This window comes from Rana temporaria, chromosome 9 (genome assembly GCF_905171775.1).
Source record: "Rana temporaria chromosome 9, aRanTem1.1, whole genome shotgun sequence".
NCBI classification, from domain to species: Eukaryota; Metazoa; Chordata; class Amphibia; order Anura; family Ranidae; genus Rana; species Rana temporaria.
This window is the reverse complement of record NC_053497.1, coordinates 105,925,247-106,041,559: the sequence shown is the minus strand read 5'-3', so window position 1 is coordinate 106,041,559 and position 116,313 is coordinate 105,925,247. Positions and strand designations below refer to the sequence as shown.

General features: G+C 44.3%; 1 protein-coding gene and 1 non-coding gene across 3 annotated transcripts; one reads left to right on the top strand and one right to left on the bottom strand.

Moving 5' to 3' along the window:
- The first annotated feature begins 47,355 nt into the window (after positions 1 to 47,355).
- Positions 47,356 to 47,485, top strand: LOC120914831. Its single transcript, XR_005743836.1, has one exon. It is a non-coding gene; the product is annotated as a U6atac minor spliceosomal RNA (small nuclear RNA).
- An 18,025-nt stretch (positions 47,486 to 65,510) lies between these two features.
- WDR5 (WD repeat domain 5) lies at positions 65,511 to 109,238 on the bottom strand. Of its 2 annotated transcripts, none has more exons than XM_040324085.1 (14): positions 109,073 to 109,238; positions 96,134 to 96,265; positions 95,072 to 95,180; positions 90,629 to 90,702; positions 90,095 to 90,184; positions 84,519 to 84,608; positions 81,098 to 81,181; positions 79,476 to 79,531; positions 78,580 to 78,626; positions 78,394 to 78,469; positions 73,545 to 73,578; positions 69,957 to 70,031; positions 68,003 to 68,090; positions 65,511 to 66,696 (listed from the first exon to the last, which is right to left on the bottom strand). In XM_040324085.1, the coding sequence occupies exons 2-14, from the start codon at positions 96,212 to 96,214 to the stop codon at positions 66,596 to 66,598; spliced, it is 1,005 nt and encodes a 334-aa protein (XP_040180019.1). In that variant the 5' UTR covers positions 96,215 to 96,265; positions 109,073 to 109,238; the 3' UTR covers positions 65,511 to 66,595. The 2 variants fall into 2 exon arrangements, with proteins under 2 accessions (XP_040180019.1, XP_040180018.1); XM_040324084.1 differs by having other exon boundaries at positions 96,134 to 96,268; positions 109,073 to 109,237.
- Positions 109,239 to 116,313: the final 7,075 nt, after the last annotated feature.

The window sequence follows — 116,313 nt, the reverse complement described above, 5'->3', positions numbered from 1 at the left end:
CGACTACTTAGCCCCCCTAAAGAGAAATCATTGCATTAGGCAAGCAAATAATAATCCCCTCTGGTTTACCCAGGTGACCAGAAGTTTAAAATGGAAGTGCAGAGCAGCGGAGAAAGCGTGGAGAAAAAATCCGGTGCCCGCCTCCAAGGAGGTATATACCGCAGCCCTGAGGAACTATAAACTAGGGATACAAACTGCCAAAAAGCAGTTTTTCTCTGAAAAAATTGCTAATGCTAAAAATGCAGCAGCTGAACTCTTTAGAGTTGCGAAAAATCTAGCTAATCCAGCATGTAGACAGCCGGAAGAAGAAGCTTCACCAGAGTTTTGTAATATTTTATCAAATTATTTTAATGAAAAGATAGAAATTATTAGGAACAATATCAAAGTAGTAGATATTGAGGAATATTGTCCCATCTATGAAGGTACAAGATTCTCTAGTTTTGTGGACGTCTCTACTTTAGATATTCTGAATATCCTCAAGTCTCTTAGAGCCTCGTCCTCATCATTTGATCCTTGCATTGCGCAACTAGTGAAGGACGCCGCAGAGACATTGGCCCCCTTTATTGCCGACATTGTAAATACTTCCTTCTCCACTGGAACAGTGCCGGGTATTCTGAAGCGGGCGGTGATTATTCCCCTGCTGAAGAAAGCTAACCTGGCACGCTCCGTGTTGAGCAATAATCGTCCCATTTCAACTCTACCATTTCTGGCAAAAATCATGGAACGAGCCGCAGTGTGGCAAATTCAGCCCCATCTCGAGTCCAATTCCATTCTCGATGATTTTCAATCTGGATTCCGACCAGGAAGAGGTCCTGAAACCGCCTTGACCAAAGTCCAGGATGATCTACTCTGGGCCCTGGACAGAAATGAGGCTTCGGCCTTGGTATTGCTGGATCTGTCGGCAGCATTCGATACCATCGATCATTCTAGACTGCTTGATCGATTAGGGACTGTGGCAGGCATTGATGGTATAGCATTGGCATGGATGACCTCATTTCTGCTGGACAGGGTTCAGAGAGTAAGGCTGGGACTGCACTGCTCTTCTGATAGTCCCCTGTTCTGTGGAGTCCCTCAAGGGTCGGCGTTATCGCCGCTCCTGTTCAACATCTATCTGAGGCCTCTGCTATATATCATCCGCCGCCACAACCTATCTTTTCATGTCTACGCTGACGACACCCAGTTCTACATTCCTCTGCCCAGGGATGGGGGGGCACAGATAACTCTGGCCACCTGCCTGGAGGAAATTCAAGCCTGGATGGGGGCCAATTATCTTATGCTCAATGGCTCCAAGACTGAGTGCATGGTTTTATGCAATCAGCCATGGTCGGGCGGTTTCCCTACCTGGCCGGACTCGTTTTCATCGGTCCCAGTGCCAGTCACCCAGGTCAGGGATTTGGGAATCATCTTGGACGAGAGATTGACGCTACGACCACAGGTAAACCAGGTGGTGAGTTCTTGTCACTTCCACTTGAAACTCCTGAGGTCGACTTTTCGCTTCATTGAAGAATCGCATAAGATCTCCATGGTCAATGCCATTATTGGAAGTCGATTAGATTATTGTAATGCTTTGTACCTGGGTTTACCTAATAACATCATGCACAAATTACAGCTTATTCAGAATGCCGCTGCGAGGCTACTCACGGGTGTTGGTCGTCGTGACCACATCACGCCATCGCTGAGAGCCCTGCATTGGCTACCCGTGAAGGAACGGGTTCTGTTTAAGACTGGATGCATGGTGCATAGGGCTACCCATGGCAAGGGGCCAGTGTACCTGCAGGAAAAATTCACCAAGTATGTGCCCAACCGTACCTTAAGGTCGGCTAATTTGGAAACTTTGGTGATTCCTAAATTTCGTAAGAAAAAATGCGGAGGGAGGACGAGTGCGGTCCAGGGAGCACAGTTTTGGAACTCCCTGCCTCTAAAATTAAGGCTTGAGAATGATCTTTTTAAGTTCAGGAAACTTTTAAAAACTGAGCTTTTCAGTCTAGCCTATGGAATTACATAGGTTTTTATAGTTCTTTGATCTGCTACTATTTTAAATTTGATCTGTTCCGCTGCCTGTGTGTGTTTTTTTGGTTGTTGCTGTATTGTTGTTCTCGGCGCATCGAGGCCTACGGGTAACTGACTGCGTTTTGTACTTTTTGTACTTTTAAGAATTTTAATAAATAAATAAATAAATAAATAAAAGTGACTGACGCTGACGAGCGTTCAGTTCACCAACATCTACTGTTCCAGATACTTTGTTGGGTAATTTCTCTCATTGTTTGCCACTGTGGATTACAAATTTAACGTGCACCTACCGGCCGCAACGTGGACATTAACTGTTCTGCAGAACTGCTCGCTGGAGGGAGCTCGCGAGCATAGACTTCCTACCTTAGTTTAAGTGAATAGTACTATTCTTTATCTGAGCTTTTGTATAATGATATTAATTGCTGATTCCTGCAAGGGCACTTGCGGAATCATAGTGAGATATTATTTAACAGTTATTTGTTTGTGATCTAAACCTATGCTTGTTTCTTCAAGTTCACATGAAGTAAACTTGTCTTTCTGGTTTAACTATATCCACTGTGTGAGGTGTGTTTTCTTGTCTGGAGGGACCTTCCATGAAAGCAGGTAATACTGTTGCTATATCACTGTATATTGGTGCCTGCTATTGTGACCCCAGCCCAGCAGAGGTCACAATATCGTAACCACCAGACTTCTGATGTGTCCAGAGAGGGTTCAAGCTTGTTAAATAGGGGTGAGTCAAACTAAGGAGAGTAGATCCCAAAACAAACCAGCGGCTCCTGAGGGGGTAGCGCTACATTTACTAGAGTAGAGTTAGAAAATCTATCAGGTTGTTCTTGCCCTGTTTTTCTTTCCCAGTGACGTCCGTTTTCCCTATTTCTTGTGCTGGTGTCCTGCGGAAACAAAGGGAGAGTAAGGCCTCATTCACATGGGCATACCTATCCGTTCAGCTGTGCAAAGGGTCATCTTTGTCCGTACAGGATACACGTTTTTTTATGCATCTGCGTGCAGGCAGTCCTATTCATGTCTATTGGGACGCAGCAGTTGCATGGACACAACTACTGATCCCAATTTGACATCCGTGTGGGTGCGTGTGCCTGAACCCTGTCAAATATGGACCTGCATTTGTGTATGTGCAACTACTGTGTCCCAGTAGACATTAGGGGACAACCTGCACATGGATGCACAGAACTCGTGTGTATCCGATGCAGGAAAAGGCCTCCCTTCACACAGGTGTACGGATAGGTACAGCTGCTGGCTTTTAATAAACATAAACTTACCTAATCCACGGTCCAGCGAGGCACCGCCCGGAGCTTCGCTCCCCCCCCCCTTTCTCCTCCGGCGCCTCCATTGTAACTGTGGGCACCCGGCCGTGACAGCTTTCGGCTTCATGGCCGGGCACTCACTGCGCATGCGCGAACGGCGCATCGCTCCTTGAGTGGACAGGCGATCGCCTGGGACCTGTCATGTGTCCCAGGTGATCGCCTACAGGGAGGGGCCGTCGTAGGCGATATGATGTATCGCCTAAGCGGTCCCTGGGCGGAAGGAGGAAGTGGGACAGGAAGTCCCACTCCTACTGAAGCCCCCATTCCCCCCCAAAAAAAATTACATGCCAAATGTAGCATGTAAGGGGGTGAGGGGTTGATTAAGCGGAAGTTCCACTTTTGGGTGAAACTCCGCTTTAATTACATTTGCCTTTCTACTACTTGTGGGCTTGGTTTGCAATAAGCACTGTTTGTGTTGTCCCAGTTTTAACTCTTTGAAGTCGTGCGATATCCTGATATGATCAGAGAAATGTATTGGATGGTTGCCTTTAATATCTTCTTGATTATCTGATTGTTTGTCTATTTTATTTGCCAATATTTATAAAGATGAAACAAACTCTGAAAAGTTTGACTGAAGTCCCACTTTAGGTTTATTGGCTTCCAGATTGTGCGAGAGAATAAACCAGGAAGGAGGGAAAGGACTCAAGAAACTTTTGCGCAGGAATTCCCCAGTGCATTCCAGCATAGATGACATTCTTAGCCTCAGTCCACAGCAGAATGTTCCTCCACAGGGTGATAATAGGATCCAGAGGGGAAGTATGGAAGGCAGAGCTGCAGACTGTTTGGAAGTTGAGCCCAGTCATAAGCCCCCCCACCCCCTCCTTCTTTTCCAGCTAAAGGAGCAGCTACAGGGCAGAGGTGACAAAGTTCAGGGAGCTCTTGGCTCTGCTGTCAGCCATTGGCCTCATCCTCACTAACTTACTCTGTAGGCTTAAATGTGTGAAAGACAACACTGCCATCTCGTGGACATTTACTGGTAAGACATCAGGCATTTCCAAAACCCCCAAAAAATCGCAAACATGCATTAGGCTCAATTCACAAAGCTAACACGCTTTATTATTATTCTCAACACATCTTATTTTAGTGTTATTTTAGTGTTATTTTTGGTTTAGTCCAGTGAAATTTAAAAATACAGTCACAGAGAACCAATGGTTGGTGTAAATTTACCCTAATGTATGTAACCCACCTGGTGGAAAATGCTCCAAAACTGGAGTCTCACTTTAAAGTCGCATTCACACCTTTTGAAGCTTCAACATAAGTGCTTCGAAACTTGACAATAGGATTTCCATTAAATTCATTGGAGCCCATTCACACATGAGTGTAGTGTCACATGAAACCTTGGAAAAAAACACAAGCTTCGTTTGGGGCAAAGTCAAGCATTTTGTCAGCAATCAACTTCAATGGCATTACATGAAAACTACATGTAGTATGTGTTTTCTTGTCTAGTTATTAGCTGAAAAAAAAACGTTGAGCCTGAAATGCAAGCCAAAACACATATAAACACCAGTACAAACGCTCAAAAAACACCCAAAATGACCAAAGATGCTCAAGTGTAAATGTGATTTAGGATGTGGTGGTCCATGGCAGTCTGAGAAGTTTGGCACAACAGGCTGGCTCACAGCCCCAAAAACGACATTGGGGTTGCCCTCTGGAAAATTCAGTCACAGACAGGGATGGATGGTGAGATCACTCACCCCTTGGCAGTCAGCAAAATTCAGCAGGAGCTACACAGTATTAAATAGAAGAGAGGCACCTCTAAGTGTAGCTAAATGTTGTACCTTCATTAAATGTAACCATATTGCTACACTTAGAGGTGCCTCTCTTCTCTTTTATACTCAGTTGTGACATGACGCTACTTGTATATCAAGACATCGCTTGTATATCAAGTCAAGGTTTATTAAAAAATGTTGCTTGTCTTGCAAAACGCTCTCAAACCAAATTACTCTCAAACCAAGGTTTTACTGTATATATAGATATCTTTATTTTTTGAATGTCTTTTATAAAATCAGTTTATTCTCCTTCAGTACAACTCCAGACAATTTTTTTATAGAGTGTGTAGAGCAGGCGTCTCCAAACTTTTCAAGCAAAGGGCCAGTTTTCTGTCCTTCAGACTTCAGGGGGGCCGGATTCCGACCAGTGGGGGCAGAAAATGCCTCGGGCCAAGCAACAGTGAGAATAAACACGGCCTCAGTGTTGGTGGTCACTAGGAGCAGGAATAGTGCTCCATCATTGGTGTTAGTGGAAGAAATAGTTCCCCATTGTTTGTGTCATTGGGAGGAATAGTGCCTCATATCATTGGGAGCAATAGTGCCCCAAGGGCCGGATGAAGGCCAGCAAAGGGCCACATTCAGCCCTCGGGCCGCAGTTTGGAGACCCCTGGTGTAGAGCAAGGGTGTTAAACTCAATTTCATTGTGGGCCGCATCAGCATTATGATTGCCCTCAAAAGGGCTGGTTGTATCTGTAAGATTAGATGTCCAGTGCTTCCCCTCCCCTTTACATTAGATGTCAAGAGCCACCCCACCATCAAAAGTGGAGTCCCCCACTCTCCCTTACATCACAGTGCACCCTCCTTTCCCTATGCTGCTGCTGGGAAGAAGCTGGATGCATTGCTTGAAAGCAGAAAGTAGGGGTCTGGAGTAGGACCAGAGGGCTGGAGCCTTGTGTTTGACACCTGTGGTGTAGAGGGTAGTTTCTCTGGCATATATTTCTGTCTGTGTCCCCATTGAGGATATTTAACCTCAATTCCTATTTTGTTTGTACTGGAAGTGATTAGACAGCAACAAAAACAGATTTATTTAGTAGAGTGAGTTAGAAAATCTATCAGGTGGTTCTTGCCCTGTTTTTCTTTCCCAGTGACGTCCGTTTTCCCTATTTCTTGTGCTGGTGTCCTGCGGACACATAGGGAGAGTAAGGCCTCATTCACATGGGCATACCTATCCTTTCAGCTGTGCAAAGGGTCATCTTTGTCCGTACAGGATACACGTTTTTTTATGCAGAGTGACATGGGGCCCTCGGACAGCGCCCGAGTTCCCGAATGGTCAGTCCGCCCCTGAACAGGCGAACACCGTTAATGTCTATGGAAAACGAGCGTGAAAAATCAAAAGTGCTCATTTTAAAGGTTAATATGCAAGTTATTGTCATAAAAAGAGTTTGGGGACCTGGGTCCTGCCCCAGGGGACATGTATCAATGTATAAAAAGTTTTAAAAACAAACGTTTTTTTGGGAGCAGTGATTTTAATAATGCTTAAAGTGAAACTATAAAAATGAAAAATTCTTTTAAAATTCGTACCTGGGGGTGTGTATAGTATAGCATGTAAAGTAGCGCATGTTTCCTGTGTTTAGAACTGTCTCTGCACAAAATTTCATTTCCAAAGGAAAAAAGGTAATTTAAAACTACTATTCATGAATTGTCGGATCCCGGTGCAGTGTCACATTCCGCTCCCTATCACTGAATGCTGCGGAAGTGACGTTTTTCGCCGCCATCTTGCTACACCCCACACTCCTGGACAGTAAAGATAGAGTGAGAAGGGAGCAAGCGGACATCTTGTTACACCCACCGGAGTTTTAGATTTGAGACTTATTTTCAACACAAAACTGAGCTTATACGCTTAAAGACAGTATTTGGAAATCCGACGGACTGTTTAAATGTTAAATGTTGAAAGAAGCAGCAAACCTGATGACCTTACATGTTTGCTCATGTGACAAAACACCTCTGATTTTCACATTTAACATCTAAACAGTCAGTCGGATTTTAAAACACTGTATTTAAGCATATAGGCTCCGTTTTGTGTTGAAAATAAGTGTGAAATCTAAAACTCAGATGGGTGCAACAAGATGTCCACTTGCCCCCTTCTCACTCAATCATTACTGTGCAGGAGTTTGGGGTGTAGCAAGATGGCGGCGACGGAACGTGGCTTCCGGAGCATTCTGTGATGGGGAGTAGAATGTGACAACACACTGGCAATACAGATCAAAGTCATTGAAAAAAAACCCTGCACCAAAATAAAAAAAAATGTCGTGGGGTTCCCCACAAAAATCCATACCAGACCCTTCAGGTCTGGTATGGATTTTAAGGGGAACCCCGCACCAAAATAAAAAAAATGATGTGGGGTCCCCCCAAACATCCAAACCAGACTCTTATCCGAGCACGCAACCTGGCAGGCTGCAGGAAAAGAGGGGGGATGAGAGAACGCCCCCCCCTCCTGAACCGTACCAGGCCATATGCCCTCAACATGGGAGGATGTCCCCATGTTGATGGGGCAGGGGTCTCATCCCCACAACCCTTGCCTGGTGGTTGTGAGGGTCTGTGGGCGAGGGGCTTATCAGAATCTGTAAGCCCCCTTTAACAAAGGGGACCCCCAGATTCCAGCCCCCCCCCCCCATGTGAATTGGTAACGGGGTACATTGTACCCCTACCATTTCACAAAGAAAGTGTAAAAAAATGTAAAAAAACACAGACACAGTTGGTATAAGTCCTTTATTAAAAAAAAACAAAAAACATTCCAGCGATGTAATACAGTCTGTCCAGCGTTGTTCTCTATGTCCCGCGGTGATCCGATGTCCAGCAATGCTGCAGTCTCCACTCCACACAAAACCCCCATGACTTGGTGTGAATAAATATACAGCAATATTTATAGGCCGTTGTGATAAAAATCACAGATAAGAAGGGCAGTAAACCAAACTTGCTTCATTGAAATATAACTAAAGGCTCCTGTATGACAGTTCCCAATCCAGGTACTATGGGAGCTACAAGCCTCATAAAGTAAACAAAAAAACGTATGTGACCGAAAAAAATCCTCCTTCATTTGTGTCTTACACTTTTCCCCTCTCAGCCTCTGCTCATAGCCAGGACCCCTGTTACATTTTTACCCACTGCATGCTAAGCCTACATGAGTGGCAACCGTGCTTTGAATTCAGTGCAGTGCAGCATTGTTGCCTCACCATCACAGGAAGCTGTAATAGGTGGACTTCACTAGCAGGATCAATGGGTAGTTGTAGGACTTTGCAAAGCTAAATGAAAACTGTAAATACAGATGCTATTATAATTAAAGTATTTGTTACCCTAACAAAAAAAAAAGGATTCCGCTCCTTAAGGCATGAATTGTGCTTGTGCTGTGTCATTTGACCCCTTGTATCACCTTCCCCAATGTAAACTGACCACGGTGTATCATGGCTGCTGAGCACTGACACCATGGTCAGTTTACATGCCTCTGTCATCTACAGCTATCTGCAGCTCTCCTCTGTCCTCCTCCCCCTCCACTCCCTGTCTGTCGGCTCTGTGTCAAGGCCTGCCCCTCCTGGTTCTGAAATAACTTTGTAATTATTACGCATTCCCCTCTCTTTCATAATACTAAGTGCCATGTATATATGCCTTATTAAAAATATGCTGTTCTATACCTGATTTCCTAGTGCCGCTGGGCGCTCACGTAACTGGCGGGCTCTTTCTTCTCCTCCTGCCGACTGACGTCAGCAGGGAATTCTCTGCCCCTTCCGCTCTAGCTGTCAGATCGGGAAAGATTGCTGGTCACGTGAGCCCAGAGCGACATTATAAAATAAGGTACAGAACAGCATATTTTTAATAAGGCACATATACAGGGCACTTAGTATTATGAAAGACAGGGGATTGCGTGATAACTACTAAGTGGGTTTACAACCACTTTGAAGCTGAACTCCAGTAATTTAGCCACTTTGTAAAATATGCTGGTAACACAGTGCATGTCACCTTGTGGACTTATCTCTTTAATGTACATTTTATTATGTTTGAAAGCAGAATTTCACCCAAAAGGGGAAGTTCCTCTCTCTCTCCCCCCCCCCCTTTACATATGGCACATATTTTTTTTGGGGGGGGGTGGGTACCTGATTTTGACCGGTACCCACTCCCCCACTCTGTGGCAATCTGAGCAGAAATTTGGCCTTCTCCTTCCTCTTCGGCCTTCTGGGACACATCACAGGTCCCAGAAGACTGCAGGATCAATCACAAAACGCAGCAAGGCTTGCACATGCGCAGTTTCCTTAGGTGAAGATGCCGGTGCCTGAGCCCGAAGCTGATTGAACAATCGGTCTCAAGTGAGGACATCGCTGGATCCAAGGGCAGGTGTGTCCTTATATTAAAAGTCAGCAGCTACAGTATTTGTGGCTGCTGACAAGTTTTTGGGGTGGGAAACTATTGCTCCTCTTTAAGGAGCCCTTAGAGTGCAGATATCACTACACTCCCAGGGCTCTAAAAGGGGAGACACTGTCTTCGCACACACAGCATCTATGCTCACGTTTCCGCTGTTCATTCACAGAAGCTTTTGTATTTTGTGAATGAGCTTGCTTGATACAAACCACTCTCCGATTGAGCAGGATGAGTGGATGGGCAGGCACAGCGGCTGCATGCAACTCTGCAGCCTCAGGAGCTGAGACCAGAGGGTCCAGGGTCGAAGCGCCAAAAGATACTCTGACACCCAGAAAAAAGGTAAACTGTAAATTAAAGAGATAAGTTCACAAGATGACATTAAAGGGGAGGTTCACCCTAAAAACGACTTTCCCTTATTACACTGGCCCCCCACATTACAATACGATTATGCCTATTAGTTTTTTTTTTATGCTGTACATACCTTCGTACAGCTATTCACCCGTGGCTTCCGGGTTGCGAGTCCTGCGGGAGTAGGCGTTCCTAACATGGTGGTGATTGACGTTTTGACAAAAAACGAGCTCCCCCCGTCACGTAAGCCGCGTCACGATTGGCGAAAGGAGCCGAACGGCGAGTCGGCGCTATACTGCACCTGCGCATCGCCGTTCGGCTCCTTTCACCAATCGTGACGCAGCTTACGCGACGGGGGGAGCTCGTTTTTTGTCAAAACGTCAATCACCACCATGTTAGGAATGCCCACTCCCGCAGGACTCGCAACCCGGAAGCCACGGGTGAATAGCTGTACGAAGGTATGTACAGCATAAAAAAAAAACTAATAGGCATAATCGTATTGTAATGTGGGGGGCCAGTGTAATAAGGGAAAGTTGTTTTTAGGGTGAACCTCCCCTTTAACCTCATTGGATTTAACCTCCTACTAATCCAGCACATTTTACAAAGTAGCTGAATTCCTGGAGTTCAGCAGCACATGCTTTTCAATGGGAAGATGTAGTTCTACTTTAACATAAAATTAAACGTTTCTGAATATTACAGAAGTACAGTGCCTTGAAAAAGTATTCATACCCCTTGAAATTTTCCATATAATTGTAAAGTGGAAGGAAAATTATAAATGGTTTTCAACATTTTTTACAAATAAATATGTGAAAAGTGTGGCATGCATTTGTATTCAGCCCCCTTTACTCTGACACCCCTAACTAAATAACATCTAGTGGAACCAATTGCCTTCAGAAGTCACCTAATTAGTAAATAGAGTCCACCTGTGTGTAATTTAATTTCATTATAAATACAGCTGTTCTGTGAAGCCCTCAGAGGTTTGTTAGTGAACCATAGTTAACAAACAGCGTCACGAAGGCCAAGAAACACACTAGACAGGTCAGGGTTAAAGTTGTGAAGTTTAAAGCATTGTTAGGTTATAAAAAAAAATATCTCAAGCTTTGAATATCTCACAGAGCACCGTTCAATCCATTATCCGAAAATGGAAAGAGTATGGCACAACTGCTGACCTACCAAGAAATGGCCGTCCACCTAAACTGACAGGCTGGGCAAAGCCAACGGCATTAATCAGAGAAGCAGCCAAGAGGCCCATGGTAACTCTGGAGGAGTTGCAGAGATCCACAGCTCAGGTGGAAGAATCTGTCCACAGGACAACTATTAGTTATGCACTCCACAAATCTGGCCTTTATGAAAGAGCAGCAGGAAGAAAGCCATTGTTTAAAGAAAGCAATAAGATGTCCTGTTTGCCATTTGTGAGAAGCCATGTGGGGGACACAGCAAACATGTGGAAGGTGCTCTGGTCAGATGAGACCAAAATGTAACGTTTTGGCAAAAAAGCAAAACACTATGGGCTAGATTCACATAGAGTTAGGCCGGCGTATCAGTAGATACGCCGACCTAACTCGGAATCTGCGCCGACCTAAGTTTAAGTGTATTCTCAAACAGAGATACACTTAAACCTATCTAAGATACGACGGCTTGCGTCGTCCTATCTTAGGGTGCAATATTTAGGCTGGCCGCTAGGTGGCGCTTCCATTGCGGTCGGCGTAGAATATGTAAATCACTAGATACGCCTATTCACGAACGTACGCCCGGCCGACGCAGTACAGTTACGCCGTTTACGTAACGCATTAGCAGGCCTAAAGATATTCCATCAAATAGTTGGAATAGTAATGTTAAAGTATGGCCTCCGTTCCTGCGTCGAAATATGAAAATTTTACGTCGTTTGCGTAAGTCGTCCGTGAATAGGGATTTACGTCATTTACGTCCACGTCTAAACCAATAGGCCCTTGCGGCGTACGTTGCCGCAATGCACACTGGGATATGTAGGCGGACGGCGCATGCGCCGTTAAAAAAAACGTCAATCACGTAAGGTCAAACAAGATTAACATAAAACACGCCCCCTCAGCCTATTTTGAATTAGGCGCCCTTACGCCCGCCCGCTTTAGGCTACGCCGCCGTAACTTAGCAGGCAAGTACTATGTGAATCATGTACTTGCCTCGCTAACTTACGGCGGCGTAGTGTAAAGACGATACACTACGCCCCCGCAAACTTAGGACGGGCTATATGAATCTAGCCCTATGTGTGGTGGAAAACTAACACTGCACATCACCCTGAACAAACCATCCCCACCGTGGAACTTGGTGGTGGCAGCATCATGTTGTAGACATGCTTTTCTTCAGCAGGGACAGGGAAGCTGGTCAAAGTTGATGGGAAGATGGATGGAGCCAATTACAGAGCAATCTTAAAGCCCGTACACACGATTGGATATTCCGACAACAATTGTCCGACGGACGTGTTTTGTCAGACAAACCGACCGTCTGTATGCTCCACCTCATAGGTGGAATAACTTTAGGCCACCTAAGGCCTTACGGAAACTACGTTAATCGACTGCGGCGGGCTCGCGTACGTTCGGAATCGTCGTAAAAGCTCATTTACATAATCTACGCCGGCCGCAATGGAAGCGCCACCTAGCGGTCAGCCAAAACATTGCAATCTAAGATAGGACGGCGCAAACCGTCCTATCTTAGATATGTTTAAGTGTATCTCTGTTAGAGAATACACTTAAACAAACGCCGGCGTAGATTCAGAGTTAGGTCGGCTTATCTACTGATAAGCCGGCCTAACTCTTTGTGAATCTACCTATCTGTGTATGAATGTGTGTGCTGAGGACAGCTGGACTGCCCAATTAAATGTTAACCATACTGTATATAATCTCATCCCGACATGGAAAACATTAAAGGTAAAATACTAATCTGCTAAAAAATGTAAGTAAATACTACAAATGACATTCTCTAACTTAAACCCGAGGTCCCACTTAAAAAAATATATTAAAAGCCAGCAGCTACAAATACAGCAGCTGCAGACTTAATATATGGACACTTACCTGTCCATGATGTCGGCAGCCGAAGCCTAGCAAACGCTCGGCTCTCAGTTGCCCCCGCCGCCATCCTCGATGAGGGAATCAGGAAATTAAGATTTGCGGCTTAACTTCCTGGTTCACTACTGCGCATGACCGAGTCGCGCTGCGCTTCTTCACTGGTCCCTGCTGTGTTCTGGGAGCTGTGTGTCTCCCAAAAGACAGCAGGGGTACAGAGTAGGCGTCGGAAGTGGCGTAGATCACTGAGGTGATCCATGCCAGGAAGTGGAGAAAATACCTGTATTACATAGGTATCTGCTTCCCCCTGAAAGGTGCCAAATGTGACACACTGGTGGGGGGGAGGGTTCCAAAAAGTAGAAGTTCCATTTTTGGGTGAAACTCCACTTTAAACTTAAAAATCCAATCTGCAACCAGTATGATTTTCTAAATCTACCAAAAAATCTAATCTTTCTTTCTCACAATAATAGCAACTGTACTCCTGTGACTCACTTTTCCGGAACTCTCATCCCCTTGCTCTTGTAATTGGCTCAAGTTTAAATTGCAGTAAGACAAGGATATGGAATCCTGAGAAATGTCTCTAGAACGGAGTGGTTTCTTCTCACAAAGCTGGGACTGATTATGTAATCCTAGTAAACCAAGAACCCCCCACTTAGGAATCAAAAAAATGTCAGCAGATGCAATCAATCTCTAATCAAGTCTCTTAGAATTCTTGCAATGTATAAAACTCGCATATACTGTAATTATTAAAAAAGTGCAAGTTGAGGCAATTAAAAGGGTTTATTTAATAAATTACATGTGGTTGTGAAGTATAATGAGGAAGCCACATCTGTAGACCATGGCAGCCAATCAGAAATAAACCCATATTTTCACACAGTCCTACTTTCCACCACCTTTTCCATCAGCTTCTACTGACCAGCTTGTTAGGATAATACAATTTAAAAATGATTTTATGTTGTCATTAACAGCCTGTACAAACGTCAGCTTCCATCACTTGCGTCTGTCAGTGGCTTAGCAGGGCAGGCTAGTCGTTCTTTGTGAAACTTCATGCATCTCATAGGAAGAAGCCAAACACTGCCCAAAAGAGTCCAAGAATGAGCAGGATCAGGCAATGTTCTGTGCGATGCAAGGCGCCATTACACAGATCGGTGTCACAGCAATGGATCTGTACCCCCGGTAATTCCTGCTGCTGGCAATGACGGGAGGTGGCGCAACCGCTAGTCAGGAGTTTCCCCAACACCACTGCAACAAGAAGGGACAAAGTGCATGTTACAGCATCAGTACTCATCAGACAGGAAGCAATTACGGGGAATGGCGCGAATGCTCGTTACAGAGCGGGGACCGGGAGCTGTGTGTGAAAACACACAACTCCCGGTCCTGTCAGGGGGGGAAATGCTAATCCTCTGTTCTTACAATGTATGAACAGAAGATCAGTGATTTACCCTAGTGAGGCCCCCCCCCCCCCCCCCCACAGTAAGAACACACCCAGGGACATACTTAACCCTTTCACCCTAGTGTTAACCCCTTCACTGCCAGTGGCATTTTTGTAGTAATCCAATGCATTTTTATAGCACTGATCGCTATAAAAATGCCAATGGTCCCAAAAATGTGTCAAAAGTGTCCGAAGTGTCCGCCATAATGTCGCAGTACCGAAAAAAATCGCTGATCGCCGCCATTACTAGTAAAAAAAAAATATTAATAAAAATGCCATAAAAATACCCCATATTTTGTAAATGCTATAACTTTTGCACAAACCAATCAATAAACGCTTATTGCGATTTTTTTTAAAGAAAAATATGTAGAAGAATACGTATCGGCCTAAACTGAGGAAAAAAATAGTTTTTTTATATATTTTTGGGGAATATTTATTACAGCAAAAAGTAAAAAATATTATTTTTTTTCAAAATTGTCGCTCTATTTTTGTTTATAGCGCAAAAACTAAAAACCGCAGATGTGATCAAATACCACCAAAAGAAAGCTCTATTTGTGGGAAAAAAAGGACGCCAATTTTGTTTGGGAGCCACGTCGCACTACCACGCAATTGTCAGTTAAAGCGACGCAGTCCCGAACTGTAAAAACCCCTTGGGTCTTTAGCCAGCATATTGGTCCGGGGCTTAAGTGGTTAAGTAGAATCTGTTTGTAATTTTGAACTGGTACTTTTTTAAAGTGTAGCTCCAGCCATAAAATCTATTTTTAAGCTTCTCTGAAAACATAGAGAAGGGTTATCACCCCTGTAACATTTGTTTTGCTGTCTGTGTGCATCTGTTCAGAAGATTTCAATTCACTTTCTGTCCCAATGACAAATGATTTTTTGAAAATTCGTTTTTTTTTTGTGAAACAAGGATTGGTGATAAAGCATCAGTGGACAGGAGACACCTCTTACAGAAGAGAATTTCCTCTCACTTCCTGTTGTCTCCTTCCGTTTGCAAGTAGGAGTCGTTTGTAAGTTGGATGTTTGAAAGTAGGGGCCTGCCGTATATACTCTGCATACATTTGGGCCCTAGGTGTTGGTGTTGCCACAACACTGTAAGCCCTCACAGTTAGACTTGGTGGGCGCTGGAACGCCCTGCTGTGTGAATTATTATATCAAGAATTGTAATTACATGCCATTGTTGAACAGTGGTAGAAAAATTGGGCCTTTGGTGCTGGCACTGGTGCCACAACACTGTAAGTCCTCACAGTTACTCTTGGTGGGCGCATGAATGGGCCCTGCTGTGAAATATTAGATCAAGAATTGTAATTACATGGCCCTGTTAAAAAAGGGGCAGAAAAATTGGGCCTTTGTTGGTGGTGGTGGTGGTGCTGGTGCCACAACTCTGTAAGCCCTCACAGATACTCTTGGTGGGCACAGGAATGGGCCCTGCTGTGAAATTTTAGATCAAGAATTGTAATTACATGCCCCTGTTGAACAGGGGCAGAACAATTGGGCCTTTGTTGGTGGTGGTGCTGGTGCCACAACACTGCAACCCCTCACAGATACTCTAGTTGGAGCGCAGGAATGAGCCCGCTGCAAAGTATTGCATCAAAAATTTTAATTACACGCCACTGTTAAACAGGGGCAGAAAAATTGGGCCTTAGGCACTGGTGGCGGTGCCACAACACTGCAACCCCTCACAGATACACTAGTTGGAGCACAGGAATGAGCCTGCTGCAAAGTATTGCATCAAAAATTGTAATTACACGCCCCATGATCATTGAGGAGGAAAAGGATAGTCACTCAGCATAACAGGATAGTCACTCAGCATCAGCATAGGCAGTCTTGAAGGGATCTGACATTTCAAAAAAAAATATTCAGTTATTCATCAGCATCAGGTGCTTGGTAGCTGGTGGTGATCCAAGTCTGATCAATTTTTATGAAGGGCAGTCGATCGACCGAGTCGGTGGAGAGGCGCACCCTGTGATCGGTTACAAAGCCTCCAGCAGCACTGAATGTGCGTTCTGAAAGAACGCTGGATGCAGGACAAGCCAGTAGCTCAATTGCGTACTGTGCAAGCTCTGGCCAGTGATCCATCCTCAAGACCCAGTAAGCCAGAGGATTTTCGGTGGGAAAGGTGTCCAAGTCTGATCTTGCCCCTAGGTATTCCCGCACCATGTAAAACAGACGCTGTTGATGGTTGCTGGAACCGGTCATACCTTGGGGCTGCGTACTAAAAAATTGTCTGAACGCATCAGTCAGACGGCCACCTTCTCCACCGCTCCTTCTGTGACTGACCGAAGCCTCAGCAACACGTTGTCCAGGACCAGGATTTTGTAACCTCCCAGTCTCTGGGAACGCGTTGCACAGACCTTTCTGCAAGGCCTCCAGAAGATGTTTAATCTTCTGCTCCCTCTGCGCCGGCAAGATAAGGTCCGCAACCTTACTCTTGTAACGTGGATCAAGGAGGGTTGACAGCCAGTAATGATCCCTCTCCTTGATAGCACGAATACAAGGATCCTTACGCAGGCTTTGCAGGATCAGGGAGGCCATACAGCGTAGATTTGCTGTACACAGACAGTACACACACCACGTAGCTTTAGGTGCACACTGCAGAGGACACAGACAGTACACCACGTGAGAATACTGCAGCTAGCACAATCACCTGCCTGCCTGTCAGTAAATTAGGAAGAGAGGATCTAGCTAAACTATACAGTGTATAAATATATATACAACACCTGGGATGCATATATATCCTCTACACACTGTAACTCTAACTGACTAGCCTGCCTGCCTGCTCTATCTACCTGCAATAAATGACACTCTCTCTCTGTCTTCTCTTAACCACCGCAACACACTACACAAGGCCGACCTGCAGGCGGCCTTTTATAGTGTGGGGCGTGTACTAAACCCCCTGAGCCATAATTGGCCAAATCCACCCTGGCTTTGGCCAATTATGGCTCTCCGTTTTTTGCAAGCTGTGATTGGCCAAGCATGCGGGTCATAGTGCATGCTTGGCCAATCATCAGCCAGCAATGCACTGCGATGCCAAAGTGAATTATGGGTCGTGACACGCCACTCGAATTTGGCACGATTGACCCGTAACGTTCGTATTTCGACGAACTGTCGAACACACTATGTTCGAGTCGAACGTGAGTTCGACTCAAACACGAAGCTCATCCCTAGTGACAGGGACTCTTACTATCACAGTATATAGGAGGATTAATCTCTGTGAATCACCTGAGGATAGTCGCTTCACGGAGTATATTTAAAGGGGTTGTAAAGGTTTGTTTTTTATTTTCTAAATGGGTTCCTTTAAGCTAGTGCATTGTTGATTCACATACCTTTTCCTTCGATTTCCCTTCTAAATGCTTTTTTTCTTTGTCTGAATTTCGCACTTTCTATTCCTCCTCAGTCAGCTTGCCCCCATCATCCGAGCTGTTCTGGCTAGGGGTTTGTCAGCGTGCTCGCCCCCTCCCTTGGGACTACATTCCTGCGGGGAGACGCTGTGAAAGTTCACAGGCACGGGAGGAAGGGGATCGGCGGGTGTGTCTAAGACATTGTAGCTCCGCCTCCCGTGCCTTGGTATTGTACAATCTAACTTGCACAGCCCCGCCTTAACTCCCCCCCCCCCCACGTATTTGCTGCATTGAGAGTTGGACTCAGGATCGTCATCTCGGACAGAAATAGAAACGAGAACTATGTTCGTTCTCGTTATGTGAGAAGGTGAAAAAGCGGCACTGCGCATGCATGATGCCGCTAAGCCTCAAGGGAAATGTAGTTCCTTTGATGCCGTGACGTTGCTTTAGTGAACGTGCTCTGAAACCCGGAGGTTGAGGAGAGAATCATGAGAGGGAACGAGAAAGTGGATAAATAGCATACTTATTTAACAGGTAACTAAATATTATAAGCAAAAATAACAACTAAATTCACTATATATATAGCACAGAGATCACATATGGGCTAAAAACGTTTTACCTTTAACCACTTCAGCCCCGGACCATTTTGCTGGTCAATGACTGGGCCACTTTTTGCGATTCGTCACTGCGTCGCTTTAACTGACAATTGCGCGGTTGTGCGACGTGGCTCCCAAACAAAATTGGTGTCCTTTTTTTCCCACAAATAGAGCTTTCTTTTGGTGGTATTTGATCACCTTTGCTGTTTTTATTTTTTGCGCTATAAACAAAAATAGAGCGACAATTTTGAAAAAAAATGGATATTTTTTACTTTTTGCTGTAATAAATATCCCCCAAAAATATATATATATAAAAAAAAAATGTTTTCCTCAGTTTAGGCCGATATATATTCTTCTATATACCTTTCGTAAAAAAAAAATCGCAATAAACGTTTATTGATTGGTTTGTGCAAAAGTTATAGCGTCTACAAAATAGGGGATAGTTTTATGGCATTTTTATTAATATTATTTTTTACTAGTAATGGCGGCGATCAGCGATTTTTATCGGTACTGCGACCTTATGGCAGACACTTCAGACACTTTTGACACATTTTTGGGACTATTGGCATTTTTATAGTGATCAGTGCTATAAAAATGCATTGATTACTGTAAAAATGTCACTGGCAGGGAAGGGGTTAACACTAGGGGGCGAGGAAGGGGTTAATTATGTTCCCTAGGTGTGTTCTAACTGAAGGGGGGTGGGACTGACTAGGGGAAAAGACAGTCATTTCTCCCCCTGACAGGACCGGGAGCTGTGTGTTTACACACACAGCTCCCGGTTCTCGCTCTGTAACGAGCGATCGCGGGTGCCCGGTGGTGATCGCACGCGCCCCTAATGGCTGGAATGCGAAATTACTTATACCTACATGATTTCACGCAGCCGAGCCGACCTGCCGCCGTATAACTGCGGTGGCTGGTCGGCTAGTGGTTAAGGGTTTACAACAACTTTAATTAAACAAGCTGAAGTTAGAAGCTGATTGGATATGCACAGCTGCACCAGATTCAGAGTGCTCCAGTTTTAGTAAATCTCCCCCATAACTCTATGCTCTTTGGCAAGAGTGTGCCAATCATGAGACTAGCTGAGCAGAATTTAAAATAATCCAGCTGGTAACATCCTTTTTATACATGTAAATCCAGCAACAGGGGTCAGGCTTAGCCAATACATAGAAATAGCACAGCTCATCAATTCCTCAGTAGCCAGTGATGGTCCACCAACTTACCACTCTCGGTCTTAATGCAGAAGCGCTGTTTGTATCCTCGGTGGGAATGGGAGCAAGTGATAACCTCTGGGCTGGTGCAGCCCTTGTCGATGTATTTTGCTCCAGAGATGATATTACAGCTGTAGCACTGTAGACCCCAGGCTGCAGACATAACAAACAAAAGATAATCGTCACAGATGTCAGCATCGCTGTGATAAGAATTCTGCAAAGAGATTTTCTGTCATTATTGTAACTCTTAATATTTTGCTGCGGATTGGCGGACAGATCTATGAGATTAATCCAGAGAAGATTTACAACCCCTTTGGTATTAACATGGAGCTGAAGCAGCTGATGAGATGCACCTTCACTCTGCAGCAACTACATGGTTTTCAGCTTATTTTAAACTGTGATAGTAGCAAAAGCCAGCGACCAATCAGGGTCTGTTTTCCAAGAGGTTTATTTTTGTTATCTTGATTTGCTTCTTGCCTCAGGTATTGATTCTGTTTAAAATAGGCCATACACAGTTCGAATTTCGAAAGAATTTTCTTACGAAAATCGTATCAAAGAATTTTCGTACGAATTTCGCACCGTTAGTGGGCTGCAGCAACAGCCGATTTTCGTGTGGCAAACAAATTTGAGAAATCCGACATGTTGGAATTTTTTTTAAAAACAAACGATTTTCGGATCAATGATGGGAGAATCGTACGAGAAATGTAATAGAAAGAAAAAATGTGCAAGAAAAGAATATTCCCGGAGAGAAACGAAGATTCCCGGAGAGAAACAAAGATTCCCGGCAATATGAAGGTTTTGTCGGCCGAATTTTCAAAAAACAAACTTTCTGATTTCGAAAATAAAATTTGTTCGAAATTCGACCGTGTATGGCCTGCTTAAGTTATTATTGTAATGTTTGCCAAGAGGAATTCTTGTGACATTCACATGGTTACATTTGCTGATCCATATTTTAGTTACAGGCATACCCCACTTTTACGTACACAACGGGACCAGAGCATTGATGTAAAACGAAAATGTACTTAAAGTGAAGCAATGCCTTTTTTCACTTCTAGGCTGTAGTGGGGGTGCCAGGGGCTTTAGTGGGGGCATCAGGGGAACACTCACATGTAAATAAGCTCATCTGATGCAAGGGGGGCTGCTCCAATCCATCTCCTGGACATCGCGCTGTGCACAAAGGACAGTGCTATTGAGAGGCTGGATGGCATTCTGTGGCTGACAGGGAAGCCTGAGGGGATGTGATGTCACCGGAGGTGGGGAGGCAGCCAGGATACAGGAAGAGCACACTGGAACAGGGCAGGCTAAGTGCTCAGAACTTCAGTTCCGTCTAGTGCGGGTGCACGGCGCGGAATATTTGTACTTGTGAGACACTTAACGTACACTCGCGGGCATGTCCGTACTCGCGAGTGTACGTAAAGTGAGTGTCCGTAAAGCGGGGTATGCCTGTATTGTGTTTCAAATACAAACTGACCTCCTTATGAAAATGCTGGTACCCTGCCTGTGTCACAAACCTGGAACAAGCATTCGGAAAATAAAAGTCAGGATTCCTTATCTCTATGTGTGTTTCTTATCACTAATGCCCCGTACACACGAGCGTTTTCCCCATTGAAAAAAAAAAAACAATGCTTTTCCCGACGGAATTCCTCTCAAGCCTGCCTTGCATACACACGGTTACACAAAAGTCCGGTGAACTTTTGACTGCCATGAACGCGGTGACGTAAAAGACTATGACGAGCAGACGAAATTAAGTTCTATGCTTCCGAGCATGTGTCGAATTGTTTCTGAGCATGCACAGTTTTCGTCTGTATGCACAGCATACAGACGAACGGTTTTCCCACTAGGATTTTTTCCTGACGGAAAAAAAGAGATCCTGCTCTTTTTTTTCCCGGCAGTTTTCCTGTGGGAAAAAGTCAGATGGAGCATACACACAGCCGGGATTTCTTTTTTTTTAATCCAAGAAAAACAAGTTTATTGATCAAAAATTTGACACATACAGTCCAAAGTACCACAATCATATCGAATATAGCAGACCCATACATGGCCATATACAGAAACAGCCGGGCTTCCTGACAAAAAGCTCTCATCTCAGTTTTTCCGACGGGAAAACTGGTCGTGTGTACGGGGCATAAGAGGTACTTCAAAGAGTATTGAAGCCACAGGATCAATATGACAGATATCTAACATTTTCAGAAGGAGAGCTCACCTGTAATACCCTACAATTTTCTGTACAACTACTGAGATAAGTTGAAGTGGAGATACACCCAAAACTGTAACTTTCACTTTAAGCACTCCTTGCCCCTTACATGCTACATTTGGCATGGATTTTCTTTTGGGGGGAATGGGTACCTGATTTTGACAGGTACATCCTGTCCCACTTCCTCCTTCCTTTGCTTGTCCGCCTAGGCGACTCCTCATCTCCCTCTAGGCGGATCCCTCACTCTCTGCAATCTTCTGGGATACTTCACTATGGATTCATAGTCTGAGCGACTAGGTTGAAGAGTTCTCATTCTGAACAGCCGTGTCCTCCAACAACCAAACCGCACATCAGTCATCTGCTTTTAAAGCTGAACATTGGTCCAGTTTGGACCGATTTAAGCAGTAATATTCTATAACTGTGGGACCGATGTAGAAGCAGAGAATCACCGCTTGCCCGCTCAGCATAGCTACCATTCACAGAACGTATTGTTATTATTTTTTTATGAATACAAGGCATTCTCTGATTATACCAACTGGAGAGACAGGCAGTGATGTCATGATCTCCACCTCATCCAAACAGAGAATACCTTGTATTCATTGAAAAAAAAATGCTAGGGGATCTCTGAATGGTGGCTGTGCAGAGAAATCGACCCCCTGTGTTTATTTTGTTGACAAAAATATTTTCGTTGATGAAAGTAACACTATTTTAGTCGACTAGAATGCAACTAAAACTAAAACAATTCAGATGACAAAAATACGGCTAAGGCCCCTTTCAGACATGCGACCGTACAGTATGTCCGCTTTTTCATCCATCCGTTTGCGGATGAAAAAGGGACATACATTGGTCCCTATGTGATTGCGGGTGTCAGCGGATAAACATTCGCTGACACCCGTAATCACCCGCCTCCGCAAAGATCCGATTTTGCGGAAGGAAGAAAACCCTATTTTTTCTTCCGTCTGCGGATCGGATGAACACAGACACGCGGTCCGTGTTCATCCGATCCCCCATAGGGGAGAGCAGAGCAAAGACAGGGCGGTCCCTGCACAGTGTGCGGGGCCCGCCCTGTCAGCCGCTGGCTCAGCAGGGATATACGGAGCGATCCCCGCTGAGCTTACGGACACACGGATCATTACTCATCCGCCCCGTGTGAAAGGGCCCTAAAACTAAAATGCCATTTTAGTCAAAATTAACGTCAAAATTAACAGTGATGTTCGCTAAAGGAAGAAGGGAAGCTGCTTGGCACAGAACATGGAAGTGGTAGTAGTAGAAGTGATTACTACTACAGTGCTTTACTTCAACAGTGGTTCCCCAGGTATGGAATTGGTATATTTACATTGGTCCAAGCCAGTGGCGGCCACTCATTCAGGGCGCAGGGGCGTCGCTCCCCTAATCCATGCGCCCGGACCCTAATCTACATACTTTTATTTCAAAGCACATGATTAAAGCCTGAGGCTCTAATTGGCTTCAAAAAGGGACGGCTTTGTGCCCGGAGCCCACCCAGTTGTGTGACATTAACAAATTAATATTCGCCAATGTCTTCCTGTTTTTCCTCCTGGCCAATCAGGAAGCAGGTCCTGAGACCCAATTGGCCAGGAGACCTAAGACCCAATTGGCCATGAGTCCAAAGTCCTGATTGTCCAGGAGGAGAAGCAACCGCTAGGATTTGGGAGGAGAACAGGGGGGGAAGCTGCCAAAGCCACGACCTGGACTGGATGGGGTAAGTGCTGGGCTGGTGGGGGGCCTGACGTGAGATGACAGATCAAGCGATGCGGCAATCTATTGAGTGAGCGCCAGGGGGGCACCTGTTTGACTGTGGGGGGAAGAAGGCTGCCGCTGGAGGAAATTGAGCAGCAGCCACCACTGATCCAAGCTGAACCAATTTAACTGGGCCCAAGAAAAAGCACTCAGACAAGTAGGTAATTGGCTAAGAGCAAGTGTGTTTACCCATTAGGTGACCAATTAGTGACAATGTGATGGGCCAATTGGATTGATTACTGGCAGCATCCAGGATGAATGTAAGAAATTATTACATTTTTCCAGTCTGATGTATAGCAATGTGATTCAGACCCACACAAGACAGAATCACTATTAGAAATGACGCATCTCATTTTATGTAAATCTGTGACTTCTCCTCTATAGCCCTGCCTGTAAAGATACAAGTCCTGTTGTGCCTGCATTGTGTTAGATTAGCAATAAACAGCTCCATTATGCCCTTCTTAAATAGCATGATTTCAAAGCTGCAATTCAGTGCGACTTCGGGTCCAACTTAAAAGACATCTAGGCTTCATGAACAGATGTCTATTGAAGTCGCACCCGAAATCGACAAAAGTAGTACAGGAACTACTTTTGCAAATTGGTGCAGCGTCGCAAAGTCAGCATCGCATGGATTGAAACGGTGCCATTGCCAGCAATAGGCTGCGATTTGTCATGCGAGTTGACCTGTCAAATCGCATGACAAATTGCTTCAATGTGAACCGAGGGCTATCTCTCATTCAGCCTGTTGGGAAAATCAATTGAATCCCCCCATCCCCAATATCAGTATCAATTTCTACCAGATATCGTATTGAGTCAGCCACAGCCTCAATATAGTGACGCCTCTGAACAGTGACTGCATCTGACAGGACATAGTCACTGTTCAGCTGATAATTTTCCACTCAGCTAACAAAAGTCTGCAAGAAGCAAAGAAATCTGTGTCATCTATGGTCAGCTTTAGGGTTTATTTAGACATGCGACCACCTTGCTGCGTTTTACCTCACTCCAACTACCCCCCCCCCCCCATAACCCTTAAGCTGCCCTACTGTGTTTGTTGGGCAGTACTGGTGCTGAATGTGACCAATTCAAGCAAATGGGGCAGGGCCACAACTGTATGCAATGCACATAGTTGCACTGTAGTGGGGCAGCCTTTAGGGAGTTAAAACTGGTGGTGCGGAGGCAAAATATTGCCTTCTCACCCCCCAGCAAACACTTCTGAAAAGTGGTCCAAGTGGATTGCTTTTTAAAAGGCATAGTACACATAACCAAGTGTATCTATACCTCTCCTTGATTTTCTTGTTTCTGATACATATTGAGTATAGTAATATCTTAAATGTTTGGGCAATTCCTGGCACGTTTTGAGCAAAACGGGTGACAGGGCTATCGGGTGAATCATGTGTACTTCAAGTGAAATATACTGTAATACAAACCATGAAAGAGAAAGAAATGTAATACAGTATAGTGCCATGACACAATTTAATACTTAAAAAAATACCGGGTATAATATAAATACAATATACCTTAATGTAATATAATGTAATACATGAAACATTAAGAAATATACTGTAATACAGTATAGTAACATGATACAATGTAATACTCCAAAATATACTGTGTATAATATATAAATACAATGCAACTTAATGTAATAACATAAAACATTTTAAAATGCAATACACTATAGTAACATGATACAATGTATAGTATACTGTGATACATAACGTAAAACATAAAATGTAATGCAGCATAGTAACATGATACAATGTAACATTTCAAAATATACTACAAATATCTTTACAAATATAACAGTAATATAATAAAATATATCCCATAGTAACAAAATAATATTTATGAATGCCACATTAGGAATATAATCATCTGACCTAATTCATTAAAATCTTTTCTGTTTTTTCCCTAACCCCCCAGGTACTTACCCACCCAGGAGAGGAGGAGCAGGGCACCAGACACCAGGACCAGCGACGCAGGGGGTCCCATCAGCCTTATTGACCTCCTAAGGTTCTATTTTGGGTCCTCAGAACTGTACCTAACATGTCACTCCATGCACAATTCAGCCCAGTCTGGCTGCACTTGAAGGTCACGTAAACAGTCTTACAATGACACATGGATTAAAGCGCAGCCAGAAAATCATCTTTGCACATAAAGCCTTATTCCAGCTTGTTCGCTGTACTCTGATTGTGTTTTACTCCACACTGTGTATTTATTATGCCAGCTGGATCATAGCAGGACATGGGACAGGGAATGCCCATTACAAGGGGCACATCACTGCCCGGGTCTAGAGATTTATACATTATAAAAAATATATTCTTACAGGTTGTGGAGTGAATATTGAAATCAGCTTTAGGTGTCTATCAGAACTGAAAATATCTAAAGGCACAATAACACTGTTTGTGTTAATGCACATTGTATTAAGGCAGCCCATTCATTATAAATGTGCTGCCAACACACCACAAAGAATGTAAAAATGGATCTGACCTCTTTTTCAAAATGCAATGCACCACAAAAAATTGTATACACATTGTGGTGCTCCATGCATTTCACTCTACTGTACACAAAAAACGACATTTTGAAAAACGACATAAAAAATTGAAGCATGTTCGAATTTTTTTTTGCTCGTTTTTTAGAAGACAAAAAACGACATAAAGCCCACACACGATCATTTTAAATTACGTTTTTTAAAACGTCGTTTTATTTCATCACAAAAAACGACCATGTGTACGCGGCATAATACACAGTGGCGTCTCCAGCTTTCATATTTAGGGGGGGCACATGGGGGGACAGGGAAAAAAATAGGGGGGCCAAATATAAAATGCAATTTTATATATATATACAGTATATATATATAAAATCTCCTGGGGCCCTTTACTACGATCCCACAACGGGTCCTTTTACATGTTCTGCAGTGAGCTCCCTTCCTACTATACTGGGGCCCCCCAGGGTGGCAGAAAACAAGAGATATATGTCACCAGCACACCAAGAAAATATAAGGGTCCAAAGCAGTGGGAGAACTTTCATTGTTGCAAAGGTTGTCTTGCCACCGGGCCCTGGTGTTCTGCCACTGTGGGGTTCCCCAGCTGTCCTGTCCCTGCTATTGACAGCGCTGGTCTGGCGTCTGTCTCCTTGGCAGCGGCGGCAGTCTATTAGGACCTAGTGCTGGTGACATTATGGGTGCATGCAGGGGAAGGCTGGCACTATTGGTTATAGAGAGCCGAGCCCCCAGCTGGTCACCTAGCAGCAGTAATGCTGTATAACCTTCTCTGTTGACATGCTGATCGGGATGTGATCCAGGTGATGCTCCCAGTCAGATCTAATAAACACAATATTTATTAGCATCAAGAGTACAACCACATATATATATATAATCAAACGTATGTTCCGCAGCCGTGTGGGCTCTATGCCTGTAAAGTGTGGGCTTTGATCAATAAAATCTCTGATATTTATGACTAGGATTTGACTAAGAGCATCACCTGGATTGCATCACGATCAGCATGTCAGAGAAGCGCCACTGCTGCTAAGCAACCTGCAGGGAGCTCAACTGTCTACAACCAATAGAGATGGGCTCGGGTGTGTTTGAAATCCCACATGCCCGATCCCGCCAGGAAGCCGACACTCCACAGCGCTAATCACAGGCAGTGAGACATTTCCTGATCTGTGCAGCTGCGGACCGGGAAATGTCTCACTGCCTGTGATTAGCGCTGTGCAGTGTGGGCTTCCTGGCAGGCTCTGGCATGTGGAATTTTGAACATGCCCAGCCCATCTCTAACAACAAATTGTGCTGGCCCTCCTGTACATCAGCCATGGGTTCCAATGTCCTGCCGCCGCTGCCATGGAGACAGAGACCAGCGCTGTGAATAGCCGGGACAGGACAGTAACTCTGGTTGTTCCAGCACTGGTCCACACTGGGACGATTCCCCCATCCACCTATAATGTGTAGATGGGGAAATTGGATCATTTCTTTTTTTTTTTTATTCAACCTAATAGTTGAATGAAAAAAAGTGATCAATGTATGGGCTGCCTAAGAGCTAAGACCAGCCATAGACAGTTTAAATCTCAGCTGGTTCAGCAGGAACTGGCTGAGATTTGAACCATTAATGAGCAGATTCTCTTATGATTATCACCAGTGGTTGCTGTATAGAATACAATTGCTGGGCAGGAGGGATATTCCCGTCAGCACTGTTTGTGTTGATGGGGGAATCATGCAAGTTTCTTTCCTGCAATCTGTGGATGTAGGAAAAAAATTTGCATTGTATATTACCTGCCTAACTAAAAGTGAAAGTGTAACAGAATGGCCCGTGACACCCAGAGACTTTTGAAGGATGGGGTTTACTCCTGTGCCAGCGTCACTATGCCCTTTTGGGCATAGGGTGACTGAGAAATGATAATTATAAATTACATGAGATGGGACATTACTGATAATTCATGTATTGCAGGATATCTTGAAATATTACAAGTTGTTAAAGTCTGACTCTGACAGGTCAATAGAGTGTTTTCATTCAATGTGGGGACACATGCTTTTGAGGTGTTAATTGAGTCTGCTCCTAAACATTCCTTTGTGTGATGCTAATACTGTTTTGTGTCCATTGTGCTAATTAGGTCTGCTCCTAAGACCTGTTCATTGTGTATGCTAATGACACTGTTAAGATGTGGAATGTGACTTGTCAAGCTGTAGTAATTAACCCCTCTAAATGCGGAGCCAGACCGTCTGGGTAATAAGTAGTAATTAACTCATTGGAATGTTATTATCTAAAAGAATGTGTATGAAGCCCCCCATTGTGTGATGTGTGGGTGGAGTGTGTCTTTGTCCCTGTGATTAACTGTAACATGCTTGTACTGTATATAACAAAGCTAAGTTACCATTAAAGGATTCATTCATTCATTTTGGAGCCAGTACCAGAGCTTGTTTTGTCTCGTTTATTCTGGGAAATGAAATGGGTCGTGTCTGATGTCTGTCGGACTGTCGGATAACCTGTCGTGGGGCGATGGATTGGAATATCGTAAACGGTGGTGACCGTTACAGAAAGTAAATTGTGAATGTCTTGAAAGAACAGGAGAGGGGGAGGGAGACAGATGGGGGAGAGAAGGGATAGAGATAATGCAGTTCAGTGATTACAGTGTACTGCAGTCTGCAGTGCACACACATACCCACGGTCCAGGCTAGAATCTCAGGCATCATTCACACACATGCTGCTGATTTTCATATTTCCTGAACACACATCCCCTCTCTTCAGATACAGCACACCGAGATAGTGTGGGCGGGACTGAAAGGAGAAAGAGGAGGAGCTTTATTCCTCCCTGCTCGTATGTGAGGAGAGTGGGGGGGGGGGTGGCTAGACTCGCTGGGCTGTAAAAGAGTGTCATAGACTGACACTTGGCTCAGCTTGCAGTCACCACTCTCGGAATTTACAGGCTGGTTCTCCTGTCCTAAGGACGGGAGAAATCAGTCTGTTTTTTCAGTAACTGAGATGAAGGCTTGGCCCCCCTCCCCCACAGTGCTCATGGAGTCCTTTCTGCAACTCGCTCTTCTCCGTGCCAATGAGGATGCAGGGGAAGGAGCAGATCGGGTGGCTGTGGTTGTGTGAACGCTCGCATTATGCAGTGTCAGCGAGCAGAGGGAGGGGGGAGGAATGCCCTGCAGAGCTGACTGGGGACGCTCTCCCTCTCAGGATAGACTGTTACTCCAGCGGCGGCCAAAAAAAAAAAAAAAAAAAAAAGCAAAAAAAAAAAAAAAAATTTTTTTTTTGGGGGGGCACATGGTGGGGCACAACATAATGTTGGGGGGGTCAGGGCCCCCTCTGGCCCCCCCCTAGAGACGCCTCTGATAATACACAGTAAATCCTTTGGAGGACAATACAAGTAACCACTGGAAATATCTAATGTAGTTTAGGATCAGTGGTTCCCAAAAGGATTTTCTGTTCAAGTTTTGATATTATCATCCTCATAGATTATTGCTTAATAATTGGCATGTATGGGGTTACTGTAATGCCTCTGACAAAATTCAGGAGACTGGGAGATCCATCGATCGACCCCACTGTGTGCTGTGCTACCGTCTGCTGATAAACACAGTGGAGGGTGATTGGGGTAGTCAGCATGGCTGCATATCACACACATGACCCAACCCGACTAATGACAGTTTAAGACACAATCCATCCTCTGATCCGGGATTAGGAAGTTTCATTCTAACAAGAGGCTTCTCAGTGCCGCCTCGGCTGGTATCTGATAACCATGGCGGCCTGGCTGGATAGGAAATCATATCTCTTACTAAAACCCCTTTGGTTATCGAAACAGCCAACAACATGTTCGAGGTCCCGTTCACACCTGAGCGATTATGGCGCATTTGTATTACCATAGAAATGAATGGAAACGCGCCATTAGTACATTTTCTGCGCATTTCTGCGCGATTTTCTGCTCAAATGTAAAAAATTAAATATATGAATAAATAAATGTAAAATAAATACACAAATAACTAAAAATCATAATAAATAAATAAATAAAATAAATGAATTATATGTAATAATATATGAATCAATAATAATTAACCTCTAGCCTTTAAAAATATTAAATAGAATTTTGTATTATTATTATTATTATTATTATTATTATTATTATTATTAATATTAATAATAAAATAACAATAAACACCCAAACAAAAAAAACATTATATTAATAATAATATTATTAATAATCATTTATTTTGTGTTAGGGTTTTAAGGGGTAAGGGTTAAAGTTAAGGGTTAATTATTTGTTACTTAGTCTTATTTATTTTTATTTTATTTTTATGTATTCATGTGTTTATTTAACATTTATTCATTTATTATTATTTGTATAATAATAAGTAAAATAAAAAATAAATAAAATAATAGTAAATAACCCTAACCCCAACTTAACCCTAACCTAAACTGAACTCAAACCCCTTACCCTAACGAAAAAACATTATAATAAATGAATAATAATAAAAGAAGAAATACAAGCTAATGGAAAAGCTAAAATAAAAGCTCAAATACCTAGCAACAATTGATGCAACAGATAACCGTTTTTTTCTATTGGCTTATAAAAAAAATGGCAAAGCCCAAAAACGCTAAATCGCGCAAAAAAAAAAGCTGGAAATGCGCTCAAAGACGTTACGCTCAGGTGTGAATGCAGCCTTACAGTGGAGCAAAAACATAAGAGTGACATTTATTACATGAATTATCCCGCCTCAATCTCCAGATCTCTGGGTTCTCCTTTAATTGGATAGATGTAAATCGAAAAATAATGTCAACCTCCCGATTAAACAGCTGCTGAGAGCCTAAGTCGCACACTAATGGCCCGTACACACAACTTGAAAATCGGATGAAAAATATCGCTTTCAAAGCGATTGTACGATAATCGGATCGTTAGTAAAGAGCTTTCAAGATCCGATCAAGAGTTCATCCGATATTATCTGATCGGACAAACACAAAAAATTTTCTCGTACGTTACCAAATCGTACGATTTTCGTTTTATCAGAACAGTTGTCCAGACTTTTTTTTGCGACCAGCATGCAAAAAAAAAAAACGAACAATCTGTCGTCCAATTTTTGGATCATGTGTACGGACCATAATGCCCTGTACAGGGACTACTTTGAAGTCAGTGTGACTTGAAGTTGCACAGATATGAATGGTTATCATTGGGAACCATGGGGTACGATTTGTCATGCGACTCTGATGTCCAAAGTTGCAGGAAAAGTTGCACAAGTGTGAAAGGGGCCTAAGACAGAGCAGTAAGTCATTGTGTAGCCTAAGAGCCCATTCACATCTAGGTGACAAAACGCCGACGCCGGAAGCTTGTGCCGCTAGAGGGGAGAATTCCCATTGCTGTCTATGGAGATGGTTCACATCTCATAGACGCCGTACGCCTGCCGCCTGAAAAAAAGTCCCGGACCCTTTTTTTCAGGCGGCATTGGCGTTCGGCCATATAAAGCAATGGCAAGGCTGTGTAAAAAAAAAAAAAAAAAAAGTTACACACTCGCGGCAAAATACGCCGCGTACGCGGCGTATCTTGTCGCGGAGGTGTGAATGGAGGCTAATGGAGCAGGAAGCAGATACATTACATATATGTGTAATGAGAAAAACAATATTTTTTACTTTTTGCTACAATAAAAATCCCCCCAAAAAATAAAACAAATTTCTTCATAAGTTTAGGCCAATATGTATTCTACTAAATATTTTTTGTAAAAAAAATGCAATAAGCGTATATTAATTGGTTTGCACAAAAGTTATAGCGTCTACAAGATAGGGGATACATTTATGGCATTTTTATTATTATTTTTTTGTTTAAGGCCCCTTTCACACTTATATGAATTCCCATGATTTGTGATGGCAAAGTAGCATGACAAGTCGTTTCCCATGATTTCCAATGAAAACCATTCATATTAGCACGACTTCAAGTCGTTTCGACTTCAAAATAGTCCCTGCACTACTTTTGTCAGATTTTGATGCCACTTACACATGCATTCCCTGAAATCGCGGCCGTGAATCGTGGCAAAATCACGCGATTTTGAAGTCGCAGTAGTGTGAAAGGGGCCTTACTAGTAATGGCAGTGATCAGCGATTTTTAGCGGGACTGCGACATAACGGCAGGCAGATCGGACGCTGTTGACACTTTTATGGGACCAGTGATATTTATACTATAAAAATGCACTGAATGTTGTATAAATGACACTGGCAGGAAAGGGGTTAACACTATGGGGCAATCAAGGGATTAAATGTTCCCCAGGAAGGTGTTTCTAGGAGTATACTGACTAAGAGTAGAGAGGGATCGCTGTTCTTGATCGCTGGGAACAGATGATCTCTCTCTACTCCCGTGATAGAACGTGGATCTGTTTGTTTACATTGAACGATCTCTGTTCTGCCTCTCTGTGGAGCGGTACGGCGATTCGCGCAGTAGAGCCGACCTGCCACCGTAAATTGTGGCGGCTGGTCGGCAAGTGGTTGAAGTCTTTGTTACCCTAAAAATAAAAATGGATCCTGTCCCCCTTAAAGCATGTGTAGCACCCTGATGTTTAGGCATTGGAATTGCTGCACTTTTCTCTTCTGTCACCAGGTGGCATGTGTTAGTGCCCTGGGCTGCTAGGCCAGAAACCTAAGGCCTATCCTGGGGACATCTGGCTGCTAGGCTGTCTGAGGGCCTATCCAGAAGCAGGGAAATCAGCGTAGGGTTGGGACTGCCGGCTTGTAGTCCAACCAGAAGTAATGGTTCCGCCAGGGATCCAGTCGTGGTCAGAGGTAGAGGGGACGCTGTCGCCACTAAGGGACCATCCATCTTGCTACCGGAGACCACTGTGAGTAAGCTGAGGCCAGTATCAGAGTAGACTTCTCGCCAGCCGGGGAAGGTAAAGAAGTGGGAAAACTTCAGCAAGTGCCAAGTCAGGGTACCCAGCGGGACAGCAGAGGTGACGCTTGTGGAGCATCATTAAGTGCCAAGCCAGGGATCTAACATGTTAGTGGGGGGTGAAGCTTGAGGAGTATCTGTGAGTGCCAAGCCCGGGACCCAGCAGGAAAGCGGGGGTGACGCTTGAGGAAGATAATGAGTGCTAAAGTGGAAGAGCTCAGGGCATCCTGTTGCTAGTGGATCTGAAGTCTAGTGAGAAACTGGGAGCTCATTGAGTGAAAACTCACAATGAGTGAGGGTGGGGAAAGATGAGAACTGTCCGTGTTGCAAATAGTTGAATACAATTATCATTAGTAACAGCTACAAGATTGTTGCCATAGGAGACAGCGGTCCTACCTAAACAGAAGTGGTGTTCGGCTGGAGGCCTTCACCTGTATAGTTTTCTACCTACAGAAGTCGCGGAGTCTGCTAATTATCTTTGCATCTACCTAAGGGTGTCCTGGCCCTAACCCTCTCTCCCACAGTTCTGTTTAAGAGACAATAAATCTCTTTGCATTCAAAAAGTGTCTGGCGCCCACCTGTTCATCTTGCATTACACCCAACATGCCTTGTAACCCACTCTACACTGAAGGATGTCAGCTCTCCCTAACTCTGGAGGTCACCATTGGGCCTAAAGAGGTCCGGGACTTGGCTACCTATGTTATTTAGCACTGTGTAATTTGGCTCCCTGTATCTCCTGAAATACCTGGCTGATCCTGCCTGGTTCTGCCCTTTCCTCTTTAAACTGACCACGGTTTATCATGGCTGCTAAGCCCTTACACTGTGGTCAGTTTACCTGCCTGTCATCCCCAGCTCTCCTGTAGTTCTCTCCCCCTCCCTCCCTACCTGTCAGCTCATACCAGCGCCGCTCTACTCCCCTCCCTGCTGCTATAAAACTATGTTGTCTTTATACCATCCCCTCTGTTAGATAAAAACATGTGGCCTAGTGTCTGTGCTTTATATTTTAAAAAAAAGCAGATTTCACAGCACCTCACGTATCTCGTGGGCTCTCTCCTCCTCTCCTCCCCTCCTCTTGGTTGACGTCCGTGGGAGTTCTCAGCCCCGCCTGCTGGAGCTGTCAGACGGGGAGAGGAGAGAGCTGAGGAGTCATGTGAGCACCAGGAGGTACTGTGAAATCAGGTAGAAATCAGCATTTATTTTTTATATAGCACAGACACTAGGCCACATGTTGTTATCTAACAGAGGGGGTGGAATAAATATAACATAGTGGCTTAACAACCACTTTAATACATTCCCTGCATAAAGCTAAAAAATAGCCAAGTATTTGTATAACCCCCTCACCCCCTAAATAGTCCTCACTTGATCCAGTGCTGTGCACGTCCGTCATCCGCAGCAGAATTCTCCTCTCTCCCCTCTCTCACAGGACAGATTGGCAGCGGCAGGAGCCATTGGCTCCTGCTGCTATCAATCAAATCCTGTGGGCAGAGAGTGGGGGATAGGGCCAAACACACTGCCCAGCTCGGGAGCGCGCCAGCATGTGTACCACCATAGAAAGAAGATTCCCATAGTGTCACACAAAGACGAGGAGGCGTCTAGAGCACTGGCAGGGGATACCAGAAGAGGCAGGTCCTGCCACTCTGTGCAATACCAGAGCAGGTAAGTATAAACCTGTTAATTATTTTCTTTTACAAACGTTTTATTGTCATATAAACCGACAGTACAGGTTCACAACAGTGTTAGAGCATACAATGTACGAAGTAAATCCGAACCAGAAAGCCCACATCAACATAAAGGAAGGAGGATCTTATGCTATACTCAATTGAAAAAATAAATGAAAAAAGTCTTTAGAACAAGATGGTCTAGAACCCGTGCATTGCCCGGCTGTCTGTAAACCTGTAGAATGAGTGTGCAATACACAACAAAAAAACCCTGAAGGTTAGCATCCTCTAGAAAGAGTACAAAGAGTTAACAGCCAAGGAAGAGACTATAAAGCAGTGGAAAAAGAGAGGAAAATGGAGCAGAGCGAGAAGAAAAGTGGAAGGTGAAGTGGGAGAAAAAGAAGAAGTGAGTGAAAGGTCCACGGGGTGCGCGCAAGAGGAGTCCTATATTGATAGTAATGCGGTATCAAACCTAGAAGTGTGGTAGTATGTGATCCAAGGCTGCCAAACTGAGAAACTTGTCGTGCGTGTCAGAAAGGACAGCCGTTAGTTTCTCATTAACCATAACATTGTTCAGGCGGTTTTTGACTGCCTCAAAGCTAAGTGTGGGGGTCTTCCATGCTCTCGCAATTGTCAACCGAGCTGCAGTAAAGAGATGCTGGGCCAGTTGCCTCTCTGGACGCAGTAATTCCACAATAGGCTTAACAAGGAGTGCTACATAAGGGTCCCTTTTAATGTTAATTTGAAATAAATTACGAAGGAGAGTGTATACCCTAATCCACAGTCTGCACGCCCGCGGGCAGGACCACCAAATATGTGCCATGGAGCCCTCCTGGGAGCACCCCCTAAAACAGAGCGGAGAGAATTTGGGATAAAGCAAGCCAACCTCGCCAGTGTGTAGTACCACCTGTACAATACTTTATAGGCATTTTCCAAAATTAACACATTACGTGAGCACTTGGACAAAGTTAGTGTCATCACCCGCCAGTCCTCAGGGTCCAGCGGATTCCCCAACTCCTTCTCCCATTGGAGGTGGTAAGGCCTCAGTGGGGGTCTCTTTGAGGATATCACAGCCGAATATATCAGTGATATTAAGCCCGGTGAATAGGGTCTGGCTCTACAGAGGCCCTCAAAGGGGGTCAAAGTATAAGGGGTAGGTTGAAACTTAATAAGACTCTGAAGAAAGTGGCGAAGTTGAATATAGTGATAGTGCTCTCGCAAGGGAATAGTGTGGGAAGAGCATAAAGCTTCAAATGTCAAAATCCCAGTAGGCCTCAACAGTGAGTGAACATCTGTGAACCCGTTCGTGGTCCACCATGAGAATTGGGAGGGAGTATCACGGCCTGGAGGAAATAGCGGGCAGCGTAAAAGTCGTAAGAGTGGAAGATGAGGAGAGATCAACCTGGCAGAATACTTTACAGAGTTCCATATTCACAAGGAGTGGGCTAAACAGGGCCCCAATGCCACCGGACGGTACACAGGAGGGAGCCAGGGCAATGAGGAGATAGGAATAGGGTCGATGTCAACCAGGTCAAGCATAGCCCAGAGCGGAAGCGGATAGGTCTCATGAAGGCATGAAAGTGGGGCTATATTAGCTGCTATATAATAGGTCCGTAGATTAGGGACCGAAAGACCACCATAAATTCGCCTGGCAAACAAAACCTGTTTGCCAATTCGAGGGCGGGACGAACCCCATATAGATTGCATAATTCTACGTTGATGTATACAGAGGATATGCGAGGGAACCAGAACATTCAAGACACGAAAAAAGTAGTAGTTTAGGGAGATAAGACATACGGATGGCCGTTATTCTGCCAAACCAAGACAGAGGCAAATGAGACCAAGACAACAACATGTCCGTTAGTCGTTTGAACAAAGGTGGAAAGTTAGCCTGGTATAGTCCAGAATACGTAGGGGTAAGGTGGATTCCCAAATACCTGCAGGCGCAATCCGAGCCGACGGAAATCACCGAACCTGATCAGCTGTAGCAATAGGTCCAGGGCGACGTGGAATTCGCTGTAAGTGGCCAGTTGCTGCAGTCGCTCGGCCTCCTGGCTCTTTTTTTAACATCCTCCAAGTCCACGGGGATGTTAAGGAATGAGCCTGGAAGCCACGCATGCGCCGTGTACAGCTGATCAAGATCAGAGATTTCCGTGGGCTTCGTCTGTCAAGCAGGGAACCATGTCGATAGGGGAACTAGCTCGACAAGACACCGCTTCACACAGAGGCGACTTGGGATTAAACTTGAAGTTGTCCCAAGTCGCGCGACATTTCAAATTACATTAAAGTGAATGGGAGCCTTCTTAAAGGGGTGGTTCCCCTAAAAATAAACTTTTGACATTGCATTTAGCAAATAAATTACAATTAGAATCGGCTTGTTTTATTTAAAAAATACCTCCGTACGTATCGTTTCCTATATTCGGTCCCACCGCCACTTCCGGGTACGATGCAGGCGGTGGGCGTTCCTAATTGATGGACAGGCATCCGACCGACGCATCCATCGCGTCACGAGATGCCGAAAAAAGCCGAACGTCGGTGCGGCTCTATACGGCGCATGCGCACCGACGTTCGGCTTTTTTCGGCATCTCGTGACGCGATGGATGCGTCGGTCGGATGCCTGTCCATCAATTAGGAACGCCCACCGCCTGCATCGTACCCGGAAGTGGCGGTGGGACCGAATATAGGAAACGATACGTACGGAGGTATTTTTTAAATAAAACAAGCCGATTCTAATTGTAATTTATTTGCTAAATGCGATGTCAAAATTTTATTTTTAGGGGAACCACCCCTTTAATGTACACTACTAAAGTTGCTCCGACTTCAATGGAAGTCGCCTCCAGTCGCATCCCCGTTTATAGTTAGGCAACTTTACAGGAAGTTGCCCCTGTGTAAACCCCTCCCTCCCACAGAGCTGGTATTTGGTATGAATCATGAGGGGGAACTCCACGCCAAATTTTAAATAAAAAACCGGCATGGGTTTCCCTCCAAGAGCATACCAGGCCCTTAGGTCTGGTATGGATTTCAAGGGGAACCCCCTACGCTGAAAAAAGTTGTGGGGGTCCCCCCAAAATCCATACCAGGCCCTTATCCGAGCATGCAGCCCGGCCGGTCAGGAAGGGGGGTGGGGACAAGCGTACCAGGCCGCATGCCCTCAACATAGGGAGTGGGTGCTTTGGGGCAGGGGGGGCGCCCTGCGGCCCCCACACCCCAAAGCACCTTGTCTTTTTTGGGCGTAGGGGGTTCCCCTTGAAATTCATACCGGACCTAAGGGCCTGGTATGCTCCTGGAGGGGAACCCATGCTGTTTTTTTATTTAAAATTTGGCGTGGGGGTTCCTCTCACGATAAGCCACTGGCAAAGTCCCGTCCTGAAGGCCCCAAGTTGCACTGTGGTTCACGCTCAAGTCGTGTGCAAGTTGCCTCGCAAAGTCACGCACAAAGTCATGTTGCCCCTGTGTGAACCGGCTCTTACAACCCCTTTAAACTGATTATAATTTATATAAACAAAAGCTTAAATTTATCTGCGACTTAATATGGACAATAGTTGCCAGTGCAGCACAGCCTCGCTTTGTAGCCACAAATACTAGAAATGGCCACTATTTCAGTAAACAGCACAGTAGGTAAACATCTACTTGCGCTTTACCTGTTATAGCGTCTCTCACAGTGACGTCCAAGGTAGGTTTTGGTACACAGGCAAAGAGCTGAAGGGATCTCTGGGCTGGCAGCACCCAGTGAGCAGCTAAAAAAGTCCCAAGGATGGTACTACAGACTGGTAGCTTGAGACACAGGGCCACACCATTTAAAGCACAGCACTCTGGTAGAAATTGGAGCAGTGCTCACTGCAGGGGCAAGAACCTCTGTAGAAGCTGCATTCTTTTGCCTACATGCGAGGACTAACAGTAAAGGGCCATACACCTGGCTACAGATAATATGCCCAGTCACCTCTGCCTCATCAGGTGCCATCTCTATGAGCTGCAGAGGGTGAGCCCACCCCTCCTTAAAGGCACAGGGGTGCACTGGACACCCAGCATAAAGCACAATGGTAGAAAAGGTGTCCAGTGCGTCCTAGGGTGACCACATTTCCAAACTACCATTCAGGGACACCCTCCCTTCCCAAAAATCAGCTTGTGCTGTAACAAATCACAACACAGTGATTGGACACAAGAGGCGGGATTTATGATTTCTCCAATCACAACCATGGGGCGGGATTGTGCTCCTCCAGGCATTCCCGGCCAGGACAAGTACTGTCAGTGAGTAAAGAGGTGATGTGTTGGCATTTTTTTGGGGCATCAGATTGGTCCAAGGGGTGGCTGTGTCAGTTTCATTCCGGGACACTGTATTGTCCTGGAATGAATGTGCCCGGGACAGACCTGCAAAATGCAGGACTGTCCCGGGCAATCCGGGACACGTGGTCACCCTAGTGCGTCCCCTCATCAGTATTCCAACAGTACAAACAAATGGTCACTGCCCGCACCTATAACTGGCCTTTGCAACAATGAGCACATGGAAGGATGCATGTCAAACAAAACTAAAGAAAATTCCAAGCTCAACTTACCAACCAGCCTGCAACCAACCAAATTATCCTATCAGTTTGCGTTAAAAACAAGGGTTTTGTTTGCACACATTTGAAAATATATGCGTAAGCTGCAGAGCCATTTCACTGCACCCCAGTGCATACTGTTAGACAGGATAATTTGGTGGTTGCAGACTGGTCGGTAAGTTGAGCTGGGAATTTTCTTTGGTTTTGTTGTTTGACATGCATCACCCTTTTATGAGCTCCTTGCTGCAAAGGCTAGTTATATGTGGGGGCAGTGGCCATCTGTTTGTACTGAGAAATATTGTAACTTATATTTCCTGGGAAGGTCCAGGGGCTTGTGGGAACCTTAGGGACTGTGGGCAAAAGAGTTAAAGGATCTACCGTCAACTATGTAGTACAAGGGCCTGCCTGATTTTATAATAGCTAAAAGGATTGTTTAGATTATACTTCATATTACTGTAGCGGTAACCCCCTAAGAGCTGCTGGTAGTTGTGGTCCGTCTCTCACCCTGCACAACCAGGCACACAATCCTCAGACACTCAGAAGTCAAGAAGCAGTCCTTGTACTTTGTTTTTATGTTTTATTGAAGGGAATTCAACTTGAATGGGGTAAGGGTGAGTATGGGATGCCCACTTGATTAAAGAAATAAAGAATTGTGACTTGATTACTGATCTCACTCTAATGACCAGCTAGCACTATAGTTTAGGCCTGACACTGGCTCAGCCAGGCCTTAGCAGATGCCCTTTGCAGGCAGGGACTACAGGCCCCTTTTGTGTAGCAAAAATGGTGGCAGTCCTATTGCTAGCTGTCTATGGGGCTACTGATCCCAGCACCACATCTTCAGGCCCTGCCAGCCCTCCTGGCTGCAGCTTCCCACAGTCCACTTCACTGGCTCTGCACCCATCCCAAACTGCACTCTCCCAGTCCTCCTAATTGTGTAAACACTCACCAGCCCACTTGGCTGCCTCTGTGGAACTCCTGGAGACTTGTCTAGCAGTGTTTTCCTGCTATCCTCTCTTGCTCATCCTGGTCAGGACACCTCTGTGGGTTGTAAGAGGGACCCGTCCGCACCTGAGGCCCAGGCCCAAGGTCTCCCCAGACTAGGGTTGCCACATCATCCCTTTATTTCAGGACACACATTAATTACACAGATTCTGTGGCTGATTAAGGTGGTAATTAAACTCACTTGGCGCCTTATCTGCATTAACTCAGCCTCAGAACCTGTGTAATTAAAGGGGTTGTAAAGATAAACGTTTTTTCACCTTAATGCATTCTATGCATTAAGGTGAAAAAACATCCGACAATACTGGCCCCCCCCGTTAAACTTACCTCGAAAGTCCTGCGTACGCCCCCCGACATCCTCTTCACCGCTCAGCCTGGTCGTTGATTGGTTACCGTGGATGTATCCAATCACATCCAATGATGCGCCGGTGGGTGGGGCCGAGTGATACAGTGAGCAGCTATGGCCGCCGGCTGTATCACGGGAGCACGCCTGCAAGAACTCAACACCATGCGAGCACGCTCACATGAAGGTGTTGAGTCCTTGTGGGGGGGGGAGCCGAGACAGCCGCTGAGGGACCCCAGAAGACCAGGTTCAGGGCCACTCTGTGCAAAATTAGCTGCACAGTGGAGGTAAGTATAACATGTTTGTTATTTAAAAAAATATATATATATCTATCTTTAGTGATCCTTTAATATAGGGTGACCAGACATCCCCAGTTTCAGGGGACAGTCCCCGGATTGAGGACACTGTCCCTGGATCAAGTCTGTCCCTGGTTTTGTCCCCGGATTGGATTTGAACAGGGCCTGGGGAAAATTCAAAGCCAGTCAGTGCAGAATTAAAAAATATATATTCTGAATTACACACCCCTGCTCCACCCAACCTACTAGCTTAGGGGTGTATTTTTTCCATTATCTGTGCCCCTTTCTGATGATCATGTGCTGGTGAGAGCGGAGGAACCATTTTTTCAGTTTCGGGCGCATGCCCATTCAGCTCCACTCACATGTTCTTCTGCCTTGGCTCAAGTCCCGGCCAGCCTCCTGCCTGTTTTATCTCCTTGCCTTCCCTGGTGGAGTGATCTTTCTTCGCTTCCCACCCAGTAGTACCCGGGGCCCGGAGAGTGAGACTTGAGAGGTTGTGAGGCGGGCAAGGGGCGGCGGCAGTGATGGGCAGAGAGAGGCAGCTGGGCTCAATGGATGGTGTCCAGCAGCAGGGACAGAGGGGAAGCGGATCCGATCATGGGGCTGCCAGCACCTTCAAGGCTTCAACACAGGGGTGCTTTGGGGGTGTCTGTGAATAGACTACACTGCACTGTATCTGTCTCTCTGGCATCATGGATGGTATCATAACTCAGCAGCAGGCAGCAGGCAGCAGGCAGAGCCATGATAGAGTGCCTACTGCCTGTGAGTTATCATAATGCTGACGATGTTAACCAGTTGCTGATCACCTGATAGCAGATTTACTACTACAGGACGACCGTGCTGTGCAGGATCATGTATATACATAATCCGGCATTTCTGGTTATGGGAGCCAATCAGCGGCTCGGCCGGACTCGATGTCCACCGGTACCTGCTGATCATTATGTTATGTAAACAAGGCAGATTGCCGTTCTGTCAGTATGGAAGACATTGATCCTGTGTTCCTGCAAAGCAGGTACAGGGATCTATGCCTTCCCTTAGTAAAATCACCTCCCACACATTTAACCCTTCGATTGCCCTAGATGTTATCCCCTTCCCAGCCAGTGTCATTACACTGACAGTGCATATTTTTAGCACTGTTCGATGTATTAGTGTCACCGGTTCCCACAAGTGTCATTAGTGTCCGATTTGTCCACCGCAATATCGCAGTCCCGCTATGAGTCGCTGATGGCCGCCAGTTCTAGTAAAAAAAAAATGTCCCCGGATTCCATTGAAAAAATCTGGTCACCTTACTTTAATATGTGTCCTGGATTAAATGGATGATGTGGAAACCCTTTTGCCTCATTTACTTTGCATGCTTGTGTTTAGCATTTCTAAACGCAGAAGAAGTTATCTCAGTTATATAACAATATCACTCTTCAGGTTTAGTGTCCGGGATGGGAACTAATTGGGACACTATAATGACTAGAATGCCTAGTGGCCCCATCTTGCACCTGCCATTGTATGTGTTCTGATACTGCCGTGCTGGAAAACCTAAAAGCTGATCCTCACAAATCCCTCTTTACCCATCTGTAGAAGACTGCGCCAGACTGTAAGCCAATTCCTAATCTGCCAGTGTGTCCGGGTTATCCCTGCAAAGATCTCAGCATTAGCCTCTAATTCGTCTGAAGCACCAGGCCCTCTGATGGGTCTGATCTTCACATTGCACACAAGTATCTGGGCCTCATGAACTCCTTTGCAGCCTGCTGGGTCACCCCTACTATTAAGTTAATTTCAGAGCCTCCATGTTAAAAAAAAAAAAAAGTGCTGGCTGCCAGATCTTTATCCTTATAGGTTCACTTTAAAGCCTCATGCACATGGTCACTTTTATGTGTCCAGCATAGGTTGCGGATCTGTTTCTGCACTCAGTGTGCAGCCACACATAGTAATGAATGTATGTATGCTGTATGCTAGCTGTATGGGGGGTATACACTACAGGGATCGGTAGCATAAGTCCTACCCCACCACTGTTGAGCATGTAGGCCCCTTACAAAATAATCTAGAGTGGGTGACTGGGGACAAAGAGAAGGCAAATTTATTAAATGCTTTCTTCAGCTCTGTGTATACAATGGAGCATGGGGGAGCTCATGTCCAAAATGGGGGTGGGAGTGACACAGCCCCAAATCCACAATGGCTCAAAAGTGATATGGTCCAGAAATATTTAGACAGAATAAAGGTGGATAAAGCACCTGGACCTGATGGCATCCACCCACGGATCCTAGGTGAGTTGAGCTCTGTCATTTCAAAGCCACTGTATCTAATATTTAGGGACTCATTAATGACAGGAATAGTACCACTGGATTGGCGCAGGGCCAATGTGGTGCCCATATTTAAAAAGGGAACAAAGTCTTTACCAAGTAACTATAGACCTGTTAGTCTAACTTCTATAGTTGGGAAGATACTGGAACGTTTAATAAAAGACCACATGGATGAGTGCTTGCTGGAAAAAAACTATTTAAGCAGCAGACAGCATGGATTCATGAAAGACAGAAGTTGTCAGACAAACCTGATTTCCTTTTATGAAGAGGTAAGTAAAACCCTGGACAGAGGCGTGGCTGTGGACGTGATATATTTGGATTTTGCAAAAGCGTTCGATACAGTTCTGCACACACGGCTCATGTGTAAGGTAAGGTCTACAGGATTGGATATATCAGTTTGTAAATGGATAGAAAATTGGCTGAAAGCCAGAATTCAGAGAGTCGTGGTTAATGATTCTTACTCTGAATGGTCCAATGTTATCAGTGGTGTACCCCAAGGTTCAGTGCTGGGACCCTTACTTTTCAATATATTTATAAATGATATTGGGCCTGAGATCAAAAGTAACATTTCTGTCTTTGCAGATGACACCAAGCTATGCAGTGGAATAACGTCCTTGCAGGATGTCTCCAATTTACAAGCCGACCTCAATGCTCTGTCTAATTGGGCGACTAAGTGGCAGATGAGGTTTAATGTAGATAAATGTAAAGTTATGCACTTGGGGGCTAAGAATATGCATGCATCATACATACTAGGGGGAGTACAACTGGGGGGATCTGTAGTGGAGAAGGATCTGGGGGTTTTAGTTGATCATAAGCTCAATAATGGCATGCAATGCCAAGCTGCGGTTTCCAAAGCGAGCAAAGTCCTTTCTTGTATTAAGAGAGGTATGGACTCCAGAGACAGAGATATCATTTTGCCCCTGTACAAATCATTAGTAAGACCTCATCTGGAATATGCAGTTCAGTTTTGGGCACCAGTTCTCAAAAAGGATATCGGAGAACTGGAGAAAGTGCAGAGAAGAGCAACCAAACTGATAAGAGGCATGGAGGAGCTCAGATATGAGGAAAGATTAGAAGAACTAAATCTATTCACTCTTGAGAAGAGGAGAATTAGGGGGGATATGATCAACATGTACAAATATATAAGAGGTCCATACAGTGTACTTGGTGTTGAGTTATTCACTTTACGGTCATCACTGAGGACAAGGGGGCACTCTTTATGTCTAGAGGAAAAGAGATTTCACCTCCAAATACGGAAAGGTTTTTTCACAGTAAGAGCTGTGAAAATGTGGAACAGACTCCCTCCAGAGATGGTTCTGGCCAGCTCAGTAGATTGCTTTAAGAAAGGCCTGGATTCTTTCCTAAATGTACATAAAATAACTGAGTACTAAGATTTGTAGGTAAAGTTGATCCAGGGTAAATCCGATTGCCTCTTGGGGGATCAGGAAGGAATTTTTTCCCCTGCTGTAGCAAATTGGATCATGCTCTGCTGGGGTTTTTTGCCTTCCTCTGGATCAACTGTGGGTATGGAGTTGGGTGTATGGGATTGTATTGTGTTTTTTATTTTGTTTGTTTATTTTTTTGTGGTTGAACTGGATGGACTTGTGTCTTTTTTCAACCTGACTAACTATGTAACTAACTATGTAACTGTTAAAGATATGGGGCTCCTACAGCCTATAGTTCCGGAGATACGGGGGTCCTTGCACAGCCTATCAGAAGCTACATACAGAGCGGCCAGTTTAAATACAAGCTGGCACACTCTGTTTGCAGCAGACTGAGAGGATGAGCTCACAGTGCCTCTCCTCACTTCTTGCCAGAGGCACTGAGCTCAATGGACAGCTTGGAGTGTTGGACCAATAGTAAAGTACCATTAGCCCCAGCTGTTCAATAGAAAATGCTACAGGAGACTGTGGACGTGTGGAATGTTCTGCAGTATTTCATGGGATGGGTGGAATGCTCTGCTATTTAATGGGATGGTTGGAAAGCTCTGTGGTGTGTCATGGGATTGGTGGAACGCTCTGCAGTATATTAGGGGATGGCTGAAATGCTCTGCAGTGTCATGAGATGTGTGGAATGCTCTGCAGTGTATCATGGGATGAGTAGAATGCTCTGCAGAATGTCATGGGAAGGGAGGAATGCTCTACAGTCTGTCATGGGATGGATGCAATGCTCTGCAGTGTCATGGGATTGGTGGAATGCTCTGCAGTATGTAATGGGATGGGTAAATTGCTCTGCAGTGTATCATGGGATGTGTGGAACGCTCTGCAGTATTTCATGGGATGGGTAAATTGCTCTGCAGTGTATTATGGGATGTGTGAAATGCTCTGCAGTATGTGATGGGATGGGTGGAATGCTCTGCAGTGTATCATGGGATGGATGCAATGCTCTGTGGTGTATCGTGGGATGGATGGAATACTCTGCAGTGTATCATGGGATGGCTGAAATGCTCTGCAGTGTCATGGGATGGGTGGAATGCTCTGCAGTGTATCATGGGATGGGTGGAATGCTCTGCAGAATGTCATGGGAAGGATGTATGGAATTGGTGGAATGCTCTATGGTGTATCATGGGATTGCTGCAATGCTCTGCAGTATGTCTTGGGATCGATTGAATGCTCTGCAGTATGTAATGGGATGGGTAAATTGCTCTGCAGTGTATTAAGGGATGTGTGGAATGCTCTGCAGTATGTCATGGGATGGGTGGAATGCTCTGCAGTGTATCATGGGATGGATGCAATGCTCTGCAGTGTCATGGGATGGGTGGAAGGCTCTGCAGAATGTCATGGGAAGGGAGGAATGCTCTACAGTCTGTCATTGGATGGATGCAATGCTCTGCAGTGTCACGGGATTGGTGGAATGCTCTGCGGTGTATCATGGGATTGATGCAATGCTATGCAGTATGTCATGGGATCGATGGAATGCTCTGCAGTATGTAATGGGATGGGTAAATTGATCTGCAGTGTATTATGGGATGTGTGGAATGCTCTGCAGTATGTCATGGGATGGGTGGAAGGCTCTGCAGTGTATCATGGGATGGGTGGAATGCTCTGCAGAATGTCATGGGAAGGGAGGAATGCTCTACAGTCTGTCATGGGATGGATGCAATGCTCTGCAGTGTCGCGGGATTGGTGGAATGCTCTGCGGTGTATTATGGGATGGGTAAATTGCTCTGCAGTGTATTATGGGATGTGTGGAATGCTCTGCAGTATGCCATGGGATGGGTGGAATGCTCTGTGGTATATCGTGGGATGGATGGAATACTCTGCAGTGTATCATGGGGTGTGTGGAATTCTTTGCAGTGTATTATGAGATGTGTTGAATGCTCTGCAGTGTATCATGGAATGGGTGGAATGCTCTGCAGTGTATCATGGGATGGGTGGAATGCTCTGCAGCATATTATGGGATGGGTGGAATGCTCTGCAGTGTATCATGGGATGGGTGGAAGGCTCTGCGGTGTATCATGGGATGGGTGGAATACTCTGCGGCGTATTATGGGATGGGTGGAATGCTCTGCAGCGTATCATGGGATGGGTGGAATGCTCTGCAGCGTATCATAGGATGGGTGGAATGCTCTGCAGCGTATCATGGGATGGGTGGAATGCTCTGCGGTGTATTATGAGATGGGTGGAATGCTCTGCAGTGTATCATGGGATGGGTGGAATGCTCTGCGGTGTATTATGGGATGGGTGGAATGCTCTGCAGTGTATCATGGGATGGGTGGAATGTTCTGCAGTGTATCATGGGATGGGAGGAATGTTCTGCAGTGTATTATGGGATGGGTGGAATGCTCTGCAGTGTATTATGGGATGGGTGGAATGCTCTGTAGTGTATTATGGGATGGGAGGAATGCTCTGCAGTGTATTATGGGATAGGTGGAATGCTCTGCAGTGTATTATGGGATGGGTGGAATGCTCTGTGGTGTATTATGGGATGGGAGGAATGCTCTGCAGTGTATTATGGGATGGGTGGAATGCTCTGCAGTGTATTATGGGATGGGTGGAATGCTCTGCACACATTTGCCAGTGATGGGGCTCCTGCTGATGAGTGGTGTAGGAGTCTGGAGAGGATTAAATACTGTTATGGGGGAGGGGTCATACATTGTCTGCACGTCTATAGGAGGTATGAGTCATGCGCAGTAACACTCTTACCCGCCCCTCCGCAGTGTGAAAAGCCCAACCCTCGGACTCTCCTCTCTAACATCCGCCCTGTCATGTGATCCGCCTTTGTCATCTCCGTCTCCGCCTATTTAGCAACGCCTCATTTACGGCCATTGGTTGATATTCTGCATAGTTAATTTTCCAGTTTTTGCTTTAGCAGACGTTGATTTTTTTATAGAAGAAAGTAATTATATGAGTGAAATATGGCGATTGCTTTTCTTAGTCATCATTTAGAAGGGATGGGCATAATCCGAAACGATTTAAGATTGATATAAAAATCGCCATAAGCTGAACATTTCGGATATGTATGTGCTATATAAGACGAAGACACTCCCTAAACTGTTGTGTTGTATGAAAGGAGAGAAGGTTAGCACTCCCCTTGACAAGGATGGAAGAGGTCCCAGTGGCCTTTACAACACATATACGGTTAAGGCATTGTCACTTACTTCGTGGCATCTCTAACCAAGTTTTTTGGTTCACCATGGGTGTCCGTTTAATAAACTGTGAAGTTTTTTCTCCGTTCAGTTCACAGCAGTTCACGGCAGTTCTCATGAGGAGAATTATCTCCTCTGCAGCCGGTTTAATAAACTGAGAACCTCAGTTCTCAGATGGTGAACAGAGGTGAAGTTTTTTCTCTGAAAACAGCCGAGATCTGTGTAAAAGTGGGTGGACTGCCTGTAATCTTGTGAGATATTGTGAGATTATGGTGCAGCCGAATTCAAACAGTGAAACTAACGTTTAAAAGAACATGTAATTAATGTTTTCAGACATGTGATAACATATATATATATATATATATATATATATATATATATATATATATATATATATATATATATATATATATATATATATATATATATATATATATATATATATATATATATATAAAATGACATATATATATAAATACTGTATGTATATATATGTGTGTGTGTATGTGTATATATATATATATATATATATATATATACATATATATATACCGTATTTATCAGCCTATTGTGCGCACCCGCGTATAGCGCGCACCCCTACTCTGGACGTGAAATTCCTGAATTTTATTTATTTTTTATTACTTACAGTTTTGGTGTCTTGCCTGGCGTCCATCGGCGGCCTTGTCCGGTCTGGCGTCCGTCTGCGACCTTCGTGGTGTCCTCCCCGCTGCTCCTGCGCTATCTCTGAGCCGATCCCTGCTTCCCGCGCTGTGTTTGAACGCCGCCGACATATACCGAGCGCAGTACACTCGGGCACGCTCGGCTCCTCTCGCATAACCTAGAAGGGAGCCGAGCCTGGCCGACTGTACCCGAGTATACTGCGCTCGGTATATGTCTGCGGCAGCGTTCAAACACAGCGCGGGAAGCAGGGATCGGCGGCAAAGTTCAAACAGTGCGGGAAGCAAGTATCGGCGTATATCGCGCACCCACAATTTTGCCCTGATTTTAAGGGGAAAAAAGTGCGCGTATACGCCGATAAATACGGTATATATATATATGTGTGTGTGTGTGTGTGTGTGTATATATATATATATATGTGTATATATATATATATATATATATATATACACACACACACACATACACGTATATTGTTGTTAATATTCATTTTTAACCCACTGGTGTTGAAATTAGGAAGAAATAAGCCTTCTTCCTCTTATCACACCAGCTTCTCTCCCAGATTCTCCACCTCTGAGCTGGTGAATCTGGAAGGGAGATATTTCAGGTGAAGAGCTGTGAAATCTTCAGATCACGGTTTATTAAACTGCCCGTTTGTGACAAAACATCCATGTGCTGTGATGTGAAGTGATGTGAAGTGAAGAATGTGTTCTCTGCTCCTTATCACAGTTTATTAAACCGGCAATGCTCTGTGATAAGCAGTGATCAGCCGTGATCATCATGATCTCCGCTTATCACGGTTTATTAAACGTACACCCATGTAAGGATAAAATATGGACGGTTGGGACTTTAAATGAGATGCGATTAGCAATATGTGATTAAGTATACATATGGAAAAGGAGTTTGGTGGTATTTTGGCTTGGTAGGCATGTTTTGGTTTCACCCCTGTTTTTTGTATTTTGTTTTTTCAGTGCTCTCATTTGCCAGACCAACCATAGATAGGGGCGGTTCTATGTTGCCTTCTGCTCCCTGTCTAATAATTAGCACACCTGGGTTCCTCCTTTGGAGGCCTTAAAAATCACAGTTAGGACTGCAGTTACACAGAGTGCCGTGACGTGGCCTGCAGCTTCCCAGACATTTGCAAATGACTGCAACTGAACCTCTGTTTTAATCACATACAGTTAGACAGATTAATTTGGTTTTGTGCTTCTTTGGTTTGGTATTTTTGAGCCTGGTCCTTATGGTAAGAATTTTTTACATTTCCATATGTATACTTAATCGCATATTGCTAATCGCATCTCATTTAAAGTCCCAACCGTCCATATTTTATCCTTACAGGGATGGAGGCCTGTGGTGACCTAAACCACATGCCTCATATAAAGTCCCAACCCCATTTTTTAACATTAACCAGGGATGGAGATGCGATTTCAGGAGTGTCACACATTGCCTCCACAGATCTGCCACCAACAAGTTAATTTATGCATTGTCGTTTTTTGACTAGCTGACCCAGTTTGATGTGGTCCGCACCCAGTTTGGTGGTATTTTGGCTTGGTAGGCATGTTTTGGTTTCACCCCTGTTTTTTGTATTTTGTTTTTTCAGTGCTCTCATTTGCCAGACCAACCATAGATAGGGGCGGTTCTATGTTGCCTTCTGCTCCCTGTCTAATAATTAGCACACCTGGGTTCCTCCTTTGGAGGCCTTAAAAATCACAGTTAGGACTGCAGTTACACAGAGTGCCGTGACGTGGCCTGCAGCTTCCCAGACATTTGCAAATGACTGCAACTGAACCTCTGTTTTAATCACATACAGTTAGACAGATTAATTTGGTTTTGTGCTTCTTTGGTTTGGTATTTTTGAGCCTGGTCCTTATGGTAAGAATTTTTTACATTTCCATATGTATACTTAATCGCATATTGCTAATCGCATCTCATTTAAAGTCCCAACCGTCCACATTTTAACAAATAAGAGACGCAGAACTACAGGAGGCTAAACAAATAAGAGACGCAGAACTACAGAAGGATAAACAAATAAGGGACGCAGAACTACAGTTAAAACTGGCAGCAGTCCAACAAGCAGCCGCACCTTCTCCGAACAGTGAGTACAGCACAGCAGACGCAAGGAAGATTCCGTTTAGCGCTTTTAAAGCTTTTGATGAAAAGGACTGTGAAATTGATAACTACCTGGCGGATTTTGAGCGACAATGTAACCTGCACCGAATAGCTAGAAGAGAGTGGGTTGCAATATTGTCAGGCAAACTGTCAGGCAAAGCTTCTGATGCTTTCCGGACCGTGCCAGATCAGGATATCCATAGCTACGCCCGGGTTAAAGAAGCGCTCCTGGCTCGTTATGCGGTAACCCCAGAGTCCCACCGACAGAAGTTCAGGGACTCACGCAAAACCACGAAAGACTCTTACGCAGAATGGGCATGCCAGTTGTCCCTGTCGGCCTCTAACTGGGTTAACAGCAGCTAGGCCACCACCGCAGAGGACATTTTGCAACTAATGCTCCTGGAGCAATTTTACAATCACATCCAGACGGACGTCAAGGATTGGGTGAGAGATCGCAGGCCCATGACTCTACCAGAAGCCGCGAAGTTGGCGGATGAATATGCGGATACTCGCAAGACAAACCAGGTCACACCACGGGTACAACCCCCACAACCAACGGCGCCCTCACACCCACCAGCCGCTAGATACCAACCGCCTAACAGACCGATGACATATAGCCCTCGCTACCCACGCCAGGAGGACAACGAACAACGCTGCTTCCGGTGCAAACAGTTGGGTCACTTCAAGCAGAATTGCCCCATGAATGACAACACCAGGTCAAATTGGTCTCAACCTGGGTACCGCCCACCAGCAGCAGCCCATTGTGTAGACTCGGCTTGGGATCCCCAGGAGCTGGGTCAGGAAGAACCATTGGGCACCCCTTACGAAGCCCTCATGGTACAATCTGTTATTACGGACAACAGGGAACACCATTGTCAGCTGGTCATGGGCGACAGCCATGAGCCGGAGGGGCCTTGGAGGGAGCTGGGCAGAAAGAGGCACCGCCAGCTACCCTCCAAGAAGAAGAGGTCCTGGAAGTCATATAACCAGCGGACCTGGGAGGAGAAGAAGCGACTGGAGGAGATGGAATCGCAGCGGGCGCCCCAGATGCGGGCCGAGATGTTCGCCAAGGGCCCACCGGTGGCCCCTTACACCACCACCCAGTTCCTGATGATGAAGGACCACGTGGAAAGCCTGCAGGACATGAGCAAGCAGGATCTGATCCGTGAGTACATAGAGCTGGAGGAGTGCATAAGCCGCATGGAGGAGGAGAACAACCACCTGAGGTCACAGCGGGCTGACCCCCCCAGGCTCCATGAACTGGAGATGGAGCTGGAGAAGCTCAAAGAGGAGAACCGGCGGCTGCGGAGGGAGCAGGGGGTGGCTGACCTTATGGGGCTCTGAGTCCCCTCCCCCCCCCCCCCGGACTCTGAGCACCAGTGCTACAGCATTTCAACAAATATAACTTTTTCTTTTTATGAATCTCCTGTGATTGTCACTTCAGAGCCATAACCTGCCCCCTCCCATAGCGGGACACCTAGACGGCGGCGCACAGACCCATTCGCTGTCTTCACACTGACTTCTGGTGACTTTGCAGATCGCACAAAGACTTGGGGACTGACCGGCGTGTGATCTGACGACCCGGTGACATACCTGAGTCTGAAGCAGTTGCCAAGGGAGGTCAGTCATGCCAAACGGAGTTAACCTCGGACTAAAAGCTCTAAACCCGTCAACCCTAATGGACCAGGAAAGGTCCAACCGGATTTGCCGGAGCAGGGAGCAAAAGGGGGGCCATTGTGATACATTTGCCTATATGTCTCAGTGTACTGCTCCCTGCTAGCCATGTCTGTAGAGGTAGAAAGGAATTTCATGTGTGATTCATTCCTCTGACAGGTTATTGACGTGCTAATGTCCCCCTCACTATTCTAAAGGTTAATTGATCTATTGTGTCGTGTAAAGAAGATCTGTGTTTACCCTTAAAAGATGAGTATTGTATCATCAGGCTAAATGATTAGAGAAGTAGTATGTTAATTATTCTGATTGCTTCAGTGTATTAATTAACTCCCCTGATGTCTTTATCTAAAGAAATGTGTCTGCATGGTCGGCTCCGACTTGTCTCCTATAATCTGTATGGGAAACCCCACTGTGTGAGGGGGGCGTTCCTAACAGGCTGTAACCACATATAAGCTGAGTTTTTGTGTCAATAAAGTGTCTTGGTTCCAGCATCCAGTCTTGACTCATGTGTGGGGAATCCTGTGATGTTCTTGTATGGAGAGGAGGGAATGCTTGACGGGGATATCATACCGATACCGTCACAGCGACAATCAGAGACTTAAAGCGGGACTGCAACATTGCGGCAGACAAAGCGCACACTAAGTGACGCTTTTTGGGGACCAGTGATACCAATACAGTAATCAGTGCTAAAAAAATATGCACTGTCACTGTACTAATGACACTGCCAGGGAAGGGGTTAACATCGGGGTGATAAAAGGGTTAAATGTGTTCCTAGGGGGTGCTTTCTGTGTGGGGGATGGTTACACTGTGGAAAGACAGAGATCCGTGTTGCATGTCACAAAACGACAATCTGCCTTGTTTACATAGGCAGACTGCAGTTTTGCCTCTGTTGGGAACGATCGGCAGGTCCGGCTGGACATTGGGTGTGCAACTCCCGCTGTGTCCAGGTATGTGATTTCTCCTGTAGGAGTCGGCACCCTGCAGTACATGTACATGGGGCGGTCGTCAAGTGGTTAAAGTCTGCGTCTAGATGCGTAGAGCAGATTAATTTGTACACATCTCAACACAGCACTATAGCAACCAATGAGCCTGTACACACAGCTGTATCTATAACGAAAATGTTTGCTGTATTTAGCCACACACACAAAAAAAGTAGGGCACAGTTGCAGATTTTATGCACATAGATCTGTAATTTATATGCACTTACATGCATGAACACTAGGGATGAGCTTTATGTTCGGGTCGAACATGACAATAGAGCAGCACTTTAAGGGCGGATTGCAGGCGCTATTTTTAATGCTATAGTGCCTGCAATACGCCCTTAGTGTAAAAGGGGTCTTAAAACGAAATATTCCTTTAAATTTTGTACCTGGGGGTGTCTATAGTATGCCTGTAAATTAGCACGTTTCTTGCGTTTATAACAGTCTCTGTACAAAATGACATTTCTAAAGGAAAAAAGTAATTTAAAACTACTCGCGGCTATAATGAATTGTCGGGTCCCAGCAATACAGATAAAAGTCATTGAAAAAAAACGTCATGGGTTCCCCCTTAGTCCATTACCAGGCCCTTTGGGTCTGGTATGAATATTAGGGGGAACCCCCCACATTCCATATCAGGCCCTTCAGGTCTGGTATGGATATTAAGGGGAACTCTGAGCCAATTTAAAAAAAAAAATGGTGTAGGGGTCCCCCTCAAAATCCATGCCAGACCCTTCAGGTCTGGTATGGATTTTAAGGAGAACCCTGTGCCAAAATAAAAAAAAGTGGCATGGGGTTCCCCAAAAATCCATACCAGACCCTTATCCAAGCATGCAACCCGGTGGTTGTGGGGGTCTGCGGGCGGGGGGCTTATCAGAATCTGGAAGCCCCCTATGTGAATTGGTAAGGATGTACCCCTACCATTTCACCAAAAAAATCACCAATAAAAATGTTAAAAACCACAGGAGACAGCTTGGGACAAGTCCTTTATGAAAAAGAAAAAAAAGATTCCAGCAATGTAATCCATTCTCGATCTCCAGCGAGGATACGAAGCACATGATCCTGCCTCCACGGGAGGCACCCGGCGAATGACGCGCTCCAGCCTGACAGCTCTTAATGATGTCGGCGGGAACCCTCCCTCCAGGTGGACGTCATACGACATCCTGGGCTTCCCAATGTGAATGGGAAACGTGTCAAAAGCGTCCGATGTGTCCGTCGCAATGTCATGGTCACAATAAAAATCGCAGATCGCTGCCATTACTAGTAAAAAAAAATAAAAAAAAAAATGCCATAAATCTATCCCTTATTTTGTAGATGCTATAACTTTTATAACTTTTGCACAAACCAATCAATAAACGCTTATTGCGATTTTTTTACCAAAAATATGTAGAAGAATACGTATCAGTCTAAACTGAGGAAATATTTTTTTTTTAAATTGTGATATTTATTAAAGCGGAGGTTCACCCTAAAACAATTATATACCGTTACATCCAGCATACTGCTGACATCTACAGTATGCTGGTATTTTTTTTTCCACGCTACATACTTTCTTATAGTTCTTTCCACCCGGCTTCTGGGTTCTCACTGCCCCGGGGAGTAGGCGTTCCTATTAAGATGCTTAGATGATTGACGTGCGGGTAAGGCGTGTCACGTGTTCCGAAAATAGACGATCTGGGACTCGGCATTATACGGTGCCTGCGCAGTCAGCTCTACACAACAGGCACCGTATGGCGCCGAGTCCTAGTTCGTCTATTTTCGGAACGCGTGACGTACCTTACCCGCACGTCAATCATCTACCCCTATTCATAGGAACGCCTACTCCCCGCGGGAGTGAGAACTCGGAGTCGGATGAAAAGAACTATAAGACGTAGGTACAGCAGAAAAAAAATACCAGCATACTGTAGATGTCAGCAGTATGCTGGATCTAATGGTAGATAGATGATTTTTAGGGTGAACCTCCGCTTTAAAGGATCACTAAAGGAAAACAATTTTTTTGCTGAAATGACTGTTTACAGGGTATAGAGACATACAAGTTAACTGATTCCTTTTAAAAATGATTAAAAATAGATTAAATTCAATCATATAATGTGCCTGAAGTTTCACTTTCGTTTAAACTGGTTTCATGTTTATGTGAAGTAAAGAGACCCACAGAACAAAAACAAACAAATCCAGGGCAGTGTTTTGTTTTTAAAATGAATCTGATTGGTTCTGTTAAGTTTTAGACACACAGTAATGACAGCTTAGACCATCGTGAAAAGCTCCCAGTACGATGGTTATAAGGAAACCGACAACCAGGAACAGTGGAGATCAGAGCAGTTTTACAGCAACATCAAAGCAAAAACGAGCAATGAGGACATGAAACCAGTACTGCAGGAAGGTAAAGGAAGCTATTTAGCTAAAAAAAAAAATTCCTTTAGTGATCCTTTAAATTAAAAAGTAAAAAATATTGTGCTTGCCCGTTGGTTGTGGGGGTCTGCGGGCGGGGGGCTTATCGGAATCTGGAAGACCCCTTAACAAAGGGGACCCCCAGATCCCGGCCCCCCCTATGTGAATTGGTAATGGGGTACATTGTACCCCTACCATTTCACTAAGGAAGTGTAAAGAATTGGAAAAAACACACACACACACAGTGGAAAAAGTCCTTTATTAAAAAAAAAAATAAAAAAATCCAGCGGTGGCAATCCACTCTCAGTCTCCACTCCAATATTGTCGGTATCCTGCGACGGGTGATCTCCTGTCCGCCGGGGTCCAGCAATGAGAAGATCTCTTCATCCAGGTCCAGGATCCAGAGCACGCATCGCCGCCTGTCTCCACCGGAGACAGCCTGGCGAATGATGCGGCTTGAGCCAGTGACAGCTCTTATATAGGTGAGGCGGGGCCACCCATCACGTGACCCTGCCCCACTCTGACGCAAGGTCGAGCCAAGGGAGAGCCTGGTCTTCCCCAGTGATGTAGTCAGAGGGTGTGTCAGAGGGGGACAGGGTCACCTATAAGAGCTGTCACTGGCTCAAGCAGCGTCATTCGCCGGGCTGTCTCCGGCAATGCGTGCGCTCTGGATCCCGGACCTGGATGAAGAGATCTGCTCATTGCTGGACCCCGGCGAAGAGGAGATCACCCGTCGCAGGATACCGACAATGTTGGAGAGGGCACCGAGAGTGGATTACCACTGCTGTATTTTTATTTATTTTTTTAATAAAGGACTTTCTCCACGGTATGTGTGTGTTTTTTTTACAATTCTTTACACTTCCTTAGTGAAATGGTAGGGGTACAATGTACCCCATTACCAATTCACATGGGGGCGGGATCTGGGGGTCCTCTTTGTTAAAGGGGTCTTCCACATTCCGATAAGCCCCCCGCCCACAGACCCCCACAACCACCAGGCAAGGGTTGTGGGGATGAGGCCCTTGTCTCCATCAACATGAGTCCTGAGGCCTGGTAACCAAAAGTCCAAGAGGGGGGGGGGATTTGAAAACTCCAACTTGTAGCCCCTTCTGATGATCCCCAAGATGAACTGGTTGGAGTTGATCATCTCCCACTGTGGGAGGAAGGCCCCCAACCTTCCTCCCACTGTTACCCTGTCACTGGGTCTTTTTGGGCTGTTCAGGAGGGCGAAAACATCGCGGCCCCTCCCCTTCTGTCCCCAACCCCTCTTCTGGAGACCTGTCTTAGGGGCTTCCGATTTCCGTCGAAATCAAAACTTTTTTTGATTGTTCCCCAAACTTCTTTTTGATGGGAAACGCCTTCTTTTTGTCCGCAGTCCGATCCAAGACGGCCTCCAAACCAGGACCAAACAATAAGTCCCCTGTGAGAGGAATACCACAGAGCTTTACTTTTGAAGCACTGTCCCCCCTGCCACGTTTTAAGCCACAAGGCTCTTCTAGCCGAGTTACACAGTGCTGCAGATCTTGCAGACATATGCACTGATTCCGCTGAGGCGTCTGTCAGATAAGCCACCCCCTTTAGCAACATGGGAAAAGAGGAGAGGATAGTCTCCTTTGTTGTACCTGCTTCAATATGTGCTTTTACTTGAGTAAGTCAATATTCCAAATTGTGGGCCACCATCGTGGCTGCCATAGCGGGTTTAAGATTACCCTGAGAGGAGTCCCAGGACTTTTTTAAAAAAGAGAATCCATTCTCTTGTCCATGGGATCGGAGAGTTCCCCCCATATCCTCAAACGCCAGGTCTGTATGTCTAGAGACCTGGGAAAAAGCTGCATCTAGTTTGGGGGACTTGTTCCAAATCAGGGTTTCTCCCTCCCCAAAAGGAAACCTTCTCTTCAATGCTTTCGCGAAAAAAGGTTTCCTTTCCGGATCCTGCCATTCTTTTTTGATGGCATCGATCAGAACGTCATGGACCGGGAACACCTTCCTCTTCTGTTCCCTCAAGCCCCTGTACATTCGATCGTGCAGGGACAGTGGCTTCTTTTCCTCCTGAATCCCCAGAGTGGTGTGGATAGCTCCTAAAAGATCCTCCACCTCCTCCAGAGAGAGCTTGTATCGTGAGGTTTTTGTGAACTCCCCCGTCCACCCCCTCCGCATCTGACTCTCCCTGAGAATCTGAAAGCGCGCTGCCTGATTCTTCCTCAATTTCCTCTCCAGACCCTTCCGGTTTCTCAGCACTACTAGTGAGAATTTCCGTTAGGTCAGGTGAAACCCCTTGTTGCACTGGAAGGGGATTGCTCTGGGGCTGGGGCAACTGAAAGTTAGCAGACAGTGCCTGAAAGGATTGAAACGTGCTTGACTGAGGCTGCTAAATCTACCCCCTGTTCTGCTGCCTGCTCTCTCACTAGTCCCTCAATACACCTCCTACAGAGAGGTTTGGCCCAAGTCTCTCCCATTGTGGATCTGCACACAGGGCACTTCCTCTTAGAGCCATGGAGCAATTTACTTGTGGACTTCTGAAAAAACAGGAGAGAGCAGCAGCATTAGAGCAGGCCCCCTAACGTTCTTAACAGGGATCACCAGGAGTGCCTTCCCCCAGGACTAACCACCACCAGGGACCCACTCCTCTCCCCACCAACCACCAGGAGGGAAATACACCCGTGGAGCTAACAGGGATTTTGGTAAGGGAACACCACCCCAGGGTAGGGTGACCACGTGTCCCGGTTTGCCCGGGATCGTCCCGTAATATACACTTTTGTCCCGTGTCCCGGGAGCCTTCAAACCGGGACAATGGAGAGTCCCGGAATCAACTGCCTGCCACACTCACTGCCGCTGCTGCAGCTGTAATTAAATGATTCTAAATCACTGGTTGCTAGGGAAGCCCCGCTTGGCGTGTAGCAACCAGTGACGTCACCGCAGTGTCCCGCTCTCTCTGCGGCTCCGACTCCACCCCCATCTCCTCCTCCTCCAGCGGCCAGCCGCGGTTCTTGCTGCAGAGAGAGCAGCAGCGTAACAGGCAGTGAGTCACTCACCGTTAGCGGCACAGACCAAGACCTCCTCCTCCTCCCCTCCAGGCCTCGGTTGCTCAGCTGGACTCGATCCGCCGCCCGTCCTGAGTCTCGACCTCCCGCGAGTCCCGACTTCCGCTGCGCCGGCCATCCTTGGAGCAGGGGCAGAAAAGGTAGGTGCAGGGGAGGGGGGGGGGTTGACCATGCAATGGGGGGAGATATTATACAGTCCAGATTACAATTTGCAGGGGCAGCAGAGGTGACAGTGAGAGAGGGGGGGGGGTTGCATGGTGCACCCCCCTTTCTCTGTCACCTTTGCTGCCCCTGCAAATTGTAATCTGGACTGTATAATCTCTCTCTACCCAGTCCTCTGTCACCCAGTCCCTCTGTCACCCTGTCCCTCTGTCACCCAGCTCTCCGTCACCCAGCCCTCCGTCACCCAGCCCTCCGTCACCCAGCCCTCCGTCACCCAGCCCCCTGTCACCCAGCCCCCTGTCACCCAGCCCTCTGTCACCCAGCTCTCCATCACCCAGTCCTCCGTCACCCAGCTCTCCGTCACCCAGCCCTCCGTCACCCTGTCCCCTGTCACCCAGTCCTCTGTCACCCTGTCACCCAGCCCTCTGTCACCCAGTCCTCTGTTACCCAGTCCTCTGTCACCCTGTCCCCTGTCACCCACTCCCCTGTCACCCACTCCCTCTGTCACCCAGCCCTCTGTCACCCAGCCCCCTGTCACCCAGCCCCCTGTCACCCAGCCCCCTGTCACCCAGCCCCCTGTCACCCAGCCCTCTGTCACCCAGTCCCCTGTCACCCAGCCCCCTGTCACCCAGTCCTCTGTCACCCACTCCCCTGTCACCCAGCCCCCTGTCACCCAGCCCCCTGTCACCCAGCCCTCTGTCACCCAGTCCCCTGTCACCCAGCCCCCTGTCACCCAGCCCTCCGTCACCCTGTCCCCTGTCACCCAGCCCTCTGTCACCCACTCCCCTGTCACCCAGCCCTCTGTCACCCAGCCCTCTGTCACCCTGTCACCTGTCACTCTGTCCCCTGTCACCCTGTCCCCCAGTCCTCTGTCACCCAGTCCTCTGTCACCCAGTCCTCTGTCCCTCTGTCACCCAGTCCCCTGTCACCCAGTCCCCTGTCACGGGCCCGCTGATTTCATGATACGCCCCTGCCCCCAAAACTGGCAAAAAAATATGTAAAAAAACGTATTTTTTTTCGGGGGGGGGGGGGGGGGGTGTCCCTGAATGGCAGTTTGGAAATGTGGTCACCCTACCCCAGGGTTCCACTGACCTTAGCTTGGCTGGTGTCGTCATCTCCAGGAGCTGCCTTAGAAGCCTCCGACATTTCCCGCTCTAAGGAATGGTGGTCACTGGCCTCCAAGCGCTGACACACCAGCACTAGGAAGGGCTGCACCAGCCGAATGCTGGGTCCGTTTTCTAGGCCACGTCTGGAACCGGAAGACGCGGCCTTGTGTGCAGGATCCTCCCGCCGGAACTGACGTCGCCCGTCATCCAGCCCAGCCTCCAAGCTCCTGCAGACACAGGAAAAGACCTGGACGCTGCTCACAGCGCCCCACCTGGGCAGGAGAAAACGGACCTCCCAGCCGACAACAGATCACCGAAGCGTCGCTGAGATGCACTGCACCGTAAAAGGTAATCAGCACCCTCGCTTTACCTGGCGCCAAATTTAAAATAGTAAGTAGGGGTGCAACAGATCAAAAAACTCACGGTTCGGATCGTTCCTCGGATCAGGAGTCACGGATCGGATCATTTTTCGGATCGGCAAATAAAAAATCTCCCCCACTGTAATATCCACATCCCCCCAGCAACTATAGTACCCCCTTGGTGCAGACATCCCCCCCCTCTTAGTACAGAGACCCCCCCTCCTCTCAGTACAGTGACCCCCCCTCCTCTCAGTACAGTGACCCCCCTTCTCAGTACTGTGACCCCCCTTCTCTCAGTACAGTGACCCCCCTTCTCTCAGTACAGTGACCCCCCTCCTCTCAGTACAGTGACCCCCCTCCTCTCAGTACAGTGACCCCCCCCCAGCTAGTACCGACAAACGAGCGGTGTGTCCCACGAGTGCAGGCTCCTCCTCTGTGGGTGTAAACAGAGGAGGGCCGCCGCCAGGTGTACCAAGATGGCCGCGGCTCCGGAGCTAGGCCGAAGCCACTGCCTTTCCTAGCGTTATGGTCGCGGCTCCGGAGGTAGGCCGAAGCCACAGCCATAACATTAGGAAAGGCTGCGGCTTCGGCCTAGCTCTGGAGCTGCCGCCGTAACATTAGGAAAGGCCGCGGCTTCGGCCTAGCTCCGGAGCCGTGGCAATCCGCGGATCAGTGTGTTCCGATCCGAAGGGGGTGACCCGTTCGGATCACGGATCAACTGTGATCCGTTGCACCCCTAATAGTAAGATAGGGAGAGATTCTCGGTTATCTCTATATCTCCTCTAAAACATGCCTCAGCCTTTCCGGCCATCAGCTCTGGTTCCACTGCGATGTCTTCCCACAGGAGGAAACACCATAACTGATGGGCCAGTGGGAGGATGAGGCTTTAAAGGCTCTAAAGGAAGGCAGTGTTTCCTAAATAGGGAGGAGCCGGGATCTCTCCAAGGTGCCTGTCCTGAAAGACGATCTAGGGAAATATAAATGTATTTTATTGGTATTTTATGCAATAGACCAACACAAAGTGGCACATAATTGTGAATTGGAAGGAAAATGATAAATGGATTTCAAACTTCATCCCTGACCTGTCTGGTGTGCTCCTTGCAGTGTTAATGTTAGTTTTATTCCCATTTTAGTCTTCTGCAAGTGTTTTAGTCATATTTAGTCAACTAAAATCTCCAGTGCATTTTAGTCAACTAATATCAAATGGGTTTAGTTACATTGTAATGCGTTAAAAAAAAAAAGAAAAATATGTTAAGCGCTCCCACTTCTCCAAAAAAAAAAAAAATACTATGTGATGTAAATATAAAATAAATAAAATGGTGAAGATCCTGGATTGAGACCCCAAAGGGGAAGGTGCTACTTGGTCCAATTGGGGGCCACACTGGGAGGTAAGGGCATAGTGTGACTGGTGGAGGGTCCACATGGTGTTAAGTCACTCATTTATTATCATTCACCGTTCGGTATGTGTGTGGGCAGTATTGGTTCACAGAAGATGGCACTGGATTAATAGACTTTGCCAGATAGATAGATTTGTTATAATTTTTGTACCCACTAGAGGTCACTGGTTGCACATATTACTTTCATTTTGACACATAGAATATATTTTTGGTGTCATATGCAATACTCCCACTAGGGGTCACTATTTTATTTTATATTTATTTACATATTTTTCTTTTTACTCTGGTCTGCTAATAACAGTTGGTGTTAAGCAGCAAACTTTTAGATTTAATATACATTTTTAAAATTGTAATGCATTATACCACAAACTGCTAAAGACAAACAGCAGACTACGGTCATGATTACTGGAACCATGTCCTGTGGTCTGATGAGACCAAGATAAACTTATTTGGTTTTGATGGTGTTAAGTGTGTGGCCGCAACCAGGTGAGGAGTACAAAAAGACAAGTGTGTCTTGCCTACAGACAAGAATGGTGGTGGGATGGTGTCATGGTCTGGGGCTGCATGAGTGCTGCTGGCACTGGGGAGCTTCAGTTCATCGAGGAAACCATGAATGCCAACATGTACTGTGACATACTGAAGCAGAGCATGATTTTTTTTCCCCCCCTCCCTTCAGACACTGGGCTGCAGGACAGTAATTCCAACATGACAACTCCAAACACACCTCCAAAACAACCATTGCCTTGCTAAAGAAGTTAAGGTAAAGGTGATGACAGGCCAAGCATGTCTCCAAACCTAAACCCCATTATAGCATCTGTGGGGGCATACTGAAATCAGAAGGCCAAGGTCTCCAACACACACACCAGCTCTGTGATGTGGTCATGGAGGAGTGGAAGAGGACTTAAAAGGACTTTTTTTGCTGAAATGACTGTTTACAGGGTATAGAGACATAATAGTTAACTGATTCCTTTTAAAAACGATTAAAAATAGATAAAAAAAATCAATCATATAATGTGCCTCTTAGATGCAAAAACAAAACTTAAACTAGTTTGGTCTTTGCATGTTATTTTATGCCTCTGTGCTGGACAGTGCCATAGACATGGCTAGGAAAACAAAACTAAACTTTCCCATGACTTTTTTCATACAGAGCCAGACAACCAGGAAGTGTCCAGAACAGCAGTTTTACAGCAACATCAGAGCAAAAACGAACAATGAGGACATGAAACCAGGACTGCAGTAAGGTAAAGGAAGCTATTTAGCTTAAAAAAAAAAATCCTTTAGTGACCCTTTTTTTAGCTAAATAGCTTCCTTTACCTTACTGCAATCCTGGTTTTATGTCCTCATCGTTCGTTTTTGCTTTGAAGTTGCTGTAATCCTTCTCTGATCCCCACACTTCCCGCTTGTCTGTTTCCTTATGAAAAAACTCATGGGAGCTTCTCACTGTGGTTCCTGATCAAGGAGGTGCGATTACTGTGTGTAAAAAAAAAACCCTCAGAACCAATCAGATTAATTTTAAAAACAAACACTGCCCTGCGTTTGTTTTTGTTCTGTGTGTCTCTGTACTTCACAGAAACATGAAACTAGATTAAAAACTAAAGTGAAACTGCAGGCACATTATATGATTGATTTTTATCTATTTTTAATCATTTTTAAAAGGAATCAGTTAACTATTATGTCTCTATACCCAGTAAACAGTAATTTCAGCAAAAAAAAAAAAAAAAAACATTTTTCCTTTACTGATCCTTTAAGTGGCAACCTGTGAAGCTCTGGTGAACTCCATGCCCAAGAAGGTTAGGGCAGTGCTGGAAAATAATGGGGGCCAAACAAAATATTGACACTTAGGGGTGTACTCCTTTTGTGTCCAGCAGTTTAGACATTAATGGCTGTGTGTGGAGTTATTTTGAGGGGACAGCAAATTTACACTGTTATACAAGCTGTACACTCACTACTTAACAATGAAGAAATTACTTTGATCCAATGTAGTCACATGAAAAAATAAAATTATTTATTTACAAAAATGTGGGGGGGTGTACTGACTTGTGAGATACTGTATACTCTTGGAGTGAAAAATCAAATAAAGTTGATATTTATGGTATTAACGTTTGAGCAAAGTGTAACGTTAAAATAAACAAACTTTGCATGATGCCACCATGCAGTGCACATCTGCTTTAATAATATAGGTTTGGGGAGGGTTGTTTGTGTAATCTTCAGGCCTAAATAGATTTAAGCATGGGTGCAAAAAACAGCTCGGGCAGAAAAAGCATTAATCCTGCACATATCAGTGTGCTGCTCTCCCATAGTTGACAAGCTGTAAAGCCTATTGACAAGGAGCAGGTCTCATTCAGTGGGCCTCAATATATGAAGTGAGTGTTGCCAGTGTGTGAGAGAGGGTTAACTGCACAGCCAAACCCCTGCCATCTAATAGACCATCCCCCTTCAGGCTGCAGATAACAGACAGACACTGATGACCTTTCTGTGAAGGGCTCCATCCAGATGAAGCAGGAGCTCTGTGGAATCCAGAAGTTCTGAGCGTAAACGTCTCTGCCTCACATTTTTCATTTTCATTAGTTCGCAAAAACTGATTTTTGTCAGGGGACAAAAATGTGGTGTACTTTTCATTTTCGGAAAAAATGCCACTGACAAAAATTAACACTGGTTCCTTAGCCTTCATGATGCTGTTTGTTCATTAAAGGGTTTGTAAAGGTTAGTTTATTTTCCAAATAGGTTCCTTTAAGCTAGCGCATTGTTGGTTCACCAACCGTTTCCTTCGATTTCCCTTCTAAATGTTTTTTTTCCTTAGTTTGAATTTCTCACCAGTAAGCTTGCCCCCATCATCAGAACCGTTCTGGCTGGGGGTTAGTCAACGTGCTCGCCCCTCCCTTGGGACTACATCCCTGCGGGGAGACACAGATGTAGTCCCAAGGGAGGGGGCAAGAATGGCTCGGATGATGGGGGCAAGCTGACTGAGGAGAAACAGAAAGTGAGAAATTTAGACTAAGAAAAAATAAAAACATTTAGAAGGGAAATAGAAGGAAAGGTTAGTGAACCAACAATGCACTAGCTTAAAGGAACCCATTTGGGGAAAAAAAAAAAACACCTTTACAACCCCTTTAGACCCGGTTCACACTGGGGCGACTCGTCAGGCGACACAGCCGCCTGACAAGTCGCGTCCCATTGTAGTCAACAGAACCGTTCTAATAGGAGCGACGCAAGTCGCTCCGACTTAGAAAAAGGTTCTTGTACGACTTCGGGGGCGACTTGCATTGACTTCTATACAGAAGTCATTTTGCAAGTCGCCTTAGAAGTCGTCTTCAGGTCGCCTGGCCGAGTCGCCCCCGAAGTCGTGCCGCCCCTGTGTGAACCGGCTCTTAAAGTTCTCCTGTGAAGCCTTTAGGCTGGGTTCACACTACTACACTACTTTCATCCTACTTTGCTCTGTGTTCAATGTTTCCCTATGAGAGCGTCTTGTAGCATCCTACACAAGTCGGTCCGACTTTGAAAATGCTCCCTGTACTACTTTTGGTCCTACATTGATCCTACTTCAGGCTCATTGAAGTCGGACCAAAGTAGTATCCTGTTCATGAAAGTAGGATAAATGTAGGACCAATGTAGCAGAGCAAAGTAGGATGAAAGTAGTGTAGTAGTGTGAACCCAGCCTTAGTTTTGTTGAACAGCTGTATTTACACAGAAATTAAATAACACACAGGTGGACCCCATTTACTAATGAGGCAACTTCTGAAGACCATTGGTTCTACTAGATTTTAGTTGGTATCAGTGTAAAGGGGGCTGAATACAAATGCACACCACACTTTTCAGATAATTGTAAAAAATATATAATTTTTTTTTTAACAGTTTATCATTTTCCTTACACTTTACAATTATGTTCTATTTTGTGTGTTGGTCCATCACATAAAATCCCAATAAAATAAATTTATGTTTTTGGTTTCCAACAGGACAAAATAGGGAAAATTTTAAGGGGCGCAAATACTTTTTAAAGGCGCTGTACAACATATTGATTGGCTTCCAGTGACACCACTCTCTTCAGGCCTCCATTAAGGTGTACGAGCGGTCATGAGAAGTTATTGGAATGTAATCATCATTTTGATTGTAAGCCCATAAATGAATTCAGAGTGTTACTGATACCAAGAGCATGAACAAATTTTCACACAGACAAAAAGAGTCACGTAAAAACCCACCTCTTTATTACAGCTTATGGATCTGTATGTTGTCAGAAAGAAAAAAAACAAAAGAAAACGAAATTTTGACAAAAATATAAAAAAAATCCGAATACAGACTCATGCCATAAGCAATACAATACTATGAATCTCCAAAATACAAAACAGCGCTGCTTTATACAATGATTTTTTTATTTTTTTTATTTTTTTTTACAACGGGATCTGTTATGTTTCACCCTTCCATTCCCACCCTTAAATAACCCAGCAGGGGGGGGGGGGGATTATGGAATTAAAACAAGACAGGAGGGGCAATAAAATCAACACACAGGAGATGGGATTCCCCGTCCAGTGCCAAAAGCTGGTGGCAACTGAAGGTCAGGTGGTGCAGTCTGTGCACACTGCTCCACTCAAAGGCTTCCGAATTGGCTCTGTAGTAACGACACATAGCAACAAACACCTAACTATACAACCACAGGAACCACAGATTTGTCTGGCAAGAAGAAAGACTCAACTGTGATACCAGCAACCTCATTTGGTCACAACAGCTGAACTGAATTTGACTAGAAAACAAGAGAACAGGGAAACGTGTTAAAGCCTCTTTTGCAAAACTTGTATAACAAGGATCTGTGAGTGCATTCAATCCCCCAATAAGTGCAGGTTGGAGATCTGACAACTATTGGAAATCTGTAGCAAGTAAAAATGATCAAGCTACTTCCCCAAAAGAGGGATACATACATTCTTGTATATAATAAAAAAAAAAAAAAAAGTTTTACCAAAAGTGAGGGATTAGGAGAAAAATAAAATCTGATACTGTAAGCTCATTCGCTGCTTGTCAACATCTTTGGACCAAAAGAATTTAAGCTGAGAGTGGACAGAAGAAGCAAACTTTGGTGAGTGTTGGCATGGAGACGGTGGATGAAATGTTGCTGGCAAAAAAGTTGATTGTAAAATAATACAAATTGAGGCTGCAAGATATTCCTTTGTTCTAAATTTCACAATCAATACGTTTCAGAATCCCGATTCACACTTTACAGGATTGTGTCCCAGGGGGTTTAGAGGCCTCTGGAGGATACAGTCTAATGAGGGGGATTTAGCAATCGCTCTTCCACAATTTGATGGTCTTGTCGTTCTCTAGTGCAGCTGAAGCAATGATGTTTTCTGTAGGATGACAGGCTGTTGAAATGACGACATCTGTAGAGGAGATAAAAAGAAAAACACTAGTATCTGAATGAAAGTACATTCTGGAGAGCAGCTGCAAATTCAAGGGAAGCACTTAGATTTTAATTTATATAGCAAGCACATCCTTCAAAACCATAAAAAGAAAATATCAGTCTCTGCACCAGTATTTTGAAAACCAAGCACAAAAATGTAATATATTCCAGCTCAATAGTCATTAGATGAGGTGGCTACTTTTTTTTTTTTACACCAACACTTCCTGTCCCAGTGCGACACACTTACTAACTGTACTGTATCAGGGACGTGCAGTCAGGGGAGGCAGAGCCTCAAAGTTTCATGAATAAAAAAAATCCCAATTTGTTTTGTATACTATGAAAGATGATGTTAGGCCAACAGTAAACAGATACACAACATGTCACGTGTTAAAATTGCGCACACTCGTGGAATGGCGCCAAACTTCGGTACCTAATCTCTATAGGCAATGCTTTACCATTTTTTACAGGTTACATGTTTAGAGGAGGTCTAGTGCTAGAATTATTGCTCTCGCAGCGTATGCAACATGTGTGTATCTGGCTCTGATACTAGCCAGTGCCTCACCGCACGCCCCTGTACTGTATCTATGGAGGAGCAGCACCATCACCTTAGGCTAAGAAATGTGTTAGACTACATAACACCATCTTATGTCTTACCAACACAGGGGGATGTGTGCTGTAGTTCATAGAGAACGGGGCAGCTCTGATAACACAGCGTGAGATTTCAGTGCAGCACAGGCAGACTGTCGAGGAAATTAGGAGTTAACTGGATTTCTGCCAGAACCAGATTTTTTTCGTTTTTTTGCATTTGTTAATTTAATAGACCAAAAAAGGGAGCAAATAAAAGACGTTTGTTAGGGTTTGTAAAATGTATTTCAAAACACAATCACATTGATATAGATGTGACATTCTGCAGTGCTGGACGGAAAAAACACTGAAACAGTCTTTGCATCAGAGAAGCCAACATTAAGGCACTCAGAACAATTACATATATTATACATTTGTATAGCTGTAATATATTACACCATGCTGTACAAAAGACTCCCAACATTGCAAGGCAAGCATACCAACGACTGTCCGTCTGACTTTTGTTCTCAGACTCAAACTGTGCTTCTAGTGGAAGCACAAGGTTGACTCTAGACTGATGAAGCATCTTTTCCAACAGTCCAATAACTTCTTCGAACAAATGTTGTTTACCATTATCCATTAAAGATTGACACATTTGACAAAGTATAACATATCAGGTAAATGAAATGTATACTTAACCTACAATTCATAACTTGTCCTACCTGTATGTCCCTGTAGTTTCTGCACAACCTCCTTGGTCTGTAGGTTCCAGATATACACCAAATTATCCTCAGAGCCGGATACAATCCACTGAAAACAGAAACAGTGCAGATTGTAGACAAATGGAAATAAAAGAGGCACTGATCCCTTTAAAAAGGTAGCAGCAGAAGAAAGGTGCTATATAGAGTGTAATGTTATATTTCTCATATTCGGAGCACATCCAGTTGTATACTGTCATTCTCAATTCACGACAAATTGTGAAATGTATCAAGAGGGGTGTTTGAGAATATTTCCAACCTAGCGCAGGAAACCCCCCCCCCCACCCCCATTTGTACATCTTGTACGCTGTTGGACTATAAGAGCGAAGCACTTTAGGTGTTAAAATGGTTATAAAGCCAATACACGCGTTTACCTTAATGCATTCCCTGCATTAAAGAGCAAGTTCATCTTTGGTGCCCACATGGGCCGTGTCATTCATTCACAGTTCCCTGCAAGCAATGTAGATTTTTTTTGTGGAAAAGTAAAGTTTGATCTGTAGGGAAAACTAGAATAGGTTTTTGGGTAGGTCTTTTTTAATCCTCAGATCTTTGAAAGTCCATAATCTGCAAACTATAGGATTGCAACAGAGTATGTGCAGATTTTGTACGAGCCTACAGATATGCAAGCATATTTTTAAAAGGACTACTTTTTAAATAAATATACTAGAGAAGATGGAATGCATAGATTTTTTTATTGTTGAAAGGTAATGCAAATACCCTGTTTTACCTATAATGGTATTCCTAGGAATCTTTCAGGACAGCAACTAGAGAAATGACTGGTTCTTCCCTCTATATTAGAAACAGAGCTGTGGAAAACACTCTTGCACCTCAACCCTGCGCTCACTGCAGCTGCAGGGGGTGGATGGGCGAGCCACGCAGTGTATCTATAGATGCACAAAGCTTAGCTCAAGCTCACATGAGTGCAAGCAACTTGCTATGGGGACACTCCCAAGCAGGGCTGTGGAGTCGAGGAGTCGGGGGAAATTTTGGGTACCTGGAGTCGGCAAACAATGCACCGACTCCGACTAAATTTAGATTGTAATAAAAAAAAAAAAAGCAAGTTTAAATGTCCCAATTCACAAAAAGTTATAATTAATGACTTCTCTACTGTAAGAATAAAGACCAATGCACGCAGTGCCTCACGTAACCGCAAAACGAACACGTTAAGTGACCGTGAAGAAGCATGCTTTTCATGTGCTTCACTATATGGCACGCAACGCACAATTAGGAGCTGCAATACTTATACTTTCCATAGTGTTGTGTTCTGCTTTTACAGGGAACGCAGCGTCCATGTGTAACCTAGCCTCTCACTGATGAAGGATTAAATAAATATGTTTTTTGCAGGACTAGAGAGTGAGACACTTGTATAAGTGAAGGGAATGGAGGGCCAATAGTTCAAGACTGAAGCTGTAAACCATTGGAAAAACTGCTGTCATTTAGCTAAGGCTATAAAAACTTGTAAACTCCGATTGTTAGCTTAAACGTTAAACATGACTATGGGATTCTCCTAGGAAAATCATGTTTTAGAATAAATGCCCCTTCTTGGATCCTCCCATTGCCCTATCTTCAGCAGCAGATTTGTTTTCATTGTGTTTGTCTTTTGCTTAAACTGTGCAATACAGTAGACTGTTGGCTTCCCAGCCAGTAGTCCTGTGGTAGGTTGCGTTTCTTTCCCTCAAGGAATGTATAAAATACATTTGCATATTAATACAGAGGAGTCGGAGAGTCGGAGTCGGAAGTACATAAAACTGAGGAGTCGGAACATTTATCTACCGACTCCACAGCCCTGCTCCCAAGTACTCTACTACTGAACGTTTATCCCCTATTCCATCAACTTATCACATCTAGCAGCATGCTGCATACAATAGGCATTATACCAAGGCCATTCAAATTGTAAAATCCTCTGAACACAACATACCTTGCCTCCTGTGACAGAGAAATTGGCAAATATGCAATACTTCTCATTCTTGTGACATGTGTAGGTTTTCAGGCACTGCAAGAGAGGTAAAACATTTTTGAAAAATCTTAGATGAGAATATACAGATAAAATGTTAAAATAGGTTTTAAATTTTCAAAATGAACCTGACAGGTCTAAAACGCTACTGCTAGTCACAGGATAGAAAAATAAACTGACAGAAACACCTAAAAATAAATAAATAGTGGACTGAGAAGCAGCCCTATCCTTGCAAACAGGGAAGCAGAAGCCCAAGGCCTCACCACCACCTTGTCCTCACAAAAGCGAAAAGGTTCTCTGTAGGAGTCTCTATAAGCCTAGTAATTGCAACCTTGCACGTAAAAGGCCAAGAGAATTTTTGAACATGCTCAAAGTAGTCTAAAATAGACAACACCAACTTAATATCCAATGGAGACAAAAAGGGGCCACACAGGCACAACAATCCTCATGACACCCTCCACAAAGACTTTTTAAACAACGGATGAGACGCAATTAGTCTCTGAAACAAAAAACGGCCAAAGTTTAAATCTGCCCCTTGATGGTACTTTAGGCCAGAGAAATCTCTACACCAGCCTGTCAGCATGGGGCAACCATCAACAGACCTTGGATTTGCCCATGCATCAGATTCCCAAGGCCAGGTCGGCTCTGAAATGTTGGATTTCCATGTGGGATTTCCCCTGGACGAACTAAGTTAGGGATGATACTGCTCTAAAAAAAAAAAAAAAAAAAAAAAAAAAAAAAACTGCTGATGCCTTGGCTTTGCTTCCGTCCCACTAAACCAAAAAGGTGCTGGCTATGCACAGGTGCATTGGATAGAAGATCCTGGACTGCCGCACTCCTTAAAACAATGCCTTTATTGTACAAATGAAATCCCCAAAAAAACACCAAAGCGATGCAGTCAAAATGAAGTGAACAACAGGCAAAAGGTGGCGGACATGTTCTACATCATGTGATGCTTACTTGTAGCGAACCAAGTTATTACGAAACGGACGTAGGGCGGAGCGATGCGCTGACGTCACCTCGTGCTCCATACGTTTTCCCAGAAGGACGGGTTGTCCGTTTTGTGCACCGACCGGCACATCAGACTCAAGGCTTATTTTAAACTGCAACTTTGTAAGTGTATCACTTTGATTTTTTAAATACATTTTTAATGCGGTAATACACTATACGGAACGTCTATATTTTCTATGTACTGCGTGTATCCACTGATGGTTCATTGGTCGTGAGGTTACTGCCAAGGACCCGTGATATCGTTTGCCGTTTCTTGGAGTCAAGCTGCATTTGATTACATGCATCTTTTGATCCTCTGTTTTGGGTGATGGCGGCACGTTGGTAAGAAGTAATTTCTGCAGATTGGTGGTGGATTCAACACATTTTTCTTTGGACATGGCATTTTACACTTGTATGGACTTTTTTCACAAGAGCACCGGTAAAAAGTATTTTTTTTTTCACTTATTTTCATTATACAACTCCTTTTTGGTTGTATATTTATGGACACAATTTTGGATGTCATCAACACATTTGTGGACTTGCTTTACATCATTGATTAAAAGAGCTGGGTCTTGCTTGCAGACTCCAGGTGGAGTTACTCCAACAAGGGTGTAAAGAATAGGTCAGAAAACAGGACCAAGCACATAAGGGAAGAACTTAAAGAGCAAGTTCAACTTTTCAGAAAAATCTGTAAGGTGACCTTTCACAGGAGCCCCATGATGGGTGAAGTTATAGCCTTGGCAAGTAACATTTACTTTAAAGCTGAACTTCAGGTATGATATAAATTTTCATACCAACATCGGGTTAGCTTGGCACAAAAGTATTCCTATGTGATAATGGATTGGCCTCTGATAAACAAAATCACTTTATTAGCCCAAACTCCTTCAAATGACAGTTGCAGTCTTCTGCGTGCTGAGCTTGAGTTCTTTAACTGGACAAGGTGGATATCGTGACGTTACTTGCCCCTCTCTCTCCACCACATCAAATCAGAGAACACTGATTGAGGGGAAAATGCAAGGAGTTCTCTGAAATGTGGCAAGGTGAGCAAGCGAACCCCTTTGGTTATTGTGTAGAATGGCAGCCACTTGGCACAGCGCTCAAAGAACATGTTCCTCACTGTAGTAGCTTAGGCTACTACATAGATATATAGCTTCTACACAGAGGTTTTCAGGTATCACAAATGCATATTTATATTGAGCCAAGCAGGCCCAATGAAAGTAAACAAAATAGATCATACCCCAAGAAAAACTGAGGTGCCACATACAGTTTGGACTTGGGATCCAAAGGACTCCACAGGGAAAGCAATAAGCTTGAAGACACCTTGTACATTTGTTACCCTAGATTATACTAAAGCCTTTTGTCCTCCATTCAAGAAATTCCAGTTTTACACATTAGTAGAAATGTATTAAAAAACTGGGGCAGACAGATTGCCAAACAGCTGCTTCAGTAAGCTTTACTGAACAACCTGAAGACACTTCAGATACTGTCTACTGCAGTGCCGATAAAATTCCCCCAATGTATATGGTCTGGTTCTTTAATTATATTTTTCTTTATGACTGGCCCCACAGCTGTAACACCCCCCCCCCCCCCTCTTGTTTGTGGGTCTCTCTTAGGCTTCATGTACATACACCAGTCACAAACCCAACTTTTTTAATCCAAGCACAAATGTGTGTCAGGGCCACCTGCATCACAGTTGCTGAGAAACCCCTCATTTTAAGAATATGCAGAATAAGGTTTAAAAGCGGACCTCTCCAAAGACAGGATGTCATTTACTGTAATTGTTCATCCTTTCCAACTAAACATGTCTCTGATCAGAAAGATATTCCCAACCACAAGCTTAAAATTTACTAATGTTCTGGAAACAAGGTAGCTGAATAGCACAGAATTACTATTACATTAACAAAGCACTGCCAAGGGGCCCTCATGAAAGCCCAGTTTAGAGGTAAATAAAAGCAAAAAAAAAAAAAAAAAGATGCCATCTATCCTGGAAAGCATCAGTAGATAACTACTTGATTTTTAACGTTACTGTAGTCTTTATTTTTTTTAATAAACAGGCCATCTATGAGTAGCATTTACCTGTCCAAAGGGCTGCTTATCAAGCATATAGTTCTATTAAAACCTTTAAATCATAAACAGGTCCTCTGAACAATGTATACTGTTAGAGCAGGCTGCAGAGGGGAAGTAAACATGAGTCATAAGAAGGTTTTGCACATATAAACAGACTCTTTAACAATGTACGCTGCCACAGAAGACTGTAGACAAATTACTGGTTAATAACAGGAGACCTGATGAGAAAGGTTGTGCAATTAGTACTGGGTCACAAGGCCACCAAGGAATAGGTGCACATTATTCCTACCTGCTAATCAAAATCGTCCTGGGGAACACACATGATTATCAGAAAAGGGCACAATAACAGCCTCTTTATTTATCCGCCAGGCTGAGGGTTGCTCCCGACAGCAGGGAATACCATCAAGATATTGAATTACCAATACAACAGATGGTATTGACACAACAGGGCTTGAGGCACAACTAAACACAATCTGACATCTTTGAGACACCTACCTTCCCTTTGCTGTAGTCCCATAACTTAAGCGTGCTTTGAAGAGAAAGGAAAAAAAAAAAAAAGCGTCATGATAATTTTAAGTGTCAAAGTAAATAAGCTTTAATATTACAAAGGCAAAGCTTATTCAACAAACCAAAAATAGATCACAAAGTTAGCTCTAAATCACAACTTTGAGTCTAAACACATCAGTGAAATCTGTCATATATAGATATTATGATAAAGAGTAAAAGAGATAAAGGCGTTTTGTCACAGCTCATTCGACTTTACCACCAAAGCTATCTAAATCCACAGAGGTTCACAATATAAAGTCGAATGTCAAAGGGGAAAAACTATAAATTTAGGGGGGGGGGGGGGGGGTTGGTCATGCCCGACTTCCAGTATGTGAGCAGCTTCCTCTCTGCTCTGTGACCGCTATGAGATCCCGTTTAGCCTTTAAAAAAAAAATGTTGCTGCTCACCTGGCTCTGCACAGTGCTTGGGACTTTCATGATCAAGGCAGCAATGGTGAAAATTGGGAAAGACTTGTCAGACACACGGAGAGCGCTTGGCCAGCTTAGCTCATGCAGGCAGCCAAGATGCCAACTGGAAAAAATCAGGCCTCTTCTTCTCCGGTAGGGTAAGTCAATCCCACATGGGATGATGGAGGTAGGGACTGGCTGACTCTTCCTCATCAGACCAGGATTTGCAATCTACTGACATGAAGGATCAGGTACAAAAACTCACCCAGACACAGATCATGGCCGCCATTAAGCAATGCCTGGTCTTACTCTCTACATACAGATTTATACACTCAGGAGTGGACTTTTAATGGCTTAAGGATGATGTCCACAAGCTCCACCATCAGGTTTCCAATATTGAGCAACACATTAGCAAAGTGGAAGATTTAACACCCTCTTATGGTCACAGTTCGTGATGTGGTTGCGGACCATAAATCCCAGGCTGCCAAGTTACGAGATCTGGAAGACTTGCTTCAGCTGAGAAAAATCTCCACTTTCTGGACTTTCCAGAAGAATTGGAACAGAAACCCCCAGAGGACTTTCTCCTCAACTGGCTGAAGGAGACCTTTGGAGCAGTTTCTCAACCCTCAGCCATTGAAAGGGCTCTTTGAGCGCCCCTGCAGGCTCCACCAGGGATCCTAGACCCCTGCTAGCAATTTTTCTTGATTTGAGTAAATTATCTTGCAACGTGCTAGGAATATGCATAAATAGGTTTAACACCATCACAATGTTTGCAAATTTCCTCGGCCACTACACAGAAACAGGGGGCTGCTTTTCAAAGTGTCAAGAAACGTCTGAGAATGTAATCTTCCATATAATACGCTGCATCTTGCAGTCTTTAGGTCCTGAATAAAGGCAACGTGCAGTTCTTCACTTCTCCAATGGAGACAGACTGGTGGCTGGAATCCCCAAGTGGCACTTGACAAATGTGCTCTTGACAGTGCCTCATTCCTTTCTTCTGAAAGATTGGGCCCTCCTTTCTACTGGTGCCTTGGGTCAGGCTTTGTGCACGGGTGCGCAGTCATGTTCAAAAAAGAAAGGGCCATCCCCAAAACATTGGGAGCACGAAATTGTCCAAAATGTCTTAGTTCACGGATGCTTTAAGTGTTTCCTAAAAGACATGGATGAGCGATTTTGGGGTGGAGGAACTTTGAATGGCCTGCACAGTCCTGACCGCAACACGACAGAACACCTTTGGGATAAATTAAAGCGGAGACTGCGAAAGACGGGCCTTCTTGTCCAACATCAGTGCCAGACCTCACAAATGCGCTTCTGAAAGAATGGTCAAACATTCCCAAAGACACTCCTCAACCTTGTTGACAGCCTTCTCAGAAGCTGCCCCTGTTGGGTATAGGCTTTGGAAGTTAAGTCCTATGTGGTTGAAGGAGGAATTACCGTATTTATAATTTTAAGAGGGAAGTTTCAGGAATAAACCTTTCCACAGCCCCCTGCGTATAACACGCAGGCACAGTTTACCCTCTATTTTCAGGGTAAAAAAGTGAGTGTTGTGCGCCAATAAATACAGTAATTGAAACAGCTTCTGATAACCATAACTATTAGATGGAAAACACTTGTGAGGTCCCGGGAGGTGTTTTATTGGGATGCCTTTGATGCCAAGCTCCTGGGCACCATCTCTGGAGTTCAACAACTTGGATCTCCTCATAAAAACACAAACACACACACACACACACACACACACACACACACACTTAGATCTGACAGGGCCTAGAGGGTGCTAACACCTTTAAAAAGGTGTTAACGGATGCTGAAACCCAAATTTTAAAATCTGGAGAGCTACTCATCAACGTGATGATCTACTGGCAGAAAAACCTAAAAGAAGCTCCTCTATTAGAACCAACAAGTCTTTGAATTTGGGGACAAAAACAGTAAAAACCTAGCATATTTAGTGAGGACAGAGTGCATAGGCCTCTATTCTCTGTATTTATGAGAACTCCAATGTTTTGTGTACCTCTGCTGATGAGGTTGCGCAGACCTTTATAGCATTATATTCTCATCTGTATTCCTCAGGGGCTACCTATGAGTGGGAGGACGTGCAAGCTTATTTGGCACAGGTGCAGCTTCAGATGCGGCCCCAATCTATGGCAGCTAAATTGGATTTTCCTATTGCAACAAAAGAGATATAGGCCACACCATACATGCTTTCCATCCCAATAAAACTCCCGGCTTAAATGGGTACCCGGTAGAAAGGTATAGCACCTACAAAGAATTCAAATGGCCCAGAAACTATTGAAGGTTTTTACAAATTCTTTGAAAAACTGATCCTTCCCGACTCCTTACAAGAATCCCAAGCCAAGCAAGGACCCTAAATACTGTGAATCATGCCGATCAATTTCTCTCATTAATGTAGCTGCCAAGATATTAGGCAACATTCTTGCTATCAGATTGAACCAAGTTATAACCTATATTGTTAATTCAGACCAAACTGGGTTTATTCCCGATCCCTCTTCAGCTATAAATCTTAAAAGCTTCTTTACGAATTTACAAGTCCCTGGCTTCAATCCTGACACGAGAGTAGTGGTGTCCCCTGGACAGACATAAGGCATTTGACTATTGATTGGCCTTACCCCTTTGTGGTCCTTGAGCAACTGGGTTTTGGATCCAAGCTTATTGCTTGGGTCAAACTTCCATATTGTAGACTTGTAGCCCAGATTTGAGTGAATGCTCAAATTTCTGACCCTTTCTGTATCCATCAGTGCAAAAACGGCAGGGGTTGCCCCCGTTTGCCTTTGCACCTCTGGTGGCCTTATTGAGGTCCAATCCAAAGGTCTGGCAGATTAATGCTTTGGAGAACACCTCACGCCGATATGTCATGTTTAAATGATGCTGCAGCTACTTCCTTGGACACTGAGGTTATTTCTCATTTTGACAAATGCTCAGGGATCAAAGTATATTGGAGCAAGTCTAAATTTTTCCGTTTGACCCAGGGAATCCCCTTGGTTAACCCTCCAATATGCACCTCCAAATAGTATCCAGGTTTAGGTACTTTGGGACCAAAGTGTCTCTGGAGACCTAAATTGATAATAACCTTCCCCCTTTATTCACCATATGACAGTTAATTCACACACTTAGTCGAATTTGCCTTTGAACTTTTTGGGCAGAGGCAACATTTAAAATTATCTACATCCCTAGATTTTTAAATATTTTGTGACACGTGTCCAAGAAGCTGTTGAAAGATTAATGCGTATTCAAATCATTTCAACTTCTGCAGCTGGAATGTGGGGTTCCCAACCATTTTTTATTTACATATATTCAATTGTGACATTGGCTAGAAAGTTTAGGTTGAGGGATGTTTCCTTACAACCATCTACATTGGAGGCCCTTTTAATTCAGAAAGACCACTCTAAAATGAATCTCTAGATATTATGTTCAGCTCCTTTCAGTCTCCTCTACTAGAAAGGATTTGCTATGGATATTCCAGAGCTTGCTGAAGAGTCCTGGGAGGATATTGTGTACACTCAACTCTCCATGGTCATCTCCGCCAGACAAATAAATCCAATTAAAATATTGCCACAGAGTTTTATACCCCTGGCAGATATAAAATGGGAAAATTGGATTCTCCAGAGTGTCCACAGTGCCATTGTGACTTGGGGGGAGGATATATGTTACATATGTTCTGGGCATGTCCACATGTTAGACTTTTTTGGTCAGCCACCCTTCGCTTTGTGGAGAAAAAGCTATTGCTTCCGAATACCTGTGCCCTGGCCAGATGCTTGCTAGATGATGTTTGCCAAGACAGACCTGAGTAGCTTACAGAAAGCATTGCTTTGCACAATTTTATTAGTTAGTACCTAAATTGAAAGACCATTCCCTTCCCACTCATCCTTTTTGAAGTGATCTCATTAAACGTAGCTTTGTCTATGTACAAGCTGACATACATTTCTAAAGGGAGTCCAAAGAAGTTTGACAAGATCTGCTTGGGGTGGCTCACCTCAGTCTCTGGGGATATTAATGTGTAATTTACCATGAAATTTCTCTCAGGCATTGGGATTTTACAGGCCTGTCTCAGATGAAGGCTACATAGACCTGTCTCAAGTGGGTTCCGCCTCAGGATGGCTTTCTCCAGTCACTGAAAAGTTCATCAAGACCCTGTCTCGCTATAATACCACGTAGTTACCAGCAGCATGTTAAGGTGTTTTTTTTCTTGTTTTGTGTCTTAAAGCCAATGACTGAATTTGGTACGCTATGGCCCTTCCTCATAGTTACTCAAATATATCACGGTTGTATCTGAATGTTTTCTTCGGTATCCCTTGCCTTGTGAACCTCTGCAAGAGTTTGTAATGTGCCATTTTCCTGTCATGTGATAGGGCTGTATGCAACACACATGTACTTACTTGTCTAAAGTGGCTGCTAGAATATATTTGCCATTTGGAGAGAACTTCACAAAAGACACTGGAGGATTATCATCATCTAGTCAGAGAAAAAAAAACAAACACAAAATTGAGTATTGCTACGAAGAAAGTCCAATTACTGCCCCCCCCCCCCACCCCCACCACCCAAGTGCCAAAGCCATTTCTTACCAATGAGTGTTTTTAAGCATTGGCCAGATGCTGTATCCCAAATTCGACTGAATACCAAGAAAAAAAAAACAGAAATCAAATTTGAAAATAGGAGAAACAGATGCAGAACAGTCTTAAAAACTATTTTCCAAAACAACTTGAAGCACGCAATAATGGATGAATAACTTGCTGCTTGCATACAATGAAGGTCTGTAGCTTGAAGCACACAAATCTACTAGCACACATACTGTACCTATAGTAAGATTTTAGGTTGTTGCGATTAGGCTTTAGAAAACCATGTTCTCATTACGAAGAATAAAAGAAAGGCAAAATGGGGGAATATGAGCATTGTAGCATTTTACTACATGCAAGTCCTGTTGTATTAGGCTTGATGTACTATTTTATGATCGTAAAACAAAAAAAAAAAAACTTTCCGGTACCTTAAAACCTCATTCACACCATGGTGCAGAGACGTCAGTTTTTCTGCACCTGTTCTGCAAGGTCACAAGAGATGAGGAAAGAAAAAAAAAAAACACACACACACACACACACACACACACACAATTGTGCTCTTGTTCACACCACAACACTGGTATTGTGTACAGAATTTCTTTTTCTTGCAGTTTTCTGCACGGTAAAAAAGCAAGTCAACATGGTTTTAGTCAGTTTTAATGCATGCATGGTCGAACCAATAAAGTCACATGGTCATTATGTCAGTGTCAGATGGCCTTATTCAGGGTCAGCGTCAGATTATGTCATATGGCCTTATTCTGTCAAGGATGTGCACACGCTTCTCCACAACGGAATGCCCAAGGATGATTTTTCGGAAGCAACAGCTACCTTTCAAGTTAGGTGTCATGAGGGACAAACATGGTTAAAGCATTGCTTTGGTATAGTAACAGGAAGACTGAACTCACCAGAGCCCATCATAACTACTAGATACAATGAGGGAACCGTCACGATTGAAGTGCACCTGGAAAAAAAAGAAAAAATTATTTATCACTATTAAAAAAAGGAAAATGCAGCATGTCAATTCCAACTATTGTTTTGTAATCTCACCGACAGCTCTACCCTGGCAGGGAACAACAACCTCTTACCGAAATAGGCAGTGTAAGCATGATAGAAATGTGTAAGGACCCTTTCACACGGGACTGTCCGTGTGCGGGCTTCACTTTAGCTCAGCGGGGATCGCTCAGTCAATCCCCACTGAGCAGATGACCGGTCTGTCTCTGCACACTGTGCAGGGACCGACCTGTCAGAGCTCCGCTGTAACCCAATCCGATAGACTGATGGAAAAGTAGGGTATTCCTCTGTCACACTTTGGCGGATCGGATGTCAGCGGTCATGTAACCGCTGACATCCGTGGCTCCATAGAGGAGCACGGAACGCCCATTCAGGTAATCCTAAAAAAATGGCAGGCTTGTGTTCCTTAAAGTGACACTAAAAGGTTCAGTTTTTTAAAATAACAAACATGTCATACTTCCTAGGGCTGCAACTAACGATTATTTTCATAATCGATTAGTTGGCCGATTATTGCTTCGATTAATCGGATAATCGCCTTAAAAAAAAAATGTTTTGATTTTTTTTGGGCCAATTTGTTATTGGGCAGATTACAAAAAACAAATTGCCACAAAAAACACATTACATGCTTTTCTGCAGCTTCTCCATTGAAGTATATTGAACAAAAAAAAAAATAGCATCGTTTGGCATTAAAAAGTCCTTGCCCTTTCCAAATACGCAGCAGCTGAAAAAAAAATCATGGATGTGAACGTGTCCCATAGGAAAACATGTAAATGTACTGTAGTTTTTTTTCTGCAAAACGCACCAAAAAACAGAGGTGTGAACCCAGGCCTGAGATGTTTAGTAACATAATGGGGTTAAAAAATAAATAAAAAATAAGTACAAAAAGAGCAAATAATCACTACTGTAAGGGGTTCATTTTTTTACTGTGGGACAGTGAAAGTAATATTTACCGTAGCGATTTGCTTTTTTGTACTATAAAAAAATCAATTTTAGTTTTTTTAACCCCATTATGTTACTGGCCAATTAATAGATTACAATTTTCATAATCGATTAGTTGTCGATTAATCGATTAGTTGTTTCGGCCCTAATACTTCCCTCCACTGTGCAGTTAGTTTTGCAGAGTGACCACGATCCTGCTGTTCTGGGGTCCCATGGCGGCTCCTCCCCGCAATCGATAATTTTTTTTAAATGTGTTCTTGCGTGTAAAACACTTGATTTATTGTTTCCCAGCATATTAGCTGCCAAAAAAAAAAAAAAAAACACACAAACTACAATCCATCTAGGATAAAAATAAAAAAATAAAAAAAAAAGTGTACAGTGCTCCTCAAACTAAAGAATCTTAAAGCTTAATGCCACTAGTTTCAGCATTGTCTTGAACCCTTCAGTATGTCTGAATTCAGGACATGTAGAAGATGACTCCGAAGCCTCAGCTTTCTGGATCCTTCTGATATCCAGCTATGTGAATATATTTTTAGAAAACTGCTCATGAAAAACCATCAGCAGAAGAACATCTTACAGCAGAGACAGGGTCAGAGTGGGCAGGCAACGTCTTCAGGCACTTCCCTGTCTTCACGTCCCATATTCGGACACTCTCGTCAAACTACACAAAAACAAAAGAAAATATATTACACTAGACTAAAGTCTTGATTTGCATTACACAGAAAATGGTTACAAAAACACACACACACACACACACACACACACACACACACACACACACACACACACACCATTTAACAATAGCCACCAAAAAAACAAACCAAAAACAAACCAAAAAAAAAAAAAAAAAACACCCCAGTGGTGAGCAATGGTCCTTCAAATGTGAATTGGCCTGGAAGGGGGTAAAAAACTGCCTGTACTTGAGGTGGTTAAAGGCCAAGTTCACCTGTTTATTCTACACACACTTACCTCACCGTCTTCATAGCCAATTAATAACACTGCTCCATTACTTCCTGGGCATACTTTAGGTCATGACACAGGAAGGAGTTGATCAGCTGAGGGTGGATAATGCAGGGCATGTGCTAACGAGATCAGCTGGTCAACTCCTTCCTAAAGTCTATGCAAAAAGGCAGAAGTAATGGAGAAGCGTTTTTTAAAACGGCTTTGAAGACAGAGAGGCAAAGCATGTGTAGAATAAATGGAAAGCAGTTTTATTTTTGCAAAATTAGTACATTAATGCTATATTGGTATACAAGGGAGCTGGAAAATAGTAAAAACAAAAAAAGGGTGAACGTAGATTTAAAATTCCTGGACAAAGATAGCTATATTAAAGCAGTTGTAAAATGGAGTCCTGCCTTGATGGAAGGGAATCATCACACCGAAATAGAGTTTTGTGCTTGCCTTCTGGAAAGCAAATGTTCTCCTGAGCTTTTGCCTTAGCTCCCTTTCACCTAGTTTCCACCATAGCTGTGGGTGAGGATAATCCCCTAGTGCAGTACACACATCGGGTGCCGATAATAGAAAAGCATGTCTGGAAGGAATTTGCAGTAACCCGGGTGCAAACCATCCCGTAATGAAGTCTTTGGGGCAAAAGGCCATAAGGAAGTGCCCGAGTATCGTATAAGGGCTAAAAACAGAAGAAGTGGAAGTAAAGTTTGAAACCAATGTGTGATGCACCACATAGGACTTCGCTCTATGTTGAGTTTTAGTGCGAAGTATGAAAAGTTTACACTGTAAAGCGAATGCATTCAAAACACAGTCAGAGTTTTTGCAGTAATGGTCAGAGATGCGGGGGTCACTCTTGCCTGTCCAAGATGCTGGGCTTTACCTGTTGGGCCCCTTTCACACGTGCGGACCATAAGTCTGCGTTTTCATCCATCCGTTTGCAGATGAAAAAGGGACATACATTGGTCCCAATGAGATTGCGGGTGTCAGCGGATGAACATCCGCTGACACCCATAATCGTCCGCCTCCGCAAAGATCCGATTTTGCAGACGGAAGAAACCCCTATTTTTTTCTTCCGATCCGCTCTGCAGACGGATGAACACGGACATACGGTCCGTGTTCATCCGATCCCCCCCATAGGGGAGAGCGGAAAAAAGACAGGGCGGTCCCTGCACAGTGTGCAGGGACCGCCCTTTCATACGCCGGCTCAGTGGGGGATCAACAGAGTGATCCCCGCTGAGCAAGCAGAGCATACGGAGGCAGATCATTACTGATCCACCCCATGTGAAAGCAAAATCGAAGGATGAGGTAAGTGAAAGAGGGCTGCACTAAAGGTAAAGGAAGCTATTTAGGAAAAAAAGGGGCTGCTCTAGGAGTACCAACAAACATTTGCATCTTACATAACACTGTTGGCAAATGTGACAGGCGAAGGACACTTAAAGGAGTTGTAAAGGAAAAAAAATGTTTTGCTGAAATGACAGGGTATAGAGACATAATAGTTAACTGATTCCTTTTAAAAATGATTAAAAATAGATAAAAATCAATCATATAATGTACCTACAGTTTGTTTTGTTTTTGCATGTTTCCTGCTTCTCTGCTGCACAGAGCCAATACAGAGCCAAACGAAACTGATTGGTGTTGAGGGGTTTTAGACACACAGTAATCACACCTCCTTGATTAGTGACCAGAGAGAAAGCTCCCATGACTTTTTTCATCAGGAAACAGACAACCAGGAAGTGTTCAGAACAGAGGATTACAGTAAAAACGAACAATGAGGACATGAAACCAGGACTGCAGTAAGGTAAAGAAAGCTATTTAGCTGAAATATTTTTTTTCCCTTTAGTGACCCTTTAAGACTTTGAATGTTTAAGGATAAAAAGTGTAATGAATTACTACAAGAATTTACATGGCAAGCAGCATCATAAGGACCTTGTAAGTGAAATGCTAAGTACTTATGTAGCCCATACATTAGTCATTCCCCCCCATCAGCAGATTGAATGAAAAAAAGAAAAAGAAAACCAACACCAAAATGACTCGATGCCCACATCCACATAACGTCCTATCCTGTCCACTGTTGCAGCAGCGGTGTGGATACGAGGCAAATACAGGAAAGGCATATTATGCCCGCCCTATTCCGTTTAGGGTGTGATCCAATGTCTGCCAGATTGAGTCTTTAGATTTGACACTATTGACCAATTGGTCAGGTGATACTTCAAAGCTTACACTAGGAACAAGTATCAATACTGGCAATATACCATATGTTGTTGACATTTCTATCAGTTATGTTTTTGTTAATGGAGATTTGTACAATAAAAGTGTTTTATTCAATTGGGTTTCTGTGCTCACCTCAGTGACAACCTCATTCTTAAAAGTCCTCTTAAGAATGAGGATTCCCATTTCTTAGGTTTTACGAACATTAGGCAATGTTATAGTCGCCGCATGAAAGGCAACAAGCAAACCATTACAGGTTACAAACATTATGAGTATCATTCGTTAGGCTTGTTGAACATGGAGACCGTGGCAAAGTGATTTATTTTCCCCATAGATGGTACCCCTAGGAGTTGTGCTAGGAAAACACTTCCTGCTCATTAATTTCTCCTAAACTATAGTTTACAACCATGCACAAACTTTGATATGACTAAAGTTCAAACTATGCTTACAATGTTAAGTATTGTTCTTCCTCAAAAGCCTCAACACGTTGTTTGCATTTATATGTAGAGTCAATACTATAGTATGTCCTCTTAAAAACAATGTACCTCTCCAAATGTATACATTTACATCAATATAGAAGTATATGAAGAAAATGCCTGGGCAACTTGGGGCTTACAAAAACAGGCTGGAGCTGGAACCAGGGAACACATTGGCTGCATGCTTAGATTCATGGCTGTTTTGACGATGATACGATCAACCAGAGCAGATAGGTTACAGAAATGCAAGAATGAAAGTTATAGCCAGGGAGCAGGCAGAGTGTGTCCAAGTCATTTTTAAAAGTGATAGTTTTATCCTGACTGGCTTGTACTGTACCTTCTATACTTTGAAAACATGATACTTACAGAACCAGACACAATGAGGTTGGACTGTGGGTTGAAATTGCAGCAGAAGACATAGTTGCTGTGGCCCTTTAGGGTCTTCAGACATTTTCCCTGTCAAAAGAAAAAAATTGTTATTTCAGGAGGTTAAAAAATCGTTTAAATATCCCTCGAATGAATAGAATTTTTGATGATAACATTTTTAACATAGGTGCAAGCTTTCCCGAGTCCATCTCCAGCACATGAAATTAGGGAAAATTATATATTGAATACTGAGCGCGGCTATGTGTATGCATTGTGAAAAGCTCACACTTTCCACACATAAACATTTCAACAAAACATAAACGAAACCCAATTAGTGCCGCAATCCACAATGTGCTATATAGTCAACAGTATTGATAAACTACAAATTATGTTTTAAGTGCATATACAGGCATACCTCGCTTTTAAGTACACAATGGGACCAGAGCATGTATGCAAAAATGAAAATGTGCTTGAAGTGAAACAATACCTTTTTCACTTCTAGGGTGTAGTGGGGGGTCAGGGGCTGTCAGGAGCTGTAGTTGAGGTCTCAGGGGCACAATGGAACAGGGCAGGCTATGCTTTGGGAGCTTCAACTCCTTCTACTGCAGCTTCTCAGCCAAGCACACACTCCTGCCTGTATGCCTGAACTACTCAAGATGGCTATGGCCAGAAATGCTAGTGGGTGTTTTCCAAAGATGCAGTGTAGCTCCACTTAAAAAACAGCGTTGTAAATATTACATATTTGTATTCAACAGCTATTTTTGATACCTTTTTATTCAATCAAACATGATTTAAAGCTCATCTCAAGCCCGAAAATAAAAATGTATTGCAGCATACCAGTTCTTAGATTAAGTAGCTGCATTAGGTTTTGTTTTTTCTTCAGGCCTTTTTCCTTGACAATTCTATAAAAAACACCCCAACAACCAAACACACTTCCTGGCTACACATTTTCATCCATTATATCTATACAGGGAGCCATGGATGTCACACAGGCTCAACTTAGAACAAATCTGTCTTGGTTCATCCTAACTACAAGGTGGATTGATAGAACTTGTAGTTTACACAAGGTACAGTACTTTGTGTTTTCTTTAGGCACCTTCCACACTCGGGCGTTTTTCGAGCGAAGCCTCATCTGAAATCCCAATGTGCTGGTAAAGCACCGCTAAGACCCTACCGTTTTAGGGCGTTTTTGCAGTGCCTCAGTGTGAAAGGGTAAGGCGTTTTTACAGCGCTTTCAATTCATTTCAATGGAGAGGGGCGTTTTTGGAGCGTTTTTTTTCAGCGCCCAAAAGCTGCTCCAAAGATGCTGCTTGCAGGACTCAGTGTGCAAGGGTCCATTGAGATGCATGGAGAGAGTTTTAATAGTGCTATTTTTAACGCTAAAATGCTGTAAAAGAAAGTCCCAAGAAAGTCCAGCAAGCGCCAGGACCGTTTCCTACAGTTGATTCAGCTGCAGGGTCCAGGCACCACCAGTGCAGAGCTTGCTAAGAAATGGCAGCAGGCAGGTGTGAGCACATCTGCACATACAGTGAGGCAAATACTTTGAGTATGGTCTGGTGTCAAGAAGGGCAGCAAAGAAGCTACTTCTATCCACTAAAATCTTCAGGGACAAAAAAAAAAAAAAAAAAAAAGTACAGGGATGAGACTGCCGAGGACTGATGAATCCCCCCGATTGTTTGGGGCAGCCGGGGGAAAAAAAAAAATTGCCCAGAGAGGAAAAAGGGTGAGCGCTACCATGAGTCCTGTGTCATGCCAACAGTAAGGCATGGGTGGGCTGCTTCTCAGCCAAGGGAGTGGGCTCACTCACAATTTTGTACAAGGAATGGAAGGGTTAAAAAACACACACACACACACACACACACACACACACACACACACACACAACTTCTTCCAACCATCCAAGAACAGTTTGGTGTGGAACAATGCCTTTTCCAGCTTTATGGAGCACCTTGCCACAAGGCAAAAGTGATAGATAGGTAGCTTGGAAAACACAACATGGAAATGTTGGGTCCGTGGACAGGAAACTCCTCAAACCTTAAATCGCATTGAGAATTTGTGGTCAATTCTCAAGTGGTGGGTGGACAAAAAAAAAAAAAAATACTGACAAACGCCAAGCATTAATTATGCAAGAATGGGCTGTTATATATATATATATATATATATACATACACACACATACACACAAATAAGAACCCCCTACACCTCAAATCAGGGAGGTATATGTGCAAAAGATAAACAAAAACCACTAAAAAACTATAATGTGAAAAAGTTCTAATAGAACCAGCAAAAATAGTTCATGGAAAAAACACAGTTCAGTACATAGGCTAATAGGATACAGGTGTGAGATCCACAGTCCTCTGGTGTGCAGCTGTCAATTTAGCAAAAAAAAAACCTTTCCCTTCTGGACTCCCCGATTAAACACAGGATATCAGCCGCTCATAAGGAGAAAAGAAAGATATATGGTGCAAATAACGTAATAAAATGGGAAATGAACCCTGCAATACAATGATTGCACTCACGGAACCTCGATGGTAAACAGGCTCAACTGCAATCAGTCATTGAACGCCGCTCAGTGCTACGATCTCCTCAGAAGGACGGAGTCGACCGCCGATTGCGTCACTCGGCTTCTCCCCTAAAGAAGCCGAGTGACGCGGTCGACTCCGTCCTTCTGAGGAGATCGTAGCACTGAGCGGCGTTCAATGACTGATTGCAGTTGAGCCTGTTTACCATCGAGGTTCCGTGAGTGCAATCATTGTATTGCAGGGTTCATTTCCCATTTTATTACGTTATTTGCACCATATATCTTTCTTTTCTCCTTATGAGCGGCTGATATCCTGTGTTTAATCGGGGAGTCCAGAAGGGAAAGTTTTTTTTTGCTATAATGACAGCTGCACACCAGAGGACTGTGGATCTCACACCTGTCTCCTATTAGCCTATGTACTGAACTGTGTTTTTTCCATGAACTATTTTTGCTGGTTCTATTAGAACTTTTTCACATTATAGTTTTTTAGTGGTTTTTGTTTATCTTTTGCACATATACCTCCCTGATTTGAGGTGTAGGGGGTTCTTATTTATGTATATGGGATATATATATATATATATATATATATATATATATATATATATATATATATATATATATATATATATATATATATATATATATATATATGCAATTTTTTACTTGATTATCAGCGCAACACAATATTTTCTTATTTATTCACTTTGGTTTTGTGCACCTCACGTGTCTGCAGCTTATCTTTAGTATCTTATATGGTTTTAGTAATAGCGCTGTAGTACCTTTTTACATATGCCAGGGTGAATTGCAGAGGTCTTGAAAAAAGAAGGGTCAACAACTCAAATATTGACTTTACATAAACTTAATGTAATTGTCAATAAAAGCCTTTGAAGACTTATGAAATGCTTGTAATTATACTTAAGTATACCATAGTAACATCTGCCAAAAACCATCTGAAAAAACACTGAAGCAGCAGACATTGTGAAAATTAATACTTGTGTCATTCTCAAAGCTTTTGGCCATGGCTGTATATACACCATTAGAGGCGGAATCTGGTATTGCAAGGATGCTGGTTCCTTAAAGCGGGGGTTCACTCTAAAAAAAAAAAAAAATTCTAACATTACATCCAGGATACTAACAACATTTACAGTATGCAGGTCTTTTTTTTTCCTCCGTACATAGCGTTATATTGTGATTTTCTCCCTGGCTTCCGGATTCGGATTCCCGCGGGACTAGGCGTTCCTATCCCTGGGTTAGATGATGGACGTCTGGTGAAATGGTTCCCATGTCGCACAAGACGCGTCACCAGATTTCCGTAAATAGCCGAGCTGCAAGTCGGCGCTATACGGTGCCTGCGCAGTCGGCTCTACACGGCGGGCGCAGGCGCCGTATAGCGCAGACTCGCAGTTTGGCTATTTACGGAAATCTGTGTGCGACATGGGAACCATTTCACCAGACGTCAATCATCTAACCCAGGGATAGGAATGCCCAGCCCCGCGGGAATCAGAACCCGGAAGCCGGGGAGAAAATCACAATACAACGGTATGTACGGCGATAAAAAAAAATAAAAGACCTGCATACTGTAAATGTCGTTGGTATGCTGGATGTAATGTTAGAAAATTGTTTTTAGGGTGAATCCCCGCTTTAAATATTGCATGCCCCCCCCTTTTGTGAATTTACTTTCACTCCCGTTTTATATGGTATTTACCAAGCACTACTGCATAAAGTGAATTGTTATTTTCAAAAACGCATGCTGTATTTAGGAAATAAAAATACTGCATGCGATCTGGTTCTGTGAATAGAGTCACTTGACTTAACTATTCCTTTGAATGAATGTGTACAACATAGGTGCGCGTCTGTCGGTATTGATGTAGTTACTTATATCCATTTCAAAACAAATAAAACTATATATATATATATATATAGGCTACATGTACACTTTGTTTCCCCATGGCCAAAACGTTTCTATCCTGAACGCGATTTTTCCGTGTTGAGAAAGGGGAGGCTGCACCTCCTAAAGTCTGTTAAAAGCCTGTGTGTACATTGACACAAAAAACAACAACAATTTAAAGCAGGGATGCCCAACCTTTTGAAGAGCGAGGGCCATTTAAGAGACTTGGTAACTGGTCGCGGGCCACAATGTGTGGAGCGGGCGGATGACATGAATACTGCAGAGCGGACATGGACGCAGCCCACTCTACTCTTTGGGCCCTCCGATCTGATCTGCCCAGACGGAAGGGGACTGATCCCTTTGTGTTTTTTTTTTTTGCGAATTGGAGGTAGGCGAGTGTAAATGGACACAAGTTCATTTTCATCCGCCGCTCCATAGAGGTGAAAGGGGCCCAAGGCTGCTTTCACACTGATGCAATGCAGTTTACCCACACCGAGTGTGCATTGCACCTGTGGCTTTCCTGTGGGCTATCTGCACTTTTCTATAGATTTCTATTATATCCTGCAAGTGTGGTGCACTTTAAGAAAGCGGACCAAACCTGAAAGTAATTACAGAAATCTATGGCTCAGTGCAGGTAACCTGCATGCACACTGTGCTACACCTGCGGATCAGTTTAAAAGCAGCCCAGTAACCAATGCAGAAGATATGCCCATATATACACTGATTTTAGTAATAAACTGACCTATAATAATCGAAAATAAGTCAGGCAGAGCACATTTGGTATAACTCCGACAGGAGCCGGTACTATACAGGAAGCATTGGCGTATGCGTCTCTGCTCCGCAGCCACTTGCTTTCTCTACTTCTTGTTTCATTCACAACACCAATGCTCTGAGATAAAGGGTTGGGAACCCAAGATCTTGGCTTGCCCACCATCACAGAGCAGGAGGCCGCGGGCCACATCTGAGGGCACCGCGGGCCACTGGTTGAGCACACCTGATTTAAAGGGACCGCTAGTGTACATGAAGCCTTATTATGGCTGTATTTTGTGAAAACTGCCAATAAACTTTGTTTTTCCCCAAAAGGACAATCGTTATATATACACATTGCTTTAGCAAATTAAACTTTCACTTAGGGCTTACATCTACTTTAAAAAAAAAGTAACTCACCGAGCTGACATCCCAGATTTTTAAAGTTTTGTCATCTGAAGCAGACACCAGGAGATTGGAATCTGAAGACCAGGCAACATCTGATATACCCTGAAATAACCACAAAAAAAAAACAAACAAACACACATTAACCTGAGAAAAATAACTAGTTTACTCACAAGCTAGGTGGTCTCTTGGGAGGAGGTGACCTTATAATTGATGATCTGTCAGGCATCATTGCAGTAAACAGATTTAAAATTACCATTTGCATGAGGCAAGGTTCCCTTAGAGCAGTGGTCATCAACCCTGCCCTACAGGGCCCACTAACAGGCCAGGTTTGCAAGATAACTGAAATACATCACAGGTGATATAATTTGCTGCTCAGTGATTGCAGTATTCTAGACTGCATCTCCCCAAGGTAATACACAAAACCTGGCCTGTTAGTGGGCCCTGTAGGGCAGGGTTGATGACCACTGCCCTAGAGGATGGGTCACGCCAGACAGACTTATGAAAAGCTACATAAACAGCACAGAGGTGGGGAGAAGTAAAACTTACCAGCTTATGCCCAGAAATAGTCTTCTCAAACTTGCCATCATATGCACCCCATATTTTGATTAGTTTGTCGGCCGCTAAAAGAAACCGAAAACATTTTAATACAAAAGGACACATATATGTTATATAAATATATATTTTTTTTACAAAAACAAGATATTTTTTTTTTAAGAATTATTTTCATATTAGTATGCGTGTGAGAAATAAGGGGAGAATTGTTTTTTTAAATATTCACTTTAATGTATAGATTAAAAAAAAAAAAAAAAAAACAGTCACATATTGAAAAGAAAAAACATCCTATTCCTTCCTCCATACCGTGTACTCCTATTCCCCCCTACAAATGTTTTTTTTATCTATCTATCTACACATATATATACACACACACACACACACACACACACACACATATATATATCCCCCTCCACTTCCAAATCTCTAAACTCCTACCATTTCCCCCATATATTCCAAAATCTCTCCAAAGCATCCTCCTATGTGGATAGTTTCCTCTATAACTCGTTTCCACCCTTGCAACCCAGTCCTTAATACTCGGGACTTCCTGAAACCTCCAATGTCTCGGGATCAGGCTTTTAGCCACATTTAAGAGGAATAGAACCAAGGTACTCTTATATTGAGGGGCCGATTTCATTGTGTTATGAAATAAATAATCCCATAGATTCTTCTGGATCTGTTCCCCTGCGATTTGGTAGGTTGCTGCCAAGATTCTATCCCAATAGGGCTGGATCTTTATGCATTCACACCAGAGGTGCACAAAGGTTCCCGGGGCATTGCACCCCCCTCCAGCAAGTTGAGGGCCCCTCTGTCCCGATCCTATGAACCCTCTGGTGGTGGTGGGGATTTACATACCATCTCGCAAGGAGTTTAATAACACATTTCTGTGAAAAAGGTCTATTGCGCTACTGCGAGTGTTGGAACGTGTAAATAGTGAACACGTGTAAATACTGAAGCTGCTTAATCTAAGATGGGAAATAGGTCTTCTATATCAGGTGTATGAATCATCAGGGATGAAGTCACGAGACGGTGACGTAACGCCGTAGGACAAAGAACCGCGTGATACAGGAAACCAACCGGAGGCCAGCAGACTGTAGCCGGCTAGCTATACGCCGCGTTCTATGCTGGGCGGCTAGTTCAAACTGTACCGCAGCTGTATGGAATAAACGAGTTTCAGTATACCTGGATGTGCTTCACTATTATTTGGCACCCTTTCTTCCCACTGGGCCCTACCTGCACACACTCACGGATCGGAGGACATTGCATCCGAGGACCATCCATCCTACCAGGATATCGGTGGAGTGCATTTGGAACGGGGGATTGGTGACGCTGAACCTGCAGGAGAAGACAGCATTTGCCCTCTATGTGAACAAACCACTGGATGAAGGTAAGGGCAATGTGAGACTGCTGCTGGATTCATACACCTGATATAGAAGACCTATTTCCCATCTTTTCCCATTTAGTTCAGCCACTAACTCTCAGTGACTTGTGCAGTTGTACACTCCATATTACATCTGCTATAACATTGATTATTCGTTCTTCCTTTTTTTCCTTGTTTTTCACTGGCTTTTTCTCCTCATAGAGGGTATTGTCACTGTATATTTTGGTTTTGCAGTCCATTGGCTTTTATCACCTTTTGGGGTGACTTGCTGTTGTAGCAAATCAGACGACTACACGGCCCATTGAATGCTAGGTTTGCACTGATATTATATATTTTTGCTGTTTTTTGTTTAAACTGTAGCGCTGATCACCATTTTTCTTATACTTGTAACACATTTCGTCTGTCTTTTTAGATCCTGAGGAATAACACGCCAATCTCAGGATTTTACTTCTATGTTCCTATCTTTGGATACACTTTGCTTTAGGCTAAGGGAAGAGCAAAATAATTTCTCTATAATTCATGTTTTCCTTTTCCCTGTAGCGGTGATGGCAGCGATTGTGTAAAATGCTGTAATTGAGTGTACCTCCATTTGCCTAGTGGCATATTTCACTTTTTTTTCTTTTATACGAGTTCCTCGTACGTGCAAATCCTATTTCCTGTCACAACAATTTGTAACGGTATTTATTTTTTTGCCCATCTTGTGAAATATATGTGTTCCTCTTTCCCTGGCTTAAAATAATTTGCACCCAGTATCAATAGTGGCGAATTGTGATCCCAATGGTGCATTTTCCCCCCAAGCCATGCCAAATTCTGAAAGTGTTTCTAGTTAGTGGATTTGTACTATTAGCCAATTCTCGGTACTGCTGTGGAATACAAACCAACTTCCCTAAATCTACCTTACTTTAAGAAATCTCCATATTCACCCAGCTTCTCCCCTCTTAATTATGTATCCATTAAAATCTGAGAAATACAGATCGCCTGATAGTATTTCTCGAAGTCTGGGGCTGCTAATCCTCCCAACCTTTTAGCTTTTGTCAAGGTTGCATATGAAATTCTGGGCCATTTGGGTGCCCAGATATATTTTATTATTAATCTTAATTTCTTAAAATAGTCCTGGGGTATGGTTATTGGGATCATTTGAAATATAATATAAATAAGAGTCAACCTTGGTAATATAATTTTTAACCACTAGCCGACCAGCCGCCACATTTATACGGCGGCAGGTCGGCTGCGCAAGATCTCGTAGCTATACGTCATCTCGCATTTCAGCCGATAGGGGCGCGCCTCCCTGCTCGCCCCTGGTGCCGACGCCCGTGCACGGCAGGCGCGATCACCGCCGGGCACCCGCAATTGATCGTTACAGAGCGAGAACGGGGGAACTGTGTGTGTAAACATAGGAGCAGACCAGTGCAGGTAACAGTTCTGTATTATGATAAAATGACAGAGAGCACATCATAAAACACTACACATAATAAATGGACACTCTGTTAAAAACATGTTCTCGCCACGTAGCATACGGTAAATGTGTGACATACCGTATGCTATGTGGCGAGAACATGTTTTTAACCGAGTGTCCATTTATTATGTGTAGTGTTTTATGATGTGCTCTCTGTCATTTTATCATAATACAGAACTGTTACCTGCACTGGTCTGCTCCTGTGGCCCCTGATGAGGGTTTTGAATAAAACCAGAAACGCGTTGGGTTACTTCACTTCGCCCATTGGAGAGTGCTTTTATGTTTTGTTTGTTTATTGTTCTGTTAATTTTCTGCCTTCATTGGCATACACATTGTCTTTGGTGTTTTTTTATTGTTCATTTGCACTTTGTTGTTTTTATACACTTAGGTGCACACAGTGCGTTTGTACCAAGTGCCAACATGTATACCTTGTCCAAATAAAAACTTTATACTTTACTGTGTTTGGCTTATAAAGTCCCAACCAGGGGGTATATCCTTTTTTTCTTATATGTTACCAAGGGATGTGGCCGATATCACAGTTTCTGGTTTGATGAGCACCTCCCCTTATACCCATTGGCATTTTTATAGCGATCAGTGCTATAAAAATGCATCGATTACTATAAAAATGCCACTGGCAGGGAAGGGGTTAACACTGGGGGGCAAGGAAGGAGTTGATTATGTTCCCTGGGTGTGTTCTAACTTAAGGGGGGGTGGGACTGACATGGTGAAATGACAGATCGCTGTTCATACATTGTATGAACAGACGATAGGTCATTTCTCCCCCTGACAGGACCGGGAGCTGTGCGTTTACACACACAGCTCCCGGTTCTCACTCTGTAACGAGCGATCGCGGGTGCCCGGCGGTGATCGCGCCCGCCGGCGCGCGCCCCTATTGGCTGAACGGCGAGATGGCGTAGATCTACGTGATCTCGCCCAGCAGAGCCGACCTGCCGCCGTATAACTGCGGCTGGTCGGCAAGCAGTTAACATGTCAAGTTATAAGCAGGCTACAAATTTAACAAATATACTTAAAAAATACATTCGTTCTAACATTGTCCCTGTGTGCCCTCCAGATCCTGGACATTATACAAATAAATTGCGTTCTACAATACTCGTAATTGAGAATCCAAGTTGAATAAACAGCAGTGGGGCTTAGCTGAAAGTCAATGCAAAAGGAAAGCCATCTTTATCATGCGGCTGCCCAAGCTAACAAAATGTATCTACGACAAAGTGCACTTATGCGCCTTTAAGGTGTTAGTTTGTACACCGTTATGATCTGACAGGTTCTATTTAATTACCCAATGCTGATCAAATCTGGCCTAAAAGTCTAAGTTTGTTCAGCGGGGAGAATCATTTGCTCTGTCCTACAGGCCAACGTTTTCAAAGAGTTGGAAAAATGGTATCCAGTATGACTAAAACAAAGTGCTTAAAAGAAGGTGAAAGTTTCATGTTTCCAGGGACAAGTATAGTGCACATCCAAATAAAATCTTTACAATTGTAATCACTCAACATTACCCATCATCACATTACTGCTCTCCATAACATTACCCTTAAAAACTGCAGTACAATTGAGCTTTCATGATAAATATGAAGGTGCTTACATGAGCTGGCCAGCCACTCCCCGTTGGGGCTGAACTTGACAGATGACACAGCCTTGGTATGCCCAGCTAATGTGAACTTTAGAGTATAATTAGGTTTTACTGGAGCTGGCTGAAATGAAGATAAAACAAGTTATTACTATACACAACCTGGTCAAAGAACAGACGGGAACAATTCAAATGTCGAAAAGTGGCTTTTCTAAACAATCCTTCAATGAATATGATAGATATAGCTATAAACAACATAACCTCAAGGCCACTAGTTCCTCTGAAAACGATGGACTAGAATGGGCTGTACAGGTTTACAATCATCTCACGTGTAAGGATACACAGAGGCATACCTGCAATAATATCGGTGCTACCGTTGCCACTTTGCATTTTAAACATACACGTATTGAGGCTACCATCTTACACTGACTTTATTAAATAACCCAAAACCTGGAACAAACCTGGAGGAAGGAGAGTTAATGCCTTTATGGCATATTTTTTTCTGGTCAGTGACAAAAAAAAAAAAAAAGATGACATCCTCAATAGCATGCATTTCTGACTGACAGCAAATGAAGGCAGCACATGCACAAGTGAATGTTTTAGTCAGGCTGATATTTGAAAGAATGTCTGAAAATACACTGGTTACTGCATTAAATCCTCTAATGATTGCAGATTGACCATCAATTAAACTGAAAACTATAATCAATTCTGAGCATTATAGTTAAGCATAATAAACAGCAACTTGTTGCAAAAAACATCTGCCTGTATGTGTTAATTAAACTGGAAGGTACTCTGCTACTACCTCCCTTTCTTAACAGAATCTGCTGAAGCAATTCCCCCCTTACAGTGATGTATGTGGAAATGGTTACCCTCAAAATGTGCACAGATATAGGATCCGGTCTTACAGCTAAATAAATGGATATTTAAGTGACTTCTGAGATATCAGAAGCATGCTCAGTTGTGTATGTTACGGATACATTTGGTAAACTCCTTTCTATACGTTTTGAGGGAAAAGTCAAAACTTGATGGTTCATGGTGACAAGTGCACATTACTGTGCTAGCACAAGACTGACAGACCTTGCTCTGGTTTGTGGAGGATGAAGGAGTGGATTGCGTTTTAGATCCTTCAGTCTCTGGCTTCTTCTCCTCGGTCGCCATGGTACATAAGCCTGACAAAAGTCACACCAAGTGCAGTAATGTCACCTCCTGCTGCTGAAAGAACAGAATCAAAAGAAGCAAAATTGCATCAATGCACATTCTATACCATAACTTTGATCCTCCACATACTTCTTTTAGAGCTGCACGATTCGGGCCAAAATGAGAATTACGATTTTTTTGCTTAGAATAAAGATCACGATTCTCACAGCGTAAAATATTTTTTTTTTTTGTAAGAATGTAAATAGCTAACTTTACTGGCTATTTTTTTTTTTTTAAATCCATTATTTAAAGTAATTTTTTTCCACAAAAATCCTTTTCAAAAAGACTGCTGCGCAAATACAGTGCAACATAAAATATTGCAACAACTGCCATTTTATTCTCTAGGGTCTCTACTAATTTATATATATATATATATATATATATATATATATATATATATATATATATATATATATATAATGTTTGGGGGTTCCAAGTAATTTTCTAGCCCAAAAAAATAATGATTTTAACTTTGAAAAAAGAGCTGTCAGAAAAAGGTTTGGTGTTTAAGTGGTTAAACGTTCCCTAATTTACATACAGAAGTTTATTCCTTTGATGTGATACAATGTTTAGACTAGAGGTAGACCGATATATCGGTCGGCCGATATATCGGTCGGCCGATATATCGGCCGATATTTGGCCGTTTTTGTGAAATCGGCATCGGCTGATTTTTGTGAAAGAATCGGCCAATTAGCGGCTAAAGTGCCCGGCCCGCATGGCCGCCTGCCCTGCAGTACTGAACCCACTCCCATGTATCCGATTCCTCCATCTGCATGGCCACCACAGAACGGACATAGATTTTACTGGCATCGCGCCGCCAGCCGTGCCCCGCCCCCTCCCTCGGCTTGCTGTATTAAGGACAGGGAGAAACAAATAATCATTGGCTTACAACTGCCGTCTGACTAATGTAACTCCCCCCAGCAGGAATGTCTTCCTTCCCTGCTGAGGTGGAGCCTGCTGGCATTACACCAAGTTCTAAACAATGATTGGCTGATCAGCTCATCAGCATGCACCTAGCCTATTAGGTGCATGCAGATAGAATTGGATTATGATACCAGCATGTATGGAGGGTAAGTTGCCCAAATTATGTGCTACTGTGCCCCCCCTGCAGAATTTATTAAAACTCCTTTTAAAAGGGAAACCTGGCTGAGGCTGGCATTGAGAAAATGGATGAGGATGAATTTGGGTGGAAATTAGATACATTGTGGAGATCCTTCTCACAATGTAACTCTCATCCCCACACAGAGTCATCCATCTTCACAATGCAACACAATCATCTTCATCCCCACCCAGCACCATCCACCCCACTCAAACGCATCCCCTGCACTATCCATCCCTTTCCACAACACATCCCCACCCATGCCCAGCACCATCCATCCCTCTCCACAACGCATTCCCATCCACCCCTCTCCACAACGCATCACCACAATGCATCCCCACCCATGCCCAGCACCATCCATCCCACTCCACAATGCATCCCCACCCATGCCCAGCACCACCCACCCCTCTCCACAACGCATCCCCACCCACGCCCAGCACCATCCATCCCTCTCCACAACACATCCCCACCCATGCCCAGCACCACCCACCCCTCTCCACAACGCATCCCCACCCACGCCCAGCACCATCCATCCCTCTCCACAACACATCCATACCCACGCCCAGCACCATCCATCCCTCTCCACAAGGCATTCCCACCCACCCCTCTCCACAATGCATCACCGCAACGCATCCCCACCCACGCCCAGCACCATCCATCCCACTCCACAATGCATCCCCACCCATGCCCAGCACCACCCACCCTCTCCACAACGCATCTCCTCCCACCCCTCTCCACAACGCATCCCCACCCACGCCCGGCACCATCCACCCCTCTCCACAACACATGGCTGTGGAGGAGGCGGGAACAGAGAGAGGTGGCTGTAGAGGAGTGGGGTACAGAGAGGTGGCTGTAGAGGAGTGGGTACAGAGAGGTAGCTTTACAGCCACCTCTGTACCCCCCTCATCCACAACCACCTCTCTGTACCCCCCTCCTCCACAACCACCTCTCTGTACCCCCCTCCTTAAAATGACTAAGATTGTATTTTTTTATAATTATGAGGTGGCACTGATGGGCTGCACTGGTGGGCACTAATGAGGTGGCACTGATGGACACTAATGGGCTGAACTGGTAGGCAATGATGAGGGGTGCACTGACAGGCTGAACTGGTGGACACTAATGAGGTGGCACTGATGGACACTGATAGGCTACACTGGTGAGCTGCATTTGTGGGCACTGATGGACACTGATGGGCTGCACTCCACCTCTCCACCCTAAACAATAACCTCCTCCCCAACCTAGATTTTCTGAGATAAAAAAAAAAAAATCGGCCTAAAATATCGGCCGCAAATATCGGCCTAAAATATCGGCCGCCCCAATTTTGAAATATCGGCATCGGCCAGAGAAAAACCCATATCGGTCGACCTCTAGTTTAGACTTAAGTGTTCGTACAGTTGTACTACTGCGCTGACTTCATTGAATATATATTAATATATATATATATATATATATATATATATATATATATATATATATATATATATATACACACACACACACACACACACACACATACACACACACACACACACACACATATACACTAGCTGAATACCCAGCGTTGCCCGGTCTTCCTATGTTAACCTTTTGGGGAGGAAAATCATAGTAATATAAATATACCCATCTTTTATATAAGGGTGTAGGTAAGGGTTAATTTAACTGTCATATTACTTATATGCCAAAAAAAAATGTGTGTGTACCAGGTATTATTGAAATATCTCCAGGCATACAGAAGTTATGTGGGAACATACATTTCCCATTGATTTGCATGGGACTTTAAACAAAAACCCCGACCCTCACAAATGGGGGGTAGTTAAGGGATAAATTAACTATCCTATAGTTTAAGTGGACATATAAGTAACATGTGACCAAGTGTTATCGAAATATGTACAGCCGTTTGGAAGTTATGAAGTAACATGTATTTCCCATAGAGTTGAATGGGACTTTAAAGAAAAACCCCGACCATGGCAAATGGGGGTGGGTAAGGGTTAAACCACCTATCCTATGTTTGTTGCTGACATATAAGTAACATGTGTGCCAAGTTTCATGTTAATATCTTTAGCCGTTTGGACGTGATGCTGGAACATACATACATACATACATACATACACGTTGAGTTTTATATATATATAGATATATATTTCACTGAAGTCAGCGCAGTAGTACAACTGTACGAACACTTATAACAATTCACACAATTGCACCACCTGGTGGAGTAAATCACAACTGCAGCAGACTAAACACTTTAATTATAATTATTAGCATTTACTTTAATAGTTTTTTGCGCCGGTATCACAAACCATACTACAATGTTTAGACTTAGAATAGGTGATGGTATCTGCGCTGTGTAAACTAAAATGAACAAAAAGGTGGTACAGAACTCACTATGTGAGTGAGTGAACCATTAGGGGCAATGAAGCCTATATGGTGAAGTGCATAAAAAACAGATGTACTGACAAACAGCATGAACTAATCGTGCAAACTCAAAAAATGCTCAAACAGGCAAATACATAAACACAATGTGTACCAATAAATAAATCCTTAAAGGAGATAACACACAATGGTGAAATACCAAACATATATGGTGGGTGGAAAATAAAAAAGCAAAATGGCATAAAGCAAAAAATAAAAGTAAAGTCTTATAGAGCGGTGCTCCCAAAGAAAGTCCAAAGTTCAGTGTTGATGGAGAAAACTTCAGTGCAAACACCTCTTGTGATTTTTACATGCTCACCTCACGGCTATAGCACGGACAGACAAAAAACCACAGGTGCGTACTCAAGCAGATGCAGCAGAACTTGTAGCTGAAAGGCTCCGCATCAGATTGACATATGAAGGAAACAGTAAAACAATAATGGCATCATACTGTGAGGGCACTTGGGATGCAATAGATGAATCACATAGACATGCACTTACATGGAGGCCATGAATAGTGGGCCTATCTCCAATGAACGCAGAGTTCGTAAGTGATCCTGTGTGAATTCCTAGAAGTCTCCTTTCTACCACCTCCTCCTCCTCCTGGTTGTCAGGTATGGACGGATGAGTTCAAGATGGTGGATGAAGCAGGTAAGTGTGTGAGTTCAAGATGGTGGATGAAGCAGGTAAGTGTGTCCAGAAGATGTTCCAGTGGCAGGGCAGTCCCAGTCTGATAAAGCTTCCAGGGAAGTCCACAAGATAACAGCCAATTTGTGCTGTGAGTGTTTAGGGAACACAATGGTGCTGGAGCCTGGGGATGATGTCAGAGGAAGCGAGACAAAAACCAGCATGGAACACAAACAGGAAGAAGACAGGAAGTGTGTCAGAGGCGGGACGCGTTTCGGAATAGCTCATTGGTTCCTTCTTCAGCCGGTCACTGGCTGAAGAAGGAACCAATGAGCCGTTTCGAAACGCATCCCGCCTCTATGACACACTTCCTGTCCTCGTTCCATGCTGGTTTTTGTCTCGCTTCCTCTGACATCATCCCCAGGCTCCAGCACCATTGTGTTCCCTAAACACTCACAGCACAAATTGGCTGTTATCTTGTGGACTTCCCTGGAAGCTTTATCATCAGACTAGGACTGCCCTGCCACTTGAACATCTTCTGGACACACTTACCTGCTACATGCCTGCTTCATCCACCATCTTGAACTCACCCGTCCATACCTGACAACCAGGAGGAGGAGAAAGGAGACTTCTAGGAATTCACACAGGATCACTTACCAACTCTGCGTTCGTTGGAGATAGGCCCACTATTCATGGCCTCCATGTGAGTGCATGTCTATGTGATTCATCTATTGCATCCCAAGTGCCCTCACAGTATGATGCCATTATTGTTTTACTGTTTCCTTCATATGTCAATCTTATGTTGAGCCTTTCAGCTACAAGTTCTGCTGCATCTGCTTGAGTACACAACTGTGGTTTTTTTGTCTGTCCGTGCTATAGCCGTGAGGTGAGCATGTAAAAATCACAAGAGGTGTTTGCACTGAAGTTTTCTCCATCAACACTGAACTTTGGACTTTCTGTGGGAGCACCGCTCTATAAGACTTTACTTTATTTTTTGCTTTATGCCATTTTGCTTTTTTATTTTCCCCCCACCATATATGTTTGGTATTTCACCATTGTGTTTTATCTCCTTTAAGGATTTATTTATTGGTACACATTGTGTTTATTTGCCTGTTTGAGCATTTTTTGAGTTTGCACGATTAGTTCATGCCGTTTGTCAGTACATCTGTTTTTTTATGCACTTCACCACATAGGCTTCATTGCCCCCAAAAACAACCAACCACCACACACACACACACACACACACACACACACACACACACACACTACAGTCAACTAAGAGCTAAAAGAAACATTTAGGATACCCACAGCTGTAAAAAAAAAACTTATTACTTTAGAAAAAGTGCCCGGGACTCCCTCCAATGGATTGTCATGTGACAAGCCGCAGCATTGATCACTTAGCCAAAGGAAGGACTCTGTTTAGGAAGAGATGTTGATGTGACAACCCTGCTTTACATTAGTAACCCAAGTGGCAATGGCATAGACTACATTACCCACTGTCAAAAGAGCATGGAGCAAATTTTTTTTTTTTTCCCAGAAGTTTCATGTCTACAAGCCGCATTTGTGTTCACAATACTATTGATACGTCAGCATATACCTTGGTGTAAAAGCCAAAAGTATGCACAGGCATATGGAGATCCAGATTGAAAAGACATGCCTACAAAGCATCCCCACATATCTGTACCTTCTTGGGGGGCACATTCCAAAATGGGATGCAAGAGGCCAATGGACCTGACAGAAGCATTCCTGAGCCTATAGTGATCTCCAAAGAGGGGTGGAGCGCAATGAACTAGAGTATCACCACATCCTGGGAAAGGGGAGCTTTAACAAATATAGTGGAGCAAAGGAGCTCAAATATCTCCATGCACTAGGTCCCGAACCTATACTGAACTCTCAATAGGGATCGGACTCCATGAACCTAAACCTATAGGAGCTTCCCCAACAGGGATGGGCCCCAACAGGAACAAACAGCTCTTCCAGCACGTATGTCCCCCCCCCCCCAGGAACAAAAACAGCTCTGCCAGCACGTATGGCCGCCCCCCCAGGAACAAACGGCTCTGCCAGCATGTATGGGCCCCCCAGGAACAAACACAGCTCTGCCAGCACAAATGGACCCCCACGAACAAACAGCTGTCCCTGCAACCTAAAAACTTTTTAAAAAGGTTTCCCAGAAATATGCTTCCAAAAAAAAAAAAATTGATCTCTAATCAAGCACAAGCCCTCAGTAATCTTATAGGTCATCCAGAGGAACTTAGATAGAGTAAGGAAAATTAATTTAATACCTAAATTTGCCCACTTAAAGAAATTAAGGGTCTATAATATGTGTATTTTAAAGTGGTTGTAAACCCTTACAGACCACTTGACCCTACAGGCAAGCCTAGATTAAGGCTTACCTGTAGGTGCAAGAAATATCTCCTTAACCTACTTGGTTAAGTAGATATTTGCAGAAAAGTTTGCACACATCTCAATATAGATTTTGGTCCACTCTTTACAGATCTTCTCTAAATCCTTAAAAGGGCAAGTTCTCCTTTACAGAAGAAGCTGCAAGGTGAATTCATCCCCTTCGATCCCACTGACCTGGAGCCCGGCGATCATCCGCTAGGAGACCTTGTATAGCCGCCTCACTGGTAAGGGATTTAGAAATCCCCTCGGCTTAATCTCCTAAAACGTACCTTGTCAGGAGGTATAATTGGTTGGCGCTGATCAATCAGAACCCGCGTAGTCTGCCCCGTCACCGCAGGCGAAGAGGAGAGAAAAGCGCAGGGATTTCAAACCCACGGGCTGGTAAAGCAGCTATACGATTTGTCAGAACGGGTGATCGCCGGACTCCAGATTGGCGGGACCGGGGGGGGGGGGGGTCAAATCGCTTGGTAACTCCCTCCATACATTTTCTATAGGATTAAAAGGTCAGGAGACTGGCTAGGCTATTCCATGAGCTTAATGCACTTCTTTTTGAGCCATTCCTGCGTTTCCTTGGCGGTATGTTTTGGGTCACTGTCATGCTGGATGACCCATCATCCAAGATTATATAATATATGACCCAGTACATTGGCCCCTCAATGCAGCAAAGTAGGTCTGTACCTTTAGCAGAGAAACAGCGCCAAAGCATAATGCAGTTCAGTAAAAATTAAGTATTTGATCCCAAGCAAAACGTTACTTCGAACTTGGTAAAGAAACCCTTGTTGGGAAGCACAGAGGCAAGATGTTTCTTGTAGTTGGTTACCAGGTTTGCACACATCTCAGAAGGGATTTTGGTCCTTTTTTTTACAGAATCTTCTCTAAAACCTTAGGGTTTCTTGGCAACTTAAAAGTTTCAGCTCCCTCCATAACTTTTCTATAGTGTTAAGGTCTGGAGTTTGGCTAGTTCACTCCATGACCCGAATGTGCTTTTCCTTGAGCCACTCCTTTGTTGCCTTGGCAGTATGTTTTGGGTCATTGTCATGCTGGAAGACCCATTCACGAGCCATCTTCAGTGTTCTGACAAAGGGAAGAATGTTTCTAATCCAAGATTTTACAATACATGGCCTTGTCCAATGGCCCACCATGGGGCAAAGTTGGCCTGTACCTTTAGCAGAGAAACAGCCCCAAAGCATAATGTTTCCATCTCGTGCTTGACTGTAGGGATGGTGCTCTTCGACCCCTTTCACACTGAAGCGTTTTAGCGTTAAAACTAGCGCTATTAAAACACTCATAAAATGCTCTCCATGAATCTCAATGGACCCTTTCACACTGAGTCCTGCAAGCAGCATCTTTGGAGCAGCTTTTGGGCGCTGAAAAAAAAAAAAAACACTCCAAAAACGCCCCTCTCCATTAAAATGAATTGAAAGCGCTGTAAAAATGCCTTACCCTTTCACACTGAGGCACTTCAAAAACGCCCTAAAACTTTAGGGTCTTAGCGGTGCTTTACCAGCACATTGGGATTGCAGATGAGGCTTCGCTTGAATAACGCCTTAGGGTCATAGTCAGCATTTTTTCTTTCTCCAAAAACGGCGAGTCCCCGTCCTCAAGAAGGAACATGTACAGGCCCATCTGAAGTTTGCCAATGAACATCTAAATGATTCAGAGAAGTATTGGGAGAAAGTGCGGTGGTCAGATGAGACCAAAATTGAGCTCTTTGGCATTAACTCGAAAAATGCTGACTATGACCACCATCCCTACAGACAACGATCCGCGGATTGAGCTCCGCTGCCTCAGCCATAGGAAAGGCGGCGGCTTCGGCCTAGGTACACATCTTGGTACACCCGGCGGCGGCCTAGGTGAGCTCGGCGGTGCAGTGGGGCTATATACAGTAGGGGGGGGGGTGTGGACAATACAGGGGGGGTGGGGAGAGATGTGGACATTACAGTGGGGACTATATATGGTGGTGATCCGTTGCACCCCTAGTCATGGATGGGTCTTCAGCAAGACAATGACCCAAAACATACTGCCAAGGCACAAAGAAGTGGCTTGTGAGAAGTGTGCAAACCTGATCACCAACTACAAGAAACTTCTTACCTCTGCTTGCCAACAAGAGTTTTTCCACCAAGCACTGAGTCATGTTTTGCTTTTGCTGGATCAAATACTTTTACTCGCTAAACTGCAACTCAATTTATAACATTTTTATCATGTGTTTTTTCTAGATTTTTGGTTGATATTAGGGCTGAAACAGATAATGGATTATGAAATTAATCGATCACTATTTTCATAATTGATTAATCGGTCCGTAACACAATGAGTTTAAAACAGAAAAAAAAATTGCCCTTTATAGTAGAAAAGGAGCAAATAATCACTACTGTAAATATTACTTTCATTGTTCCACAGTAAAAAAAAAAAAATATATATAAAAATAAGAGTTCTCATTCCAGAAACGCTTTCTGCTGCTTCTGGATCAACACATTCCTACATACTTTCCTGTGGAAGGGTGGCTCCCCCAAGGTAGCAATGGTTGCCAGTGCACTTGGCAGGTCTGGCATTTCCCAACTTTTCTATATTATTTGGCATCCCAGTTGGCGCACATCCATGAGTGGCTGTGCCCGGTTCCGTCCAATGCCTGTACCTCCGTGGAGGGAGCCTCTACAGAGGCCGGGTCCCCGATCGTCCCAGAACCTCCCTACTTGCCACTTACCTTACCAGCTCAGGCTATCGCTATCCGTGCCCAGTTTGGCTCCCTGGATGATCCCTACATAATATTATCTACAGAAGGCCGGGTCCCTGATCGCCCCAAAACCTCCCTACTTGCCACTTCCCTTTCCTCTTTCCGTTATATTGTCACAAAAGTATCCAGGCACACCTGGTTGAAATCTCCCAACAACCCCCTGTGGTTTAACCCCAATCTGCAGGAACCATCCCTGATCCCAATCGCTGGGGGGGTTAAATATTTATGCCACCTGTACAATGCTCAGGGCTTTAAATCCTTTTCTCAGCTACGTTTAGACTTTGATCTACCAAGATCGTACCCATTTTATTACTACCAGCTCAGGTATGCTATCCGTGCCCAGTTTGGCTCCCTGGATGATCCCACTGACCTGCCCCCGTTGGAAAAACTGCTCAGACAGCCAGATCCCACTAAACTTGTCTCCACCTATTAGGCAGCCCTAATGACTGACTTTAACCCCAGGTATCACAAAACTCAGGTAAAATGGACCTCTCTGGACATCTCCCTGGTAGACTAGGACTGGTCAAAATTTAGCGATATGTATAAAAACTCTTATTGCTTCCCAGGACCGCATCATACAGGTCAAAATTTTTCATCAAACCCACCTCACTCCGGCTAGGTTACACAAGATGGGTCGCCTGCCCTCAGCTGCCTGTTTCCGCAGCTGTGGCCAAGACGTCGATTTCTTACACGGCTTCTGGTCATGCCCGGTAGTCCGGGACTTCTGGGAAAAAGTGGGTGCTTTCATCTGATCGGCGCTAGGCCTCCCAAACATAATCCACCCCAAGAAGGCATTTTTTGGCGAATTACACCTATCATCACATGCCAAGAGACTGCTCCGTATACTCTTCTTCTATGTTAAAAAAGCTATTTTACTGTCCTGGAAGGGCACACAGACCTCTCTGAAATCCCTCTGGTAAAAATTAATGACGCTATCCCACTGTATAAACTTACTTTTGAATTTCAGAAATAACAAAACCATCTACAAAATTTGGGGAAGATGGTTGGCTAGTCCGCTAACCCTCTCCCAGCACCGATTGTACTACTCTTGCTACTCTTGCTTGACCATTGATGGGCCGTGCCTCAGGGATCTCTAATGTCTGGACCTCCGCTTTTGCTATATCCAGGTATTATACCTGAGCCTACTTTATATTTTGCACTGATGTCAGTTTATTTTTCTATGTTTGAGTGTATTTCCTAACGTTTATGACCAGGTTGGCTTTCTGGTGGTATTGTTTATTTTGTATGTTTCTGTTTGTTGGTTTGTCTTAAACCTAATAAAAATATATTTTTTAAAAAAAAGTGTCACATAATGGGCTAGTATGCGATGCATACTAGACCAGTGTTTTTCAACTCCAGTCCTCAAGGCACACCAACAGGTCATGTTTTCAGGATTTCCTTTAGATGAAACGGCTGTGGTGATTACTAAGGCAGTAAAACTGATCAAATCACCTGTGCAAAATAATGGAAAGCCTGAAAATATGACCTGTTGGTGTGCCTTGAGGACTGGAGTTGAAAAACACTGTACTAGACCATTATGCTTTTCATTTGCAGGGTTTACAGTGAACGAAAGAGGAAGTAAAACCAGTCGTGGTTTACTTCCTCTTTAAAGGTTATAAAGGATCTACCTGTCAATTAAGGTCTTAAAGCACATGTGTCAAACACAATGCTGGGAGCCGACTCCAGCCTGCCAGGCCATTTCATGTGGCCCTAGCATCTAGAGCTCACCCCCCCCAACAAGGACGTGGCAGAACTCTGTTCTGTCACCTCTTGCTCTCTCACACCGCTCCCCACTGTCACTTGTAAACACGGCCTGTGTTTAAAAGTACAGCTTTCCTCTCAGCTCTCACAAATCCCTGCCTACCTTGCACTCACAGCGGGGACAAGGCAGATGCAGTGTTGGATGGGGAACCAGCCTGTTTAAGAGATGGACTCTGCGGCTAACGCAATGAAATTTAGTTTGACAACCTTCCCATCATCTGCTACCGGCCTCATAGAAGGCAACCACACCCCCCCCCCCCCACGGACCAGGGGCAGGCCCGTCGCTACAGGACAGGTAAAACAAACAATTGCTTGGGCCCCCTAGCTGACCTGGGGCCCCCCAACTTCCCCTTCCCAGGATGTAGCGTGGCCGAGCTCCTCTTCCTTCCACCTGGAGTCCTGTCAGTCCGGCCACCACGCGTGGTACAGGAGATTCAGTTTCCTGTTCCCGGCCGGACTGACAGGAAGTGCACACCGAGTGCTCACTTCCTTTCAGTCCGGCAAGACAGGAAACTAAATCTCCTGTACCGCACGGTACCCAGCCCGGCCACTATCTGATAGGGGACTGGGGAAGAGGAGCTCGGCCACGCTACAGCGGCAGCCTACAGGGAAGAAGGGGAGGTGAGGTAAGAATAGAAAGAAAAAAAAAAAAGTGTAGAGTTAACATAGGCTTTGCATGTGGGGGGTGCTCGGGGCCCCCAAATTCCTTCAAACGGCCCTGACCAGGGGGGTTCAGTGTTGTGCAGCCCGTCAACTCGAGTCAGTCCATGAGCATACACCTTGATATAACCTGCAGAGATCTCCCAGCAGGACATTGCCATCGCCCCCAGGAACCAGCAGAGATGGGCCATAAGGAACTTACAGATTTGTCCCTGAACAGAGAAACTTTTCATATTTTTCTGAAAGTTGCACAACTGTGATTAAAGGAGCACTACTGGTACTGCAGCATATACAATGTTATACCCCATACAGCTCATCCTGCAGGGAATTGGAACCCACAGGGCCCTCCCTGCAGGGAATTGGAACCCACAGGGCCCTCCCTGCAGGGAATTGGAACCCACAGGGCCCTCCCTGCAGGGAATTGGAACCCACAGGGCCCTCCCTGCAGGGAATTGGAACCCACAGGGCCCTCCCTGCAGGGAATTGGAACCCACAGGGCCCTCCCTGCAGGGAATTGGAACCCACAGGGCCCTCCCTGCAGGGAATTGGAACCCACAGGGCCCTCCCTGCAGGGAATTGGAACCCACAGAGCCCTCCCTGCAGGGAATTGGAACCCACAGAGCCCTCCCTGCAGGGAATTGGAACCCACAGGGCCCTCCCTGCAGGGAATTGGAACCCACAGAGCTCTCCCTGCAGGAATTGGAACCCACAGAGCTCTCCCTGCAGGAATTGGAACCCACAGAGCTCTCCCTGCAGGGATGGGCCCCCGGGAACCCATAGAACCCTTCCTGCAGCGATGTGCTCCTACAGAGACTCCACATCACGCATGGGCCCCCATAGATACCCAGAACGGAAACAGACCTTCAGAAGATACCAGACAGGAACTCTTAGGACACACATATAAGACCTCAGAGACGTCTATGGACTGCCAAAATCCACCGCATGTACATAAAGGGCCCCAATGAACTCTGTCAGAGAATAAAGGGCCCCAGTACCTAAAGAGCGTGCTATGGGCCTAGACAACGCCGACAATGAGTGCCAACAACCCAGAGGGAGAGCCTGAAAGGATCATGTCATAAAGCTCGAGATTCGCTAACGTTCAAGGCAGTTGAACCCCGCCGATTACCTGTCCCTTGGGGTCGGGCCTCGCTCTCAGCTCCCCCGCCGGCCACTCATTGAATCCGCCTCACACAGCAAGCAAGGAGGGAGCGCGCCAGGCCAGAGCGAGGAGCGCCTATCGCGCATGTGCAATGACTCACACCGACAGCCGCGTCATGCGATCCTACGCCTGCGCAATACTTCGACTAACAGGAGCGACGCTACGGGGCATGCGTAAAGCTAGGATTAGACTACGCATGCGTCATCGCCTCCATCTCCGCTCTCGTCAGCTCGAGCACAACTAGGGAGAGGAGTTTTTCTTGTGTTGAAGGAGTCTGTAGGTATGGCGCTGTGGGCGTTCTATACAAGCAAGGGGCGTGTCTAAGTGTTGAACCAACGAGGAAAGAGATTATCTTCTCATATAAGAGAATTTTCTGGTGACATACTGAAAAATTGAATGTTTACATTTCTGTCATTTTTCTTTCCTGGTGCTTATCCATGGAAACCTACATATGCATAACTCCCAACCTAATTTTGAGGGACTGTCCCTGGTTGGAATAGGGTCCCTTTGTTCCTCTTTCTTCCTCATTTGTCCCTTATTTTGGTCTGAACTATATCATTGTATATACAATGCACTTTTTATCTTTAAAAAAAAGTATTTGCCAGTGTTAAACCTTTCATCCAAATACTAAACTGCAGCACTTGTAAGTTCTAAAGCCGCTTTAAAGGAATAGTAGTGGTAATAAAAAGAGCACTTGTGAGTTTAAAGGGGTTGTAAAGCTTTGTGTTTTTTCAACTTAAAGCGGGAGTTCACCCGAAAAAAAAAAATCACATTAGATTGATGCTCATTTTGTCAAGGGGAATCGGGTAGTGTTTTAAAAATCGAAGCAGTACTTACTGTTTTGCAGAGCGATCTTCTCCGCCGCTTCCGGGTATGGTCTTCGGGACTGGGCGTTCCTATTTGATTGACAGGCTTCCGACGGTCGCATACATCGCGTCACAAGTAGCCGAAAGAAGCCGAACGTCGGTGCGGCTCTATACGGCGCCTGCGCACCGACGTTCGGCTACTTTCGGAAAATCGTGACGCGATGTATGTGACCGTCGGAAGCCTGTCAATCAAATAGGAACGCCCAGTCCCGCAGCCCATACCCGGAAGCGGCGGAGAAGATCGCTCTCTAAAACGGTAAGTACTGCTTCGATTTTTTAAAAACGACCCGATTCCCCTTGACAAAATGAGCATCAATCTAATGTGAAAAATTAAGTTTTCGGGTGAACCTCCGCTTTAATGCATCCTATGCATTAAGGTGAAAAAACACCTTGCACCCTCCGGCCCCCTGAGCTCCCATTTTACTTACCTGAGCCCCGAATCTCCGTGGGGGTGATCCCGCGTTGCTTTCCCCAGGTCTTGTTGGCTCTTCATTGAATAGATTGATAGCAGCGCAGCCATTGGCTCCCGCTACTGTCCATCAAATCCAATGACCCGGGGGCGGGGCTGAGTAATACACTCACTGGCTATGTACGCCGAGTGTATGACACTGGAGCGTGCCTGTAAGTTAACCCCCTCGGAAGAGAGCTTCCCAGAGGAGGTTAGCGGCCGTGAGACCCCAGAAGAGAACGTTCGGGGCCACTCAGTGCAAAACGAACTGCACAGTGGAGGTAAGTATGACATGTTTGTTATTTAAAAAAAAAAATGAACCTTTAGTGTCCCTTTAACTAATGCATTTTTTTTGTATAATTCTCCTTTAAGGGGGTGTGGCAGGTGGGCGTGTCCTATGCTTACATACTTTTGCTAATAAATATCCCTCATTCCCATCTCAAAAAGTTGGGAGGTATGCATATGGTGTATGCATGGATAGGCTCCAAGAAAGTCGTTTATAAAAGCTCCCAACCTTGGAAGTGGAAATGCTGCGAGCCCTGGCGGTATTGGGCTTGACCACGTTGGGCTGAATATTGGGTGTGGCTTAAAGCCTAACTCTGCTTTTTATTTATTTTTTACTCTTTATTTGTTTTATTTTATCAAAATTCCAAGCATATTGGCCATTACAATTCCAATAAGGAACAGCCAGATAAATTTCCATATAAAAAACATTTTAGAAAATTCCCACTAAGACCCCCCATCCAACCCCCCCACTCTTTCCCTCTTGATTCCTGTTCTTCCCATTTGGCAGTTTTTCCTTTCTTCCTATTTCTGTCCCCTCTTTTCACAGTACTCTTAATTTTTCCGCATAACTCGAATAACTTGAATTCTTTCCATTTTTTCCATTTATCTTTAATTCCTGTTTTTTCCTCTCCTATACTATACTTGAGCTCAGGGGCGGACTGACCATTGAGTCACTCAGGCACTGCCCGAGGGCCCCATGCCACTAGGGGGCCCCATCAGGGTTGCCAGGCTCAGTAAAATCAGGGACAGTATGTAAAAATCTATGTTTTTTTTAGATCTGTCCCTGATATGTCCGAAACCGACATGCTTTTGATGTGAAAATCCTGAGATTTTAGCTGCCCCTCCTCTGCACTGCCTCCTGGCATGGTGGCCATCTGTAATCCCAGGGGCCCCATAATCTTCTATTGCCCGGGGGCCCCATGAGTTGTCAGTCCGCCCCTGCTTGAGCTCCTCCATCCTATATGTCTCTTCCACCAAATCTATCCACGCCCATGGGCTTTCAACCTCTTGCCATTTTTTGGGGATTTTTTTGGGATCATCCTTTTAGCTGCATTTAATAAATAAGGGATCAGTGACTCTTTGTAATGTTTTACTGCCTCTTTTTGGATCTTTTTTTATCTCCTTCTTGGTAGTTTTTTTTATCCGGCCCAGGATTTTCTCCCAGTATTTTTTAATCTTGGAACATTCCCACCACAGGTGGGCCATTGTTCCCTTTGTTGTACACCCTCGCCAACAGTCTGCCGTCTGTCCCTCTTGAAATTTACTTATTTTATCCAGTGTTGCATACCACCCTGTTATACACTTGTAGTTAATTTCTGCGGTCCTGATGTCTATGGCAGAGGAGTGGGTAAATTTTATAATTTTTTCTATAGTGATTTTATCCCTTTGTGTTCCCAACTCCTTTTCCGATTTTTTAATGAATGGGGGCATCTCCAGTTCGTCCACTTTCAATAGCAGTTTATAATGTTTTGAGATGATACCTTTTGAGCTATCTGCTGTACATAGCCGTTCCAACGGTGTAAGCTCCTCCCCTGACATTATTGGCTGGGGTAAGTTTTGAACAAAGTGGCACAACTGGCGATACCGCCACTCATCAATTATCATTAATTCTTCCTTGTATTTTAACTCCTGAAGTGACATAATTCTCCCTCTTTTTATTATATCTCTTAACTGTACTTAATCCTTTTTTATCCAGTTTCCTCCCACTATTTTTTTTCCCCGGTGCAAAGTATTCATTTTCTTTTAAATCTATAAGAGGTGAATTGTAATCCCTATCTATTTGTTTGTGCAACCTATCCCATATTCTCAGTGTGTTCCGTGTCAAAACATGAGTGTTATCATCTAGTGCTTTATACTGTGGGGGATTCCATATTATACTTCCCAATTGTGTCTTTGAAGGTGCATTTAAAATTTTTACCCATCTTTTTTCCTGTTTATCTTTGGCCCACTCCACTACCCGAGACAGTACCGCCCAGGGCAGTCTTAATAGCAGCATGGCCCCCTGGGCAAAGTAATGCTCTGGGGCCCCAATAATGATGACAGTGCAGGTAAACAGACATCAAGTGGGTAGGCGGCACACTGCCTCCCCTGTGCATCTATCACTCTCAGTGCCATCATGGTGCCCCGAAATTCGGGGCAGCGTGGGCTCAAGGCCAAGCTGCTTTGGGGAAAGTGCAGGGGCCCCCCATGCAGCTGGAGCCCCTGGGCAGTGCCCAGGTGTGCCCTCTCATTAAGACAGCCCTGGTACCGCCGCATTATAATATTTTCTAATATCGGGGATAGATAGCCCTCCATGTTTCTTATCCTGTTTTAATACCAGAAAGAAAATTCTATGTTTTTTGTTCTTCCATACATAATTCATTAGCATGGTATTTAGCACTCTGAAGTAAGGTTGAGGTATTACTACTGGTATCATTAGAATTTATACAAGATCTTTGGTAAAAAGAACCATCTTCAGAATGTTAATTCGTCCTATCCATGATATTGGTCTGTTTGTTATTTTTTTTATTTCCCTTTTTCTTTTTTTCTTTATTGAATTGGCCAATGTTATGGCCAAATACTTAAGTTCCCTCTGCCAGGGTAAGTTGAACTTGTCCCTTAAGAGCTGTTCTTCTACTTTACTAATGTTGACATTTTAAATCTCTGTCTTAGTTACATTGATTTTAAAATTTGATATCTCATCATACTGTTTAAGAATTTTAAGTAAATGCGATAATGTGGTCCTAGGGTTGATAATGTAAAATAGTACATCATCCGCAAAGGCTGAGAGTTTATGTTCTTCTTCTTCTACCTTAATGCCCTTGATATCCGGGTTATTTTGGACTGTAGCAAGAAGAGGTTCTAGGGACAGCACAAACAGGAGGGAGGACAGGGGGCAACCCTGTCTCGTCCCGTTCTTCATCTCAAAAGCTGGAGATAGCGTGCCGTTTATTTTAATCCTTGCAGAGGGGTGATGGTATAATGTTTTCATCCACTGGATCATCCTAGGTCCAATTCCCATACTTTCCAGTGTTTGTGTCATGAGTCCACAGTCTACCCTGTCAAATGCTTTTTCCGCATCTATTGACAGGAGTAGACCTGGGGACCCATTCTCTTTTATCTTCTGAAGGAGGAGTAAGGCTCTCACCCCATTATGCCTCCCCTCCCTTCCTGGGATAAATCCCACCTGATTCGGATGGACCAGTGTGGTCATTACCCCTTTCATTCGTTCTGCTAAGACTTTCGCAAACAATTTAATGTCTGCATTAAAGGAACACTAAAGGTACAATTTTTTTTTTTTTTAAATAACATACATGTTCTACTTACCTCCACTGTGCAGATCGTTTTGCACAGAGTGACCCGGATCCGTGTCTTCTGGGGTCCCTCGGCGGCTGTCTCGGCTCCTCCTCGCAAAAGCTTTCCACGTTCATGCGAGCTCCCTCGCATGGTGGAAAGCTTTTGCGAGCGCGCTCCCGTGATACAGCAGCGGCCATAGCCGCCGACTGTATCACTCGGCCCCGCCCCCCCGGCGCGCCGCGTCATCCGCTGTGATTGACAGCAGCGCCAGCCAATGGCTGCGCTGCTATCAATCCGCCCAGCCTAGCCAATCAACGGCCAGGCTGGGAACCGAGCAGGACGACAAGCACGCGCCCGGGACTTTCGAACGGTGAGGTAAGTAAAACGGGGGCTCGGGGGGGGGGCGGTGCTGTCAGATGTTTTTTTACCTTAATGCATAGGATGCATTAAGGTAAAAAAACTTTTACCTTTACAACTCCTTTAAGCAGTGAATCCTTAGCCCATTAAGAGTATGAATCATTAACCACTACTCTCTAAATAAGGTATTTTAGACCGTTTTCTATCCATTTACAAACTGATATTTCAAAGCCTGTAGACTTTACCTTTAGCCATGTGTGGAGAACTGTGTCAAACGCTTTGCAAAATCCAAGTATACCACATCCACAGCCACCCTTTTGTCCAAGGTTTTACTTACCTCTTCATAAAAAGAAATCAGATTTGTCTGACAACTTCTGTCTTTCATGAATACATGCTGTTTGTTGCTTTAAAATATATTTTATTTCCATCAAGAACTTATCTATGTGGTCTTTTATTAAACTCTCCAGTATTTTCCCAACTATAGAAGTTAAACTAACAGGTCTATAGTTACTTGGTAAAGACTTTGGTCCCTTTTTAAATACAGGCTCCACGTTGGCCTTATGCCAATCCAGTGGTACTATTCCAGTTATTAAAGGGTCCCTAAAAATGAGAAACAACGGCTTTGAATTTACAGAGCTAAATTCTTTTAGGATCCATGGGTGGATGCCATCTGGACCAGGTGCTTTATCCACATTTATTCTGTTTAAATATTTCTGGACCATATCACTTTTGAGCCATTGTGGATCATTTGGGGCTTTGTCAATACTGTCTCCATTATAGCCATGCTCCTTTGTATACGCAGAGCTAAAGAAGGTATTTTAACCGCTTAAGCCCCAGACCAAAATGCAGGTAAAGGACCAGGCCCCTTTTTGCAATTCGGGACTGCGTCGCTTTAACTGACAATTGCACGGTCGTGCGACGTGACTGCTAAACAAAATTAGCGTCCTTTTTTCCCCACAAATAGAGCTTTCTTTTGGTGGTATTTGATCACCTCTGCGGTTTTTATTTTTTGTGCTATAAACAAAAATAGAGCGTAAATTTTGAAAAAAAAATCAATATTTTTTACTTTTTGCTATAATAAATATCCCTCAACAATAAAATGAAAAAAATATTTTTTCCTCAGTTTAGGCCAATACGTATTCTTCTACATATTTTTGGTAAAAAAAATCGCAATAAGCGTTTATCGGTTGGTTTGCGCAAAATTTATAGCGTTTACAAAATACGGGATAGTTTTATTGCATTTTTGTGAATTTTTTTTTTTTACTACTAATGGCGGCGATCAGCAATTTTTTTCATGACTGCGACATTATGGCGGACACTTCGCACAATTTTGACACCTTTTTGGGACCATTGTCATTTTCACAGCAAAAAATGCATTTAAAATGCATTCTTTATTGTGTAAATGACAGTTGCAGTTTGGGAGTTAACCACAGGGGGCGCTGAAGGGGTTATGTTTCACCTAGTGGGTGTTTACAACTGTAGGGGGTGTGGCTGTAGGAGTGACGTCATCGATTGTGTCTCCCTATTAAGGGGATGACACGATCGATGCAGCCGCCACAGTGAAGCACGGGGAAGCCGTGTTTACACGCGGCTCTCCCCGTTCTTCAGCTCCGGGGACCGATCGCGGGACCCCAGCTTCGATCGGGTCCCGCGGTCCGAGCTTCGGACCGCGCGCCCGCGACCCACGGCTGGGTAGATGTACAGGACGTGCCGGTACGTCCATCTGCCCAGCCATGCCATTCTGTGGACGTATATCTACAGGCGGCGGTCCTTAAGTGGTTAATAAATGTGCGTTCTCTTTGTCCCCAGTCACCCACTTTAGATTATTTTGTAAAGAGCCTACAGACCTGACCTTTTTTCTATTAATATATTTGAAGGGTTTGTCCTACTATCTTTTGCAATCTGTCGTCTTGAATTTTTGCGTCCTTGATTTATGTTTTACAAATTTGGTTATATTCTTTGTACCATTTAAATGA

What these genes read in the sequence shown, in the direction of transcription:
- WDR5 (XM_040324085.1), bottom strand. Translation starts at nt 96,214, where the DNA reads ATGGCGACCGAGGAGAAGAAGCCAGAGACTGAAGGATCTAAAACGCAA. An exon ending in CCTCCACAAACCAGAGCAAG is followed by an intron (nt 95,181 to 96,133) that starts GTCTGTCAGTCT and finishes TCTTCATTTCAG; the next exon opens with CCAGCTCCAGTAAAACCTAA. An exon ending in GGAGTGGCTGGCCAGCTCAT is followed by an intron (nt 90,703 to 95,071) that starts GTAAGCACCTTC and finishes GGTTTCTTTTAG; the next exon opens with CGGCCGACAAACTAATCAAA.